We start from the raw sequence: 131,661 nt of genomic DNA, 5'->3' as shown, positions 1-131,661 counted from the left end.
ACTGTTAGGAGCTCAGCCTTGGAGAGGGAACCTTGAATGCCAGGTTAAGGAGTTTGGCATTTGTCCAGGGAGTGATGGGGAGCTATCTAAAGATTTTGAGCAGAGGAAAGACCTGGTCTTTAGGTGCTGGCTACAGTGTGGCAAATGGTTTGTAAGAGGGGATACTAAGGCCAGAGAGCATGCTCAGAGGGTATTAAGGTGTGAGGTAGTGGCTCAGGAAATGGAAAGAAGGGGACATGCTAAAGAGACATTTAGGAGGGAGAACTACAAATGATCATAAATCAGAAGCCCAACCCAGGGGCCATGATGTTTCCAGCTCCTTAAATAAAGCTTGTATATTCTCTGTCTACAGGACAAACTGAGTCCTCCAATCTTGTTGGTGGGAGGGATGCAATAGCTGGTCTGATTATGGGCATAACAGTGTTTCCATGATGCCCTTCCCTTGTTTGCCTTTATAACTGAGGGAGAGTCTAAAGCAGCAGTTATGATACTAGGCCCCAGGTGCAGGTAAAGTCCACCATGTTAACCAGGAACCAAGGAAACTATTTGTGCAGCATGAAATTTAAAAATTAAAAATCATGACCCAGGGTTCTCTGTGCAGGTCCCCACCTCCAAGATGGGTGCCAAAATGATGAATATCAGGTGTCTATTGGTGAAAGTTGGGGAAGATCCCAGACCTTAACAGCCCTTTGGTGGAGTCCCCCCACATTGTGGCAGGTAAGGTGCATTTCTTCCCATTTTGTAGACGTGGCAGCTGAGCCTCAGAAGTTACGTGACTTATTCAGTTTGTGGTGCAATTGGGAGTTAGGGGCTCTTGGCCAAGGATCTTTCTTTTTTTAAAGATTTTATTTATCTATTCATGAGAGACAGAGGGAGAGAGAGAGAGAGAGAGAGAGAGAGAGACAGGCAGAGAGCCCGATGTGGGTCTCCAGGATCACTCCCTGGGCTAAAGGCGGCACTAAACCACTGAGCCACCCGGGCTGCCCAGCCAAGGGTCTTTCAAGTGAGACTGTCTTTCCTGCTCCTTCTGCCCTGATGCTTTGCCCTTGAATCTTGGCATAATTGGTTCCTTCTTGTCATTCCCATGTTTCCTTTGCAGATGCCACCCCTGCCCCATCAATCTCTATCACATTATTCTATGATTTTCTTTATTGCACTTACTAGTGTCTGAAATTATTAATTTAGTCTGATGCTCTCCATCATGTGAGCTCCACGAGAACAGGCACATCTGTCTTGTTTACCACTTTACCACCTGGAGTGGTATCTGCCACATAGTAGATGCTCAATGACATTTGTTAAATGATAGCAATAAGCTGGGGAGAGGAAGGCAGGGTAACCAACATTAGGTGAAAACTTAGGACGTTTCACATACTTTTCATAAACTACTTTCTTTAATCCCTTCATAGCCTTTCAAGGTAGGTACTGCATCTTCTTTGGGTAGATAAGAAAATGTGCCACGTGAGGTCAAGTCAGAAGTTTGTTACTTTTGAGGTGATACACTCCTTCGAGAATCTCCATTAGACACAAGCTTTTTTTTAAGATTTCATTTGTTTATTCAGAAGAGACACACAGAGAGAGGCAGAGACACAGGCAGAGGGAGAAGCAGGCTTCCTGAGAGCAGCCCAATGTGGGACTCAATCCCCAACCCCAGAATCATGCCCTGAGCCAAAGGCAGATAGATGCTCAACCGCTGAGCCACCCAGGTGTTCCTAGACACAAACTTTTTGCAAACCATGTGGAGGAATTCACAGGTCTCCTTGGGCCCACTTGGGGGTTCCAGATCAAGGAACCCAGGGTTGGGGAGTTTTTCCTGAGGTCTCTCTAGCCTCAAGCCTTTGCTAGTTCCCCACTCCATGGCAAGGATAGATTCCATTTAGTGGACTGCAGCGGGCCTGCTGAAGATTCTGGAGCAGAGGGAGATTATGATGCAGTGAGCCTTTGATGTGTCAGATGTGGGTTCAAATCTTGACTCCTAAACTGGCCATGTAACTATGAGCAAGGGTTCTCACTGCCCTGAATCCCATTGCCCTCCCATTGAAAATGGAATCTATTTTTTCCCCTAACTATAACAAATCTTTTTTTTTTTTTAACTATAGCAAATCTTTATTAAATAATCTGTTCACCAAGTGCCAGGTACCTGGTTAATGGCTTCACAGTTGTTGTCTCACTTTTTACCACAACCCTGTGAGATCAGTACTATTATCTCCATGTTATAGCTGGGGACTTGCAGGCTTGCAGAAGTGTCCTGACTTGCCAGAGATCATGCAGCTTCCCACTGTTAGCCACTGTGCCCCCACACATGCACCTAGGTGTGTACCATGAGCTCAGGCTTCCCAAAGCTGACTTTTGAGTTTCTGCTCTCGGGGCTTGTGGGAACATTTGAGTCTGAATTAGGTGAAACAAGACCAGGAGGGCTACACTGCAGTGTGAAGGGAGTCCAGTCCCTTCACTTTGTATGTGTCTTTCATCCCACCTCCCCCACCTCATGAGGGCCTCTCACCAAGCCTGTATTGGGCCTCTTGATTGGAACATATCTGTCGCCCTGGGGCTTACAGTGCACATGGTCTGCATGTGTGCACGTGGCTGCTGCCTCTTTTTAGCAATAACATCACCCTGCCTGGTATTGTTCATAAGGCTGTCTCCCCACCTGGCTGGGGGCCATCACTTGGTCACTCAGTGGAATTCCTCTGTCTTCTAGCCCCCTAGCACAGGTCTGGCCCAGCAGTGCTGCTCAGGAAATGCCTGTGGAATCACAGTGAGGATTTACTGTGTGCCAGGCCTATCTTGGACACCTTATATGTGTTATCTCATTTACACCCCCCACCATAAACCTGGGAGGGAGAAGTTACTGTCCCTATTTTACTGAGAAGAAATAGAGACTCAGCTGGGCTTTACTTTACTTTAGGCCCACTTGTGATGATTGATGGCACCAGGGCTGACTCCAGGTCTGTGCTCTCATTGTGCATAAGGAATTCTTGAAACTGTGGGCTGATAAAGGGAAGGCACACTCCTTCCCATTGCCCCAGGACACTTAGACATTTTCTACTAACAAGCTTCTAATCCAGCTCTCATTTCACCCATGGGGAGTGGTGCTTGGCTGGCTTGGTCAGTAGAGAATGTGCCTCTTGATTTCAGGGTTGTGAGTTCAAGCCCCGCAATGGGTATAGAGATCACTTTTTTTTTTTTTTTAAGATTTTTTTTCATTTATTTGAGACAGAGCACTAGTGGTGGGAGGGGCAAAGAGAGAAGGAGAAGCAGACTCCCTGCTGAGGTTGGAGCCTGATGAAGGGCTGATCCCAGGACCCCAGGATCATGACCTGAGCCCAAGGCAGACGCTCAACCACTGAGCCACCCAGGTGCCCTACCGTTATGTTTTCAAGGTTTATCCATGCTGTAGCTTATACCAATATCTTATTCCTTTTATGCCTGATTAGTATTCCATTGTGTGGAGATACCACATTTAGTTCGGCTGTCAGTTGGGGAGCATTTTGGTCGTTTCTCCTTTTTGTTATTATAAATAATGCTATTATGAACATTCATATACAAGTTTTTATGCAGCTGTATTTAATTCTCTTGGGAATAGACCTGGGCATGGACTTGCTAGTTCACAGGGTAGCTCTATGTTTAACTTCTTGAGGAACTGCCAGAGCATTTTTCAAAATAGCTACACTATTTTGCACTCCCACCAGCAGTGTCTGAGACTTCCAATTTTTACATCCTTACCTCTCGTTCTTATCTGTCTGATGATGACCATCCCAGTGGGTGTGAGGTAGTGTCATATTGTGGTTTCAGTTTGCATTTCCCTAATGACTGATGATATTGAGCAGTGCTTCTCGGCCGTTTTTATATCTCCTTTATCTATTCCCATCTTTTACCTATTGTTTTTAACTTAAAAAATTTATTATAATGAAAGGTATTTAAAATTTTCCATTTTAACCACTTAAGTATGGTTCAGTGGCATCAAGTATATTCACATTGTTGTGCAGGTATCACCGTCATCCATCTCTGGAATGTCTTAGCATCTCCAAACTGTACCCATTAAACAATAATTCCCCTTTCTCCACTCCCAACCAACCCTTGGTAACCACCATTCTACTCCTAGACTACTCTTTGCCTCAGTTTCTCTTTCACTTAATAAAAGAGAGTTTCTATTTTGAAATTAGGTCATATTTTTATTGTTGAGTTGTAAGAATTCTTTATATATTCTGGACATTAGTCTCTTATCAGGAGTAGTTTCTCCCATTCCGTAGGTTGTCTTTTCAAGTTCTTGATAGTGTCCTTTGAAAAACATTTTTTTTTTAATTTTGAAGAAGTCCAATTCATCTGTTTTTTCTTTGGTTGCTTGTGCTCTGTCATATCTAAAAAACCATTGCCTAATCAGAAATCATGAGGATTTATATCTATGTCTTCCTAGAGTTTTACAGTTTTCACTCTTACATGTACATCTTTGGTTAATTTTTAATTAATTTTTATATATGGTGTGAGGTAGATCCAATGCATTTTTAATCCTTATACTAGGTATATGTGTTTTTAAATACTTGATGCTATTTTTCCTGTTTTTTGGACTTTAACTGGTAACATTGTATATATTATCATTCAGCTTGTTTTCTCATTCAGCCTTGTGTTCGGAAACTCATCCATGTTGATAAGGGTGACTAGTTCATTCATTTTCACTGCTCCATAGGTTCACTGCATAAAAGCCACATTTCGTTTACCTTCTCCCCTGTGAATGGTCTATTGGTTTGTCTCTTGTATTTTATTATTACAAATGGTAAACCGTCTAATATGCCTTTAACACACTGCCTCCTTGTACAGTGTGTAAAGGTCATGAGCATATTCAGATTTCCTAGATAACACAAAATATCTCTTTTAAGTGGTTTTATAAATTTGCACTCTTGCCAGTAATATATTAGAATTGCTAGATTGTTGGATTGGAATTACATCTTCACTAAGACTCAGTATTGTCAGGCTTTTTTGTTTTTTCCAGTCTAGTGGGTATGACATGGTATTTCTTTGAAGTTTCCCAGATTAATAGCAAAGTTTATTTTTCAGTAAATATGTACATAGTTGAATGCATAGGTGTATTAAAGCAAAATGGATGCAGGGCTTTAAGGAATTACCCTTGTGATTCTGCTTGTGGCTAGATGGCGGCAGGGTTCTGGGCCTACACTGTCCTGGCTGTTTATAGGGAGACTCTGGAGCTGGGAAGTGCTGGGTGAGCCTGACAACGCCATATATATATGAGAGAAGGCGTTTTTCACCTTGACATCATTGATGGGACCCTTTCTTCAGGAAGAGGCTATAGTCTTGCCCTTCCATCTCCCTGAACTTTCACCAAGAAGGGAAGGAGCTGCAGAGAGAGAGAGAGAAGCCAGGAGGGAATTTTGTAAGGATGAGAATGGGGTCCCACAGCCTTAGGAATGACCTTTTTTGGGAACCTTCTCATTGTGTTTATATTGGTGGTATGTATTTCTCTTGTTTATAGTCCTGAGTTTGGGGGTGATGATAGGATAATAAAAAGAATAGTCATGATTGTGTATTAAATGCTTCCTATGTGAGGCCTTGTGCCTTTTTAAATGATTATTATCTCATTTAATTCCAATGGAGTAGGTGCTGTTATTATTCTTGCCTTATAGATGACAAACAGGGAACCAAAGAGACAAAGCAACTGAGAGTTTTCACTCAGTCTGGCTCCAGAACTTGTAAGCACTGTAACGTATTATTAGCCTGGCTCAGATAAACCCAGGAGAGCAAAGCCCAAGCTTGGGTGAATGAGAAACACAAGTCATGGTATCCACTGGGCCTGGTGTGAAGGGGACAGCAGGAAGCAAAGTGAGAGGCCCTGGAGAAGGTGGTTCTTGAGAGGCAGGTGTCCCCATCCCGGTGGACACAGCCCATTTGGCACACACATATGGGCACCTCTTCTGTACAAAGTCCTATGCTAGCTGCTGGGGATGCAGAATGGAATCTGCCCATTTCCGGGTGTCAAGAAGCTCCTAGACAGATGGAACAAGAATTTGGAGGATATGGGTGCCCTTAGCCCCATAGGAGACAGGTGATGAGACAGCTCCTCCAACTGAGGGCTGTCCAGGAGGGGCGTCCAGATATCCCTCGACAGGTAAAAGTTTAAACAAACTGTGGTACATCTGTGATATGGAATACTACTCAGTAACAAAAAGAAACAAATTATTGATGTAGGCGACATCAATCTATTGATGTAGATTAATCTCTAGGGAATTATGCTGAGTGGAAAAAAGCCAATCTTAAAAGTTACATACTGTATGATTTCACTTATATAACATTTATGAATTGACAGTTTTAGAAATGGAGAACAGATTGGAGGTTGCAGGGTTAACAATGGGAAGGAGGAAAGTGTAGTTATAAAAGGGTAACACCTTTTTGTTGTTGAAACTGTTCAGAATATAGACTGTGGTGGTGAATCTGTGAACCTACACAGGTGATAAAATCATATAGAACTGAATACACATACACACATACACACACACATATATGTAAAGCTGGGAAAACCTGAATAAGCTTGGGGATTGTATCAGTATCAATAGAGGCGATCTTTCTGTATTATTTCTTATAATTGCTTGTGAATATATAGTTACCTAAAAGAATTTCCATTAAAAAATGAAATTTAAGGCCCAAATTTAAGGTCCTCAGTGGCAGGACAAGTAGAGATATTTGTAACAACAGCATTTTCAACCCATATAAAAAAAAAAATCTGAGGGCTATGTACAAGGAGGCCTCTTGCCCTTAAGTTTGCAATCCAGCTCCACAGAGAGGTGGGCAGTACACTCTAAGATGTGGAGGAATGTGGAGTTACCATAATACCTCAGAAGATCCGGGGCAGACCCACTGGGTTGGATTCTGAATTTCACTCTTTGAGCTTCTCTCTATCCTTTACTTCCTGAGCTGACTGATGATGATTGTAAGGGTAAGGATAGAGGTGCACTCACCCCACCCTAACCTCCCACTCCACCTCTAATTGGCCTTTGGAGAAGGACAGATGTTCTTCCCTTGTTCTCTGCTCTACCAGGTTGGGCTAAGTGCCCCTCCCTTAAGAGGCCCTGTGCTTATTGTTATTAACGTGCCTCCTCCATTTCTGTCTCTTCTACTAGACAGACCCCTGGGCATTAGGAGCAAGACCAGAACCAGTCCCGATCTGGGGGACATCAGAGAGTGTTTGTTGTACTCAACTAAGTGGGAAGCTGACCCTGGCTGGAATAAGCCTGTTCTGATCCTAAGATTCTTAGGGAAAGCCTGGGCTGTGGCACAAGATTTTGGAGGTAGTATGGCTATGGTCTTAGGAGATTCTGGGACTTTGTTCCCACATGGTGGTCCCACTAGAATGTCTCCTCCAGAATGTTGGCTGCCATGGGCACTGCTTCAAATTCCATCCCCAGAGTGGCACACCAAGGCTTGTCCACCATACTACCCTAACATACCCATAGTCACAGGGTTCCTATGTTCACATTATTGACCTCTTACCATGGGATAAGCATTTCAGTTTATTGTTTCTCTCAGCAACATTATAGGGCAGGTATTCTTCACCTATTCATTTTGCAGAGAAGGAACCCAAAGCTCAGAGAGGTTAAGTAACTTTCTTTGGGTCACTTAGCTTGTGAATGGCAGAGCAAGGACTTGAGGAGGCAGTCCTAATGTGTGCCAGTCTAGTCCCTGCAGGTGCAGAGCTGAAAAAAGAAGCATTCCTGCTCTTTTTATCCTGCTAAGGATAAAATCACCAGACATCTAGATGTGCTTAGCTATGTCAGTCACAGGCTAAGCTTTTTACATGTATTCTATCGTTGACTCTGCATAACAACAACAAGAAATAAGGTTATGCCCATTTTATCATGGGAATTGATAAAAGCTCCAAGAAGAAAAGTAAGTAGACACATAACAAGCAGAAGCAGACCTGGACAGTCTGATTCCAGAGCCAGTGCTATCAGACCCTCTTCTGGCATCTCTTCCCCAGACCTATTTTTGGCTTTTTCCCTCCTCCATATACTGGCCCTCCCAGGCTCTCTCCCTGCTACCATTTCCGCCCTCCCCTCACCCTAGCTCTCCTGTCTAGCCTGTGTCCATAGACCCCACCCCTTTCATTCATAGTCTAAGCATAGTTTAGACCAGGGGTTTGGGCCAGAGTGTCTATCTGCACTGTGACTCCTAGGGGGATACCCTGCACTCTGCTGGGCAACAGGAGTCTTGGAGGAGCCTACTACCCAGTCCCCTTCCTTACCTGTGGTGGCCAGAACATGTGCGGCCTATGTGGTGCAGGGGATAAAGCGGCAAGAGGCCCACACCTGACAGGGAGGCCAACACACCAGGGGTGGGGGGGAGCACTGGGCCTCTCAGTGCTGGTGGTTCTGGAAGCTGATATGGGCAGCAACAACTGCTGGCATTATCTGGCCTCCAAGAATAGCTTGCCTTAAGAGTTGGGGGCTGGGGCCAGGGAAGAGGGCAGAAGCCTGTTTCCACTGCCCCTTCCACCTCTGCTGCTGCTTGGTCTAGAAACTGGGAAACCTCCCCCTGGTCTACTTTTTGCTATTTTTTAAAAATTTAATTTATTTACTCATGAGAGACACACAGAGAGAGGTAGAGACATAGGCAGAGGGAGAAGCAGGCTTCCCATGGGGAGCCCAATGTGGGACTCAGTCCTAGAACCCTGGGATCATGCTCTGAACTGAAGGCAAACACTCAGCCCCTGAGCCACCTAGGCACCCCTCTGGGATGGTTTTGCATGGATACACCTTGCCTGCTATTGGGCTGGGGGTAAGAGGGTGTCCCAGAGACTCAGACCTAGGGGTGAGGGCAATGAGCCTGCACCCTGAAGCCCAGCCCTCACCCAGGCCTTCCCCACTGGCACAGAATAGGAGCTTGCTTTTTCAAGGATCGTGTTCAAGGAAGTGACCCATATTCACTTAGCAAATCCTTAAGAAATAGGTAATTAATACCCATGATTCAAAATTCAAAGGTATAAAAGGGTAAATAAGGAAAAAAAATGGTGTCCCTCCCTTCCCTAGCCCTCAGCCACTTATTCTGCTCTCCACAGGCAACCACTCTTACCAGCAAAGGTGGTCCCTTCATAGGTGGGCACACAAATATATGATTCTTCTCTCCCCCCATTTTTACAGAGTGATACCATATCCATCCATTCTTTTCCTCACTTCTTTCACTTAATGATGTATCTTGGAAATAGCAGTAACTTACTGAGTCTCTCCTCTGTGGCATGCACTATTCTAAGCACTTCAGATGTTATAACTCATAATACTCATCAGAATCCTGTGTGGTTGGTAGGTACTTTTTTTTTTTTTTAACAAATCTCCATTGTTAAGAGGTTAATTTCCCAAGATTTCATAGCTGGTAATTGGTAATTTCATCACTACCCTACACTGCCTCTCATACGTGGGTCCTCTCATTACATAGCATGCTGTCCCTCTCCGTAAAGGCCAAGGTAAGAAATATATGTTGAACACTCGCCATGACCCAGTTCAGGCTGGAATACAGCAGAAAGTGGAAAAGATTAGGTCTCTGCCTTTGTGGAACTGGCATCCTGTGCTCCTGGGTGTTTTTCACCCAAAGCAGGAGGAGGGGAACACACTTGTCACACATGCTCACCTACCCACGTACAGGTCTGCTGTTTGCACACACTCTGCTCCCTTAGCTACTGGTCCTCTCCTCACACAGCCTCTGAGCTGAAAAGCCCCACAGCCTAGAGCTACAGGTCGAACATGGGGGTCCAAACAGAGGTAGATACTTACAAGAGATCATGACATGGCCCCCATGAGCCTCACTCATCCCCGGCCCCCTGGGATCTATTTCAGCAAGGCTGGTGGGGGGTGCCTGTATAATCCAGGCCCCAGCCCTTGTTTGAAGTTGGGAACAATTGAAGGGCAAGGGAGCTATAGATAGATCCACAGCTGCTGTCACCTGTTCCAGCCTGGGCACTGAGCCCGAGCATTGTCTACATGGGGGCACTCTACCAGTGAGGTAGAGTGGGTGGGAGTTTGGTCCAGTCCAGCTCAGCCCTAGGGACACTGAGTCAGAGGCCAAGACAAAGAAATACGGAGTCTCAGAGGGCAGAGAAAGACAGGGTGACCCAGAAGGACCAAGGCTGTGAGAATTACAAGAGACCCCCACCAAATGCAGACAACACTGAGACTGGTGGGGGTGGTGGGGTGTGGGCAGAGACAGTGAGGGCCTAGGGCAGAGATTGAACTCAAGGATGCAGCAAACCAGAGCTCCAGACTGCTTGAGTCCAGCACAAGTCTTTCTGTCCATCCCTTTATCTCCAGGAGGGCTTTCCACGTATACTTCTCTCTGGGGGCAAACACATCCCAGATTCTTCTAGAGCAGTCTGAGGTATGCTTGGGAGGGATCTGGGAGGCCCCTGGGGTCTCTGGAAGGGGGAGTTTGTGCTGTTGGCTCTAGCCATAGGTCTCATTCACTATGTGGCCTCAGACAAGGATCTGTCTCTTCCTCTGTGCCTCAGTTTCCCTAGCTGTTCAGTGCGAGAGTTGGTTTGCATGATCTCTGAAGGGTCCTTTCGTCCTCTGATGCCTGTCAGGACATTTCCCCTCACGTGTCTAACCTCCCTCCCTGTTGCTGCAGCAGAAGCCACAGTCCCCTCCCTTGTGTGTCCTTTGTGAAGATGGGGGACAGCTGGTCCCCTCCACTCTCCCCCCCCCCCCCCCCAGTAACCTTTTAGCCCTAAATCCACGCTGAGGCATCTCTCCTCCGGATAAACAGCCCTGATGCCTCTTGGCAGCCCTTATCCTATATTCTGCGCAAGCATCAGAGCTGGGGCCCACTCGGGGCCTCTGCAGCTGCCAGGGCCCCAGGAGGGGGACAAGCCTTGGACAAGCAGGGCAGCCCCCAGGTCTTTGGGGCCTCACTGCTTTTCGTCTGGACCGTTATGGCAGCCGCCTCCTAAGCCAGTCTTCCTGCCACCGGTGTCATCCCTTAGGTCCTTCCTCCGCACCAGCTGCCACAGGGATCTTGTGAACACATAAATCTGACCACGCTGTCAGATGTCCTTGCTCAGAGCTCTTTGATGAGAAACATAAAGTACAAATGCCTTTGATGGTTCCCCAGCTCCTGTAGGAGAAAGCGCCAAACCCTGATCTGGCTTCTGAAGCCCTTCACAGTCTAGTCTCAACTGCTCTGGTCGGCCTGGCCTCCCTGGGGGGCTGTTCCAGCTTTGGAGTTTGGGCTCCTGTTCTGCGTCCCCTCCCCTCTGCCTTCGGTGCCCTCCTCCCATCTGGATGACCAGGGCCTCCTTGCTGCTTCCAGCCCATTCTCTAGATGGCAGCCGGGGCGGTCAGCATTCACACTTGAACCACGTACTCTCCTGCCCTGACAGCTTTCCGCTGTACTTGCTGTGAGGTCCAGGGTCCCTTCCAAGTCCTACAAGACTCTTGGTGACCCAGCCCCTGCCTACCTCTGTCACCTCACCTTGTAAAACCCTCCCCCCATCTCTGCTCCCCGCTCCAGCTGCACTAGCCTTGTGACAGGGCCTCAAACACACCAAGCTATTTTCTGCCTCACAGCTTTTGTATTAACTGTTCCTTCTGCTCAGAATATTCTTCCTCTGGCTCTTTGCATGGCTCCTTCCCATCCTTCATGTCTCACTGTGAAGCGTCACCTCTTCAGAGAGGCCCTTCCTGACCAATCTGAGTAGTATACACCCCCATGACCCTCCACTGCATTACTATAGTACCTTCAGAGCCCATGCCACCATCTTTAATTACCCTGGAAAACATTTGCTGGTTTATTGACTGCTGCTCTGTGAGGGAAGGGGTCTGGTCGTCATGCCCCTCTCCTGGCCCATCTAGGTGTCAGACTTGCTTATTGTCCTTCAGATGTCTCCACTCTGACACCTCTTTTGGGTGTCTCTCCTTTCCTGGACAAGGAGTATTGTGTTCCCATCCTGGACACAGAAGCTGCCAGATGCCTGTCGAATTGGATTCATGCGTCTCTCCCAGATGAAGTAACATTTGAAGAGTCCTTCAGCATCTTTATCAAAGAAGGACTTCCAGGCACTGAGGTGCACTGGTGACCGATACATTTCTGGCCAGGTATGGCTCCCAAATCACATCTTCTCTGTCTCCCTGTCTGCCCTTGCTTTTTCTAACACTCAGCTCCTCCAGTGGCATTTTGGGCTAGAAGAAGAGAGGCTGGAGGTATGATGTCCCTTTTGGGCTTTGTCCTATCAGCTCATTGCTCATGGGAGTCTCCCCCAAATATCCCTGGCTCAGTAGCTGCCTCCAGTTCTGGCTGCTACTAAGCTGTGAGCTCCAGGACTGCTGGCAACTGCTGATCTGAGGCCTTTGATAGAAACTGGGAGCACCTCGACCCTGATGCCCAGTTTGGCCCCCATGCCCCTATATCCTAAGACTGCCTGTCTCTGTCTTTGGCCACTTTACTGTCTACCCTGGATCCTGCCCTTCCTCTTCAGGGTCTAGGGGCCTGGGAGCACTGAGGCTGAACTTTCTTGCACCATCAGCACCTTCATTAAATCCCTTGAAGATTGCAGTTCTCAGAGCGATTTCCAGTCAAAGGCCTTGCAGCCCAGGAAGGTAGACACACTGTAGGCCAGGCTGCAGGTGACCTAGCTGTCCTCATGCCAGTCCTCACCATAGCTGCTTTTTCCTTTATGGGTTTCCATGTGCCGGGCTAGAGAGCTAACCTTGGGAGTGGAATCCCAGAGTCTGGCCTGGGCTCCCTCTGTCCCTATCAGGGCCTCTGTGCCCTCAGCTCACCTGAAGGTCTAGATGAGATGATTTCCCTTTCAGCCCTGATACTCCTAATTTCTTATGCCCTGCTGTCTAATTGGAGATGAAAAAGGGGGAAGGTAATAAAAGATACAGGAAAGTACAGAGAACAATTAACAAAGCATTGTGTACATTTTGTCATATTTGCCTCAAGTCTTCTGCACCTGGATTCTAATACTCTGGATTACAAACTGAGGTGCACCCATGTCTTGGCTCTGTACTCGTAATCCTGGGAAGAAGAGGCAGGAAGAAGGACTTTGGACTGTCTACACTGGCTACTCAGTGGGTGGGTTAGTTGGGATGTGAGGGTGGTTATGAAGAAATGAAGCTTCTGGAGGTTCTAGAATCCTAGGGTCCTGAAGTTGGAGCAGATCTCTGAGATTACCCAGTCCAAAGCTTCAAGCCCTGCATGATTCCCCATTGCTGTTGGCAGGAATGCTGTTGCTCATTTTCTTCCAGGCAGCCTCTTCCATGGCTGACTGGCTCTGAGGGTGAGAAAGCCCCTTTTTCTGTGTGTATATCCAAACTGCTCCCTTGTAACCACCCCATTGGCCTGCTCTTGAGGCCACCACAAATCACATGGGCTTCCTCTGCTCCAGGATGGCTCTTCACATATGTAAGGTTGGTCCCAAATTTAAGTCCTTGCAGACTGTGGCAGTTGGTGCCTCTCTCAGGTGTGTCTTGGGTCTCCCCGGTGTTTTGTCATTTTTGTCTGTAAGCTCACTGCAGCAGGATGGTGTGCCCTGTTCAGTAGAAGCAAACTTAGAGTGCAATTCAAAACCCATTTCTTGGGATCCCTGGGTGGCGCAGCAGTTTGGCGCCTGCCTTTGGCCCAGGGCGTGATCCTGGAGACCCAGGATCGAATCCCACGTCGGGCTCCCGGTGCATGGAGCCTGCTTCTCCCTCCGCCTGTGTCTCTGCCTCTCTCTCTCTCTCTGTGACTATCATAAATAAAAAAAAATAAAAATAAAAATTAAAAAAAAAGATTGTTTAAAAAAAAACAAAAAACAAAACCCATTTCTTTTGGTTGTTTTTTTTTTAATTTCTTTTTTTAAAGATTATCTTTATTTATTCATGAGAGACACAGGAAGAGAGGCGGAGACATACATAGGCAGAGGGAGAAGCAGGCTCCATGCAGGGAGCCCGATGCAGGACTTGATTCCAGAACCCCAGGATCACAACCTGAGCCGAACACAGACACTCAACTGCTAAGCCACCTAGGTGCCCCTCTTTTGGTTGGTTTCTTAGCCCCAGGTTTAGACACTGAGCATACCTGCCCTGCTGGTATGCTGGTATCTAGAATTCAGACTCACATCATGTTTGGTATAAGCTAGGCTCGTTAGAGGTTCTGATTCTCTGGGCTAATTCTATTGCTCAAGTATTAGGAAAGAAGCCCTTCCTTCTGAGCATCTTCAAACAGTGAGCAGGGTTTTTCCCACCCTCTGGACTTTCTATAAATTGCTCAGGCATAGTCCCTTAGTCTCTGACCCCATAAGGAGATCAAAACCCTATCATCTTAAACTATCAAGTTTGGTTCATACTCTTACTCAGCACAGATTTATTGACTTTCTACTATGTGCAGGTGCTCTGTGAGGTGCTGGGGTATAGACCAAGCTCTTGCCCATTAGTTGTGGGGAGGCAGGCAAGAAACAACCTAAGTTCTATGAAGAGAATTAAAACAGAGTGATGTCCTCACAAAAAGAAGAAGAAGAAGAAGAAGAAGAAGAAGAAGAAGAAGAAGAAGAAGAAGAAGAAGAAGAAGAAGAAGAAGAAGAAGGAGAAGAAGAAAGAAGAAAGGAATGCATAATATAGGATTTCATTCATAGAAATTTTGTAAAATAGGGGCACCTGGGTGTCTCAGTAGTTGAGCAGATGTCTGCCTTTGGCTCAGGAAGTGATCCCGGAGTCCTAGGATCGAGTCCTACATCAGGGCTCCCCACAGGGAATCTGCTTCTCCCTCTGCTTGTGTCTCTGCCTCTCTCTCTGTGCGTCTCTCATGAATAAATAAAATCTTAAAAAAAAAAAAAAAGGAGCAGGTGTCGGTAATTTGTTTCTTGAATTGGGTGTGTTTATTTTGCAAAAACTCAGACTGTATGTGACAATATTCACTGTAGCCCTGATTATAATGGCAAAAAGACTGGGAACAACCTAAATGTCACCCAAAGGAGACCTGTATCATTTCATAACATGGAGAAGTATCTGTAGGATTGATTCCTAAAAGGATCAGAGCATATGTAATTTTAATAGACATTGCCAAATTTGGCCATGCACTTTTTGCAAAATTTGTGTCACATACATGCACTGAAGTATGGACATCTTAAATGTACAGCTCATTTAGTTTTACAGAGTGAACACACTTGTGTAGCTACTGCTGTGCTCAGTATATAGTGTTTCCTGCATTCCAGAAGCTTCTCTCGTGCCTCATCCATTCATTACTCTCCCTCAAAGGACTACCACTTTTATCCTCCTACATTAGTTTTACCTGTTTTGAACTATATACAGTTGAAATGTATCTTTGAAATTATTTCTATATCTTTTATAGAATATAGATATATCTGCGTATTTGGAATTGGTAGTCAGTTGGTACAGAGGATTTCTCTGCGTGAGCTCAGCCTGACATCTAGCTGGCATCCTGGCTCTGGACCTGCGTACTTCTACACGTCCACTGTCTCAGGTTCCAGGATCCTTGGATTCTCTGACTCTGAAATTCTGTGGTATCACAAAGGCCTGAATGGGGTGATGGACAGGAGAGCCTGGAAGCGCCCTGATGTATTCCGAAGCCCATACCAGACAGACTGAATGCCAGCACATCCAACCCCTGTTAAGAGTGGGGTGCAGGATGGGGCTAACAGTGAGAAGTTGGTTTCCTGTGAATCTTGAATGTCTTCTAGGTGTTCTGAATTTCCTCATTTGCTTTCTCTTCAGCCAAATTATTCCTTTAAGCCTGTGGTCCCTGCTCTAGTTTTCTTCATGTTTGATTTCCCCAGGGGACCCTGGGGAGATGGGGACAGAGGTAGGGAGGAAAGAGACGCAATGCAAGTACTGGAGAGGGATGTCTCACTTTCTGTGCTTCTCTTTTTGATCTGATCTCTGCTACTGCTTATCTGTGAGACCTGCCAGTGCTTTCTTCTCTCTGGGCCTCAGTTTCCCTGGATGTATGAAGAGAATTGTGCCAAATAGTCCCAGAAGGCATTCCATAGTTTCCTCTCTCTGAGTCTCCTTGCTCTCTGTTTCTGAGGGTGTGAGTGTTTTTCTGGGTGGATCAGACTCCCTGTGACTCAGTTTCTCTCTCTGAGCTCCTCAGTCTTCCCAGATCTCTCATGGCTTTGTCCCTGCCCCCTTGGTCTCTGAATCCCAGCCTCCCTATCTCTTAGTAAGAGAGTCTCTCTCCGCCTTTGTGATCCCATGACAATGGGAGGTAAAAATAGCCCAGGGGCTGTGCTGGTAGAGATAAAAGGGAATTTGCCTTTTGTGTCCTGTGGCCAGGCTGGGGGGGCTGTGACACGTGGAGATTGCTGACATAGCTCTCCTCCGCTGACCTTGACTGTGGCAATAAAAGGGGTAGCCCAGCTCCCAGCCCTCACCGTGGTGCTGAGGTGGGTGATCAGGGTTGAGGTTGGAACCAAAGGGTGAGGGTCCCCATGGGTGGGCACGAGTCTCTGTATCTGTGGGAAAGGATGCACTGGTGTGTGTGTGTGTGTGTGTGTGTGTGTGTGTGTGTGTGTGTGTGTGTGTTGGGGGCTCATCAGGGAGGCTGAGATGGGGACTCAACTGAGTATTAGGCCATATGAATCATGTCCCAGTTTGGGGCCCCTGGTCCCTCAGTTCCTCCATCACTGCCGTCTTCCAGTGCCTGATGCCTTGGACTGCCTTGAACCTCCAAGATTTTTAGTCCCTCGTCCTCCACCTCTCAGTGCCACTGCCATGATGGATGTGAGTGAACTTGGGGAGTCTGCCCGCTACCTCCGCCAGGGCTATCAGGACCTGATGAAGGTGCACACTGTCCCGTGGGATGGTAAGTGAAGACAGAATGGTCCAGCCACAGTGTGGCCCTTATGGACTCAGACCGGGACTGGGGAGGGCTGGCACTGAGCTCGGGGCTGAGGGAGCACTCTGGCCTGACAGCCTTAGTCCTGGCCCTTTCCCTCAGAGTCTGGGGTCCTAACAGTACATTCTCAGAGACCCTGAGCACATCACTGCATGTTTGCGAGCAAGCCTCAGTTTGCTCCTCTGTAAAATGGGACAGTATTCCTTGTCTGCTGGAGCAGTGTCTGTGGCTGGAGCCTGAGGCCCCTAAGGTGGGAGTGATTGGTATGTATGTAGGCTAGTGTCCATAAAACCTGTTCTAGAGTTATTTTTAGTGCTTTCCATAGAGCCAAAGCCAAAGACAGGAATAAAGACTACTATTTATGACCTGGCTTGCTCATAGGACAATAATAACAATAGGCAATGTGTATCAAGTGCTTATTTTGTGCCAGGCCCAGAGTGGATGACTTTCCATGTGCCATCTCAGTAACCTGGGGAGGTGGGGACCAAGGCCAAGGCCAGTTTCATGGGCATGCACCCTCTGCAGTTGCACAGGGCATCATCCTCAGAAGGGCCTCATGTTTGATTTAACACTCTGCTATCACCATCTTGAAATTTGTAATAATTTTTTTTAACCAGGGGCCTGCACTTTAACCCCAGGGCCTACAAGTTATGTAGCTGGTCCTGACTAAGATACTTGGTGGTGGTAGCAGGATAGGGAACGGAATCTGGCGGTCTGCAATCTGAGTCTGTGCCTTTAGCCACCATGAAACATGGGCTCCCTGAAGTTTGGGGGCCAACTGGCCAGGCAGGAATGCACACAAGACAGAAGTAGGAGCAGTAGGTTTGAGTCTGCAGCCAAATGGGGGGAGGCAAACACTCCCCTCCCCCCGCCCGCCCAGGACTGTGTGCCTGGTTTTGTGGGCTGCTCCATGTGGGATGTCAGGAGATGCCCATAATATTTTGCCTTTGACGGAGAGAATGAGGGATTTTCCCAAGGTCGCAGGGTAGATATGGCAAAGGCAGGAATCTGAACCCAAGTGCTAATCCAGGGTGGTGAGGGACTGTTACCTCAGTCAGGGAATCCTCTGAAGAGATCCCTGTGGACTCTCCCAGCTCTGCTCTTCCAGGATCCTAGATTTGGAAGGATCTTCTCAGTATTCTCTGCATCCTGACCAAGGGGCTCATGGGAGGGGAACAGCTCTATGGACATGGCTTGAGAACCCTACCTAGCTTGGCCCCCCACCCCTGGATGTGCCTCAGCCCTTCTCAAATCCCAATGTTCTCCCCTAACCAGGGAGGAAGAGGGTCTGGGTACCTGATGAACAGGATGCCTATGTGGAGGCCGAGATCAAGTCGGAGGCTACTGGGGGCAGAGTCAACGTGGAGACCAAAGACCAGAAGGTTTGGCTCCCCTCTTTTGAGACTAACTTCTCTGTCCCCGGGGGTGCAGCTCCTCGCTAGCGGGCGCGGAATGAAAGGGGGTCTGGGAGGGCACAGGAGTAAGAGGCTGAGGTCAGTAGGTTCCTGCCCGCCTACTACCCCACCCCACGGTAAGGTCTCCCACGATATGGTCTCCCGGACAGATGCTGATGGTGCGCGAAGCAGAGCTGCAGCCCATGAACCCTCCGCGCTTTGACTTGCTGGAGGACATGGCCATGATGACTCACCTCAACGAGGCATCAGTACTGCACAACTTGCGCCAGCGTTACGCTCGCTGGATGATCTACGTGAGCCGCGGGCCAGGCTGTGTGTGGCGGGGGTGGGGCCATAGAGGTAGGGGCGGGGCTAGGGGAAGAGCCCCTGCGCTAGGGCCCTGGGCCCGGGGAAGGGGCGGGGCCAGCGGGGGTAGGGTGATGTCATGGCCCTGGGAAGGCGGGGCCCGGCGCTGGGGCGGGGCTGGGGGCGGTTCGGCTCCAGGAGTGTAGGGGTGGAGCTGCAGCTGGGAGGCTTGGCGTGGCAATGTGGAGGTGGGGCCCCGGGCTGCGGGGGGCCGGAGTCAGGGCTGGGCGGGCTAGGAGAGCCACAGAGGGTGTGGCGGGGCACTTTAAGTGATTCCTTGGCGCATGTGGCAAGGGTCACGGTTTCGTGAGGGCTGGGGCCAGAGGATGGGAACTTGGCCTTCAATAATCCACTTTACATTCTCTCCTCAGACGTACTCGGGCCTCTTCTGTGTCACCATCAACCCCTACAAATGGCTCCCGGTCTACACGGCCTCCGTGGTGGCTGCTTACAAGGGAAAGCGCCGCTCGGAGGCCCCACCCCACATATATGCAGTGGCAGATAACGCCTACAATGACATGCTGCGCAGTAAGAGCCGCCTTGATTCCTCTCCCCTCACCCAAGACCTCTTCTCCTGCTCCAGTGAGGCCTCTGTAAAGGACCCCTTTCCCTCCACGTGTACTGCTTTCCTTTTGATCCTGCTGGAGTGTCCAGCATAGCGACCCATCTTTCCAAGTGGGAGCTGGCCAGTCTGGACGATCCCACCTGGTCCTTCTGGTTTCTGGCCCTGGGTGGTGGAGGGGCTGCCCCAGTGCCATGGATACTCACAGTGTTCCACCTGTGGCTGGTTCCTCACCTTGGCTAACTTCTCTGTCTCCTCCCCTTTCCTCCAGACCGAGAGAACCAGTCCATGCTGATCACGTGAGTGTGGGGCTCTGGGGGTGTGGTGGGAAGTGCTGGCCACCTGGCAGGAGGGGAGTGCAACTAAAATAATTTCCCCGAAATGCTTAGGGCAGGGCTTTTATTTTACCGCCTGGAGCTGGCATCCTGCTGAAGCTAAATTAGACCGTTTTCTCTGCCCCCAGGCGGGGGAGATGCATTGTGTCCCGGTGACCAGGGAAGGGATACTGGAGCACCAGGGTGATAACCAGCTGTGATACTCCCCTAGTCCCCTTGATCTTTGGGGAATTATGATTCTGGCTCATTGGGAGGGAGGAGATTACTCTCCCTTTCCTCCTTACAATCTCCTTGTCTCTGAATCTTGCTTTGATTTTTCATTTGCCCCCATGAGAAAGTGGTGGAATTCTTACATGCCAGTTTCATGTCCAGCCAAGTCAGTGTGGACATTGTGTGTGAGTGTGTGTGTGTGTGTGTGTGTGTGTGTGTGCAGCCGGGTGGTTAAAAGCAAGGCCTGTAAAATCAGAAAGATCTGGGTTCAAATTCTCACATGTCTACTTCCTGCTGGTACCCTTGGGCCCCTGAGTCTCATAGAGCAGAACAATCCTACCTACCTACCATGCAGAGCTGTAAGGATTCAGTGAGTTAATGTATGTGCCTGGCACACAGCAGGGACATTTATGTAACTTCCCTGAGTCGCATTTCCTTACCCATAAAATAGGGGTGATAATGGTGCCTGCCTTACAAGGATTCTAAGGGCTTAAATGAGCCAGAACAGGTAAAGCAATTGGCCCAGTGTCTGGTAGGAAGTTAGTGCTCAGTAGACAGTGGCGTCATCACGTGTGTTCTCATCTCACACGGATGTTCTGTCCTGGCTTGCTTTGTAAACAACTCCATACCTCTGAGGGTTGATCTGTCTCTGGAGGGTTTTGAGTTGGGGGTCATGAGTTGGGAGCTGGGTGGGGGGAAAGAGTGGCCCTGCTTGAGGGGTGGGGTGTTGGGGAGTGGGGGCGATTAGAGTGGCCAGATGGGCTTTGGTGACTCCTGTTTGTGTCGTCTAAGCGGAGAGTCGGGGGCCGGTAAGACGGTTAACACCAAGCGGGTCATTCAGTACTTTGCCATCGTCGCTGCCCTGGGAGACGGGCCGGGCAAGAAGGCCGTAAGACTCGCCCACACGGGCGCCACTCCCCACTCTTCCCACTGCTTCTCACTATTTATTTTTTTCTTTCTCTCTCTTTTTTCTTTTTAAATTCTTTTTTTAAAAATTGATTCCCCAGAGCCTCTAGCCCTGCCTGAGCCTCCCACCCTGGTGGTGGACTCTGGCCTGAGCAAGACTTGACCAGGAGAGAGGTTGTGACCGCCTCGTCCATACCATGGGACCCAATTCTGGGCCTGCCTCAATGGCCCCATCTGTAACACAGAGGGGCTGGACCATAGTTGTTCCTAAACTTCTTCTGTAATTTTGCCTTCCATCCTGACTTTTGTATTTTCAAAAAGTTTACCAAATAGGCTGCTTTTACTATGAAGTGATTATTTTCTTGGTTTTCATGCTCTAAAGACACAATTACCTGTCAATCAAAAAGCAGTCTTATTGGAATCTAACCAGAGCCAAGGGCACTTGGCACTCCCAACAGCCAGGGTCAGGGGGAAATTTCTCACCCTGTGATTTCTGTACGGATTTTTGAAATTTCTGAAATAATGGGGAACCAATATTTTGTTTTATTTTTGTTTTCCAGGTATAACATTCATTCCTAACCCCCAAAGCCAGCTCTTCAGAGTTCTGGGTGTGCCCCTCCACCCCAAAATGGGCTGCTTTTTCTTTCCAGAAGCCCAAGGCCACCTCCCACCCAGCCCCCACTCCTGGTCCTGTTAAGCCTTGCTTTATTCTGGGGCATTTTTCTTTCTTCTTTTTCGTTGCTTTTTTCCATTTTAAAGTTGTTTTTCTTTTTGCTTTTTCCTTTTTCCCCATTTGATTTTCTTGCTTTTGTTTTTGTTTTTCCCTTCAGTTTTGTTTTTTTGTTGTTGTGGTGGTTGTTTTTGTTGTTTTGTTTTTGCTGTTGACTTTTTGGTGCTCTTTGCTCCCTCCCTCCCTCACCCCATTTTGGAACCCCCCACAGTGCCTCTGAGGATGCTGCAGAAAGTTGGGGCTTGGTCCAGTAATGGGAGAGGTCAGAGCTGGCAGGGGTGCAGCTGGGAAGGGTGGGGCAGAAAGGAAACCTGCACAGTGGAGCATGGGGGTGTCAGGCAAGGGAGGTGGAAAGAAAGGCTGGCTCACAGGGTCCCTGGATGCTGGGACTTAAAAGCCTCATCAGCCGCCCCCCTTCTCTCAGCCCCAAATTTGACTACATGTGCCATAGAGAGCCCTGTCCAAAAGGCCTGGACATGAGTGTGTGGGGCAGAGCTCAGGAGGAGGGCTCTTGCCATTTCCCCCCGGCCTCTGTCCCTCCAGCCATGTCTCTGGGGGAATTTTTAAGTCTTGGGCTCCCTGGAGGTGAGTGAATAACCTTAGTACTCTGGTGGCCTGGCACTGGGCATTCCAGAATCCATTCCTTCCTTTGTCTCCCTTCCTCCCCAGGCTGTAGGGAGCCAGGGTGGGGAAGGAAGGGGACATGGACAGAAAACAAGGATGAGTCCAAGAGAGGAGGGGAGGGAGATCCTCACCATCCAGCAAGTCCCTCTAGACGAGACCTGCAGTGGCTATGGTGGCATAGGAGGCAGGATGCCTGGGCCCAGTGCCCACCCTGCCCCTCACTCACCACACGGCCTGGAGATCATGCCCCTGCTCTGAGTCATACTGTCCTCATTTGCAAATTAGGACCAATAATCTGCACCTGGCAGGGCCATCATGTCTAATAGTACACAGGTGTAGCTCATACAATACAAAGGAAAAGGGTGAAGGACTCTCACCGGGGGAAGTGAGGGGTGAGAAGTTTTGAACAGCAAGAGGGCTCTTCTAGCATCAGAGCACAGGGAAACCTTCCTTAGAAGTGGGCATTTGAGCTGGGCTCTGAAGGGGAGTAGATTTTAGTCAGGAAGATCTAGGGCTTTGGGGCAGGGGCCACTTCTTGGAGTTTGGAAAATGAAGGGATATAGAAGAGGCCAGAGACAACTGGGGGAGGGGAAAGGCTGCAAGGAGGAGATCCCGAGACATAGTCCCTTGCCTCAGACTCCTGACTAGGGCCAGGTCTTCTCCCACTTTCTAGCATTTCTCCTAACAGTGCTGACAGGGTCTGGGAGTGGGGTTGGGGGCTACACATTTGGGTGACTAACATTCACTGTCCTGCTAACCACTGCCACCCCATCCGCCGGCCTCGTGAGACCTCATATTTTCTAACATTGTCTTCCTTCTCTCTCCAGCAATTTCTGGCTACGAAGACTGGGGTAAGTAATTATGGGGTAAGTCAATGTGAGTAGGGCAAGCAATGATAATGAAGCCCTGGGGAGCCCCCTTTCCTTTTCCCCACCAGAGGTCCAAGATAGGCTGATATCCAGGACCACTGGGCACCTTGGTCCCCCCCTCAGTGGCACCAGGGCTGATGGGCCCTTCACCCTGCTGTTACCAGGGCACCCTCGAGGATCAAATCATTGAGGCTAACCCTGCTATGGAGGCTTTTGGCAATGCCAAGACCCTGCGGAATGACAACTCATCCCGCTTTGTGAGTGTCCACCATGGGAGAGGTGGGTGGGGGTTAGCAGCAGGGAGTTGGAGGTGGTGGGAGCTTTCAGCAACTAGTACCCCCTGGGTGGCTGGACTTCAGCTGAGTGTACTCCTTTGCCCATAGGGCAAGTTCATCCGCATTCACTTCGGTCCCTCTGGGAAGCTGGCATCTGCAGATATCGACAGCTGTGAGTATAGGGGAAGGTGGGAAAAGGTGGGGATGGGGGACAGAGACCTGGGTTTTTCTGTTTGGATTGAGGATCTATCCTCAAGTCCCTGGGGCTCTCACCTGTTTCTCTCCATCACCTGGCCACTGCCCAGCCTCTGCCACCTTACTCTCACCTGTAACGTTCCACCAGCCTCCACATGGCCTCCCAGCCTCTGTTCTTCTGCTTGATCTTATAACCAGAGCAATATTTTCTCAGACACTAATATGATCACATTATGTTTCTGCTTAAAAACCTTTTCTAGATTCTGTTACCTTAAAATGGAGACACAGATCCTTATTGGGCCAGTCAGGAGCTTTGTGATTCAGTCCTTACCCCACCTCAGTCCTTTCTCTGCCCCCTGGCCCCAGACTCATGTACACATAGAGTCTCCGTCCTTCCTGGAAGCCTACCCTCCTGTCTCTTGGGGATTGTTGCCCATCCCACCTGACTGAGCTGCACTGTTCAGACACCAGGTCCCAGGCTGCATGTGCAGAGAGGCCCCACACTGACCATTCCCCACCTTGGGATGCATGGCCAGACCTTGATGATAAGTGCAGGTGTGTGACCAGGGAGCCTTTTAATTCACTCCCTTACTGACTCCTTTGCAAACACACACACCAACATACCAGGTCTGCTCTGGAGGGAAGGAGCGTGTTCTGTGGGTGAAGGAATGAAAACACAGATGAGAAAAGGACACCACCCCCCCCAAACAGGCACACAGATCTACAGACACACATTCCCACGACTGCGTATACGCTGATAGAGACACACCCTTCAGTATGTGCTGGCACTTGTGTGGACACGGTGCCTCTCTCCACACCCTTGGCCCTCATGGGTACCTCCTCCCTGCCCCCTCAGCCCTAGATGGGGTGACCCACTCTGGGGAGGTACAGGGGATGGTAGGCCAGTGCCCCTCTTTATCCCAGATCTCCTGGAGAAGTCCCGAGTGATCTTCCAGCTGCCTGGTGAGCGTGGTTACCACGTCTACTACCAGATCCTTTCGGGGAAGAAGCCAGAGCTACAGGGTGAGGGTCAGGGATGGATAGAGTGGGAGTCAGAGCCCGCGGGGGGACTGGGACTCTCCCCTTGCTCATTAGGCGGGACTTCTGGTTATTGTTGAGCTCTCTCCTTGTACTGGAGAACAGGCCCCTTGGTGTCACTGCCCTGGCAAGGTTGTCCCTTCTGGTGTCCTGGGTCTGGAGAGGCCTCATCCAGCACCAAGGGGGAAGCACTGGCTCTGTCTCGGCCCAGCAGTTCCCCTCTCTTGCAAGCCCTAAAAGGGCAGAGTGTGGTCCTCCCTGTGCCCTGTTACCCGGCATGGGGCCTGGGCTCATTCCTCAGAGAACCACAAAGAAAAAAAGCCACGAGCATGGGGGAGGGGGTGAGAAACTCAGCTATGGGGAGTCCTGGGAGGGCCCTAGAGTCTCCTGCAGGGTGGCCCCAGGACCTACTGTGCTGGAATGGGGGCTGGGACAACAGCTGAGTGAACACAGACAAACCCACTCTGCTCCTCCGTACCCCCCAGATATGCTGCTTCTGTCTATGAACCCCTATGACTACCACTTCTGCAGCCAGGGTGTCATCACCGTGGACAACATGGACGATGGGGAAGAGCTCATGGCCACTGATGTATGTCTGTGGTAGGAGAGGGGCCGAGCGGGTGCCTATGGCGCAGGGATGTGTGAGGCTGGGTAGAGATCGGAGTGGCTCCCGTGCCCTTCCCTTGGCCGGCCCCTGGACCTCTCTAATGCTTCTTCCCTTGCCACAGCATGCCATGGACATCCTGGGCTTCAGTGGAGATGAGAAGGGTGCCTGCTATAAGATCGTGGGGGCCCTCCTGCACTTTGGCAACATGAAGTTCAAGCAGAAACAGCGGGAGGAACAGGCTGAGGCCGACGGCACTGAAAGTGAGGGGTCCTGACCCTGGTCTGACCTGGTCATCACCTTGACCCTGATTCCCGTGCCTTGTCCATGACCATTACCCCTAACCCTTGTCCACAGCCTTTGGCCTCAGTCTTACCTGGCTCTGATTGTAACCCCTGACTTTTCAACCCCAGACCCTCACCACCCTCCCCAGCCATATCTTTTGCCTGCCCTGAACTCAACTCTCCCAGCCTCCGTCTCCTGACCCCAGGCAGAGGCCCATAGAGCCCCCAAGTGCGCCTATTCTTAGCCTCTTCCTCCTCAACCCAGTCGTGTGCCCTGCCAGGTGCTGACAAGGCTGCCTACCTCATGGGGGTCAGCAGTGGGGACCTCCTCAAAGGCCTTCTGCACCCCCGAGTGCGTGTGGGGAATGAATATGTGACCAAGGGCCAGAGTGTGGAGCAGGTGAGCTACTTGTGGGCCAAGCCCACCTGGAGACAGCTGGGGCAGGGACCCCTCCCTGTCAGGTCCCAGCCCAGCCTCTCCACACCTCCAGGTGGTGTTTGCCGTGGGGGCTCTGGCCAAGGCCACCTATGACCGACTGTTCCGGTGGCTGGTGTCTCGGATCAACCAGACCCTGGACACCAAGCTGCCCCGTCAGTTCTTCATCGGAGTCCTGGACATCGCTGGTTTTGAGATCTTTGAGGTGAGAGCAGGCTTACGCCCCTGGGCTCTGTTCCTCCCAGGGTGGAGGACCACGGGTGGGGAGGGGTAGGAGCCCTGGGCTTCTGCCTGGAGGTGGGGGTGAAGTCATGCACATCGCCGATCTTCTGTGGGTCTCCCTGTCCCCGACCGCTGAGCCCAGCGCCTCCCTTTGCAGTTTAACAGCTTCGAGCAGCTGTGCATCAACTTCACCAACGAGAAGCTACAGCAGTTCTTCAACCAGCATATGTTTGTGCTGGAGCAGGAGGAGTACAAACGGGAGGGCATCGACTGGGTCTTCATCGACTTTGGCCTGGACCTGCAGCCCTGCATTGACCTCATCGAGAAGGTGAGGCCTGGGCCAAAGTCACTGCAAGGAAAGTGGAGTGTGGGTGTGGTGAGGGGGCAGGAGGAAATGTGTGCTGGCTGGTGAGTGAATGTGTGCAAGCTTACATGTGCGTGTGTGATTGTGCTTTGATGTGAGCTTGTGTATCTGAGTGTGGCTATGACTCTGTATTTCCGTTTGTGTGTGTGAATGGCAGTGTGCATGGATGTGAGGTTTGTTGGAGGTGGTGTGAATGTGTGTTGGTGAGTTTGTGTGAGCGTGCACCCCAGCACTGTTGACAGCAGCCCCATGGGCACGCACGACTGCAGTTCCTAAGGCTCCACTGCAGCCACAGTTTCCTAGGACCTTCAGAACTGCCCTGGGGGCAGCAGGACTGGGTCCACTGGCTTCTTTATTTGATTGGTCACACCTATGTCCCCATTGTACAAAGATGAGAAGAAAGAAATCAAAGAAAATTTGAAAAATCAGAAGAGGGAAAAAAATGTTTCCCACTAAATCTGTGCCTCGTACAGCCTGTATCTGGGCACCTTGGTGAGTCTCCAAACCCTTTATCCTGGGCGTACATTTTTTTCCATAGACCCACATTTGTTTCTCATCTTAGTTTTTCTCCGAAAATGTGTTTTGAATTTTGAACGTTGTTGAATAAGCAGCAATAGTTCATGCAGCAGGTGATTTTTATGCATTTCTGTTATCTGCACATTTGGGTGCTTAGTAGTTTTTTGCTGTGAATCACTGAATCACTGAAAGTATTCATTTTGTCACTTTGCAGGTTAGGGAGTTGAGGCATAAGGGCCCCCTGCTAGTAAGTGAGGAAGCCAAAATTTAAACTGCTTTTTTTTTTTTTTAAATTATACTGTGTGTGTGTGTGTGTGTGTGTGTGTGTGTGTGTGAGAGAGAGAGAGAGAGAGAGAGAGAGAGAGAGAGAACGAGCACAGATGACGTGAGTGGCAACAGGTGCCAGTTTGGGTTTGGGCCCCTGGGAGCACAGAGGACAGCCCAGAGCTGGAGAAGGGGCCTGGCAGCCAAACCACAAACTTCTCTTTTAGAAGACAGGACTCCTGGGTACCTGTCTGGTTTCTGTTCCTCCCAGCAGGGGGTTAGGGGTATGGGGAGGCTTCCAGAAGAAGGGGCTCTAGGATATGGGGATCTGGCCCAGCCAGGATGGGGCTGGCCTCAGGGCAGCCTTTCAGGCTTGTTCCCTGTCCCCAGCCACTGGGCATCCTGTCCATCCTGGAGGAGGAGTGCATGTTCCCCAAGGCCTCAGACGCCAGCTTTCGGGCAAAGCTGTATGACAATCACGCGGGGAAATCACCTAATTTCCAGCAGCCACGGCCTGACAAGAAGCGCAAATACCAGGCCCACTTTGAGGTGGTCCACTATGCAGGCGTGGTAGGTGCCTGTCAGAATCCCAGCCCTCCTCCCTGCTCTTGGTGCACACCCCCCCTTCCCTGCTCAGCACCTGTCTGGTCTCTGCAAGGTGCCTTACAGCATCGTGGGCTGGCTGGAGAAAAACAAGGACCCGCTGAATGAGACGGTGGTCCCTATCTTCCAAAAGTCGCAGAACAAGCTCTTGGCTACCCTCTATGAGAACTACGCAGGCTCCTGCTCCAGTGAGTACAGAAGGACAATGTCGCCATCCTGTCGGGTACTCCCAGAGTGACGTCCCCTGGAGTGACCGGGTCCCCTCTCTCTCCTAGCCGAGCCCCCCAAGTCTGGGGTGAAGGAGAAGCGTAAGAAGGCAGCGTCTTTCCAGACCGTGTCCCAGCTGCACAAGGTGAGGCCCAGGCTGACCCAAGCAGGCCCTCCCCCGCTGGGCTCCATCCCTGACCCTGCTCTGTCCCTTGCACCCTGGGCGGGCGGCCGTTAAGACTTGCAGTGATGTTTAACTCCTCTCCACGTGAACATCACAGCAAGTCTGTGCTGCTTCCCGTCCCCATGCTGCCTGGGCAGGGAGCTGTGGGGCCACTGGGTGGGGGGACTGATGGGAGAGAATGGAGATGGGGTGGGGGGAGTGAAGGCTTCGGTGACAGTGAGAGGGACCCAGTCAAGCAGAAGAGGGAAGAGGGGCACAAGGAACTGAGTGAAAGGACAGGTGTGCAGAGGCATGCTCAGACGCCTGGCTCTCCAGTCCTTAGCAGGCTGATCCGCTATGGTTTCCAATTCTGCTTCTTGCCCCTCTTGTGCCTTCTCCTCCCACCCCCAGGAGAACCTCAACAAGCTGATGACCAACCTGCGGGCCACACAGCCCCACTTTGTCCGTTGCATTGTCCCCAATGAGAACAAGACCCCAGGTAGTCACCCCAAGGCTGGGTGGGTGGTGCGGGGGCATCAGAGGGAGGAGATAGGGCAGACTTAGAAGCTGGGTCTTCCCTCTCCTCCGGCCCACACCAGTCTCATAGGAAGCCCATGTGTGGGCTGGTGGTCTGTCTCTGGGGCATGGTGGGGTGTTCATGGCCCTCTAACCTTACCCTCTAACCATCCCCATGTCCAGGGGTCATGGATGCCTTCTTAGTGCTACACCAGCTGCGCTGCAATGGGGTTCTGGAGGGGATCCGGATCTGTCGCCAAGGATTCCCCAATAGGCTGCTCTATGCCGACTTCAGGCAGCGGTGGGTGTCTCCCTGCCCATACCTCCCTGTTACCCAAAGCCCCCTTGCTCCTCCCTAGGTAGAGGCAGCGGTCTGAGGGAATGGGAAGGGCACACACCACGCCAAATGGGTCCAGGGTCCCAGGACTGAGATTCAGTTCCTGAGGGGAACACCGGGACCAGGGAAATGACTGGGCAGGCTTCTCAGGGGGAGATGGTGACAGCGGAGATGGGAGCATACTGGGTGGCTTGGGGTAAGTGTTTGAGGTGTAGCCAATAGGCCATGTTGGTAGATTGGATAGGGAATAAGAAAAAGACAAGGATGATCCCAGGTTTTGAGCCTGAGCAACTGGGGAGTTGGTGGTAGATTTACTGAGATACCAAGACTTTTTTTTTTGTTTGTTTGTTTTTTTAATATATTTTTTGGGGTAGAGGGATAGTGGATTGAGTTCCACTTTGAACAAGTCAAGTTTGAAATGTCTTCAGCAGATGTCGAGAAGAGAAGTTGAAGAGGGGCACACCGAGCTGAGTGTGGATTTGGGAGTTGAGTGAGGGGCCCCCATAGACTAGACTTCATGTGATACCAGCCAGTGCGCTCCCTCCCCTCCCCAAGTTTGATTTTGTTAGGTTCTAGGCGCCAACAGTTCCCTCCCTCTCCTGAAGTCCCTATGCTTATCCACACTGACCGACCCCTACACACAGACACAAGTGTGGCGGGCATGCTTCCACACGTACTTTCTCGTGTGTGTGCACGCTGTCAACCTCTCTCCTCCAACCCTTGTTTTGTGAGTTTTTCTCATGTAAGAGAAAGAGAATGCTCCTTGTCAGCAGACATAAGTCTGAACCATCACCTTTTTCTTCTTTTAATTGATTTTTTTAGAGCAATTTTAGGTTCATAGCAAAATGAAGGGGGAAGTACCTAGATTTCCGATGTACCTGTAACCCCTGCCCCACATGCATAGCCTCCCCCAGGATCAGCATCCTCCACCAGAGTGGGACATTTGTTACAGCTGATGACACACCATAACCACTCAAAGTCTGTAGTTTAGAGTTTGCTCATGGTGGTGGACATTGTGTGGGTTTGGACAAATGTATAGGGACATGTAGCATCACTCATTGTGTTATGGCTGTGAAATAGCCCATAGCCTAGTGAGCTGTGCTTTGTTCACCAGCCCCCTCAGGAGGGCTCTTCGTATTTCTCTGGCCTTCATAGTGTGGCCACCACCCAGACCCCTGGCCGTGGGCATGCTAGGAACCCTTGTTCTTGTTTCAGATTCTCCTCAAATGTTCCTTGAGCTTTGATACACCATACTGTATCACCTTTATATTCTTGAAAGTGCGGCATGCCTGTTGTAAACATAATCTCTTAGAGAACTTAAAGAATGCATTTAAATGCAACCCATAGTTTTTAAGCAGAATGTGCTCACACACAACCTCTTCCCCCACCGTTGCCACCATGCTCCCCTGCTGGCTTGTTCAGCTGGGACCCCCCTGGAGCCTCTGTCTAGCCTCTGCTAAGCTTCCCTGTCTGGCCTCCTCCTCACCAGTGTTTCCCTGCTCTCCCAGGTACCGCATCCTGAACCCCAGTGCCATCCCGGATGACACCTTCGTGGACAGCAGGAAGGCCACAGAGAAGCTCCTGGGTTCCCTGGACATTGACCATACCCAGTACCAGTTTGGCCACACCAAGGTCAGGACACATGGGACTGAGGGCTGGCCGAGGTGTGGGTGGTCACAGTGGACAGGAGCCATGCAGGCAGTTGGGATTTACACCTGGTACATCTCCTAACCCCAGGTGTTCTTCAAAGCTGGGCTCCTTGGTGTTCTGGAGGAGCTTCGTGACCAGCGTCTGGCCAAGGTTTTGACACTGCTGCAGGCACGGAGCCGGGGCCGCCTCATGCGCCTCGAGTACCAGCGCCTGCTTGGGGGCAGGTGTGTGTGGGATGGGAGCAGGGGCCAGGAATGGGGGCAGGACCCCCAGGCTCGCCACACTCACCTTCTCTGTCATCTGGGTCAGCTTATCCCCCGGGCTGGCCAGGTGGCTCTGAAGGGCAAGGTTCTGTTTTATGCCCCTCACGGGCCAGTTTGCATTTCCTCCCCTCAAAAAGTGGGGCAAGAGCACCTTTCTCTCCACTGTAGGCTACCCAGAGTGTGGCCCGAACGATAATAATGACCCGCAATGTTTTCCAAGACTCTAAGTGCCAGGTCCCAGGCAAGAGGCTTTATTTGCATTATGTTGGTTAAAGTGCACAATGCTCCCATGGAGGTGGGCACTGTGATTATCTCCAGCAGCAGCAGAAGGGCCGTGTGAGTCTGAGACCAACTAAGAATGCCCCAGGGCCCACAGTGTATCTGGGTACATTCCTGGTATCTTCAGGACACTTGCAAGGGCACCAGGACATTTAGGGTTTGTGAGCCCTTGGCCTGGAGGCAGGCCATCTGCCCTTCAGCCTCTTTCTCTCTCGACCTCACCTATAAAGCAGAGGCATTAGACCCCCTTGGAAGGTCTGCTGGGAAGATGAAAAGAGATCACATGCTTAAGTGTTGAGTAGGAGCCTCGCCCAGGGCAGGTGCCCTCTGAGGGGACAGCCCCAAGCCTCCCAGCCACCTGTGGCTTTCCCTCCCCAGGGACGCGCTGTTTACCATCCAGTGGAATATCCGTGCCTTCAACGCTGTCAAGAACTGGTCATGGATGAAGCTCTTTTTCAAGATGAAGCCATTGCTGCGCTCAGCACAGGCGGAGGAGGAGCTGGCAGCCCTGCGGGCAGAGCTGCGGGGACTGCGAGGGGCGCTGGCCACTGCGGAGGCCAAGCGCCAGGAGCTAGAGGAGACACACGTCAGTGTCACCCAGGAGAAGAACGACCTGGCCCTGCAGCTGCAGGCAGTGAGTGGGAGAAGGGAAGAGAGGGGTTTCCCCTGGTGACCTGTGCCCCCTGGCACCCCAGAGAACCCCAGGCTGCATTGAGGAAATACATAATCAGCCCCTCCCCGGCCAGGGGGGACCTGGTACACCGTGGGTGCTCTGGATCTGGATCTTTCTTCCCAGTCCCAGATGTGCTGGGAGATGTGGCTGGTGTGCTCACATCCATGCTTAGCGACCCACCCCCCCCCAGAGTCTGTCCACGTGTCCTGATGCTCCTGAACCAGTGCTCTCTGGGCTCCCTGCTGGAGCCACGGTGGAGCCCCCTCTCCCCTGCCCTTCCTGAGACACACCCATGCTCCCTGCTTGCGGGAACCCAGGTGGCAGGGACCTGGGGTCTGGAATCTCCCCAAGCCACAGAGCCATTCCTTCCTGCCGCAAACCTTGAGTCTCACCTGTGTGCCAGGCTCACGGTGGCTCTGGAGACATGGTGGTGGGAAGGCGGGGTGTGGTCACCAAATTCAGCTGCTAGTGCAGGGGAGTGTGAGGCAGCCAGGTGGTGAGGAAATGGGTTGAGGTGGGAGAGAAGGCCTCAGCCCAGAGCTTCTCCCCTAGAGCCTTTGTTGGGATGTCCCTCTGGGTTGCCCCCAGCCTGTGTGATGGAGGTTCCCCTCTCCAGGGTACCACTTCTGCCCCTGCCCTCCCATCTCCTCAAGCCCACCCTCATTCTACCACCCTTGAGACCCCTGGGGCCACAAGCAGGAAGGTCACAGGCATTCCTGGTCCCCAGAGCCCAGTTCGCATGGCTGTCAGACCTCTGCCCAGATACATGAACCTCCTGCTCCAGGGCCTAGCCTGGGGTCCCTTGGCTGGCTCATTCCCCATGTCCCTCTCCAGGAGCAGGACAACTTGGCAGACGCGGAAGAGCGCTGCCACTTGCTGATCAAGTCCAAGGTGCAGCTGGAGGCAAAGGTGAAGGAGCTGAGTGAGCGGCTGGAGGATGAGGAGGAGGTGAACGCCGACCTGGCTGCCCGCCGGCGCAAGCTGGAGGACGAGTGCACGGAGCTCAAGAAGGACATTGATGACCTGGAGCTGACGCTGGCCAAGGCAGAGAAGGAGAAACAAGCCACAGAGAACAAGGTGTGGGCCTGGCTGAGACTTCTCTCTCTCTCCCGGCTCGAAGGCATGCCTGCTGGGTGGCCTTGGGCAGCTTGCTTCCTCTCTGTGGGCCTCAGTTTGCTCATCTGCCCAATGGGGTTCATAGCAGTACTTACCTCCTTAGAGTGGTGAGGGAATTCAGTGTGTAACCAGCTTCTGCTAGCACTCACCCCGGGCTTTGCACATGGCAGTGCTCCACAGATGCTGGCATTTGTCATCCATCCTGGCCAACAAGCCTCTTAAGGGGTAGGAAGCTGCTTTCCCAGCTCTGCAGCCCCTAGAGGCCTCTGATGCCATGTGCTGCTGGGGCACTGGGAGGGGAAAGGAGGCTGGGAGTGGGCTGCTTGCTCAGGTGCTCCCAGGGGAAGCCAGAACTGTCTAGAACATGTTACACTGAAGGAAACTGGCATCTATTGATAATTGAAGTTCAGGGTGAAGTGACTTGCTCTAGGCCCTCTAGTTGGAAGGGGCGGATACTGTGACCTGGTGTGGTGGCTTCTCGGACCACAGTGTGGGAGGGGCATCCTCACGGTGACCCTGGCACAGGTGAAGAACCTGACAGAGGAGATGGCGGCCCTGGACGAGTCAGTGGCCCGACTGACCAAGGAAAAGAAGGCATTGCAGGAGGCCCACCAGCAGGCCCTGGGTGACCTGCAGGCCGAGGAGGACCGTGTGAGCGCACTGGCCAAGGCCAAGCTCCGGCTGGAGCAGCAAGTGGAAGATGTGAGTCCCGGCCACAGCAGAGGCCTGTGTAGTGGGGCTGGAGCAGTTGGGACGATGGCTTGCCATGCCTGGTGGCTGAGCCTGCCCACCCCTCTGGCTTCACAGCTGGAGTGCTCCCTGGAGCAAGAGAAGAAGCTGCGCATGGACACAGAGCGGGCGAAGCGCAAGCTTGAGGGTGACCTGAAACTGACGCAGGAGTCGGTGACAGACGCTGCCCAGGACAAGCAGCAGCTGGAGGAGAAGCTCAAGAAGTAGGGATGGGGTTGGGGGGGGGGGGCAGCAGACCTGACCCCCTGGCCTGCAGGCAGTCTCCGAAGCCTGTGCCCCATTTCTCCCTCTGGACTCTATGGTCACTTCTGCATCCCTGTGGAAGTTGAATATGGAGGATGGAGGCGGGGATCACTAGGGTGTAGGCAGCAGGCTCCAGGCTGGGGATTTGAGAGGGATGGTTGGGGTGGGGTGAGGTCCCTTAGGGCTTGGTGTCCCAGGCAGGGAGCAGGGAGGTGGGAGGGCTGGGAGGCGGGGGAACGTCCAGGGAGGTTGATGGAAGGTCGGCGCTGCCCTGGCTCACACCTTGCACGACCTCCAGGAAGGACTCGGAGTTAAGTCAGCTGAACCTGCGGGTGGAGGATGAGCAGCTCCTTGGGGCGCAGCTACAGAAGAAGATCAAGGAACTGCAGGTGTGTATGGGGCATGGGGGTGGGAATGGCCAGGGCCAGAGGCCCATGGAGGTGACTGCTGCCATCTGCCCATCCCCAGGCTAGGGCAGAGGAGCTGGAAGAGGAGCTGGAGGCCGAGCGGGCAGCCCGGGCCCGCGTGGAGAAGCAGAGGGCCGAAGTGGCCCGGGAGCTGGAGGAGCTGAGCGAGCGGCTGGAGGAGGCTGGCGGGGCATCAGCGGGGCAGCGGGAGGGGTGCCGCAAGCGGGAGGCCGAGCTGGGCCGGCTGCGGCGGGAGCTGGAGGAGGCAGCACTGCGGCACGAGGCCACCGTGGCTGCCCTGCGCCGCAAGCAGGCCGAGAGTGCGGCCGAGCTGGGCGAGCAGGTGGACAGTTTGCAGCGGGTGCGGCAGAAGCTGGAAAAGGAGAAGAGTGAGCTCCGCATGGAGGTGGATGATCTGGGTGCCAACGTGGAGACTCTGGCCCGTGGCAAGGTGTCCGCCCCCTTCCTGACCCAGCCTCTGACCCTGCCTGCTGAGCTCCCATCCCATACCCAGCTTGACTCTGAGCTGATTCTACTCCGGTGGTGACCCACCCATTGACCACCCCTTGCCAGCGCTGACCCTGGACCTGACCCTGTCCCCTGACCTACTCACCTGTCTTGCAGCCCTAGCCCCACGCCAGTCCTGACCTCAAACCCTAACTCCTAATAAACCCTGTGCCCTGACTCCAGGTCATTTGTGACCTAGCATCTAATTTTAATGTCTCAGTCCTTGATCTCTATCTTGTCGCAAACCCAGCACCCAATCTTGACCCCTGACCTTTGTACCACCAGTTCTGACAGCTGAACTCTGACTCTAGGATCCCAGACTCACCCTGGCCCTCTCACTTCTGACACCCATCTTTTTAAACAGCGGTCCAGCAGACTCTCTGACCCTTAATTGGGGGTTCTGCTTTTCCATTTGCTTACCGGGCCCGTGTCTAGCCTCCTAGTTCCCAACCCCAGGGTCCCAGCCTCCGACTGGCAGCCTGGGACACTGCTGGTGATGGGCAAATGTGTTCTGACTTCTGATCCTGGGTCCCAGGCCAGTGCGGAGAAGCTGTGCCGGACCTATGAGGATCAGCTGAGCGAGGCCAAGGTCAAGGTGGAAGAGCTGCAGCGGCAGCTGGTGGATGCCAGCACTCAGCGGGGGCGGCTGCAGACCGAGAGTGGTGAGGCCAGGGGCTCAGCTGGGCCACCCCAGGGCCTTGGGGCCACCCCTCTCAGGGGCCAAATGACCTGCGGGCTCACTCCTTCGTGTGCAGGGGAGCTGAGCCGCCTGCTGGAGGAGAAGGAGTCTCTGATTAGCCAGCTGAGCCGGGGGAAGGCCTCTGCCACCCAGAGCCTAGAGGAACTGCGGCGGCAGCTGGAAGAGGAGAGCAAGGTGGGCCAGCCACGGGCTGCCCCCAAGCAGGCAGGGTGGGCACTAGGGCCACTGGCCCGGCCCCGTGCTGAGGTTCCCAAGGTCCCTGCAGGCCAAGAGCGCGCTGGCCCATGCTGTCCAGGCTCTGCGGCACGACTGTGACCTCTTGCGAGAGCAGCATGAGGAGGAGGCAGAGGCCCAAGCTGAGCTGCAGCGGCTACTGTCCAAGGCCAATGCCGAGGTGGCCCAGTGGCGGAGCAAGTATGAGGCAGACGCCATCCAGAGGACCGAGGAGCTGGAGGAGGCCAAGTGAGTGTCTTGCCCACAGGCCCGACACCACAAAGGGGTGGTGCCCGAGCCTCGGAGCCATCAGGGGGCAGGCGGGGTGCAGATCTGGGGACTGCTGCCAGCCTCCCACCATCGGCTCCCGTGGCCTAGAAAGAAGCTGGCACTGAGGCTGCAGGAAGCAGAGGAGGGAGTGGAGGCTGCTCATGCCAAGTGCTCCTCCCTGGAGAAGGCCAAGCTGCGACTGCAGACGGAGTCAGAGGACGTGACCCTTGAGCTGGAGCGGGCCACCTCAGCGGCTGCTGCGCTAGACAAGAAGCAGCGGCACTTGGAGCGGGCACTGGAGGAGCGGCGGAGGCAGGAGGAGGAGACGCAGCGGGAGCTGGAGGCTGCCCAGAGGGAGGCCCGCGGCCTGGGCACTGAGCTTTTCCGGCTGCGGCACAGCCATGAGGAGGCGCTGGAGGCCCTGGAGACGCTCAAGCGGGAGAACAAGAACCTGCAGGGTACGATGCCCTCCTCCCCTGCCCCTGCTTTGGGTCAGAGAGCTGTGTTGCTGGGGTCGGCAGAAGTGCCCCAGCGGGGTTCCCCTGGAAAAAGGAGTGAATGAAATGACCTGGGTTGGAGCTGAAGGCTGGGGCATCACACCTCATTGTGCTGTTCATTCTGCAGAGGAGATCAGTGACCTCACAGACCAAGTCAGCCTCAGCGGGAAGAGCATCCAGGAACTGGAGAAAGCCAAAAAGGCTCTGGAAGGGGAGAAGAGTGAACTCCAGGCCGCACTGGAGGAGGCGGAGGTTAGGGGCTGACCAGAGGGTTGGGGTAGCCAATGACCTGCTCCCCAGGCCTCTGTTCTTCTGTGACACATGCTCTGCAACCCCTCCCTGCAATCCTCCCTGTTCTGCACGCCAGGGAGCTCTAGAGCTGGAGGAGACCAAGACTCTGAGGATCCAGCTGGAGCTATCCCAGGTCAAGGCTGAGGTGGACAGGAAACTGGCCGAGAAAGATGAGGAATGCACTAACTTGAGGTTTGGCTAGAGTCCTCCCTATCCACCACACTCGGGGCTCCACTCCTCCTCTGGGGGTGGACACCTCTCCCATCCCAGCTGTCTGAGGGCAGGAGAAAGGCAGGCTAGCAGTGTTTGCCAGGCCCCTCTGTGCCTGCCGACACTTAAAAGTTTGCCCTTCCCCTGGGCCTGTCAAGGGCAAGACTATCGTCCCCAGTCTAGAGTGAACTTCAGAAGCTAAAGGACTTGCTCAAGGTTCCATAATGCAGGTAGATCCCAGGTTCAGCCTGCATCTGGCTGGAGTTTCACTTTTGTCAATGAACTTACTTGGGGGTGCCGGTATGGGGTGGGGACAGGTCACTTCCACAATGGGTTCCCGTCTGGAGCATTCCTTGGGCATCTGTAAGAGCAGGTTCAGTGCCTGTACCTGCCCCCTTCTCCTAGGCCGAGACCCTTCCTGCCCTTCCTCCTTCCCACAGGCGCAACCACCAGCGGGCAGTGGAGTCCCTGCAGGCCTCCCTGGATGCAGAGACCAGGGCCCGCAATGAGGCGCTGCGGCTCAAGAAGAAGATGGAGGGTGACCTCAACGACCTGGAGCTGCAGCTGGGCCATGCCACCCGCCAGGCCATGGAGGCCCAGGCAGCCACGCGGCTGCTGCAGGCCCAACTCAAGGAGGAACAGGCGGGGCGGGATGAGGAGCAGCGGCTGGTGGCTGAGCTCCGGGAACAGGCGCAGGCCCTGGAGCGGCGGGCGGCACTGCTGGCTGCAGAGCTGGAGGAGCTGCGGGCTGCGCTGGAGCAGGGCGAGCGCAGCCGGCGGCTGGCTGAGCAGGAGCTGCTAGAGGCCACCGAGCGCCTTAACCTCCTGCACTCGCAGGTGGGGCCCAGAAGGGTACAGGGAGGCTGAGGGCTGACTCAGGGCAGCAGGCCGACTCTGAGGCCCTGCTTCCCCCCCAGAACACAGGCCTCCTGAACCAGAAAAAGAAGCTAGAGGTGGATCTGACCCAGCTGAGTGGGGAGGTGGAGGAGGCTGCCCAGGAGAGGCGAGAAGCCGAGGAGAAGGCCAAAAAGGCCATCACCGATGTGAGTCCGAGCTGGGACCATGGGGTGCTGGAGTGGAGTTCACCTAGACTTTCACCTCCTGACCATGCCACCCACCCCCCCAACTCGCGCTCCACCCACAGGCGGCCATGATGGCGGAGGAACTGAAGAAGGAGCAGGACACGAGCGCACACCTGGAACGGATGAAGAAGACCCTGGAGCAGACGGTACGGGAGCTACAGGCCCGGCTTGAGGAGGCGGAACAAGCTGCCCTCCGTGGTGGGAAGAAGCAGGTGCAGAAGCTGGAGGCCAAGGTGTGTGCTTTCCTTCCAGTCCTTTCCCTTGCAGGGTGGGCCAGCCCAGGCTCCGGGCAGTGGGCCCATCTCTAGTGCTCATAGGTGAGGGAGCTGGAGGCTGAGCTTGATGCAGAGCAGAAGAAGCATGCTGAGGCCCTCAAAGGGGTGCGGAAACATGAGCGCCGGGTCAAGGAGCTCGTGTACCAGGTGGGTGGCTAGGTCCAGCTCAAGGGGTGACCCCAGAGCCGGCATGGTCGGTGTGAGGCCTGAATCGCTCTTGCCTGCCTAGGCTGAGGAGGACAGGAAGAACCTGGCCCGCATGCAGGACCTAGTGGAGAAGCTGCAGAGCAAAGTCAAGAGCTACAAACGGCAGTTTGAGGAGGCGGTGAGTGGCCTGGAATCTGGGCAGCCGGAGTCTGGAAGTTTGTGACTCAACTGCAGTGTCACTCCCAGGCTCCATAGCCAGAGATGGCAGCGGTGGCCAGCCCCACTCTGTCTCTCGGCCATGGGTGGCTCTGTGTGTAGGCAGGCTGCCCCTAAAGGACAGTGACCTGACCCAGTGTGAAGAGGGACAATTCACTAACCGCTTTGGCTGGAGACAGGACCCAGCTCTGTCTCTGGGGCGACCCCCCCCCCCCCCCCACCATGCCTTCCCTCTGTGCACCTTTGGAAGAAGCACTCATACCCCCTCCTTCCTGCCATGGGTACTGGTGAAGGGGGAAAACGGGAGCAGGAGGTGGTGGCGGTAGCAGTTGAGGACCAGGAGAAGCCAGCCCCCTCTGGTGGTTCGGGGGGACCAGACTGAACCTGTCTCAGTTACCGAAGGGTGACTGGGCCTGCCTGTGCCCCCAGGAACAGCAGGCCAGTACCAACCTGGCCAAGTACCGCAAGGCCCAGCATGAGCTGGATGATGCAGAGGAGCGGGCAGACATGGCAGAAACCCAGGCCAACAAGCTGCGGGCGCGGACCCGGGACGCCCTGGGGCCCAAGGTGAGGGGCTGCATGGGCACCCCTGCCGTCTGCCTGGGGGGAAGGGGGGGTGTGCAGCTCAGCCACTCCTATCCCCTCAGCACAAGGAGTGATGCCTGAGTTCCTGGGCTCTGCAGACACCGCCTCTTCACGCAGTCAGCCCCGAGCCCCGCTGTCCCCAGAATAAATGCTTGCATCTGCAGCTCCAGCTGGCTGCCTTCTCCTTCTTTGAGGTTCAGGAGAAGAAAGGAACACATGGTCCTTGGACAAAAGTCAGGGCCACATCAGTCATTTAAAATAAAGTTCTTTAATAGTCTCCATTTAATCGGTTTATTTGTTGTTAATAAATTGGCAACACAAGGAGGGGCCGAGGGTGTGCTCCTAGCCAGGCTCCTGTGTGTGTGGGCTCAGGCAGGAGACGCTGTTCTGGGGCAGGGCACAGCCACCCTGTGCCGCAAGGGATGGAAGAAAAAGGCCCCCACTTCTAGGGGAACCCCCTGGGATGAACACAGCGGCCAGTGAGCAAACAGAACCAGAGGTGCTAAAGGAAAACAAGGGAGGGAGGGACAAATGGGCAGAGGTGGGGGAAGGCAGCGTCCTCTGGTAGCCCCCACCCCTGCCTGGTGGGGCGGAGGGGCTCAGAAGCCTTTGCCTGGGTCCAAAGGCTGGAGCAAGCTTGGCTCACAGATTGGAGGAGGGTGCCCATATCTCCCTCCCCACCCCAGGACTGACAGCCAAGAGACTGGGCAAGAGCTCAGACAGAGCTATTTTTAAAAGTTCCCTTACCTCTGGGTGGGCCAGGGCCCCAGGGTTCTGAAGAAAGGGTGGGCGCAGCGTCCCTGTCCTTATGGCGATCATGAGGGAACCGAGGCTCCCCAAGGACCTGGGGCTTCTAGATGCTCCCTCCCACCAAGCCTGGACCTGAAGACCTGGGGCAGGCAGAGTAGCGGGGAGGCGAGAGGGGGGTGGGGGCGTGGACAGGGCACGGCGTGTGGCACACGTACCCACGCTCACCCACACTGGCCCTGGCCCTGGCCCGGCAGCCTCCCGAGGCCTGGCCTAAGGTCACTCCTCGGTGAAGTCCCTGTCTATGTCCATGTAGGGCTCCTCAATGTAGCTGACAAGGGCAGAGGGTGACTGGCGGTCTGGGTTCAACAGGATGGACACGGTCTCTTTCCAGTATGAGAAGCTGATGCAGGAGCTCTGCGCAAAGAGAGTGGGGCTGGTGGGGGGGCACCTGGAGGACCCAGGTTGAACCCAGCACCCCGTGGGGAGGGCCTTGGTAAGGGGACAAAGAGCTGCTCACAACAAGGCCCAGGCGGGGACCACGCACCCTGGATGCCCCTCGGAGGGGCCCTGGGGCTGTGTGCCCACAGCACACCCACCAATTGCTAGGGCTGAGGGAGAACTCACGTTCTCCAGGCAGGTGCTGTCCTTGTCCTTGTGCAGGTAATGCTGCTGCCAGAAGCGCAGCAGGTTGTGGAAGTTGTTAAGCAGGAAGCCGGGGTACTTCTTGCTGTGTTCCATCCGCTGCAGCAGCCGCAGGTACAGGGGCAGCCGCTCTTTCCGGCGGGCCAGCATCAGGATCACCAGGCTGGTGTTGAGGCAGCTGACATTCTCCTGCAGGGCACCGGGCCATCCAGGTTAGATGCGGGTGGGCAGCCCCAGTGGCCCCCAGTGGACCTGGGGTGTCACGCGGCAGGGAGAAGGGTGGCCCACGCCCCAACCCTGTGGGGCCCTGGCAGAGCCCACAGGCCACGCACGCCCCAAGCTGCCCCGGCACACACCTGAGAGGACGGGGGAAGGAAGGCCGCCAGCGGGCTGCCCTGACCACCTTCCTGTCCCTCTGCCACCCACCACCCATCCCCACGTTGGTGGGGCCATCGTCGTTGGTCCAGTGAGAGGCCGCTCCTCTTCCAGAGTCAGCTCGGGCATTGCTTCCTCCTGGGAGCTCTGGTTCCTGGAGCTTCGATCCCCAGGGTAGGGCGGGGTGCCTGCCTTAGGTGCGGCTACCTCACTCCCTAACTAGCACTCAGAACTAGGCTGGGGGCGGCTCAAGGGAAGGGTCTCGCGCTCTCTGGTTCACTACAGCCCCAGCCCAGTGCCCAGCCTCAGTGTATGTTAGCTGAAGGAACAGAGAACCACCTCTGAGCCTACAGCATCACCCCCATTTTAGAAAAGAGTGAAGACACAGAAGGGATAGCCATGGTTAGTTAGGGAGGGGGTGGGAGGCAATATCAAGTCCAACTCCAAAGCCTGGAAGGGGCACCAAGAGCACTGGATTGGGAGTCAAGAATGCAGTGCCAATCCTGACCCATCTGTGACCCCGGAGACTTGTTCCCTTCTCAGGCCCTGTCTATAAAATGGGGCACTGATCCCTGTCAGGAAAAAGTCGTCAGAATAGCTGGCAGGGTTTCCCAGGAACCAACAGATGGATCAAGATATGCTTCTAGGGTGAAGGTGGGAGAGATCAATAGTTGGGCTCTGGGATGAGGGAAACGGTCTCCAATCTCTCTTTCCCACTGTGGGGCCACAGAGCATCTCACCTGGGTCAGAGTCTGCACATGGATGATGTTGATGAGGCGGAAGAGGAAGGACATCTGCGTGGGCACCTGGGATATGTAGGCAAGCAGGCGGCACTCAGACAGGACCTCGGCAACTGGGGACAGAGAAGCAGAGGTGTGCTAGCAGGCTCGGGAGCTGGTCTATGGCTCAGGCCCAGCGATCTGCCATTCAGGCTTCCAGCCAGGCCCCCTCCCACTGCTGGGGCCCAGACTCTGGAGCTGGGAGCCCCCACTGTGAAAGAGACCACAGGAGAGGGTAGCTGCAGCGGGAACACGTGTCTCCAGCTGTGCTGCCTCCCAGGCTGAGCCCATGGTCTCAGGAAGTCCCACTAGGAGCTGACCGCCACCTCTTCCCACAGTCAGTGCAAGGGCTGCCTCATGAGGCCTGCCCTCCCCTCAGCTCACCACCTAGGCCTCTCACCCCAGAAGATTCCAGGCAGGATGGGGTGGTGTGGGGGGTGGGTGGGAGGTGTTTTCATTTTACCTGCAAAAATAGTTTCTTCACTTTTATTAAAATGTACGTCTCATGAAAGGAAGCACAGAAGACAGAGAAAAGTCAAAAGCCAGGAAAATCTCCCAGGGAGCCACAACCTTGACCTTGGCCACGTGGGCATTTGGGGCAGCTGCCTCTAGCCATTTCTGTCTCCTTGCCAGATGCTGAGTGTTTGACACCAGTGGGGCCACCTTGGGTTGATTCGCCCTGGCGTTAGGGCTTTTTCTTACCTTTCATGTCCACCTGGTTTTCGAATCGGTCCAGCGACAGAGTGACACAGCGCACCAGCATGTTGGAGTCCACCAGTGAGCTGTTGATCTGCTTCAGGAACACCTGGAACTGGAGCGGAGCCCGAGCCTCAGATGGGCGGTGGGGGGGGTCCCGCTGCAGGCAGCTGTGGCCCAGGCTGTGCACTTGTCTCGAGGGGCCCCCATTTACCAGGCCCAGTTGCTTCTGATAAGACCAAGGCCCAGACAACCTGGGTAGGCTGCCCTCCAGCCCCATGGGACACCAAGTGCAGTGTTTTCTGCACTGATGGGGACTGGATTCCTCTCATTTTCACTTCAACTGGTCCGAGCTGGGTTTCTGTCAAATGCTCCATAAAGCTAACACACCAGGCCCAGTCCTGGCACCCACCACATCACATGCCTGCTTGCACCATCTCACTGGCCCACAGCAACTGTGACAGTCACCCCTGTACACCCAGGGTCTAGCGTAGTCACGGCACAGAGCAGGGGTGAATGGCTATTTGATGAAGACTGCCCACTGACTCACCAGTATTTTCCAATTTAAAACCAGCACCTGAAGACAGGCAAGGGCCAGGCCTCTAAGATTACTATTGCTACTACTATTTAAAGTATTCATTCATTTGAGAGAGGGAGTGAGTGAGCACGAGCAGGTGGGGTGTGGAGGGGAGGGAGAAGCAAGCTCCCTGCTGAGCAGGGAGCCTGACTTGAAGCTGGATCCCAGGAGCCAGCAGCCCCTTAACCGACTGAACCACCCAGGCATCCCTCCAAGATAACTTCTGAACAACACAGCAAACCCCATGGAGTCTGGGTTAGTCTTACCTTTGCATCAGTGTTGATATATTTGTTGAATCTCTTGAATGCATCAACGTTGAACTTCATTAGCTCCCCAAGAAGGTCAAAGTAACTCTGGAGCACATCCCTCGATTTGCACTCACTGTCCACAATGCAGTACAGGATGTGCTGGGGGTGGGAGAGGACAGGATCAAGGCAGGAAGGTGGCTGAGCCCTGGGGCCAACAGGCAGATGTGGCTGCTACCCCCAGGCTGTGCTCATCCAAGATGCCCACTGCCTGCCTCCCACCAAGGCCGGGCACGGAGCAGATGGATCCATGACACCTGCATCCAGTAGGCATCCGCGTCAGTTGATGGAACTTGTTCCCCTGTCCAGAGTCTCATCTGGGGATGCTGGGAGCTGCGAGGGCAGGCCTATGGCACCTCACTAGGAGGTTGGGGCGGGCTGGGGTAGGCAGTCAGGACCTCTCCTGCTTGCCCAGGGCTCTCCCGCTTGCAGGCGAGGGGAGCTGTCTCCAGATATAACACAGGCCACTGCCTAAGGACTGAGGCCATTCGAATAACTGAAGCACAGGGTTTAAGGGCAGAGGACACATTTTGACCCCATGGTTTGTCTGCATATTTATGAATAAAAAAGTTTATACTAAAATCAATGAATTTTTGTCAGGAACATAAAGCCAATTTAACTTCTTAATAAAGTTTTCTGTAACAGTTCAACTGTTTCCATTTTTTATTTTCATTTTCCTGCAGTTATGCTAATTTGGATCAATTCCATTTACAATTCATGGGTCAGTTTGTTTGTATCCTTAATTTTTTTTAAAACCAATTATATCTTTGGCCCTTTTGCTCCCTGTCTTTAGCAAATTTTGCTCTTTCTGAAGGCCATTTTACAAAAGGGAAATTAACTTTTGGTCAACAGCAAAATATCCTCAGGGTCAAAAGGCCTTATTGGGTAACAACAGACTCTTCCCCCTCTTCCATGGCCACCCTCAGCTTCATCACCCGTTTTAAGCACCTACAGGACCCACAGCTGGAAACTCAGGGGAAGTCCTAGGGCAATCTGGATTAGCATTTTAAAATAAAGAGATTTGGTCTGTGCCTGACCACCTGTCTAGGTCTCAAGAAGGAGAGCAATGCATGGGGCTGCGGGGGGAATGGGACACCCAACACCCTGGCTCCTCCAGGCCATTACCTCCAGAAGGCCTCGCTTCAGCAGGAACATCTGGTCTGCATAGGAGGTGGTCCCTCGGAGGAAACTCTCCACAGCCCGGGCTTGCCAAAACCTGCGACCCAAATGTTGACCCCTGGGGCTGGGAGATGTCTGCTGCCTTTGGACTTATTCAACATTTACTGAACATCTAGGTGGCAGGCCTCATACTAGGCATCAGGGACACAGCAAGGATAGGTCCTCACAGGGCGGACAGTTCAGTGGGGAACAGTCCTCTATTTGGTTCTGTGTGGAAGAAGATGTGTCTCAGAGAAGGTGGATCTAGGATCAAAGGGCTGGCTACAGTAAGTCACTCTAGGCTTTGACCCTTCAGAAGGAGAGAGGGACAATGGAAAGCGAGGCTGGAAATGCCTGAGGGAACCAGACAGACATATGTAGATGGGACACCAAACTGACTTCGGATGGGAAGAAGTGCCCATAGAGGGTAAGGCTGGGATCAGTGAGGGGAAGTCTGCACAAGTCAGGCTGAGGTGACAGGGGTCCTATGAGGGCACGGAGCCTACTGATGCATCACACCCCAGGCCTGAGAGAATGCCTTCCTTACCCACTGCTTCTGTCCATAGCCTTCACGACTCCTCTTAGGTGAGCTGGAGGAGCTCTGAGAAGCCCTCCTATCCATGCCTACCCCACCAGCCTCCAGCTGGGAAAGGGGATTTCCTTTGCACCCTCAGCTCCTAGGGCAGATCCCAGCTCTGCTCCTTTTCACAGTGCATTCAAACAGGTTTCTTTTCATGCTTGTTTGCCACAACCCAGGGAACTCCCATGGGCAGGGGCTGTAGCTTCCTACCACCTGTCCAATGCCAGCACAGAGGAACACTTGGTGAATGCCTGGTCAGTTCTTGAAATACGTTGTTGGTATGCAGCAGCAGCTCACATACCTACTGAGTCAGACCCCCTTTCCCCCATAGTAGTCAGATGTCCAGGGCGGAAGCTGGTAACTAAATGAGGTATTTCTAATCACCTGAGAAACACTTAGTTTCTGGGCCCCTCAGGAGTGGCAGGTGCCTGTCCCCAGACCTACCTGAAAGAGGACTCAGCTGGCTCCTTCTTCATGACCTGCAGCAGACGAGTTAATAAGCCCCTCTTCCCATCACACACCAAACTCCTGGAACAAAACAGGGACATTGGTGGCAGACCTGAGGCTGACAGGGCCCAGTCCCACTTGGCCGAAGGACTGTTGTCCTGGGGTTGGGTTTCTCTGCTGCTTTAAATGGGTACAAAAGCCTAGGGACATTTCCAAGCCGGCAGGATATCCTCCCCCACCTCTGTCTGGGCCCAGAGCACCCCAAAGACGCCTGCAGTCTTAGAAGTGAAGAGCCAAGTGGATTCACACATCTTAGGCCAGCTTTCCCTCCCAGACCCACTAGCAAGCGATGAGAGGCCAGAAAAACCCAAAGTCAGTGCTCAGAACTGCTGGAAGGGGGCTGGTTACACCAAAGGGAGTCTTAAACACCAAAGCAGAGTCTACCAGATAGGGTAAATAAAGTCTGTGCCAGCAGGGTGAGATGGAGTACCACAGGCCCCACGTTCAGCTCCAGCTGGCTTCCAACAAGCCCCTGTGCCCCTGGGCCTCAGCTTCCTGGTCTGATAAAGACATTTGATGAGGAAATGACTCGGGCTGCATCATGGGGGGAAGAGGGCCAAGCAGGCAGGAGTCTGGGCCCTTAAGTTCCCTCTTCAATAGAATAGCTCTACGTTTATCCTCTATAGACATTATGGACTGTGCACAGTTTCATCTGAACAGATTTCTCCTGCTTTAAAAAAAAAAAAAAAGAGGCTGAGAATTATGACTTCTGTTGCTGGATACAGCCCTTCCCTGCCCTGACCCCTGTGAGCCTGTGACCTCTCTGCTGTTCAGGTGACATAACCCAGCTAATGGGACTTGGTACCGGACAAGGAAGAAGCGTATCAGCAAAGGTGGCTGACAAAGGAGTGGGCAGAGCACACATAACCTCTGGCAGGTGACCTCTACACGGCCCTGCTCCCCGTTCTGTAAAGTTGAGGTAATGATGGCGCTTCCTTCCTGGGGCTGCCGTGGGACCCAATGAGGTAATGCAGGTGATGTGAGGACAGTGCCTGACACACAGGAACCCTCAGGATACAGCTACATGTGAGTGAGAAAGGACAAGTACCACACCTGCAGGCATGCAGCCAGGGTAGGCTGTGGGCCAGAGCTGCACTTCACCTACCTGTCAGTGTTAAGGACGGCTTCCACCTCAGGGATGTTGGCTTTGAGAGAGATGGCACTGAGTTCGTTCAGCTCCTGGTTATTGAGCAGCAGGTACTTGTTCCTGAAACAAATGGGTTGAAAGGGATAAAGGACAGGCACTGGGCCAGCCACCTTCCCATTTCCTGTGGTGAGAATCAGAGTCTCTCTCCCAAGTGCCCTCCCCTGATCCCACCTGCCTCTGAGGCTCAGGCTCAGGGAGCCTCCCTGGCTCCATCCTCTGCCCCTCTCACTAACAAGATCCTTTCCCTCAACATTTCCGGGCCTTTTGTTTGCCACTGAACATTTCTATTTGACTTCTCAAAGGCACTTCCAACTCCATGAAATCCAAATCCAACTCATCATTTTGCTCACACCTGGCCCTATTACAGCACTGCCACCAGGGGGCCTGCCTCCCTCACCTCTAGGCCTCGCATCACTCCAGCCACGTGGACAGAACAAGCTTCCTAAACGGTCTCTCAACACATAGCACTCAGAGAGATCTTTAGAAAAAGGACCCCTTGACCATGTTACTCTCAAGTCAAAATGCCCCCACAATTTCACAAGCCTTATAACACACACAATCCGGGCCCACAAACATGACACAAACATGACCCACAAGGCCCTCTGGCTGAAACCAACCACCATTGCAGTCTCACTCTGAGCCAAGCCCGCCTTCATTCACATCACCTGCCACACTGGCCTTCCTGAACACATGGCACTCCCTCCTACTGGGGATTCTTCTGGAACAGTCAGCCTCTCATTCTTCCTTTTCACCCAGTTTCACTACCAACCCTCAAGGTCTCAGCCAACAAGTTACTTCTGCAGAGAGAGCTCCTAACCACACTCTGGCCAGTTCATGACCCCTGTCAAATGTTCTCTCACAGAACCAAGCTCCCTCCACCAGAATACTATCCCTATCTGTCACTATACATTCAGTGGTATAATTCTCTGATAACTATCCTTCTCCCTTCCAGGACTGTACCCTTCATTAGAGTGGGGGTCATGGCTTTCACCCATCACTGTCTCCCCAGAGCCTAGCCCATACAAATGCTAGCACATATGCCCAGCACTTACAAGTGCTCAGATTCAAGAGTCTGATGAAAGTTAGGGACCCACTTCCTCAGAAAAAAAGTCCACATTCAGAACATACTGGTGCCATTTTTCAGAGGGTTCACATTACTTCCTGGAGCTTAAGTCCTTCAGACAGAGAACCTCTGAAAGAGGAAGGTCAACATGATCCAGATGGAAGTAGCAAAGTAGAGGCGCCTGGCCATATTTGTCCTCAGGCACCCACGTTCTGGTAGTTTATACAATGTTTCAAAAGAATTTAAGCCAATGTTTAAAATCAGGACCTTTCACGTAAATCTTAATTTCTAGCTTCCTTTGGGGGAAAAACTCAGAAGCTGTGCAATAGTGAGCCCAGTTTCCTGTATACCAACAGTTGGCAAGAGCTGAGCAGTAACTGCCTGTGTGTTCCAGCTCACCAAAGTCCCCACCATGCTGTCTCCCCAGTGTCAAGATCAAGGGTCAGCTGCTATGCACTCCTCCCCTACACTATTCCCCCTATACCAGAGAATCATTCTCCTGTACATTCACCACTGAAGGCTGAAAAATACAACATGAGAGGGCAGAATGTGTTTCTAAAAAATGAGAGAGGGTACATCTCCCTGTGTGGGTGAAGAACAGTCCACCTGTCCGATAAGCAAACACTCAGCCCACTCTGCCCACCTGAGGTCCCTGTGAAGAGCCAAGCTGTCCGCTCCCGGTTCAGGAGGGCAGACAGTTGAGAGATGTATTGACTCCCAGGGTCACAAGGGGCCAGCAACACCCATACTCACTTCCTCGTGTGGCCATGAGGGCTTGGAGGAAGCTCAGCATGGAGCCCGGCACACGGGGAGAGCTGCGCCAACAGCAGCTCTTGGTACAGCATTGTGCAAGTGTGGCCACACGCGGTAACCGCAGTGGCAGCAGCTCCTGTGGCTCCCAGGTCCTCCGGAGTGGAGGTCAACGGGACACAGAGATGAGAGGAGCTGGCGCAACAACCGTCCTTCCAGGAACAGCTTGTACTTACTCATGGTGGTCGCTGAAACTCTGGAGAAGCCTCAAGAACTGTATCTTCAAGGTAATGTCCTAAAACATATGTGCATCATTGTTAAAATCATCACAATAGAAACCAAAACACTACAGTGAGAGCCTGGGTGTGTGGCTTTGCTTCTCTGAGCCTGTGTCCTCATGTACAAGGAGGACTTTTCTAGTCAGAAACCCTCTGCTGACTTCCACATCTGGCCAACGGCAGATTAAGCTAATGTGGATCCTTCCTGCTAACCCCTACTCTGCTGACATCTTGGGTAAAAAAATCATGTAATTCTTTTACATGTGAGGTTAAGTTCATAACAAAGGAAAATGCACAGGAATCAGAATTGAAGAAAGGACTGAGCCCAGAGCTAGAAGCACGAGAGCAGATGGTTGATGGCTGGCAGCTCTGGGTAGGATGGAGAAGTGGAAATGACACTCACTCATCCAGGGTTTGAGTTTTAATGCTGTGCAGGGACTAGAAAGAAAACCTGAGGGATCCCTGGGTGGCGCAGTGGTTTGGCGCCTGCCTTTGGCCCAGGGCGTGATCCTGGAGACCCAGGATCGAATCCCACATCAGGCTCCCAGTGCATGGAGCCTGCTTCTCCCTCTGCCTATGTCTCTGCCTCTCTCTCTCTCTCTCTCTCTCTGTGACTATCATAAATAAATAAAAATTTAAAAAAAATTAAAAAAAAAAAAAAAGAAAACCTGAGCCCATGTAAAGTCCAGGAAGTATATACACTCAGTGAAAGAAGGTTTAAGAAACTCCCACTCTTACCAGCCCAGGGAGCTAGCAAGGACACCTGTCTTTGCCAGGGTGCTGGTGGTGGTGGAAGGGAGGCTCCAGGAAAAGGATTCTGGGCTCACATCTCCAGGGCCAAGGCACTCAACATGATGAACACTTGCCCTGGGACTTACCCCTAAAGTACCAGGCAGACAAAAGCCAAGCGCTCTAAAGAAATACTTCCAGGACCCAGGCTACATTACAGAACATGAGGCCACATTCCACCCTGAGTTGAGTCTGATGACTCAAATACAAGTATTAGCACCCCATGAGCAATCTGAGACCATAAAAAAGATGTTACAAGTAATGAAAGAGATAGAATGCAACAGAACATTAACATAATGAATAACACCAAGTAGTTTTTGACAAAGAGCCAGATGTTTCAAAATGCAGAATATGTTCACTTGAAATTAACAACTCAGATGGAGGGGCTGAGAAGCAAAATCTAACAAGGCTAAAGAGGAAGACAGTAAGCTGGCAGACAGGGCACTGCAGAAAGTTCACAGGACATGCCCCAGAGACCAGGGAACCAGGGAGGCTCCACAGCACTGAAGGCTGTGCCGCACTATAAACCCCCAGGATACTGTCCCTTTTTTGGGGTGGTTACTGAGCCTCCACACGGCCTATGAGGACAGCAGGCAAGGAAGTGGGACCTTCCTTTTGCAAGAAACAGGTTCAGAGGGCAGCCCAGGTGGCTCAGCAGCTTAGTGCCGCCTTCAGCCCAGGGCATGATCCTGGAGACCTGGGATCGAGTGCCACATCGGGCTCCCTGCATGGAGCCTGCTTCTCCCTCTACCTGTGTCTCTGCTGTGCTCTCTCTCTCTCATTAATAAATAAATAAAATCTTAAAAAAAAGAAAAGAAAAGAAAAAAGAAACAGGCTCAGAGATTCAGTGACTTGTTTAAACTTTCCCAACAAGCCAAGCAGCACAGAGGCCTCCTGACTCTATTCTGTGCTCTCCCCATGGCACTAGCAGAGCAGCTTGCAGTGAGCCCCTAACTACCCCCCACCCCCCCAACACACACACAAAGCATCCTAAAGCCCTTTCTGGCTACAGGACATTGGTGGTGCATGGTTTCAGAGGGCAAAACTACTACCGGTGGATGGATGATATTAATGGGGTAGAGTACAGAATGAAGGAAACTTGCTACTAGGTCATGGGGTGGCAGGGCCCTGCCTGGAGGAAAGTGAGCACCCCATTCCAGAGGTGTACAAGAGTAAGCTGGCCCAAGGGCCTCAGAAGGGATTTCTGCACAGGTAGAGGGGTGGGTCAGACCCTTCTCCAAGCAGCTTCCACTTACAGGATTATACAGACTTCAGAAATAAATTATAAACAAATATATAAAAATAAAATTATACAGACTTTATATAAACTTTCAGTTTCTGCTCTTTCAGAAAATGAGATTTCAAAGGGTCAACAGCAGATCTTGAAACAACTACCCCTGGCAAGTAAAGCCCATCTGTTGTCATTCCCCTGCTCACCGGGCTACAGTCACAGTTCTGGTTGTGACCATGGAGGACAAGGGCAGATGCTGAGTGCTTCCTCCAAATCAGCTTGTCGAACAAATTATTGAGCCCAGGGATCAGCTTGAACTCTGCAATCATTCTGTGAACCTGGATGGAGTGGGAAGGCAAAAGCATTATGACAAATGTGCTGCCAAGATCCATCAAAGCCTTATGCTTGGCATGTACAAAATAATCTTTAGGAAAGAAAATGATCAGTAGGGACTGTTGAGATTTAAAGAAAATACCCCACTGAGCCTACCCCTCTCTCACCACACTCCCACTATGCACAGATACACTTTTATTCTCTGCTCATGGATCCCCACAATACTCCTATACAATGGGTCCTTTCTTAAGAACACAAGTTTGGATTCAGAAAGCCCTAGGTTTGACTCCCAGCTCTAGCACATACAAAATTTGTAACCTCAATCAAATTTCTTAATCCTAGCTTGTTCCCTCCTATCATTAAAAAAATAAAAATAACCCTCTCATGCTTCAGAGTAGGATAAATTTCAACTGGAGGCAAGATAAACATATTTTAAAAATTTAAATGCTCAATAGCCTAGGAAAATCTATGCAAAGACTAAAAAAAAAAAAAAAAAAAAAAGATCACACTTGAGAAAGACTTTTTTTTTTTTTTTTTTTGAGAAAGACTTTTTAAAGTATTAAGTACATTAGGTAAATCTAGAAGTCAAGACAGAAAACCATTCAATTCAACCATATAAAACTTTAAAAATTCTCTATGGCAAAATTCACAGTAAGTCAAGTCCTAAGTCAAATAGGAAAATGGAGAAGATACTGGCAATCTGACATCACAGGTAAAAAGCGAATTTCCTCCATAAGGAATCCTACAAATCTCTGAAACAAAAAGACTACCCTTAGGAAAAAGCGGGCAAAAGACACTGACCGGAAAATACAAGATATTCTTCAATATATGGTAAGTGCTCAGCTGCACTTAAAACACTAAGAGAAATTCGAATCACAACCACTTTTTCAGATTAGCAAAGATAATACTACTGTGTTGGTGAGCTGGGCCTCAGGCATGCTCATACACAGCTGGTGAGGGGGCATATTGGAGGTAACACTAGAAGGAGGAGGACATTTCAGTAATACCTCTAAAAATTACAAATGCATATTCCCTTTGATGAGTGATTCTACTTTTAGGAATTTATTCTCAAGCAGATCCATATATGTACTAAATGACATATACACAAAGTTGCTTATGGCAGCATTACTTGCAATACAAAATAGATATAACCTATACTCACATTAATGGGGATTAGTTGCATAAATTATGGTATATCCATTCAGAGGGGTATAAGGTACCAGTAAAAAAAGAATTGCGGTTTTTTTCACACGTAGTGAACATTTACCAAGATTCAACATTAAGAAAGCAAATATGTATAATAAGTACATGACTGCATTAAAAAAAAAAAGAGGAATATATTTGCTGTTATAAGCATAATATGTCTCTAGAAGGATACATGAATAACTGGTAAAATTAGATGCTTCCCAGGAGAACCAAAATTTTCAGGATCAGAGGAGAGAAAGGCTTGATACCTATTTATACATTTTAATATAGAACTATGAATTATTTACCTATCAAAAATATTTTTTTACAGAAAACAAAGCTATTACTACTTCTCAGGGCTACTGTAAGGATAAGGTCAGAAAAGGTATGTAAAGTCCTGAGCACAGCGCCAGCGCTTATTAATTCCCATTTTACAAGGTGAAGGGGAAGTTGAGCAGGACCAGCTCGGGCAAGTGGTGGAAATGTCACCCTAATTCAGGTATTCTAATCCTAAAGCCTGACTTTTTCAGACCCACCACAGGTATGCATATATCTCAAGAGACCAGAACTTTAAAAAGATGGGATTCTGGGTAGCGTTCTTCTTTGAGCCTGAGTCCCTTGACAAAAGATGAGGGATAACAAAGCTGCTGAAAGGATTCAATGAGGGAATCCTGGGCCGTGGGAAGCTCAGGGCCTGATGTATAGGAAGTACTGCATGGATTATTTACTTTAGCACCAGAGAAATGGAGCCTCTGACTTCTAGGGAGAGTTTCCAGTATAGGGATTTCAACCATACCAAGACTGGTCAGAGAAGTTGGTCTGAATGCACAATAATAAACACTCTAAGAAGGAGCCTTCTGGGAGACCTGGCCAGGGAAACCCTTCCCCTTGCTGTCCCCATCTCAGCGAGGTCCATGAAACCATATCCCCACAGTGCCGGTCACACAGCAGGAATGAGTTAATGCTGACTGTGCAAAGGCGGCTGTGCCAGCTTTACACTGGTTCTCAGGTGGACAGGATCCTGAGCCCAGCCTACAGTCCTTCCAAGGAAGCAGTGGCTGTAATCATACAGTTTAACTACAGACCACAGTGACTAATTCATAAAGACTTGGAACAGGAAAGCTCAGGGAGTAGGGGACAGTCATGGGGTAGAGTACAGAAAGCAGAGTCAGGGTGACGGAGTTTAAATCTTGGTTCTACCGATGCCTGGAGCCTGAGAGCACAGTCCTTTTAGTACCTTGGTTTTTTCAAGCATCAAGAGAGAAGAGAGTCACCATCTGTTTCAGAACTTACCAAATACCTGAAAATTCCAATATGAATAACTGTGAAGTGCCTCAAAAAAGGTAAAAGCACTCAACACATGTAAAGCACAGTGACTATTATTTTTTTTTATAACAAATATATTCTATACTGAAGGAAGGTGCTTTGATACTGTGGAGGTTAGGGTGGGATCTCATCCAGGGTCCTGGTTTTAAATACCAGCTGCAACTTGACAACCCCAAGTTCTATCTCCAGGCCAGAACTCTCTCCTAACTCCAGGTATGGGTAATCCAGGTGCCGATTCTAACAAATACTTCAAACCTAACTTGTTCAAACAGTATTCCTTGCCTTTCTTTCTCTCTACACCTCTGTCCCCTATCCCAACTCCCTAACTCACAATCTTAACCATCTCAATAAATGGGACATCCATCCCATCTGCTTGGGCCAAAAACCTTAGAAGGAGTTAAAAAAGTTACCCGTAACCCCTTTCTCATGCCCACATCCAAACTTGGCAAATTCTACTTGTTCTACTTTCAGAATATATTCAGAATGTAAGCACCTCTCACCACTCCCCTCCACCAACATGCTGGTCCTGGCTACTATCATCTCTTTCACACAGCAGCCAGAGGGATGACTTCCTCATCACTCAGAGTAAACACTAATGTCCTTAAAACAGCTTATGAAAGCCTGACACAATCTGGCCCCGGCAGTCCTTCCCTGCCCCCCTTGCTGCTTATTCCAGTCCATGACCCCTCTTCCCTACTGTTCCACCAACCCACCAGGCACGCTCTCACTTCAGGGCTTGCTCCCTCTACCTGGCAGGCTGCCTTGGGGACCAGCATGCCCAGCACCCTCATGTTCTTCAGAACATCCCCCTACGGGATATCATCTTTTCAGTGAGTCTTCTCCCTGGCTATCCTAACCAAAATGGCAGTAACTGCCTCTGTCTCACAGAACTATTGTGATGGTCCAGAGTCTGACTCAAAAAGGAGCTTAAGAACTGTTGAGCGCCCCACCACCACCACCAGCCACCACCATTTCTTCATCCACAGGACAATTAGCTAGTGGAGAAAGCTATTTCTCCCTTATCTTGAAGAGGAGCACTATATACTTCCAGAGCCCTTTCTCTTTTTGTAGATTATAGGTCCTTGCTCCTCCCTCTTGGAACTGTTTCAAGGCTCAGGGAACCCCAGCACATTTGGAGCCCCCCATCCTTGCCTAGTTTTTATAACCTGCCCCAGCTCTGGGCTCTGGTCCATCACCCTAAACCCCCATCAGATTGGCAACTCTTCTAGTGCATCTACAGGGTGGTAATCTTGCTACCATGACCCTTTATTCTTCACATTAACAAGGTAGGTAATATGGCCAAGTCACCAGCTGCTGCCCTGGGCACCAATGTTCTGCCCAGAAATGCTGTCCACAGCAAGGTACAGTGGAAAAGACTGCGGACTCTGGAATGAGACTAGTTTCCTGATGTGTAAAACAGAGAGAAGGAAAACGAGCCCTATGTTTTGCTGGACTAGAGACAGCCGTCCTGAGAGGTGGCCTAATGGAGTACTTGGCATGCCACAAGTGCCCAGAACGCATTTGCTCCCCATTCCCCCTGTTCTGAGGTATGGTGGGAGGGGCCCACCTGGTTTCGCTGACGTCCCATCAGCAGCACGCAGAGAACATAGAGCACTTCCAGTTTGTACATGATTTCATGCATAATCTTCATTGACTGTGGCAGCTGGGTCCTGGTGGAAGTGTGAGGGAGGCCATTCTCCTCAGAAGCCCCTGGGGGAGGGAACACAATGGAGGCTGAGACAGCCACCGAGAGAGAGGATTGAGTCACCGCTTGTTAAGAAACATGTTTCTACCCCCTCAAAACCACTCTGGACAGAGTTGAAGTAACAGAGCCATCAGGCTGGCCCCTGAACCCATGATAGAGACTTTGAAAGCCACAAAAACCCCTCCAGGCCGACAGGGGTCAGGTGAGCTTAGAAACTTAGAAAAACTGACTTCGTATATCACAAGAAAAATAATTCAGTATGTATGGTGACATGTTAACTAGACTTACTACAGTGATCATTTGGCATTATATACAAATATCAAATCATTACGTTGTACATTGGAAGCTAATGTAATGTTGTATGTCAATTATACCTCAACAAAAAAGGGGAAAAACTAACTCTGCAGTTTCATTCTATTTCATCAACTTTAACGCAGCAAAATGCTGTGATACAGCCAACACAGTAATGCGATCTATCCCTTCTCCCACCACCATCAGAGAGTGCCCCCCACCTAAGTGCCCAGACAGTTACCTAAACAGCAAACTGTGCCAAACTCTCTTCAGGCCACAAATGACTCTAAGTACTTGGTTCCTCTGCCTAGATTCTATGAGGAGGCACCGAAAGACTGAGAAGGACCATTTTCCAAGACTCTTCTCTTTTTTCAAAGAACCATCTAAGGTTCAACTTTCTAGGGCAGAGTTGGCACTACAATTGCTATCAGTGATACAAATGAACGCATTATCTACCAGCAGACTTTCATTTTACTCAGTTTCATTATTAATAACAATGGCAGCAGCAAAGTAATATTTCTGGGACACTTGCAATGTGCCAGGCATCGTGTTTTGGGCAGCAGTAAACCATCACATTTATTCTACTACCTAGTTAACAAACAAGTCTCAATGAGCCATGCACATGCCGGTGAGGTGTATTCATGGGAAGGTGGCAGAGCAAAGTGTGAGGACTGAGGGCTCTGAAGTTTCAACTTGCTGGCCAAGTGACACTGGGCAAGTCATCTCCTCATGAGGCCTCAGACTGCCCTGCAGAAGGGAAGTAACAGTAGTACCACCATGGACAGCCAGGGTGTCTGTCTACAGGGTAGCTGTGTGGAGTAAATGAGAACACAAGAAACACCCAGCACCTGGTTCTTGGGGGAAGCCTTCCTCTTAGGTCCCTATTATTTTAACAGAGCACTAGCCAGAGTCAGGAGACCTTAGGGTTTACTTCCCCTCAGTTTTCCTCATCTTTACAGTGAAAGGATGAAGCAGCAGTAACTACTAAGATCCTTCCAAGCTCCCACTGGAACTGCTGCCCTAGAGGCCTTTTGCAAAGGGCCAGAAAAACTATATGGAACAGAGCAGAGATTATCAAATAATATTTGGGCAAGGTGCATGCAAAAAGTCTGGTGACTTCTGCAGGGTGATACCATGACACAAGAACCCAAGCTACTCTGCCCTACAGATATGGAATTATTTTTTCCAGCCATATTATGTCACTAATATAAACTCAAGGAGACGACCAGCTGTTGAGTAAAGTCAGACTGAAGGGCAGCGCAGCCCAGGCATGAAGAGCATAGGCTGGGTCTGAACTCCAGCTCTACTGTTCACCAGCTGAGTGGCCTTGGGTAAACTGGAGGATGTCACCATGCTTCAGTATCCATCCTCACCTGTAAAACTGGGAAAATAGCAACAGTACCGATCTCTTACCCATGTCACAAAGATGAAAGGATTTAATATATTCAAAGTGCTGAAAACAATGCCTGGCATGTGTAAAGAATACATAAGTATACGTTAAATGGAAGTAAAACACTTGAGTTTTTCTGTGAATGCTTGCTTGCTACTTGTTTTTTTTTTTTTTCTTTTTAATCTGCAACTAAAAGTGGCAGTGGGCAAAGATTGAAGAAGAATCTACTGGAGAAAACCAAGCTGAGAAAATTTTATCTCAAAAAACACATATTTTCCTGCATGTTGGGAGAAAAATCATAATTACTCAATTTCCATGTTGGGACTCCTTGGCCCAGCTCCCAGAACAGTTTAAGAGTCAACTGATTTGTGGAGAGAATCTGAAGAGCTATCATGTAGATCCTGCCTCCGCTGCACACTTGCTGCATGGCCTCGAGAGCCTCGGCGTCCTCATCACCTAGCTCAGGGGGCTCAGGGCCGACTGCAGGACAGGATGCCTACGGGAGGAGCAGGCGCAGCGAATGGCACACAAGCCCTCCTCAGTAATAAACGTCTGTGGAGAAAGAGAAACACAGGCAGCTCGGACTCTTCCCCGAGGCATTGCCCGTCTTTCATGCCTGGTTTTGCACAGGCCTGACGAGAAAGTCTCTGGGATAAGTATTTTCAAAAAAAAAAAAAAAAAAATGCAGTTCTTAAAGCAATGGCCACAGCTTAACAACAAGGTTAACTCCCAAGGTCGAGGATGGGCAAACTACTTTGAGAGGCCTGTGCTTCCCTCCACATGTCTTCAGCTCCGCAAAACTGATTCAAGGGGTCTCCACCCTCTGTGTGTCTATACTGCACTCTGGGGCACATGCACTCATTTTTTTTTTTAAGACTTTATTTACTTATTCATGAAAGACACAGAGAGGCAGAGACATAGGCAGAGGGAGAAGCAGGCTCCCTGTGGGGAGCTCGATGAAGGACTCCATCCCAGGACCCCGGGATCAAGCCCCGAGCCAAAGGCAGATGCTCAGCCACTGAGCCACCCAAGCATCCCTCATTTTTTCCCCCTAAACAGCTTTGAGCTATAATTCATATACAACTCACCCACTTGAAGTGTACAATTCAGTGGTTTTTAGCATATTCACAGTTATGCAGCCATCACCACAACTTATTTTAGAGCATTTCTGTCACCCCAAAAAGAAATCCTATACTCACTGGCAGACTACCCACTTGCCTCCAAACCTCTCATTCCCAGACATCCATTAAAGTATTTTGTTGGAAAGGCAGGAAACCACAAATGTTGGAGAGGATGCGGAGAAAAGGGAACCCTCTTACACTGTTGGTGGGAATGTGAACTGGTGCAGCCACTCTGGAAAACTGTGTGGAGGTTCCTCACAGGGTTAAAAATAGACCTGCCCTACGACCCAGCAATTGCACTGCTGGGGATTTACCCCAAAGATTCAGATGCAATGAAACGCCGGGACACCTGCACCCCGATGTTTCTAGCAGCAATGTCCACAATAGCCAAACTGTGGAAGGAGCCTCGGTGTCCATCGAAAGATAAATGGATAAAGAAGATGTGGTTTATGTATACAATGGAATATTACTCAGCCATTAGAAACGACAAATACCCACCATTTGCTTCAACGTGGATGGAACTGGAGGGTATTATGCTGAGTGAAGTAAGTCAATCGGAGAAGGACAGTGCATGTTCTCATTCATTTGGAGAATATAAATAATAGTGAAAGGGAATATAAAGGAAGGGAGAAGAAATGTGTGGGAAATATCAGGAAGGGAGACAGAACATAAAGACTCCTAACTCTGGGAAATGAACTAGGGGTGGTGGAAGGGGAGGAGGGCGGGGGGTGGGGGTGAATGGGTGACGGGCACTGAGGGGGACACTTGACGGGATGAGCACTGGGTGTTATTCTGTATGTTGGTAAATTGAACACCAATAAAAATTAATTTATTAAAAAAAAAAAGTATTTTGTTGGAGAGGATGCGGAGAAAAGGGAACCCTCTTACACTGTTGGTAGGAATGTGAACTGGTGCAGCCACTCTGGAAAACTGTGTAGAGGTTCCTCACAGAGTTAAAAATAGACCTGCCCTACGACCCAGCAATTGCACTGCTGGGGATTTACCCCAAAGATACAGATACAATGAAACACCGGGACACCCCGATGTTTCTAGCAGCAATGTCCACAATAGCCAAACTGTGGAAGGAGCCTCGGTGTCCATCAAAAGATGAATGGATAAAGAAGATGTGGTCTATGTATACAATGGAATATTACTCAGCCATTAGAAATGACAAATACCCACCATTTGCTTCAACGTGGATGGAACTGGAGGGTATTATGCTGAGTGAAGTAAGTCAATTGGAGATGGACAAACATATGTTCTCATTCATTTGGGGAATATAAATAATAGTGAAAGGGAATATAAGGGAAGGGAGAAGAAATGCGTGGGAAATATCAGAAAGGGAGACAGAACATAAAGACTCCTAACTCTCGGAAACGAACTAGGGGTGGTGGAAGGGGAGGAGGGCGGGGGTGGGGGTGAATGGGTGACGGGCACTGGGGGGGGGTGCACTTGACAGGATGAGCACCGGGTGTTATTTTGTATGTTGGTAAATTGAACACCAATAAAAAATAAAATTATTAAATAAATAAATAAAGTATTTTGTCTCCTACGGAACTGCCTATTTAGGACATTTCATAGGAACGGAATCATTTAGTACATGACCTTTTGTGTCTGGCTTCTTTCACTTAGCACAATGATTTCAAGATTCATTCAGGTTGTAGCACGTATTAGTACTTCATTTTTTAAATTGTTGAGTAACATTTTAGTGTATGAACGGACCACATTCTGTTACCCATTTAACAGCTGATGGACATTTGGGTTGTTTCCATATTCTGCAGCTGTGAGTATTCATGTATAAGTTTTTATGTCAACATTTTTCATTTCTCTTGAAAATATAACTAGGACTGGAATTTCTGGGTCTATGGTAACTCTGTTTAGCCTTTTGAGTAACTGATTGAAAATTGTCAGACTGTTTCCAAAGTGGCTGTATCATTTTACATGCCCACCGACAGAGAATGAGGGTTCTGATTTCTCAATATCCTTGCCAACACTTGTTATCATCTGTCTTTTCAATGACAGACATCCTAGAGGTATGAAATACTATTTGATTACGGTTTGAATTTGCATCTCCCTGATGGTTAATGATTTTGAGCATCTTTTCACATGTATTTATTGGCTATCTGGACATTTGCTTGGGAGAAATACCCATTCAGGTCCTTTGCCCACATTAGAAATGTACTGTCTTTTTACCACTGAGCTAGAGGAGTTCTTTCCCAAGTCCCTTATTACTATTATTAGATATATGGTCTGCAGCCTAGTCCATTTTTGCAAAGAAGCCAGTTGGGATTTTGAGAGGGACTATGTTGAATCTGTAGACTGAAGAATAGGCCAACACATGGAGTACTGCTACCTTAACAATACCAAGTCTTCTTATCCATTTACATGAGATACTTTATATTTATTTAGGTCCCCTTTAATTTAGTACTAAAAATGTTTTGTAATTTTCAGAGTAAGTTTTGCATTTGTTAAGTTTATCCTTATTTATTTTTTGATGCTCTTATAAATGTTTTCTTAATTTTCATTTTGGTGTGTTCATTGCTACTGTACACAAATACAACTGAATTCTGTATATTGACTGTATTCTGAAACTCTGTTGAACTCACTTATTAGTTTAGTGGAGTTTTTTTTACTGGATTCCTTAGGGTTTTTGTTTTGTTTTTTTAAAGATTTTATTCATTTATTCATGAGACACACACATAGAGAGACAGAGAGAGAGACAGAGAGAGAGAGAGAGAGAAGCAGGGACACAGGCAGAGGGAAAAGCAGGCTCCATGCAGGGAGCCCAACGTGGGACTTGATCCTGGGACTCCAGGATCATGCCCTGGGCTGAAGGCAGGCACCAAACCGCTGAGCCACCCAGGGATCCCCCCTTAGTTTTTTTTCTATGTAAGATCATGTCATCTGTGAAGAGACAGCTTAACTTCTTCCTTATCCAATGTCTTCCATGTCTCTTTTTTGCCTGTCTAGCCAGAGCCCCCAAAACAACACTGAGCTGCAGTGGCAGGAACAGGTATCTTTCCCTTGTGCCTGATCTTAGTAGGGGAGAAGGTTTCATTGTCTAGGCATGAAGTATACTGGCTGCAGGTTTTTGTAGATGCCCTTTAACAGGTTGAGGCAGTTCCTTTCTATTCCTAGCTCGAGTGCTTTTATTATGAACGGGTGTTGGGATTTTGTCTGATGCTTTTCTGCATCTACTGAAATGATCAAAGTTTTTGTCCTTTGTCTACTGATATGGTATATACATCAACTGATTTTCATATACTGAATCAACCCTGCATAAATCCTCCTTACTCATGTGTGTGTATATATATGTGGTCAAGTGTATAATCCTTGTATGTTGCTATATTTGGTTTACTAGTATATTCTTGAGGATTTCTACATCTATATTCATAAGAGATATTGGTCTGTGATTTTCTTGCCGTGTTTGGGTATCAGGCTAATAATGACTTCATAAAATGAGTTAGGAAGTGTCTCCTCCTCTTCTATTTTGTGGAAGTCTGTGACATACTGGTGTTAATTCTTTAAATGGTTGGTAGAATCACCAGGGATGCCATGTAGGCTAGGGCTTTTTTTGGGGGGGGGGGTAGCTTTCTCATTACTAATTCAATCTCTTGTCATAGTTCTGTTCAGATTTTCTATTTCTTCTGTTCAGATTTTCTATTTCTTCTCAAGTCAGCTGCAGGAGTTTTCGTCTTTCTCATCACTGTCCATTTCATCCAGGCTGTTAATTTGTTGGCACACAGTTGTGTACAGTATTTCCTAAGTCCCTTCTATCTTTGTAAGGTTGTCATGTACCCTCTCTTCAATTCCTGGTTTTAGTGGTTTGGATTCTTTTCTTTTTTTCTTTTTTCTTTTCTTTCTTTTCTTTTCTTCCTTCCTTCCTTCCTTCTTCTTCTTCTTTTCTTCTTCTAATTCATCATCATCATCATCATCATCATCATCAGTGAAGTTAAAGGTTAATTTTGTGGACCTCTGCAAAGAACCAATTTCTGGTTTTGTAGCTTTTTTCTATTGTTTTTCTAGTCTCTATTTCATTAATTTCTACTCCAATTCTATCACTTCTATCTGCTTGCTTTTAGAATATAGCTTGCCTATTCTTTTTTTCAATAACTTGAGAAAAATTAGGCCACTGATTTGGGATTTTATTTTTTCAGCTTTTTAAAATGTAGGCATTTATAGCTATATATTTCTCCCTTAGCAGGTTTTAGTTGCATTCCTTAAGTTCAGTATGTTGTGTCCTCATTTTCATTTGTCTTAAAATACCTTTTAATGTTCTTTGTGATTTTGTCTCAGAACCATTGGTATTTAGAAGTTTATCACTGCATTTCCGCATGTTTCTAACATCTGATTGCTAATATCACTCCACTGGGGTTGAAATACATGGTCTGTAGAATCTTTTTTTTTTTTTTTTTAAGATTTATTTATTCATGAGAATACACAGAGAGGAGAGAGAGAGAGAGAGAGACAGACAGACAGAGAGGCAGAGAGACACACAGGCAGAGGGAGAAGCAGGCTCCATGCAGAGAGCCCGACATGGGACTTGATCCCGGGTCTCCAGGATCACACCCTGGGCTGAAGGTGGCGCTAAACCGTTGAGCCACCTGGGCTGCCCCATGGTCTGTAGAATCTTAATCCCATTCCCTTTGCTGAGGCTTTTAGATGGCCTTGTGTATGGTCTTTGCTGGGGAATGTTCCATATGCACATGAGCAGAATATGCATTCTGCAGGGGTTGGGTGGCATGTTCTATATGCATCTAGTAAGTCTAGGTGGTTTACAGTGCTGCTCAAGTCTTCTATTTCCTTCTTGATCTTCTGTCTAGCTGTTTGCTCCATTACTGAAAGTGGGCATTCTAGTCTCCAACTATTACTGTTTAACTCATTATTGCTCTCTTAAATGTTAGTTTTTGCTTCATTTATTTATTTTTGGCTCTGCTGTTAGATACATGTTTTATGTTTATAACTGCTATATCTTAACAGACTCACCCTTTTATTGTTATAAAATAGCCTTTTTATCTCTGATGACATTTTTTTTGTTTTAAAGTCTCTTTTAGTATTAGCCACTCCAGCTTTCTTATGGTTGCTCTTTGCAGGATGCATCTTTTTCTATCCCTTACTTTCAACCTATTTTTATCTTTGAATAAAAAGTATGCCTTGTGGGGGCTGGCTCAGTCAGTAGAACATGCAATTCCTGATCTCAAGGTTTTGAGTTTAAGCCCCACATTGAGTGTGGAGCCTACTTAAAAAGAAGAAAAAAGAAAAAAAGGGAAAAAAAGAAAAGAAAAAGTATGCCTCCTATAGGCTGCGTACAATTGGATCTTTTTGTAAAATCCAATATGGCAATCTGCTTTTGGGATGAACTGCTTTTCTCCATTCATATTTAAGGTTATTAACAACAGTTGAATTTACTTCTACCTTTCTGCTTTTTGTTTTCCACCTATCTCATGTGTTTTTAATTCCTCTATTTCTCCTGTAACACTTTCTTTTGTAGTAAGTGAATATCTTCTGGTATAAACATTGTAATTCCTTTAATGACTTTCTCACTGTATTTTAAAGTTACTTTCTTTGCAGCTTCTATAGGGTTTGCCACATACATCTTAACTTGATAAATCTTTTCAGATTTATATTGAGTTCCTCTACAGCTCTATTCCTTCTCCCCTTTTGTGCTATTACTGTTCATGCATACTACATCTACAGACATAACCATTCAACAACATATTGTATCATACACTGCATACATTGTTACACAACAGTGTTGTAATTATTACTTTATATAATTTCATGTCTGTCCACGAAGCTGAGAAAAGAAAGTAAATATTAATAGAATTTGTTATACTGACCCTCTTATTTACCATTTTGGTTCTCTTCATTGATTCCTATTAATTCAAGTTACCATCTTGTATAATTTCCTTATTGCAATACAACTTTAGTCCCACCCAAGCTCCCACAACTTTGGTTCCACAGAGTTTCTCTGTGCTGTTACTATCAAGTGTATTACTCTGTTATGTCACAGATTCAACATTATAAACATATGGTTTTTACATAAACACTTTTTTTAATTTGTTAAGGAAAGGAGAAGAAATACGTATTTATACTGTCTTTGATGATTATGTAAATTACCTTTACTAATGCTCTTTACCGTTTTGTGTATATTTAAATTACTGTCTGAGGTTACTGCTTTCAGTCTGAAGAATTTCCCCTGGTATTTCTCATAAGGTGAATCTATTAGTAACCAATTCTCTAAGTTTTTATCTAGCAATTTCTTTATTTCACCTGTGTTTGTGAAACGAAGTTCTGCTGTTGAGAGTTTTTCCTTCAGCACTCTGAACATGGCATCCCACGGCCTTCTGACCTCTACTATTTCCAGGAAGTCAGCTATAAATCTTATGAGACATTCTTGAAAATGAAGAGTTGTTTTTCTCTGGTTACTATCAAGATTTTCTCTTTGTCTTTCAGTATTTTTATAATGATGTGTCTGGGTGTAAATCTTTTGAGTTTAGGCTACTTGCGGTTCTTTGGGCTTTTCAGATAGACACATTAATGCTTTCCAAGTTTGGGGAATTTTCAGCCACTATTTCTTCAGATATTCTTCCTGCTCTTTTCAGCAAAGTTTTCATTCTAGTTATTTATAGTTTAATAACCACAGAACTTCCGTTTAGCTCTCCTTTATATCTCTTTACTGATATTCTCTATTTGATGTTGTCACAGATTCTCAAGCTGCTCCTACTTCTTTAAGCATAGCTTCCTTTAGTTCTTTGACCATCCTTACACCGGGTGCTTTGAAGTCTCTGTTAAATCTGGTATCTGGACCCTCCCACAGCCAACTTCTGTTGCCTGCTTTCTCCTGTGTCTGGGCCATGCTTTTTTGTTTCTTTGCATATTTCATAAACTTTATTAAAAATTGACATTTTAGGTAAACAATGCAGCAACTCTGGATACTGATTACCCTTCCTTCTGTTCAGGGCTTGTTATTTCTTTGTTCAGTGACCTGGCTAGCCTATTTCAATAAAACCTATTTCTTGATGGACTAGTCAGGTCTTTGGTGTTTTGCCTCAGAATGTGCAGCTGTGGTATGGTATGTTTACAGTCTCCCTGGATCAGTGTTTTAGCAGGGCTTTTTATGGCGCTTTCCTTGATCTCTCTGTTAAGATTTCTACCTCATCTGGTATGGAACCCAGCTGTCAGACTCCACTATTCCTGGCTGAATGCTCTACTTTTGACAATGCATTGGGGCATAAAGTACTCCAAAGTCTAATCCAATTAAAATTGGGCAAAGGTAGTTTTTTAATCTGAGGTTTATTTTGACCTCAGAAGAGCTCTGCTAAGCTGTATGTCTGGTTCTTGCTGGTAAACTACCCAGCCTATGGTTTAACTTTGTTCTCATTTAAGAGTGAACAGCCTACTTTTATTTGCTTGCCACCAAAATCTAGACTGTTACTGAGAACACTCTTAGGTTTGAACTTCCCTACCTTCTGTTCTTGCCTATTAACTCTCCTCTTGGCAAAATCTTGGCACCACTACTCTGAGAGGGTCAACAGACACTTAGTCTTCTCAACTTCCCTTTCTCCCTGCATGGAATCTCTGTCCTATAGTGAGTTGGGGCAAGGGCAAAAGGGTCAGAAAATTCTTGCTTGCCAGGCCTAGAACATACCTTGTGTACTGAGTGTAGCACAGAGGTGGGAGGGCGGGCAAGGGAAAGGAGCCCCTGGCATTATGTGAAATAAGTGATTTAAATGAAATAAGTCGGAGAGTATAATAATATCACTTATATGTGGAATCTAAAAAAGCTACCTTAGAGAAACAATAGAACGCTGGTTATCAGAGGCTGGGAGAAATAGGACGATAGTGGTCAAAGGGTACAAACATTCAGTTATAAGATTAACAAGTTCTGGGCATCCAATGTACAGTACAGTCATTATAGCTAATAATATCTGAATGATGCTAATAAAGTGGATCTTAATGTTCTCACCACAAAAAAGAATGATAATTATGTGATGGGATAAGGTGCTAATGCTATAACCATAATTATTTTGTAATATATAAATATATCAAATTAACATGCTATACACTTAAACTTATACAATGTTATAAATCTATTATATCTTAATAAAGCTGCATTGGGGAGCCCCTGACCTGAAGGGTACAGTCATCAAGAATTCAGCCTCTTCAACTTGGAATTGGAGGGGATGAGAAAAGGTGGTAGGTCTGCCCTCCTCCTCAACAGTGAAATATCATATTCTTTATTTGGGAATCATGTCCTGTTGAGGGTTATCTTTTTGGCCACATCTGCCTATAGTGGAACCTCCAACAAGCAAAACTTCAAATGTCACAGACTCTCAGTGTTCTAAATTTTAGCAGATTATCTTAAAGATTTCCTCGTTTACTGTATGCTCTTAGAACAACTTCCATAGAATTTAAATGGATTTTTTTTAAGATTTTATTTATTTATTCATGAGAGACACAGAGAAAGAGAGAGGCAGAGACATAGGCAGAGGGAGAAGCAGGCTCCATGCAGGGACCCCGACGTGGGACTCAATCCCAGATTTCCAAGATCACACCCTGGGCCGAAGGCAGGGCTAAACTGCTAAGCCACCTGGGCTGCCCTACATGGATGGTTTTTGTTGTTGTTTATAGGTTTTTTTGTTTTGTTTTGTTTTGTTTTGTTTTTAAATTTTTATTTATTTATGACAGTCACACAGAGAGAGAGAGAGAGAGAGAGAGGCAGAGACATAGGCAGAGGGAGAAGCAGGCTCCATGCACTGGGAGCCCGATGTGGGATTCGATCCCGGGTCTCCAGGATCGCGCCCTGGGCCAAAGGCAGGCGCCAAACCGCTGCGCCACCCAGGGATCCCTGTTGTTTATAGGTTTTGTTTATAGTTGCGCAATGGGGAGCAGGTCCACAGAGCTTCACACCCTGCCACCCTGGAAATAGAACTCCTTTTCCCTTTTACAGTGAGAATTCCTGGGTTTGTACAATCTGACCCCATCCTGCTTGCTAGGATCAAATGCTTCAGGGTTGAGCAACAGACCCAAGATGGGCCAGAGCCCTTTACCACGAAGCTATCGCTGAAACTAAGAGCCTACTCATCAGAACAGTGAGAAGAGAACACCAAAGAACCATGGAGAATGAAGAGGAGACATGGAAAGGACTCTCTGAGTTCCTAAAAATGGTCTGGTTATTGGATTCAGCCAGTCCCTTCTCTCTGCTTTCATATCCACTGAGAGAGTTCAAAGAGGTTTCTGTCACCAGCTTTCAAAAGTATCTTAACAGTTATGATCTAGGACTTCCCTAAAGAAATTTCTTTGAGCAAATTTTAATTAATCCTCCTTGGAAAAGAGGTCAAGAATGGCTCCAAGGAGTCTAAGGGAAAGGTCCCCACCTCATAGAAAACGGACCCCAAGTACCTTGATTGTGCTCGGATTCCTCATTAGCCACTCGCATCAGGGCATCCAGCACCAAAGCATTGTCTAGCCATGTGTACCACTCCTCCAACTCCTGAAGGAAACTAGCTGTGCCTGTTGACTCTGATACCTTTCGAGTTGCAAGCTTGCAAAGCCGCTCAACAAAGCCAGGGATGCTGAGAAGGGCCGCTGCCAAAGAGAGAATAAAATAGTGCATTTTCAAAACAGAAACCAGCTCTAAAGCTCTGAATAAAGGGCCTGTTCCTTACCTGCATGATAGGAATGATTTTTAATCTGACAGTAGCTAGTCAAGAGTTTCCTTTCAAAATGAAATGTTAAGCCAAGGTAAAATAGTACTTAAGTTACAGAAACAAGTTCAATAGCAGGTGCAGGGAAATAGGCTCTCTTACATCTACTGGAGGAAATATAAATTGGAATCACTTTAATTTCTTAAACCTGTATGTCTTTGAGCCAGGAGGTTCGTTTCTGGGGATTTCCTGCAAAGAAATAACCAATCATATGTACAAAGATATTCACTGATGTGGTTTCTGCAACAGCAAAACGGTAAAGATGATCATCAACAGCATATCTGTTAAACACAATAAATTCCACTACAATAGAATACGACAAACACTAAGAACAAAGACATATATCTTTACATAGAGTGACTCAAAAAAATGTTTAAACTTACTTGCTAGAGAAAAAATTACTAAACAATATTGGCTTAAACCCATTTTCTTTAAAAATTTGCTTCTTTAAAATATGCATAGAATATACATATAAACAATGAAGGTTTTACAACAAGATGTTTATGTGGCCATTCCTGAGTAAGAGAGGATATAAAGGCTATTAAAACCACTTCTCTCTAGTTTGATTTTCCTGTAACAAACATGTACTAGCAGGAAGAAAGGAGGGTTTTTTTGTTTGTTTGTTTGTTTGTTTTTTTTAAGGTAAAGAACGAAACTGAATAATCACCCAACTCTTATTTTCCCTAATCCCATTTTGGTCACAACAGTAAAATGGAAATTCTGATCAGCGTAAGAGAACATAATAAACTGAGGAGGCAGGGGAATGCAGGTGGTAGATCTTTGATCTATCATTTAACCTTCTTTAAAAATAAGGACTAGCATCTCTATGTATTTGCTTATACATGTATTAAATTTTCCTGGAATGATGGAAAACACCAGTGGTTTTCAAAGGCAAAGAGAATTAGGCCACTGGAAATAAGAGTGTGATGGAGAAACTTTTCAATGAATGCCTTTTCGAATCCGTAGATTTTTTTTTTAACCATGTGACAGCATTATCTAACTAAATTAATAGGTACTTCATTAACAGCAAGATTTTACTATTAATTTGGGGGGTATAGTATGGTGTCAGGGTTATTTTTAACAAGAGTCACTATCTTGTGTAAACACTGCAATATATGCAGGTTAAATTTCATGATATCTGAGATTTACTTCAAAATAATTCAAAGTAGAGTAGGGAAGAGTGAATGAGGATACAGATAAAGAGATACTGACAGGTGAAGCTAGGTGATGGGTAAATAGGTATTATTATTATTTTTTAAATGTTTTGGTTATTTTTTTAAGATTTTTTTTTAATTTATTCATAGAGACACACACAGAGAGAGAGGCAGAGACACAGGCAGAGGGAGAAGCAGGCTCCCTGCGGGGAGCCCGATGTGGGACTCAATCCCAGGTCTCCAGGATCACACCCTGGACTGGAGGCGGCGCTAAACCGCTGAGCCACCCAGGCTGCCCAAACAGGTATTATTATAATGTCATATGTGTCATACTCATGTCTCTGTGTGAAGAATTTAAATGAAAAAAATTTAAGTAATATTCAAAAGAATATTAAAGAAAATTTTTCAAAAATAAAACTACAATTACAACAAACTAATTAGTTATGATTATACGAAGTCATATAAATTCAGTTCCAGCACAGAGCTCAGCAAATAATCTTAACCCCCTTTCCATCCTCTATAAATTAGTGACTATCATGTCTGACCTCATTTTTTTTAAAAAAGCTAATTAAAACTATATTAAAATTAGCTTTTCCTCAAAAAGTTGGACACAAGGGCGCCTGGGTGGCTCAGTCAGTTAAGTGTCTGCCTTCAGCCCAGGTCATGATCCTGAGAACAATGTCCTGGGAACAATCCCCATGTCTGGCTCCCTGCTCAGTGGGGAGTCTGCTTCTCCCTCTGCCCCTCCCCTCTGCTTCTGCTCCTGCACGCTAATAAATAAATAAAATCCTTTTTTAAAAAAGTTGAAAATAGAATTACCACATGACCCAGCAATTCTACTCCTAAGTATATCCCCCAAATCACTGAAAACAGGTGCTCAAATACATACACATGCACACATATTCACAGCCATGTGAATCCACAATTGCCAAAATGGAGAAATACACACATATTCACAGCCAATCCACAATTGCCAAAATGGGGAAACAACTCAAATGTCCATCACCAGATGAATGAATAAACAAATTGTGGTATATACACACATATTCACAGCCATGTGAATCCACAATTGCCAAAATGGGGGAATACACACATATTCACAGCCAATCCACAATTGCCAAAATGGGGAAATACACACATATTCACAGCCAATCCACAATTGCCAAAATGGGGAAACAACTCAAATGTCCATCACCAGATGAATGAATAAACAAATTGTGGTATATACAAATAATGGATATTATTCAGCCATAAAAAGAAATGAAACATTGATGTGCTACAGCATGGATGAACTTAAAAAACATCATGCTCAGTGAAAGCAGCATGATACCAAAAGTCACATACTGTAGGATTCCATTTCTAAAATATCTAGACAACAAGAAAGCAGGCAGTTGCCAGGGTTGGGGAGAATGGTGAATTTCAGCTGTTTAATGTGTACACAGTTTCCTTTTGGGGTAATGAAAATTTCTCAAAATAGATGGAGATGTGCTTTCACAAACTGTAGACATACTAAATGCCACTGAATTGTTCAGTTTATTTGGTTATGTGACATTCACTTCAATTTAGAAAAAATACATGGAGATAGCTTTTTTGTTTTGAGATATCATTTTTCACTTATTGGCTTGAGAAGTTTAAGAAAGGTGTTGTACTGGGAACAGCATATAGAGTGGGGTAAGATGAACCAGTAAGTTCTTCAGAAGGTTAACCTGTGAACATCTATCAAAGCTTAAAAGGGAAATATTTATCTAGCACATCATACTCCAAACACAAGGCTGTTATCTGTAGGAACAAAGATTTAAAAATAAGCCAAATTTCCATCTATCAGGGATTGGTTAAATAAATTGTGGTATGCCCAAATATTAGAATACTCTAGCTGTAAAAAGGAATCACATAATTCTATATGTACTGGAATAGAATGCTGTGCAAGATAATGTAAACAAAGGGCAGAATGGTGCCTATTTTATACTATCATCTATACAGATAGGGAGAAGCCAATCTCTTTCCCTCCTCCATCCCCCTGACTGGACATGTACAGAATTTCTCTGGAGGGACATGTGAGAAAATATAAGAGGGTGCCACAAGGAAGAGAACAAACTTTCTACTATAGACCCACATATATTTAAGAAACTTTAGATACATAGTACTTTTTCCCAAAAATAAAGAGTGGATTCTATATGAAAATCTTTCCAAAGCTGGATTTTTGCTCTCAAACTCTTTTCTGCAAGGATAAATAGCTGCAGTTTCTCTATTCCTCACAAGACAGTTCCTAAGACCTAGTCTTCCTACCCTGCACACTCAACACAGCCCCTCAGATGTGAACTCCCCAGCATTCAGGGTTCTGGGATTCCCACCCCCACCCTGGAAATTCCTGCACCTTTGTGAATCATTCATCTCTTGAAAAAGTGATGAAAAGCTAGGGGATCTCTCCCCAGGAAAAAAAAAATCATTGGCCCAATTATGCTCATCAAATTATACACAACCTCAGGGAACTGGTACCCAGTGTCACAGTGTCCTTGTAACTCGCACAGCCTTACTGACAGTGATCACACACTATGGTTAATGTTATACTGGTTGACAACTGAAACACCTACAACTTCTGAGAATTTCTGCAAAAGCAAACCTTTCTCTCCTCATATTTGTAAAAACATCAGTATTTTGAAATATTCCCGTAAACTTTCCTCTTCAGTTTTGGCCCTACTTTCCAGCTGAGAGGATTCTGAATTCTGTCCTAGCTCACGTGTTACAAAAATAAGCAACTCTTAGCTTAGGGTCACCTATAAATTGGTAATTATCTGGCCTGTGACTTCATCTACATCTCTGACTAAATTTTTGAATGATTTTCCCCCCCAATGAAACCATCCGTTCCCATCGGAACGGAAAGAAGAACAACTGGTAATTCTGAGAAATCCAAAAAGGGCTCAAACATTTTCACTATTATAGGAGCTCCAGGAAGACAATATACATCATTATTTTGCTGGAAAACAGCCACAGTTTATTCAAAAACAAAAACATGTTTTGTTTATTTATTCATGAGAGACAGAGAGAGAGAGGTGTAGACAGAATCAGAGGGAGAAGCAGGCTCCATGCAGGGAGCCCGATGTGGGACTCAATCCCAGGACCGCACCCTGAGCCAAAGGCAGACATCAACATGTTTATTCAAAAAACAAAAACATGTCCACTTTCCATACTAATATGGACCAAATTGTGTCCCCTCTCTCAAATTCCTATGTTGAAGCCCTAATTCATAATATGACTGCATCTGGATACAGGCAGGGCCTTTAGGGAGGTAATTAAATGGGGTCATAACAGTGGGCCCTAATCCAATAGGACTGGTGTCTTTATAAAAGAGGAAGAGACACCAGGCGTCTCTTTCTCTTTGTACATACAGAGGAAAGACCACCTGAGGACACAGTGGGAAGGCCAGTCCACTGCAAGCTAGAAAGAAAGGCCTCACTGGAAACCAATGCCAACAGCATCTTGATCTCGAACCTCTAGCATCCAGAATAGTGAAAAAATGAACTTCTGTTTTTTAAGCCACCCAGTCTACAGTATCTTGTTATAGCAGCCTGGGATGATTATTACACATGCCTCTATTTAAAACTATTTAGTACTGGAGTTCAATTAAGGCATGACAACACTGAGAACTAAGATCTTTTCTCACTGTACTTGTGATTTAATTATGTTCACCTTGATCTTCCCAGGGCATGTGGCTAGAGAAAAATGTGTGTGAGGTGGGGGGCAGGGAAACAGAAGTTATGGTCAGAAAGCTGGGAAAGATCAGACCCTGTACATCATGTGCTAAAATACATTTATTAAAGCTTTAACCCAAAAGTTACAAGCAGATATCACATATAGATTATCTCATGGGTTAGCCACATAGGTATACAAGTGAACCTAGACATTTTATGAAGACTTTTTTTTTTTTAAATGCCCAAATTAAAGAAATCTGAGTTTGGGGTTAACTCTCCGTGAACTAAAAAACCAACTAGCTAAAAAACCTCCAAGAATGATGGGCAATGCTAGTTTCACTTAAGGCAGCTTACAAACAGGTATGTGAAGGTAATCGATACCAACAGGATAAAAATAATCTTCCAGAACAGATTCCTTAAGATGACAATGACTCAGTGCCCCCAGCACACACAAGTATCTAATGACGAACCTTTATGACCCTCAGCTTCCCAAGCTATGCAATGGTGATGGTAATCTCTTTTTCATAGGGCTGCTTGGAGGAGTAAATAAAATAATTTCTAGGTAATGCAGTTAGCTCAATGTTTGCTACAAATGTGAGCTTTTGTCAGTGTGTCTATTTTTTATTTTTTAAAGATATTATTTATTCATGAGAGACAGAGAGAGAGAGAGGTGTAGACAGAAGCAGACAGAGGAGAAGCAGGTTCCATGCAGGGAGCCCGATGTGGGACTCGATCCCAGGACCGCACCCTGAGCCAAAGGCAGACATCAAACTGCTGAGCCACCTAGGCATCCCTGTCAGTGTGTTTAAATCAGCTTTAAGGTATAATTTAGTCATAACAAAATTCACACGTTTTTAAGAATGTATATTTTATGATTTACTAAAATGAGTACTCCTTAAAAGTCATAAGTAAGGAGGGAGGGGAAGAAAAGCCTACACAGACCAAGGTAGGCCTTGGATCTATGGATTCAGGAAGGAAAACCAGCCTGGAGGGAACCACCAACCTGGGTCCACAGAGTTCATATATTTCTGTTTTTACATATGACTAAAACATGTAAAATTTTATTAATAACCTAGAAATACAGTCATGACCATTTAGTGTTCATAACTAAAACCAGAATGTTCACCAAGTTAACAGAGGACTCATATTCAGTATTTAGAAGGGAGGCTGCTGTGTAGCACTTAGCAATTCTACAGAGCTAAGCCCGAGAAATCACATATCCAGTCAACTGGACTTCAGAAACGAAGTATTTGTTTTCAAAGCATCCTCAGGGCTGCCACAGGATGATGATCATCACTCTCTATTACTGCTTTTTAATGCTAAGTTTTCATTATTTCACCTTGGTTATTCAGTTAACCCAACATATAGCACAAAGCTATATGTTGCAGGCTGTTCATGTTCAAGAACGAGCTTTTAAGCACATAAATATTTTAGTTCAAATGTGGATCATCTATACTCTTACAACCAAAACAGATATATGCCAAATTTCCCCCAAATCTGCTTAGACCAGTATAGAAATAGAAAAAGTTCTTTTGCTACCAAAAAGCAATAGGTAGGGAAGTAATTAACATACTCACAGGGTTCTAAAATCAAACAATATATAAAATAATACATTAAGAAGTCTTACTTCCACTGCTGTCATCTACCTCATTTCCAGCCACCCCCAACGGGTAACTATTTTCAGTTTCTTGTGCCTGCTTTCAGTTTATGCATACTGTATGTGAACAAATATTCCCCCGTCTCTGCTTACCACACCAAGTATCATACTATACACACAGCTTTGCATTTCCCTTTTTAACAGTAATATATCTTGGAGATATTTTCCTGTATCAGTACACAGATATTCATTCTTTTTTCTTAAAAATTATAAAATTTCCCATTATATAAATATTCTAGAAATTAAGTTGTCTTGTTTCTGGTCTTTTGTTACTACAATTTTGCAATAAATGACCTTGTACATATCACATCCTATATACCTATAGGATAAAGGCCCAGAAAAGGCTTAGTGATCAAAAGGTATGTGTATTTGTAATTCTGATAAACAATGTTTTTTTTGTTTGTTTGTTTGTTTTTAGAGAGAGAGAGATGGTGGGGAGGAGAGGGAAAGAGAGAATCTTAAGCACACTCCATGCCCAGTGCAGAGCCAGACATGGAACTTGATCTCATGATCCTGAGATAATGACCTGAGCTGAAATCAAGAGTCAGACGCTTAACCAACTGAGTCACCCAGGTGCTCCTGGTTCTTAAGTTTCTTGTGATTCTGAATCCATTCAAAAATCTGATAAAGGTTATGACTTAGCTTCCTAAAATAATGAACAGATATACACAAAATTTACATACTCTAAGTGGACCCTAGGAGCCCTCACATAAATCAATCTCTCGGGATACTGAAAGAGCAGATAATTTATGAAAGGGTCTCAGAGCCACAATCTCAAAATTCTGAAAACTTAAGAGACTTTACCTTGGTTGATTTCAGCTGCAGAAGGCCCCAAGCTCAAGCTCTTCTTCTGCTGAGCATTTTTGGCAAGTAGGGTGTGCTTGTCATCATTCCCTGTATCCATCTCTGAAATGGTAACAGCTAGAATCCGGCAGAAATTAGCAAGCTGCTGCTGATCAAAATTAGATACTAAAGAACTCAGATTGGGGACTTCATCTAGTCGGATCATTTCCTACAAGAGACACAAATAAAACAATCCGCATGTTCAGTTCATTTGAGACTGGATGTGTCCTTCCCTTTGCATTCCCCTAAGAATGGGACTTGGTGCCAAACCACTTAGGTCCAAATCCCAGCTCTGCAAACTACAGCTGTGCAAACATAGGTAAATTATGAAACTTCTCTAAGTCTTTGCTCAACTGCCAAATGGGACTAACATACCCTTTAGGACTGGTTGAGGGTTAACCCCTTTGAATACCACTGTTCTTATTTCTCTACCTTTGCTCATATGGGTCATTCTGCCTATCTAAAAAAGAAAAGAAATGCCTACCACACAAGTTTTATCACTCATAAACTGCCACTCTTCCTACAGATGTTTTCTTTTTAAGAAATAAAATATTTAAAATATAACTGAAGGCCCTTGTATGTTCCTACTCAGTTGCAGTCCCATCTCTCCCACCAGAGGTAATCATTATTTTGAACTGTATTTATTATTCCCATACATGCTCTTATAAATATTTCCATAAAAATATACGGTATTGGGCAGCCCCGGTGGCGCAGTGGTTTAGTGCCACCTGCAGCCCAGGGCATGATCCTGGAGACCCTGGATCAAGTCCCACGTCAGGCTCTCTGCATGGAGCCTGCTTCTCCCTCTGCCTGTGTCTCTGCCTCTCTCTCTCTCTGCATCTCTATGAATAAATAAAGAAAATCTTAAAAAAAAAAATATATATATATACACGGTATTAAAGCAAAGGAAGCCACCAATAAAACAAAAAGGCAACCAACTGAATGGGAGAAGATATTTGCAAATGATATATCTGATGATGGGCTAATATTCAAAATATATATAAAGAACTCACACAATTCAACATCAAAAATAATCTGATTAAAAATGGACAGAGAACCTGAATAGACACTCTTCCAATGAAAACATACAGAAGGCCAACAGACACATGAAAAGATATTAAACATCACTGATCATCAGGGAAATGCAAATCAAAACCACAGCGATACCACCTCACATCTGTCAGAATGACTAATATTTAAATGACAGGAAATAAAAAGTGTTAGGATATGGAAAAAAAGGGACCCTTGTGCACTGCTGGCACAATGTACCACTCTCTATGTACTCTCTATGGAAAACAGTATGGAGGCTCCTCTAAAAATTAAAAATAGAAATACTGTATGATTCAGATATTCCACTACTGGGTATTTACCCAAAGCAAACAAAAACAATTTGAAAAGATATATGCACTCCTATGTTTATTGCAGCACTATTTATAATAAGCCAAGATACAGAAGCAACCCAAGTGTTCACTGATACATGATGGATAAAAAAGACATGGTTTTACATATACAATGGAATATTATTTAGCCATAGATGAGATCTTGCCATTTGCAACATGGTTGGAGATCTCTCTCTCTCTCTCTCTCTCTTTTTTTTTTTTTAAACTCATGAGAGACACATAGAGAGAGGCAAAGACATAGGCAGAGGGAGAAGCAGGCTCCTTGCAGGGAGCCCAATGCAGGACTCAATCCCAGGATCTGGGATCATGACCTGAGCCAAAGGCAAATGCTCAACCACTGAGCCACCTAGGTGCCCCACAACATGGATGGATCTAGAGAGTATAATATTAAGTGAAATCAGTCAGAGAGAGACAAATACTATATGATTTCACTCATATGTGGAATCTACAAAACAAATGAACAAACAAAACAGAGAAAGACCCAAATACAGAGAACAAACTGGTGATTGTCAGAATGAAGCAGACTGGGGGAAATGGGCAAAATAGGTCAAGGGGATGAAGAGGTACAAACTTCCAGTTATAAAATAATTAAGTCCTGGGGATGAAAAGTACAGCATGGGGAATATAGTTAATAACATTGTAATAACATTGTATGGTGATATGGTAGTGAGCATACCATAATGTATAAAATCATTGAATCACTGTGTATACCTGAAACTAATATAACATTGCATGTCAACTATACTCCAATAAAAAATAAACTACAAAATTTAAAACATATGCTATCGTTCTGTATGCACAGTGTGAACCATACCTTACTTTTTAGTCAACACTGGAATTTTTTTTTTTTTAATTTAGGTCACTTCAGACAAGTTTTTTGTTTTTTTGTTTTTTCTAAAACATGTATTTATTTTTAAGTAGGCTCTAGGCTCAATATGAAGCTTGAACTCATGACCCCAAGATCAAGAGTCACATGCCATATCGACTGAGCCAGCATGTGCCCCTTAACACTGGGATTTAACTACTCTGATAGAAGTAGCTAATTCATTCATTCTTCACTGTTTTACTCCACAATGAATTTAACGATTCTTTTAAATTTATATATACATATATATATACATAAAAGAACATATATGTGTATATATGTATGTTTAGGTAGACTATAATTTTCACTATTAAACATTAATAAACATTAATTATTAAACATTAATAAACATTCTTATAGGAATTACTGTGTAATTCTCTCAATTACTGTGTATGTGCACAGGTAACCAATTATCTAGAGTAAGCAATAGCAGGTGTTATTATTTTTTTTTTTTTTACTTTAAGAAGAGTATTTCCGAAGTTTCAATATTAAGTTTAATATTTGCTGTAAGTTTTGTTATCATATTAAGGAACTTTCCTTCTATTCCTAGCTTTTGTCATGAATAACTACTGGATTCTACAAAATGCTTTCTGTTACTTGGTTATATCTTTTTTTTTTCTTCTTTAAAATCTGCAAATGTGCATTACATGAGCCTCTCTGCTTTTGAAACATTCTTATATTCCTCAGATAAAACCTACTACCCTACATCTCAGTAATTCACTTTCACTGGACTAGGTATTTATCACTGCACTTATCACAGGACCTTGTAATTACCTCCATCTATTTCCAAATAAACTCACATTGCCTTGAGGGACAGGTATGTCTTACTTTCTTTCCAGAGCCTCAGCACATAAGACTTGGTATAGTAAGGGTCTCAGTATATGTGTGCTGAATAAGTGAATTATTCCTAGAAGCCTCCACGGCCTCCACTCTTATTTCTGGTAATGAAGAACAAGGCGCTTGCTATGGAGGGGGTATAGCTTCTTCCACCTTTGCCTTCTCCTTCACCAGGACACAACAAATGTTAGTTATTGTTATTAGAAGAAACTGTAACTTTCAGCCTTGTTCCTCTAGTCCTGTCTTAGTGTATGGGTCACAAACCAGGTCCAACAGCCCTCTAACCCCTTTGTGTTATATTTTAACACTTAATACATACAACATATATATTAAGAAGTATAACCAAGTGAATAGCTGTGTGTGTCTTTCCTATCACATCTTCCTGTCTCTCTGCCAGAGGTAACCACAGTCCTGAATTTTATTTAGCCTTATATGAGTTTGCTTATTTCAGAGCTTAATAAAAATGATATACTAGAGGCGCCTGGGTAGCTCAGTCAGTTAAGCATCCAACTCTTGATTTTGGCTCAGGTCATGATCTCAGGGTCATGAGATCAAGCCCTGCACTGGTACCTCCATGCTGATTGTGGAGCCTTAAGATTCTTTCTCCCTCTCCCTCCGTCCCTCCCCTGCTTACAGTCTCTAAAAAAACAAAACAAACAACTATATAGCAACTGACTTCTATCAATTTCTATGATTTAGCTATGTTGTTGCCTATAGTAACAGTTTATTGACTTCCACTACTCTCTAATATCCACTGTATGATTAGAAAACATTTATCCATTCTCCTATTGATGGATCATGGACTTGGTTTCAGTTTTTAACTCTGAAACAATAATATTATAAGCATTCTTGTGCATTTCTTGATGTACATGTGCAGAAGTTTTTCTGGGGCAGTGGCTTCCAAATTACATTGACAATGTCCAAGAATAAGAAAAAATTTCTATTTAACTCAATAAAACATACATAGGTAAATATATAAATAATGTAACAAAAACTGAAACAATACCCTTACATGACACACTTTGATCTTTTCTTTTTAGCTGGTAGACCCAATGAATAAACTGATTTCGTGACCTCTTGGCTTTGATGTAGTATGTTCATTTCTAAAAACTACTGTGCTGGGATTGAGTTTATCCACAAACATGCCTGGGCACAGGTGACCCAGGCACAAGAATGACACATCAGCCCTCAGGGTAGTGCTTCCCTAGGTGCTGGGTCACAGGGTATGCACATATTCAAGCAGAAAACAAGGAAAAATAAAGAGATTCTGCAGAAACAAAAAGGTATCAGCAGTATATAAGTGATTCCAAAGATACACCTTCTCGGGGTGCCTGGATGGCTCTGTCAGTTAAGCAACCGACTCTTGATCTCAGTTTAGGCCTTGAGCACAGGACTGTGAACTCAAGCCCCACATTGGTCTTGGAGAAAGAAAGAAAAGAAAGAAAAAAGAAAGGGGACACCTGGGTGGCTCAGTGGTTGAGCATCTGCCTTTGGCTCAGGACTCAGGGATCAGAGTCCTGGGATCGGGTCCCACATCGGGCTCCCTGCATGGAGCCTGCTTCTCCCTCTGCCTGTGTCTCTGCCTCTATGTGTGTGTGTGTGTGTGTGTGTGTGTATGTCTCTCATGAATAAATAAATAAAATCTTAAAAAAAAAAAAAAAAAAAAGGAAAGAAAGCCAGCCAGCCAAAGAAGGAAAGGTCAATGATATACATTCTCACCAACACTTGCTCTTTCTCTCTCACTGTAATCTTAATTTGCATTTCCCTGAGCATCAATGAAGTTAAGCACATTCTGTTTATGGATTATTCGTATCTCTTTTGTGAAATGCTCATTTATATCATTGCCCTCCTTTTTCTTTACTGAGCTATTTGTCTTTTTCTTGTTGATTTGTAAGAACTCTTGATAAATTCTGAATACCAATCCTTTATTAATGAGTTACATATATCTTTTCCCAGTTTGTGGCTTAGGTTCCCATTTTCTTTACCGTGTCTATCCCTCTTTCAAACTGCACCAAGGTTAACCATGTCTAGCAGAACTCCTCACTATTTTTGGTAACACACAGAGAAATGAATGTCAGGTCATGAGGAACAAGTGGCTAAAGTTATGAAGGAGCAATCCTAGACTCTCATGCTCAGACTGCCAGGGAGTCTGGTGTTTCCACCCTGGAAGCTCCCTTTCACACACTGGCTGGAACATACAATTATTGGAAAAATAACAAAGCCTTTTCATCAGAGGGTACAAAGGGTCTGTCTGGGACCTGCACACATCTCCAGTGTGTTCCTATAGACAATGGGCCACTTGTGCATCTTCGGCTTGTGCATGACAGGCAGGGCCTGGGGAAAACGCAGCAGATAGACAGAAATGAAAGCTGGGATAACCACAATGCACGTCGGTAGCCTTTTCCCTGCAACAGCAACTCTTAAGAGGCTGCTCCTGCCTCCTCAGTAGTAAGAGGAAGAAATCTGCCAGCCTGCAACCAACATAAAGCAGTGGAACAGAGACTGGGGAAGTAAAGTAAGCTCCACATCTTCACAAGCATTGCTCAAAAATCTAATTTAGTGATTATCTAACAGAGGTCTATAGATGTGGTTTTTCGGGGTAAGTTCTTGATGATAATTTTTTAATTTAGTGTTTCATTTCAATCACAGTTTTTTGTTTTGTTTTTCATTTTTTTCTTTTTTTCTTTTGTAAGTAAGCTCTTCACCCAACATGGGGCTTGAACTCAGGACCCTAAGATCAAGAATCACATGCTCTGCTAAGCCAGCCAGGTGCCCTTTGTGTTTTTGTTGTTGTTGTTTTTAAAGCATATTATGGATCTTTTGAATGTCCACCTTACAACCAAATGGCAGGATGTCAGTGTTCACATCTGCGTCCTCTATTCTGGTATCAATTAAACTGTAACTGTTGAAGACTAATGAGAATAAACAGAAGTGGACTTAATAAGTGAAAGTCAAACATCACCACCCAGGAAAACATATCCTAAAGAATGAACGTTTCACAGCATTCAAGTATTGAAAACTGGTAGGAAAATGGAGTCATCACATAGCATATAACAATTTAAGTATGCTACAAAGATCCTGCATCAAAATCATTAGTGAGGGGCAATCTGATTTTGGCAAAGTAATGTTAGTCATCACATTAAATTCACAAAGTCAATCTGAGCTTTTAAGTCTTATTATTTTGATTTCAATTTACATACTGGTTTAGGTTTTATTGTCATTTAAAACCCATTAGAAGGAGGAATATAACCTAGTTTTGTACTTGAATATATTAAGTAAATAGAAAAAAGTTAATTCTAGGAACATGGAAGAATTTTGTTTTAAAAGACCTCTGTAGGGATCCCTGGGTGGCGCAGCGGTTTGGCGCCTGCCTTTGGCCCAGGGCGCGATCCTGGAGACCCGGGATCGAATCCCACGTCAGGCTCCAGGCTCCCGGTGCATGGAGCCTGCTTTTCCCTCTGCCTGTATCTCTGCCTCTCTCTCTCTGTGTGTGACTATCATAAATAAATAAAAAATTAAAAAAAAAAATAAAAGACCTCTGTAGATCATTCAGGTTTGAGAATCCCAATTGTCTGAGACATCCTCCCCTGTCTGGTCATCCACCTGCTGGAAAACATAGCTCACCTTTTTAACACCCAAAATATCTTCAATGAGGGTTGCTGTTTGTAAGAACGTTTTCTTACTCGTCATCAGTGTAAACAGGAAGATTACAAAGTCATTCTTCTCTGCCAAACGCTTTGTAACTCCTTCCGTCTATCACAAGAGAAAAGGAGAGAAAAGGCAGAATAGGTTATAATCACAAAATAAAACATGAAAAGCAAGGTATTCCCCCTTCTAGACATTGGAAAAGCAAGTCCAAGCTACAACAGGAATTCTTGGCAGAGGCCTTAAATCACTAAAACATTGTGTGCAAATGAATGGGGGGGGGGGGTCATGGTTGGTTCATCATAGGTTCTTGACCTAATGTCTGCCTAGTAACTAAATGAGAAGCTACAAACTAGCACCCAGTAGGCCAAGTTTTATTTGGTCAGCAGTACGTTTTAAATTTGGAATGTAAATGTCTTCAGGCAGGTCATGCCTACTCCAGGTTAGCCACAATTTGCACAAGTTTCCGCCCCCAAACAGGCACCATCAGGCATTTCTTGGTTTCTGCCTACTCCCTGGAATTAAGCCAGATCAGCACAGAGTTGAACCATATTATTCTATGTTCTTCCAATTTTTGTTTCCTTTACTGTTTTTTTTTAAATGAACTGTGTTTTGATGGAATATTGCTAATTTACATTAGGTACCATTAACAAACAGCCTCATAAACTAATGACTATATGGAAGTTGCCAATGATGGGAATATTTATATCATACATAGGTCATCTTTTAAAAGAAGGACAAGTTCTTACTGACCTTAGTTGCAAAAATAGTTGTGTGTTAGCTGAACAATTAGTTTACTTTTATCTTCTAGGTCTGTCCATGCCTATCTGCCAACTAGCTACCCGTGGCTACTGAGCACCTGAATTGTGGCTAGTCTGAACTGAGATGTGCTCCACATGTAAGAAACAGAGTGGATTTTGAAAGCTTAGTACAAAAAAGTAAGGTAAATATCCCATTAATAATTACGTTGTTCACATGTTGGAATAGCCTTGATATACTAAATAAAATATATTATTAAAATTAACATTTCTTCCTACTTCTTTTCTTTCTAAAAAAAATGTGGCTATAAGAAAATTTAAACTAATCTAAGTAGGGTCATGCTGTATTTCTGTTGTGCGGTGCTGTTAAAAGATGTTGAATTGCGTTAAGTGTTGAAACTTATTTCCCTATTTGTGTTGGCCAATAAGTTTAAACCCAAATTTGTGCCCCATTCATACTACAGATGATTTTATGGTCAGCCCAATTCCTGCATACATGTTATACCCTCACCTTGTTCTACACTTTTCTTTCTTCTACTTCTAAATTTATGATTTATGATATTGGTAGATTTTACATATTACTACAAGAACGCCTGAAATCTCTTTCTGAATGATGCAAGAAAGGACATGGAATTAAATGTTCCACTGTATTTTTATAACATACAGGTTTCACTTCTATAGGATCACTTGTTTCATTCTGGCGTGTATTATGATTCACTGCTTACACGTTACCACATAAGTTCCTAAAAGACAGGTACTGTGTCTTACAAAAACTAGCACCTGTATATTGCTTTACAAAGTGCTGTCACATCTATCGTCCCACTTAGTCCTCACAACAAGCCTACAATGTTAATAAGATTACTAACTGCATTCTACAGATAAGAAACTAAAGCTCAGAGAGGTGAATTAATAAGTACTGAGACAGGAGCCAGAACTCCAAACCCAGTTCTAGCACTAAGTGCTAGGCTTTTTCCTTTCTACCAAATGGCTTCTTTCATTCACCATTCTTTCCTTCTCAGGGGTCAAACAAGCAGTCTCCTGCTTAATACACTGGTGGGGCTTCTAGTTCTGGTTTTGTTTTGTAACAAGGAAAATGAAGGAATGGAAATAAATAATGGAATTAAAAGGAACCTTAAAGGTTACACATACTCTTCCAGTGTATGTATCGACTTGGTAAAGGATTGTTCAGTCTCTGCTTGGACACCTCCAGGGCTAAAGGAGATCACTACCTGCTGAAGCAGCCCTAACTCTTAACAATTTCTACGAAATTCTGCCTCCCTACAATTTCTACCTGTTGGTCCTGGTTCTTAGGCCCACGTAAGTAAGTCCAATTCTTGCATGTCTGAGGATAGCTCTCATGTCCACCCGCCCCCCCTTGAACTTTCCCCTCTCAAGCACTGCAAATGTGGTGGGGACAAAAAAGGAGGCCCCAAGAATAGGCGTACTTACACAGACACACGTATTATACAGGATGCTCAAACAATCCTTGGACATTTCATCACTTACTGAAAGTGAAAGGGGAATAATTGGTTATTTTTCTCACTGAAAAGATGGTATTTAAATTTTTGAACCTAAGAACTGTTCCTCACAATCTCCTCCAAGATGATTATCTTCCTTTTTAGTATACTTCTTTCAAAGAGGTGTACTAAATCTTGTTTACCAAAGATTTTCAGGATGCCTATCACAACCTACAAACCAATTTGTATACTGACTTTGGGTTTGATGCAGTAGCCATTTTCTTCTTAAGCCCCATAGTCTTCATACTTTGAACCTACTGTGGTGTCATCTTTTAATAGCCATGATACATTTCCAAAAGCAGAAATGTTAGAATCCAAAATATAAACTTCCTGATTGCACGTTATAAATTTCCACTGGTGGTTCTATTAGCAGCAAACAAGGGTATCACTTTTACTAAAGACTCACAAGTGTCTTTTTGTTTTCTTTTTTGTTATTTCTGTTGGGGAAATGGCTTTTAATGCCTGATCTACTAACTCCAACAAAGAACTAGCTACTTTTCTGTGAGCAGGAACAGGGGAATACAACAAAAAGGAAGTAATTTTTATGACCCCTAAGCCTGAAGAGAATAAAACTGAGTATGAATCATCAAAAGAGTGTTTTTGCTCGGCATTAGTTTTACTTTTAAAAGTTGTTTCCATTCATTCCAACACTACCACAAACTCTAAAATGTTAGGTCTCCCTCTGAGAGGTCAATGGGCAGCCCTGCCAAGCCAGCTTGACCAGAAGGGTTATCTGACATAATCTGGAGACAATGCAGATGTCCATATCCCTTATCACTACCTTTCAACCTGTGGGGGCTTTTTGGTTTATCTCTTGACTTCAGAGCAGGTTGGAATACCAGATCAGTGTATCTCTGCATTTCTAGACCTTTCATTTTCAAAGGTAACTGCAATTTACTCATTCATCAAATATTTATTCAGCACCTACTCTAGAGCAAATGAAGAATACACAGTGGTTAGCAAAAGAAAAAAAGTCTCTAAACATAATAGGAGACAGAGAGAGTAAGTACACCAACAAGTATTTACAAGATGCTACTTGCTATCAGGGTAGACAGGGAACATGAAGAACCAATTTAGATAGAGTACTAAGCTGAGACATCAAAGACAAATATGAATCTTCTTAACCAGTGCTGCACATACAAACGAGGTCTTACATAATATGTTTTGAGTTAAGGCAGGAATTTTTTAAATTAAACAAAAATATGTATTTTTCCTTTTGCCTCGTTATACCCAAGGGACCAAGGTAGGTCCCCAGCAGCTCTCCTGGACCTATCATAGGAAGTCTGGCCAGGGTTCTCTTTCTTGCTGCATCTGCTCAAACCGACAGTCTGATTGGGAAACAGCCTTAGTATGGGCCACCAGTGTTTCGTGTTTCTGTCAGTACTCGAAGGCCATAGGCTTCATTGAGTTGGATTAAGTGAACTTCTTTGAATAGGTCATCCAAGATACCTACCTTACCTGCAGATACCCAGGATACCTACCTTCATGCTAACTCCTTATATTTACATAAAAATACTTCAATTAAAAAAATATGTATTGATGTTTGTAGAAGGGTATTCATCAAATGTTAAAAGTGATCTCTGGCCTGTATGTATGCATTTTTTGTGATCTCTGGCTTGTGCCAGAGTGCTCTTACTTTTTTTTCTTCTTTAAATACTGAATACCTAAAAATAATAACTGTAACAAGTATAAATTATAAAAAGGAATGAAAGAATAATGCCCATAGAACCGTCACCCAGCTTAAGAAATAACATGCTACCAAAACACTTTGACTTTCTAATCTCTACCATTTTTGGTAATGACTAAACTTTTTACCAAGAACACATATCACCTTTACCACAACAAAAAATATATATATATACTTTTGAAAATAAAACAAATGATCTTACCAGATTATTCTTTACTCTCTCAATTAACTAAATAGGAAAAATAAGAATTTCCAGAGAAAACACAAAAGCTGGGCCCACAGACTATTAGGAACTACAAACATGCAATTCTTTTAGCCCAGTGGCTTTCACACTTTTTCATTTAAAGTCCCAGATCTATATCACTACCTAGTACAAAATGAAGAAAGCGAGCTGCTTAGTTGGGGGTGGAGAGCACATACTGCCACTGAACAAAAAGCAGACCACCACTGTAGAGCTAGGAGGGGAAAGCCCCCGGAACCACATCACATCTGCAAGCTGGGAAGTGAGGACCAGTGGCTCACAAGTATACTTACTTTTCAGTTTCTGTCCCCGGATAGAGATTGTAGGCCTCATAAGAATTTCTACAAGGAGCTACATATTTGAAAAAGAAAAAAAAAATTTCAGTAAAAATCTGCAAAATTAAGTCCAAGCACAACTTATGAAACAACCTTTGCCATGATGACCGATAGCCCAAGTATCTGTCACAATGCTAAAAGACCCTCTTGTTCCCAACATGGCCAGAAGGCAGTGAGGCTCGTGGGAATGAGCACTATACCAAGGGTCAGGAAACCAGTCACAGCTCAGCCACCTAGTCCTCATGTCATCTTGAGAAAGTCAATGTCCCTCCATGGCCTCAGCTTTCTCATTTTAAAAAATAAGCACGTTAAACTAGGTAATTTCTGGGATCCAATGTGGCTTTAAGTTTTAAAAACTATAGAACATTATCACTATGATCCCTCTTTTGCTTAAAGAACATTTGTGTTCTTTTACAGACACAGGTTAATAAAACAGAATTTCAAAAAATATACCATAAACTGTTAATACGAATTTCTATGGGGGATGGGGCTGATATGCATTCATTTTTCATTTTATATACTTTTAACACAACACATAGTTTTTGCTGCTTAAACTCTTAAAATAAGCATACACTTAAAAACCCATTCTGTTGAGACAAGGATAATTTATTACGAAGATCAATCCAGTAGGAACAATGATAAATATACACATCTAACAAGAGAGCCTCAAAATACATGAAGCAAAGCTGACAGAACTAAAGTAAACAGACAATTTAAAAATAACAGAACACTTTAATATCCCACCTACAACAATGGACAATTACACATCACCAAAGAAATAGGAAGACTTGAACATTATAAACCAACAAACTCTAACAGACATCTGTAGGACATTTTGCCTCGTAACAGAATACATATTCAACTCAAGCACACGTGGAACATTCTCCAGAATAAATCCTATATTAGATCAAAATACAAGCCTCAATAAGTTAAAAGGACTGAAATTACCAAAGCATATTCTCTGACCGCAATGAAATCAAATTAAAAATAACAGAAAGAAACTTGGGAAATTTACCAATGTGGAAAATTTAAAAAGATCCTAATTAATGAGTCAAAGGAGAAATCACAAAGAAATTGGAGAATAGTTTGAGAGAGATGAATACAGTAGAACTTAGAGCTAAGGCAGTGTTTAGAGGGAAATTTATAGTTGTAAGTACCTATTTTTTTAAAAAAATAAAAAACAAGAATTATCTCAAACCAATAACCTAATCATCCACATCAAGACACTGGAAAAAAATGTACAAACCCAAAGCAAGCAGAAGAAGAAAAAATAAGGATTTGAGTAAAAACTAATTTAGTAAAGAATAGAAAATAGGGGCAGTCCAGGTGGCTCAGCGGTTTAGGGCCACCTTTGGCCCAGGCGTGATCCTGGAGACCTGGGATCGAATCCCGTGTTGGGCTCCCTGCATGGAGCCTGCTTCTCCCTCTGCGCCCCCCCCTTTCTGTGTGTGTGTCTCTCATGAATAAATAAATAAAATCTTAAAAAAAAAAAAAAAGAAAAGAAAAGAGAAAATCAACTATATCACCACCGACCTTATAGAGAAAATTATCTTCCTTCTGATGGGACACTTTTAACTACTACATATATGAAGCCACACTAAGCATCTTCGTATACAAAGTTTCATCTCATTTTGACTTACGTCTTTACGAGAGATTTATAGAAAGGTAAACGAGGCAAAATGGGTAATAATCTTTAAGGTTTAAGGCATACTACACAGTTTTCAAGAGATGCCCCACTTCTCACAATCATCAAAAGGTGTAAGATGCTCAACTGTATAGAATATAAATTCACTTCAAGTGAAAGATGAACTATGTCAAGGAATACATTAAAAGTCCTTGAACTCCAAGCTATGGATTACACCTGGCCCAGACATTTCATTTGGTCTACACCTACTGAAAAGCTGGGAGATTTTACTCAAGAATCTAGATTTCCCACATTCCCCAGGGCAACAGCAATCCATAGTCATGAAAGAGTCATTTCTCCATAAACAGAGCCACACTCTCCACTTCTCCACAGTCCCCGCAGGCATTTGATCTGATCATCTTACTTGGGCCTCCCTCGCTCCATTAAGTTACCTACTTGACCCTATAACGCACCTGACTTTATAAACTCTCAGATACACTTTTCATTGTTAGGTCAGGGTTGACAAAGGAGTGGCCTAACCAGCAGCACGCCCAATTATTCCAATTCAGCTGAGCTTTGGGCAGCATACTGAAGAGAAGGTTACTTTGGGGCCTTGCTAGTGACTGATGGAGGAAGAAATAAAGAGCCCTGTCTCAAAAATACTTTCAGGAGCAAGATGACAAGGGAGTTCAACAAGAACAAATGCACCCAAATTAAGGTAAGTGAAGGGCAAAAAGACCGAAGCAAAAGCTCCTAGTTATGAACAGACTGAAGTTCCTAGAGAAGCTAATCTTCTCCAAAGCAGACCAAAACTTCACAAAATCAGAAGCTTTGATGCAAAGATGTCCATGACAGTCATCTGCAACAGAAAGCCACATTTTCACTGCCTATAGACATCAGGCCTGAGACCCACATTATTCTTTTTTCCTCCCATAAATATACTGGTTTCTATTAAATAACTTCCCTGATGAGCCATTCAGAGGTGAAGGGTCCCTCAAGTTGGCCATTAAGTATGCACTACAGGACCACTAGAGCTGTTGAGGAGAGGCAATGCTGAGCAACAATTAGGGACTAAAGGCTAAGGCTGATGCTCTGGGTGCAAATGTGTAACAATCTTTACTTTCACAACAAATGGCATCTTAAGGAAATGGTTTTTATTTATTTATTAAAATTTTATTTATTTATTCATAGAGACACAGAGAGAGAGAGGCAGAGACACAGGCAGAGGGAGAAGCAGGCTCCATGCAAAGAGCCCGACATGGGACTCGATCCAGGGTCTCCAGGATCACGCCCTGGGCTGCAGGCGGCGCTAAACTGCTGCGCACCACCGGGGCTGCCCAGGAAATGGTTTTTAAATTGCAATAAAACATGACACCGCAGAGTATAAACAATAAGCACAACTCCAGGTTTTACAAGTGATCATTCCTGTACAGTCACCACCCAGATCAAGATACAAAATAACCATTAACACCCAAGGAGTAAGGACAGATATCTGGGGGGAAAATGTAGGATCCCAGGCCCTCATTCATTACATGGTGCAAAAATTTAAACGTATGTGATTAAAACTTTAAATATATTACAAAGAAATACAGACACAGTTTATAATCCAACAGAGGGAAAAGCAAGAAAAGCTTTGAAGCCATAAAAGGAAAGACCAAGCAATCTGATAACTTAAAAAGTAAATCCCTCTACATTTATAAGTACCATAAGTTAAATTCATAACCATAGGTTAATTTCATTTCTCAAATTTGGGGAGAAAAATACAACACATATAACAAAGGACCTTTAAGAATGAGTAATTACAAAGTGCTACCATCTAAGTGTTTGTGTCCTCCCAAAATTCATGTTAAATTCTAATGCCAAATGTGATATCGTTAGGAGGTGGGGGTCTTTGGGAACTGATTAGGTTAGGAGGGCAGTGCCCATATAAATGGATTATGTCCTTCTAAAAGAGGCTGAGAGATTCCTAGCCCCTCCCACTACACTGAGGACACAGGGAGAGGCTGGCAATCTGCAACCTGGAAGAAGGCCTTCACTAGACACCAAATCTGCCAGTGTCATGATCATGGATTCCCAGCCTCCAGAACTATAAGAAATAGATTTTTATTGCTTATAAGTTACCCAGTCTATGACAGCCTGTTTTGGCAGCCCAAACAACTAAGAAAATCAGTAAAAGAAAGACCCAATAATGAAACAGAAAAGGATATAAAAGCTACTAAGAGATAACTGGCATAAAAAGAACAAGTTATAAACACATGAAAAGATATTCAATCCCACTCACAGAAGAATGCAAATTTTAAAAACTATGAACAAACTATATAAAGTACTCTTAGAATGAATAAGACAATCCAACTAAAAAATGGGAAAAGGAGAGTCACCTGAGTGGCTCATTCAGTTAAGTGGGTTTAATGACTGACTCTTGATTTTTGGCTCAGGTCATGCATGATCTCAGGGTTGTGAAATCAAGCTCTGTGTCAGGCCCCGCGCTCAGCAGGGGTCTGCTTTAAGTCTCTCCCTCTGCCCCTCCCCGCCTACCACATGGTACATGGTACAAGCACTCTCTAAAATAAACAAATCTTTTTAAAGGAAAATGGGAAAATGAGATAGATATTTTCCAAGGAAGACATACAGATGACTTATAAGCACATAAAAAGATGCTCAACAGCATTAACCATCAAGACAATCCATATCAAAAGAACAGTGAGAGGGACGCCTGAGTGGCTCAGTGGCTGAGCGCCTGCCTTCGGCTCAGGGTGTAATCCCGGGGTCCTGGGATCGAGCCCTGCCTCAGGCTCCCTGCAGGGAGCATGCTTCTCCCTCTGTCTATATCTCTGCCTCTCTGTGTGTCTCTCATGAATAAATAATCTTAAAAAAAAAAAAAAAAAAAGAACAGTGAGATACCACTTCACACCCATCAGGATGGCTATAATAAAAAACAGATAACAGATGTTGACAAGGATATGGAAAAGTTAGAACCCTCATACACCATAAGTGGGCATGTAAAATGGTGCAGCTGTTTTGGAAAACAGTCTAAAAGGTCCTCAAAAAGATTAAACTTAAGAGTTACCATGTGCCCCCGCAAACCCACTTCCAGGTATACACCCCAAATTAATAAAAACATGTGTCCACACAGAAGTAGGATGCAAATGTTAAGAAAAGCATTATTTTTTTTTTAAAGATTTTATTTTATTTATTCATGAGAGACACAGAAAGAGAGACAGAGATATAGGCAGAGGGAGAAGCAGGCTCCCTGCCAGGAGCCTGATGCAGGACTCAATCCCAGGATCCTAGGATCATGTCCTGAGCTGAAGGCAGATGCTCAACCACTGAACCACGCAGGCATTCCAAGAGCAACATTATTCTTAACAGCTAAAGGACAGAAGCACAAAAGTCCAAAAGTCCATCACCTGATAAACAGATATACAAAATGTGGTATATCCATACAATGGAATATTCTTCAGCCATAAAAGGAACAAAACACTGATACATGCTACAACATAGATGAACTTGAAAACAGTAAGCTAAGTAAAAGGAGTCAGTAACAGAAGACCACATATTACATGATTCCATTCAGATGAAACGTCCAGAATAGAGAAATCTATAGAGATGGAAGTAGAATAAAAGCTGCCTATGATAGAGATGTGTAGGGGAGTGATAGGTAAAACATACAGTTTTTCCTGGGGTGATAAAAATATCCTAAAATTGATTGTGGTAATGCTTGTGTGTATCTATGAATACACCAAAAACCACTGGACTGTAAACTTTAACTGGGTGGATTGTACAGTATGTGAACCATATCTCAATAAAGCTTAAGAAACTCTAGAAATACACTTTTTCCTCATATCTACTTAATTAATATTTAAAATTTACTTAAAATGTACTATTTGGTAAAGAAAGCTGCTGGGGGCTGGTAATGTTCCATTTCATGATTTGAGTGGTAGTGACAAAGATGAATTTATTTGGAGATAATTACTGGTGTACTCTTCTGGTAAGCAAGACTTAGATAATACAGTCCATAAAAACACACATATATACATGGTGTTGGTGATGATGTGGATTAACAGACACTATTACACTTTGTTACTGGAGATATAAGCCAATAAAACTTCCCAGGTATATAATCAACGAGTTTATAAACAATAAAGCACACATATATTTTGATCCCATAGGTCCCATGCACAAAAACATTTACTGCAACCTCGTTGTAAAAGGAAAGGTGTGAGAAAACTCTAAATGCCCATCAATTGGGGCCTGGGTAAATAGACTACAGTATAATTATGCCAGAGAATACTATACAGCTATTTAAAATAATGAGGCAGATTTATAAATACTGAATCTATCCCCAAGCTAGAGAACTACACAGAAAGAGCAAGGTACAGAGTAGTATATCTGTATATAGGGAACGACACCTTTATGTGGGTAGAAAAATATAAGGTGAGGACAGTGGGGGTTATTTACACACACACACATACACACACACGCACGCACGCTAAAACAGAACATCTCTGGAGGGACACAGAAAAACTTGAAATCGTAGCTGCCTCTGAAGAAGGGGTGGGAGAAGTAGGAGACACACTTTTTACTTTGTGCCTTAAAAAAAGAAAAAAGGTGGATATATTATCAACTCAAATAAATCATTCTTCTAATGTATAAGCTATGGTGCTTCAACACAAGCGAGTGTCCCTGAGCATCTAAAGATTAAAATTCTGAAGTGTTTGCTATAAATTCTGCAATGTCTCCTTTCTCTAATTTCAAGAGTTAAATACTCAAGTCATTAAACAGTAGTAATAATGAACTACTTACATCAACACCTCCAAACAGGTCAAAAATATAAGTATTTGGATAAGTGGTTTCTTGGGTAAGTTTCCTCTCTTCAGTAACAAATGCCATAGCCTCCATGGAGAGAAGAGGAGAAATTTCCTAGTTCAAAAAAAGTATACAAAGAGACTTTCAGTTTTAGTATTCAAGAGGAACCACACACCAAAACGTTGGTTTGCATTTTAGTCACAACCTGAATGCCCACGAGCCCAAAGACAGCCCCCAATGAACCACTGTAGAAAAAAATAATCTTACAAAAAAGCTACTATGATGGTCAAAATTTTAATTTTAATAGTAACAATAATTTAATACTTATTATGTACCAGGTATGGTTCTAAGTACTTCATGTATGATCTCTTTTAATCCTCACAAACCTATAAGATAACAGTAATTTATCATCCTAATTTTACAGATAAGCAAACTGAAATAAAAAGCTGTCAAGGTCACACAGCTGGTAAGTGACAGAGTTAGGATTTAAATCTAAGAAATCTGGCTCCAGGGACGCCTGGGTGGTTCAGCGGTTGGGCCCCTGCCTTCGGCTCAGGTGGTGATCCTGGGATCCAGGATCCGGTCCTGCATCAGGCTCCCCGCAAGGAGCTTGCTTCTGCCTCTGCCTGTGTCTCTCCCTCTCTCTCTCAGTCTGTGTCTCTCATGAATAAATAATCAGAAAGAGAGAAAGAGAGAAAAGAAAAAAGAAAAAAAAAAAAGAAAAAGAAAAAGAAAAGAAAAAAGCTTGAGTTTGAAGAAAAAAATAATTATATGGAGTGAAATAGGAGCTAGAGTGTGGGAAGAATCCAGGACGCTAGTCATCATGCTCTCTCTTCAGGGACCTTGAGGGAAGATGGAACACAATGGGCTAGAGCAGCGGATCTCACACAGTGGTGAACATCAGAATCACTTGAGGGACTTGTTAAAACCCAAACTGCTAAGTACCCCCTGCAGCATTTCTGATTTAATAGGTCTGGAGTGGGGCATTTATAACAACTCCCAAGTGATCCTGATACTGCTGGTCTAGGTACCACACATCAAGAAAAGCAGAACTAGGGCAGCCCGGGTAGCTCAGCGGTTTAGTGCCGCCTTCAGCCTAGGGTGTGATCCTGGGGACGGACCTGGGATCAAGTCCCACATCGGGCTCCCTGAGTGGAGCCTGCTTCTCCTTCTGCCTGTGTCTCTGCCTCTTTCTCTCTCTGTGTGTCTTTCATGAATAAATAAATAAAATTAAAAAAAAAAAAAAAAAGCAGAACTCTTGCAGACAACCTGTTATATGTTGGGCACTGGGCTTTTATACATTAGCCCATCTAATCCTTAAAGTAATTCAATGATGTGAGTATAGTTTTACCTATTTTATAGGTGACAAGTAAAATCACAAAGTTGCCCAGGCTCACGTAATTAGTGACTGAACTACTTACTAAAGATTGAACCACTTCCTCTGGGTCTCATTTTTCTCAACTATAAAACTAGGATGTAGGGCGTCTGGGTGGCCCAGTCAGTTAAGTGTCGGCCTTCAGCTCAGGTCATGATCTCAGGGTCCTGGGATTGAGCCCTGTGTTGCACTCCCTGCTTGGCAAGGAGTCTGCTTTTCCCTTTCCCTCTGCCTTCCCCCCTGCTTGTACACGTGTTATCTCAAATAAATAAATAATCTTAAAAAAAAAAACTGGGATTTAATTCCTGCTAGCAACATGGTACAGTGGAGGCTGGTCTTAGGAGTAAGACAAATCTGGGCTCATCATGTAACAGCCACAGGCTTCGAGTGAGTTATTACTGAAACTGTTCTTTCAACTGGAAAAGGGAACTGTAGAAGACTTCTGAATTTGCCTGTCCACTCTCTCTTTTTCTCCAAGTAAAAGTCCCATTTCCTTGGGAGAAGAGGCCTCTCCCCACTTTCCACAGAGTTGTGTGAGGGCTGCCACCAAGCACCTCAGTGCTAGCCCCAGGAGCAGGTGATCAGGCCTAGTCAATAGTCTCTCGTCCCCCTCACCTTTGGTGGCTGACCCAAGTTGTAGAAACGTCACCCTAGAACTATAATCATGTAGAGGAACATGAGGCCACACATGATGTCAAAATAAGAAATGAACAGCTTAATCCTGTTGAGCCCCTGAATTCACACCTATGCTTTCCAGTTATGTGAACAATAAAGGATCGTTTTTGCTAGTCTGAGTGGGTTACTGTCACTTGCAATCAAAAGTATTCTGGACTAAAACAAATATATAATGCATGTCATAGAGACTTAAATATCAAGAATTAAATATGCCTAGTCCACGGACTTCAAATAAGTAAGTGCTGGATGAATAAAGGAATAGTGACCACACTGCAAGCACTCACAAATGTTCATTTCTCTTCTACCCCATATTTCAGAAATTTTGCAGGAATCAAGTGTAATAATTTATAATTCCTTGCAAAGTGTTTTCAAAGAAATGTAAAAGACTATAATTATTTCTATCCCATTCAGACTTATAAGAATACAAAACATCTTTTTTTAATTAAACTTTTATTTGTAAATGATCTTCAAAAAAAAGGAAATGATTTTCAATTTATAGAAAAGTTGTACAGACAAAACATCTCTTCTTAAAGGTAAAGCTTATTTGCTGCCTACTATATTTTAGAATGACTTACATGGTATAATAATCAAAACTTTACCTCTGATGAACATTCTATGAAGTTTCATTATAATCAACTATAATTTGTATGGGTTTTAACTGTAGCTAGAACTGGTGATCTAATTCAAATTTGGACTCACCCCCCCAAAGCTAAAGTCTGGATACAGTAACTCTAGACCTACTGAACCAGATACCCCAGGTGGGTGCATGGGGCCCAGCACTCCGTTTTATCAAGCCTTCCAGGTGATACACACTCAAATTTTTTTTTAATAATAAATTTATTTTTTATTGGTGTTCAATTTGCCCACACTCAAATTTTGAGACCAAGTGCCTTGGCATGTCTCTCTGCACTCTTCCATTTCTCTCGCAACTATCAATCCCAGTTCCTTTATCTTCTTATCCTGTTCATAATCAATCAACAACCACAAGGCCACTTCCTTAAACCTTTAGCAATACGGGGTTTTTAAAATCCTGCTCAAAAAAGAATGTCATCCCAATCCCAGCACCTAGTGTTGGCCTCCCAAATTAAGCAAGCACTGCCACAAAATAAGTGTAATAAAGTCCAGAAGGATATACACAGAGAACTTAATGGTGATTATCTCTGAGTGGCAGGATTATAGTGGACTTTTGTTTTCTTCTTTGTACTTTTCCTGAACTTCCCAAATTTTCTATAGCTTACACATTAAAAACAGACTATTTTACAAAGTAGACTAAAGGAAAAAAATAAGATATCTGTGTCACCTGGAGGCTTTGAATGCAGCCCTTCCAAGGCTCCTAAGAATTACCTTGAGGATGTTTTGGCACTCAATGAAGTCACTGTGAAGGTGGCTTGCTGCATACAGCTTCAGAAGCAGCTGAGGAATTCCACTCCATTTGGATTGTTTGTCCCTCTCTGCCAAAAATGTCTCCGTGAACTGTGAGTCAAAAGAAAAAAAGAAAAAGGAACATTTTACCGGTGACAAAAGAACTACTAGCATGCATGGCAAAGGAAAGCAGCTGCCTCCTAAACACACCCAGGACAAAAAATTCAAAGGTCTCTTTCTAGAAACTTTCAAAAGCTCAACAGCCTATAAGCTAAAAGCCCAACTCCTTGCCTGGTGACACAGCAGCCTTTATATTCTATCACCTACTCTCCTCTTGTTTAATCTCTTTCCCATGCACACTCCAGGCTCCAAATGCACCTATTCTCTATGTCTCTCTGCATGTGTTCTCCCTTGCCTAAAATGTCCTCTCCCTGTCTTTACCTGGAAAGCTCCTTCTTCAAAGTGTAAGCCACATAACCAGAAATTTTCCTTGTTGGGTCTTCTCCTCTCCCCCTCCCATCTTTTTTCTTTTTTTTTTAATTTTATTTGAGAGAGAGAGTGCATGCATACACGTATGCACACTAGGAGCAGAAGGGGAGGGAAGGGGAAAAAATCTCAAGCAGACTCCATGCTGAGAGAGAAGCCCAACACGGAGTTCAATCCCATGATCCTGAGATCATGACCTGAGAGCCCCGAGATCAGGGCTGAGCTGAATCCTCAACTGACTGAGCCACCTAGGAACCCCTCTCCTCTCTCCTAAGTGAATAAGTGCCCCTCCTCTGGGGCCTTGTCTAACATTTTTCTTCTGTATCATAACTACTGATTGATTTATCCCCCTTCTCCTATAGACCACAAGCTCCTTCAGAGTAGGTACCAGGCTGTAATTATCATGCCCACCTTCTCTCTCTCAAAGAATGCCAGGCAGAGAACAGAGACTCAGTATGAGCAATAACCTTCTAGTCTAATAACAGGTTCATTAATCAATTATGGCAGTTCCACTAACACTCTTAGGACTTATCATTAACCAGGGGCCGGATGTGAATTATTTTCATATACACTCTCAATCACATCAAAAGCACCTTATGACTGTTATTACAAGACACACAGGTCTTCAATAATATCTTAAGTCTATCCTGATGCACATCAGTCCTATGATTTGGGACAAATACTATCATCCTTCCTGAGCCTGTTTTCTCAGATTGTAAAAATAAAATACAGAAGTAATAGAGAGATAATGAAATGTTTGTGAGAGTAATTAGTGTGAGTGAATCAAGGGCATTATCATTTCTGTAGGTAAAAGAGTGACTGAATATCAGCAATTTCCTATCATTCAAGCTAGTTCAAATCAAGGCAACAAAAACAATGGGAAACCATCTTTCCTTTCCTGGAAAGGAAAAAAAAGAAAAAAACATGGTTTCATGGGACTCAGTAAAAGCAGTGTTTACAATTTTACAGGTATAGACATTTACATTAAAAATGAAAAAGAGGGATGCTTGGGTGGCTCAGCAGTTGACCATCTGCCTTCGGCTCAGGGTGTGATCCTGGGGTCTGGGGATCGAGTCCGCATTGGGCTCCCTGCAGGGAGCCTGCTTCTCCCATCTCTGCCTCTCTCTGTGTCTCTCACAAACAAATAAATAAAATCTCTTAAAAAAAAAAAAAAGGAAAAGAAAGAAAGAAGGAAAGAAAAAGATTTCAGATAATCTGTACTTCCACCATGAGAAACTAAAAAAGAATAAATCAAACTCCAAACAAGCATAAGGAAACAAAGGGAAAAAATACTATTGCAAAAATAAATGATATGGAAAACAAATTATCAAGAAAAATCAACAAAACCAAAAGTTGGTTCTTTGAAAAAAAAAATCAATAAAATCAAAACTTTAGTTATAATGACCAACTCAATACTGACTGAAATAATTCAGGAATGAAAGAGGGGACATTACTACCAACCATATGAGAATAAAAACATTCATAAAGAAGTACTAGGAACAATTATATGCCAACAAATTACATAACCTAGATGAAATGGACAAACATCTAGAAAGACAAAAACAACTGAAACTGACCTAAGAGCTGAATCAGTGATTTAACAAGAAAAAGGGAAAGAAAACTACCCACAAAGAAAAGCCCAGGTCTAGATCTTTCACCGGTAAATTCTACAAAACATTTAAAGAGAGACTAAAAATTCTTCACAGACTCTTCCATAAAACACTTCCTAACTCATTCTATTACCCTGATATTCAAACTAGACAAAGATGACACAATAAAACTATAGACCAATATCTCTGATGGATATAGATACAAAAATCCCCAGCAAAACACTACCAAACCAAATGAACATATAAAAAGGATTATACACTATGCCAAGCTAGGTATATTGCAGGAATACAGGTTGGTTCAACGTATGAAAATTAATCAGTGTAATCAATCTGATAAAGGGTATTTACCAAAAATCCACAGCTATCATCATGATGAACAGTGAAAGCCTGAATGCTTTCCCACTAAGATCAGAAAAAAAGACAAGGATGCTGATCCTCATCACTTCTATTTAACACTGCACTAGTGATTCAGACCAGAGCAATTAGGTAAGAAAAAGAAACAAAGGCATCCAGATGGAAAAGAAATAAAACTGTATTTGCCATCCTATGATCTTGTATATAGAATATATTATGGAACCCACATTAAAAAAAACTTATTAGAGGGGATCCCTGGGTGGCTTAGGGGTTTGGCGCCTGCCTTTGGCCCAGGGCGCGATCCTGGAGTCCCGGGATTGAGTCCCGCATCTGGCTCCTGGCATGGAGCCTGCTTCTCCCTCCTCCTGTGTCTCTGCCCCCCTCTCTCTCTCTCTCTCTTTCTCTCTGTCTATCATAAATAATAGATAAATAAATATTTTTTAAAAACCTATTAGAGCAAATAAAGGAGTTCAGCAACGTTGCAGGATAAAAACTGATATGCAGGGATCCCTGGGTGGCACAGCGGTTTGGCGCCTGCCTTTGGCCCAGGGTGCGATCCTGGAGACCCAGGATCGAATCCCATGTCGGGCTCCCGGTGCATGGAGCCTGCTTCTCCCTCTGCCTATGTCTCTGCCTCTCTCTCTCTGTGTGTGTGACTATCATAAATAAATAAAAATTAAAAAAAAAACTGATATGCAGGGACACCTGGGTGGCTCTGTGGTTGAGTGTCTGCCTTTGGCTCAGGGCGTGATCCTAGAGTCCTGGGATGGAGTCCCACCTCAGGCTCCCTACAGGGAGCCTGCTTCTCCCTTGGCCTATGTCTCTGCCTCTCTCTGTCTCTCAAGAATAAATAAATAAAATCTTTTAAAAAACCCGACAGGCAAAAATTAGCTAATTTCTATATACACACAATAAACAATCAAAAAATGAAATTAAGAACAGTCCCATTTATAATGAAACCAAAATAATAAAACATTTACGAATAAATTTAACAAAGGAATACAAGGCTCGTAAAATGAAACTACAAAATATCATTAAAAGAAATTAAAAGAAGCCTACATAAATGGAAAGCTATCCATATTCATAGATTAGAAGACTTAATATTGCTAAAATGGCAATACTCCCTATATTGATTCAATGCAGTTTCTATAACAATCTCAGGTGCTTCACTGAAGAAATTGACAACCTGATACTAAAATTCATATGGAAATGCAAGAGACCCAGGATGGCCAAAATAATCTTGAAAAAATTGGAAAGAGTCTTGAAAAATTGGAAGAATCACACTTTCTGATGTCCAAGTTTATTACAGGCTATAATAATCAAGCCTTTGGCCTAAGGACAGCCAACTAGATCAAGGGAATAGTACTGAGGTTCCAAAATTAAATCCTTACATTTATGGTCAACTGATTTTTGACAACAATGTCAACACAATTCAATAAGGGGGAAAAAAGTCTTTTCAACAAATGTTGCTAGGACAACTGGTATCCATAAGCAAAAGAATAAAGATGAACTGCTTTACACATACCATATACAGAAATTTACTCAAAATGGATCAAAAACTAAAATGTAAGAGCTAAAACTATAAAACGTTTAGAGGAAAACATCTGCATGAATTTCATAACTTTAGATTAGGCAATGGTTTCTTAGATATGACATCTAAAACATAAGTAAAGGAAAATAGGTAATTCATCACACTGAAAACAAAGAACAATTATATGAACATCTCAATTGATGAAGAAAAAGCACTTTGTATAACTCAACATCATAAACTGAAAAAAGAAGTGAACAAATAATATCTACAGAAAACTTTAACAAACATACTTAATGGTGAATTGTTTAAGGCTTTCCCTCTTAGATTAGGAACATGTCCCTTCAACTCAGGCAGCACAGTTAGGCAAGAAAAAGAAAAAATTTAAGATTGGAAAGGTCAAAATAAAACCTTCATTTGCAGATAAATTTGCAAATGACTGTACACATATACAATCCAAAAGAATCTAAAGGTAATGTATTAAAATATAAGGGCCATATAAATACAAAAATGATATAAAAATCAATCTTGTGAAAAAAAAAAAATCAATCTTGTGGGGTGCCTGGGTGGCTCAGTGGATTATGCATCTGCCTTCAGCTCAGATCATGATCTCAGGGTCCTGGGATCAAGCCCCATGTTGGGCTCCCTGCTCAGTGGGGAGTCTGCTGCTCCATTCTCCCTCTGTCCCTTTCCCCCTACTCTTGTTCTCATTCCCTTGCTCTGCTTTCTCTCTCACCTTCTCAAATAAATATATTTTTAAAAATCTATCTTGTTTTGATACTACATCTACAGTTAAAGAGGAGTGAAGAGGGGGGAAAGGAGAGGAGAAGAGGGAAAGGGAGAAAATGACTGTATTGTATTCAATAGATTGAATGCAATCCCAAACAAAATTTTGTTGTAAAAATGTACAAACTCATTCTAAGACGTATACAGAAATGGCAAAAGGCTTAAGAGCTAAGGAACTCTTGAAGATAAGTAGAAGTTACTCCTATTCAATATACTATAGCCAAAATCAACACGAATAAAGTTACAAAAATTAAGGCAAAGTGGTATTAGCACAAGGATAAATAGACTGGTGGAAAAAAAAAAAGGAAACACATGAAAACAGACACCACAGGGCACTGGTGGAATAAGCAACTTTTGAATAAATAACGTGGGGTCAACTGGATATCTTTCAATTAGCAATAATAGTGCCTCAGATAAACCTCATTGGCTACAATACCGCCACTGCACAAAGCTCAACTGGATATCTTTATGGACAAGCTTACACCACATCCAAAAATAAATTCCAAATGGAGCGTATATTTAAGTGTAAAAAGCAAAACAATAAAGCTTCTAGAAAATAAACAGAATTTCTTCGTGATCTTTATAGGGTAGACAAAGACTTCTTAAATAGAATACAAAGGGATCCCTGGGTGGCGCAACGGTTTAGCGCCTGCCTTTGGCCCAGGGCGCGATCCTGGAGACCCGGGATCGAATCCCACGTCGGGCTCCTGGTGCATGGAGCCTGCTTCTCCCTCTGCCTATGTCTCTGTCTCTCTCTGTGTGTGTGACTATCATAAATAAAAATAAAAATTAAAAAAGTAAATAAAACTTAAAAAAAAAGTGCTAACCATAAAGGAAAACAGTGATACAATGAGCTATATTAAAATTAAGCACTTCTGTTCATCAAAATATCTTTTTAGAGACTAAAAAGGCAAGCCACCAAATGAGAGAAATATTTATAAAACATCACTATAAAGACTCATATCCAGGAAATGAAAAGAATTTCAAATCAATAAAAAGAAAATAATGTGCAAAAGATCTAAACAGGCCATCCACAAAAGAGGATGTCCAAATGGCCAACAGACCTCTGCTTAACTTCATTAGTCATTAGGGAAACATAAACCAAAACTATAAGGAGATACCAACACACAACAGTAAAATGGCCAAATTTAAAAAGACTGGCAACATCATGCTTGAATTAGTGAGAACATGAAACAATGATGAACTCTCATACATTGCTGGTGAGAATATAAACTAGTACAATTGCTTGGGAAAGTGTTCAGTAATAGCTGCTGGTGCTGAACCCATGCATATCCTATAATCCAGCAATTCTACTTCTAAGTATAGACCCAAAAGAAATTGCACATATATGCGTCAGGAGATATGTACAAGAATACACATATAAGTGGTACTCATAAAAGCCCCAAACTGGAAAGATCTCAGATACTCATCAAAGGTGGAATGAACTGTGGTGTGTTAATAGAATATCATACAGCAATAAAAATTATTGAACTACAGCTTTATTATCATGAATGAATCTAACAAATATTTATATAAAGCATAAAAACTATACCTAAATACATGTTAGAAGTCAGGCTACTAACTTCATTTGAAGAGAAAGAAAAGTAGAGCAGTAGACTAGAGGTACAGAGGTCATGTGGTCGATTGCTACATATTTGATTTTATTATTCATTGAGCTGTACACATTTTTTGTGCACTTTTATGTTATATTTCAACACAAGAAGTTTTTTAAATGCCTGAAACAAAATAGATTTGTATGTACTGATTATGGAAGGATCTCTATGATACATTTTCAAGCAAAAAAAGATAAATGCACAATAGTATATACAGTATGATACCACTTGTATAAAAAAAAAGATATATAGAGACATTTACTTTTCTAAATTTAACATGTCTCTATATAGATACACAAGAAATCAGTAACCATAGCTGCCTCTGGAGGCAAAACTGGAAAGTGCTAGCAGAGGGGGTGGTGGGCTATTTGCAAGGGAGACTTACTTTTCTCTGTAACCTGTATGTGTATGTGCATATGTTATCTATTCAAAACATATATTACTTCTGGTAGGGAGGGAATGAGATGAAAGGGACATTAAATATATTGGTACTATCATAAATTTGGTAGTAGGTATGTGGGTATTGTGGTATTACTTACTATAAAGGTTTTTGTAGGTCAAATATTTAATAAACAAATCTCTGAACAATGGCATCAGCAGATGCTCAAAAAATATTACCTTCCCCATTCCATTCCCAACATATCTATACTTATCTTGCACTATCTCCCATACAAACATTTCACTGTCTCTTCCCTGTCTTCTAATGGCCAATTGGGAGGACTTTCTCAGTGCTGTTCTTAGTGCCAGAAATATCTCCACCACTCTGTGCAAATTCTACTCATTCTTTAGAACCAACTCAACTCTCCCCTATTCCATAAAGTTTTCCAAAACAATCATAGCCCAACATAATCACAGGAAAGAAAATGGCTTTTAAAAATAGGAAGACCCTAAAAAATTTTTTTAATTAAAGAATAAAAACAGGATGACCCCCCAAGAAAACATTTAGTGCATTTTTAAAAAAAGATTTTATTTATTCATGAGAGACAGAGTGAGAGAGAGAGATAGAGAGAGAGGCAGAGACACAGGCAGAAGGAGAAATAGGCTCCATGCAGGGAGCCCGATGGGGCACTCGATCCCAGTACTCCAGGATCACACCCGGGGCCAAAGGCAGGAGCCAAACTGCTGAGCCACCCAGGCATCCCCATTTAGTGCATTTTGTAGAGGAAATTAATGTCAGGTGATAGGCATGACTTTTATACAGTTGTTATATATTTTTTAGTTGTTACATATTTTAATGTATATCTACACAAAATGTCCAGCACAATGAATAAAAAGAAAGACTGTCACCATGACTAAATTTCAAAATGCCAGAGAAAGAGATGATCCTTTCAAGGGGTGAGAGGTGGGAAAATAGGTCATATATGAAGGAATGGGAAACAGAACAGTTACACCAAATGCTTAAAGACAATGGAATAACACCATTAAAATTTTAAGGGAAAAATAACTTCCAACTTAGAATTTTATACCCAGCTAAACTTAATATACAAGTATAAAAATAAAAGACATTTTCAAACATGCAAGCTTTAAAAAAAAACCACCTCTCATGTACATTTTCTTAGGAGGCTACTAGAGAATGCACTCCCCCAAGACAGGATTCATGAAAGATCTAAAACATGAAAAAAAGGGATCCCTGGGTGGCGCAGTGGTTTAGTGCCTGCCTTTGGCCCAGGGCGTGATCCTGGAGACCCGGGATCGAATCCCACATTGGGCTCCTGGTGCATGGAGCCTGCTTCTCCCTCTGCCTGTGTCTCTGCCTCTCTCTCTCTAACTATCATAAATAAATAAAAATTTAAAAAAAAACATGAAAAAAATAAAACACTTTGAATTTGGTGAAGGGAAATCCCAAGAATTCAGATGTATAGCTGTCCTAGCAAGGAACTAGTCCAAACTGGAGGAAGATGGAGAATTCCAAGAAGGATCTCTTTTTTCAAAAAGAAAGCTTTAGAATTTGGTACTAAACTATAAGTACACAAAAGCAAGCAAATTTTAAAAGAACGAGATTATTCTACTGAAAGAAGCCAGACTCAAAGGCTACCTACAGTACAGTTCCATTGCAATTTACAGTCTATAAAAGGCCTAACTGTAGTGGTGGTCACACAACTGGGTTCATCAAAACTCATAGAACTACAGGCATACCTCAGAAACATTGTGGGTTCAGTTCCAGACCACTGCAATAGAATAATCAAATGGATTCTTTGGTTTTCCAGTGCATATAAAAGTTATGCTTACATTATACTGTAGTCAATTAAATGTGAGATAGCATTGTCTAAAAAATGTACATGCCTTTATTACAGAATGCTTTATTGCTAAAAAATGCTAACCATTATCTGATCTTTCAGTCTTAATCACTGATCACAGATTATAATAATGATGAAAGTCTGAAATATTGTGAACATTACCAAAATGTGACAGAGACACCAAGTAAATGCTGTTGGAGAATGGCACCAATATCTTCTATTTTGTAAAAATACAGTATTCTTGAAGTGCAGTAGACAAAGCACAACAAAAAGTATGCCTGTATACACTAAAAAGGATGCATTTTACTATATTTAGATCTCAATTCAAAAAATGGGGGGTGGATGGTGGCTTTTAACTCAAAGAGAAACAAAATAACATACAAAGCAAACACTATACTCTATGGCTCCACTGTAGACAATGTTATCATCGCGATCATCATATAAATACTTAACACCAACAGCCCAAATTGTGATATATACATTAGTAGAATGAAAAGAAATATGTGTCATAGGTGTTGTGAATTAAATCCTAGTTTTACAAGGGAAGAAAACAGATAATGTCTAACAAATAATGTCTAAAATTAGAAAGTCAAGAAATAGCCTTAAAAGCATGTTACTTAGAAATACTGGCTATCTTGTTTCCTGTAGGACCCTTCCCCTGCAAAACAAATAGCTACAGTGTGGACATTGGTTGTGTGGGGAGGGTAGAATTTGGGGGTGAAAAGTGGGGCAAGTCATGGCCATTTTTAGTTACAAGGCTCATGACAGCCAGAGAGCTTCCCCCCCCCCTTTTTTTTTAGTTCATGAGAGAAAGAGAGAGAGAGAGAGAGGCAGAGACACAGGCAGAGGGAGAAGCAGGCTCCATGCAGGGAGCCCGACATGGAACTCGATCCCAGGCCTCCAGGATCACGCCTTGGGCCGAAGGTGGCACTAAACCGCTGAGCCACCCGGGCTGCCCTCATATTCCTTTTTTTTAAAAAAAAAAAAACAAAAAAAAAAAACGTTTTATTTGTTTTTTTGAGAGAGAGAGAGTGCACACACACACAAGCAGGGGGAAGGGGCAGAGGGAGAGGGAGAAGCAGGCTCCCCGCTGAGCAGGGAGCATGACATGGGGCTTGATCCCAGGACCCAGGGATCATGACATGAGCAGAAAGCAGACGCTTAACTTAGCCACCCAAGTGCCTTCCTATCGTATTCCAAATATTCAACTACACAAGGAATTTCTTTTACCACTTCTATACTGTCTTACAAGGTATTTACTCCAATTTAAAAATAATCATTTGGATGTTTTCATTGTGAACAGCTGAGTACTGTGATGAAAGAACCACCAAGCCAGTCATCTTCAAAGCTGAATTACTGGCAGGTGTTGTATGGGTTTCTTCTCTTGGAGTACTTGTGGTTTGACAGTTTATAGCAGTGATAATCTCTTACATCATGCTGCCTAAGCTGTCAACCAGCTCAGTGGATGTGACATTTCCAGCCACTTAATTTTCATTGACTTATTTTTTCTTTACTGCTTTTCTTTTTAAATAATTAATAGCTGGGGCAGCCCAGGTGGCTCAGCGGTTTATCGCTGCCTTCAGCCCAGGGCGTGATCCTGGAGACCTGGGATTGAGTCCCATGTCAGGCTCCCTGCATGGAGCCTGCTTCTCCCTCTGCCGTGTCTCTGCCTCTCTCTCTTTCTGTGTGTTTCTCATGAATAAATAAATAAAATATTTTAAAATAAATAAATAAATAATGGCTGAATTCCATAAACATAAATGTTTATCTTATTTGTTTAGTCCTAAGTGTAAAATATCTTATGTCTTATAATATTAAGTGCAAATAAATACCTGTCTTAAAAAATAATTCACAAAGATGAAATTCTTGGTTACATTATTCTAATAACAAATATTAACTAAGGAATACCTGTGTCCACTTTAATGGGATTTGTTTTGTTTCAATATAGTTAGGAGTGAATTTTATGGCTTGTAAATATAAAAACTTCCTGTTAAAATGAATAGTATTTATTATTTTTAATTTATGAGAATTTATCCTATCCTGGGGTTTTTCAATCCCAAATTACCCTTGACAGGCAAGACTATATTAACTTAAACCCTTAGGTTTCACAAATACTAATGCATAGGCTGAGGCTAAAACAAGCTGTGCCTACTGAAAAAGAAAAAAAAAGAAGGCATCAATCTCAAGAAAAAGCATGAACACTCATGTAGAATTTAGATATGCCAGTAATCATAAAGAAAGCAATGACTGAGATTTGGGAAAGAGAATGAGGATGCCATAATTTAGTTTGTCATCATACTGCCAAACAAAAGCACTAGCTCTAGGGGTGGTGGGTCATGACCTGTGTGAGTTACTCTGCATTGAGCCCAAGGTTTGCCTATTGTATCCCTTTCCCTCGATTCCTACTGATTATGCAGGTCTGGTGCACCCACTGTAAGGAACATGGATTTGATTCTAACTGTGTGGGATGCCACTGGAGGCTTTAAGCAAGGCATTTGTCGGGGTTTTAAGATTGATTTTATTCATTCATTCATTCATTCATTCATTCATTTGAGAGAGAAAGAGCGCATGCACACCACCAGAGGGAGGGGCAGAAGGAGAAGCAGACTCCCCGCTGAGCAGGAAACCCACTGTGGGGCTAGATCCCAGGACTCTGGGATCATGACCTAAGGCAAAGGCAGACGCTTAACTGACTGAGCCACCCAGGCACCTCAAGCAAGGGATTTGTAAGATCTAATTTACTGAAAGGATCAAATGTGCTGATAAATGTACAAAGGATCCATAAGTACTAAAGCATTACACCAGCATTACTTTATTACCTTGACAGAGGACAAATTAAATGGGAGAAAAAGTAAGACACACTAAAATCCACCCAGCACAGGTCTGTTCTAAATCATGTGGTCTGCAGTCTTCTCCCAGACTTAAGAACCATTTAAGGAAATGGGGAAGCCTTGGGGAGAATCAGGTTTGGTGGAAGAGGAATCAAGAATTTTGACATACTATGTTTGAGATGCCCACTAGACATTTAAGTGGAGGTGCTGAGAAGATATTTAAATATACCCATCTGGAGCTAACGAGAGAAATCTGGATGGAAATCAGATTTAGGATCCATCAGGATATAGAGTATTTGTTAAACAATATTCGCTAACCTTTATAGCATGCTTACTATGTTTTAAAACACTATTTTAAGTGCTTTATATGTATAAACTCACTTGATCCTTACTACAATCTTACAGACTAGGTCTCATAATTAGCCCTACTTTACAAATGAAGAAACTAAGGCATAAAGAGATTAAGTAACTTGCCCAAACACAGACAGCAAGTATGTACCAGAGCTGGAATTCAAACCTAGGCTATCTGACTCTAAAAACTCTTTAAAGCCATGAGTTTAGGAGCAGAGACAGGATTGAGGAGGAAGAAGACTGAGCTCTCACAAACAGTATTTCAATTCAAACAATTTTCTGAGTCCTGGATATCAAGGGCCTAACACTGTTTCAGGCTCTGCAGACACAAAATCCCTTAAGAAGCCCAGTCTAATAGCTACAAGTTGACGGCAACTATTACTTAACATCTACTATCTGCCTCACGCTGGCCAAGCTTTTTAGACATATGATGTCACTTACTCTTCTGAACACCCCTATGAACATCAGATTCCCTTTTTAGAAATAAGGAAACAGAGATTCAGGAAGTTTAAATAACATAACCTAGGTCACTCAACTAGTAAGTAATGGAACTAGGGTTCAATCCAGGTCCAGCTTTCTTCAAAGTCTGGTCTTCTTCAAGGAAATCCTGTTACATGCCACAATATGGATGAAGGACATTAAGCTAATTGGAATAAGTTAGTCATAAAAAGACAAATACTGTTTGATTCCACTTCTATGAAGTACAGAAAGTCATCAAATTCCTAGAAACAAAAAGTAGAATAGTAGTTGCCAGGGGGTGGGAGGGGAGTTTTTTTAATGGGAAGAGTTTCAGACTAAGAAAGTGAAAAAATCCTGGAGATCTGATTCACAACAATGTGAATATGCTTAACAATACTGAATTGTACAAGTAAAAAATGTGTAAGATGGGGTTCAGTGGTTGAGTGTCTGCCTTTGACTCAGGGTGTGATCCCAGAATCGAGTCCTGCACTGGGCTTCCTGCATAGAACCTGCTTCTACCTCTGCCTGTTTCTGCCCCTCTCTCTCTCTCTCTCTCTCTCTGTCTTTCATGAATAAATAAATAAAATCTTTTTAAAAATGGGTAAAATGAGAAACTTCATGTTATTTGTTCATCATAACTTAAGGTTTTTTTCCAATCTGGTCTTTCCCAGTATACTATATGCCATAATGGGCATGCTTACTGTGATATGGAAATGCCTTTGAGGAAAGAATTTACCTCTAATGTGGGGAAAGGGAGTGTAGGGGGCAAGGAAGAGATAAAGTTACCAAGAAAGGATACATCTGAAAGATGAAATTCCCCACTTTATCATCAGGAGAGTTTTAGGAAGATCTCTCCATCCTACCTCTAAAAGAGCTTTCACACCTGCATACAACTACTGATTACCACAATAATCAGCCTAAACCAGGCTCAAGAATATTCTAGCACCCTTCTATCTGGTGAGCTTCTCCAATCTTCTCCCATTCCAAGTCTAACTGACTCTAAAAACTCTTTAAAACCATGAGTTTAGGAGCAGAGACAGGATTGAGGAGGAAGAAGACTGAGCTCTCACAAACAGTATTTCAATTTCCAGCACTGGAAACAAATTAAGTGTCCTAAATTGCCTCATTTATTACGGCAAATGACTTCTGTGGCTCCCTACTGCCCTCAGAATGTAAAGGATTTGCAAGACGCATGTTGAGTAGGACCTGGTGGCTCAGGAATTGAGCATCTGCCTTCCGCTCAGGGCGCGATTCCAGTCTGGGGATCGAGTCCCGAGTTGGGCTCCCTATGAGGAGCCTGCTTCTTTCTCTGCATCTTTCATGAATAAATAAAATCTTTAAAAAAAAAAAAAAAGGGGGGTGTTTAGTAGATCACCTAAATTTTCTGAGCCTCATCTGTGTTGAGAGGAGTCCTGACACCTCATTCAAAAGACTGAAGATTAAATGAAGACATTGTATACTTGCACAATCTTTGATCTGAAGTAGGTACTCAGTGAAGGTGAGTTAGCTCCCTTTCTGCCTGTCTCTACGACCCAGCTAGGTAAAGCATTCTGGTTTAAAGAGCAAGTCTTTCCAGGATGTGAAGGCAGATAGAGAAGAACGCAAGGGGGAAAAAGTTGCTCAACTATGATTATCTGATGTTCAGGAAAATACTGCTCACCCAGAACTGGTTCTTCATCTGTAACCCACTAACACAGAGACCACCTAGTTTTTATCTTTATTTTGTCCTGTTAATGATATGAGTAATATTGAAATGGCTATATAGTGTGAAAAATCTCACTCCCAATCCCTCCCCCATCTACTCAATTGCCACCCACTCCACCAATCACTTTATTAGTTTTTATATGCAAAAGCTATCTTTAAATTAAGTTTTTTACAGGTGTGTTTGCAACCTAAGTTCTGGGAATGAAGGGGGGGGGGGAAGCGAAGACCCTAGGTCTTTTCATCCTGCCTTACCCTAAAGCAGTGTCCTTCATTCATTCAAAAAGTACTAATCATATACTGGGCCCCTATTATAAGCCAGATACCAAGTACAGCATTAACTGATCATCCTTCAAGTCTTACTAAGCAACAAAAATGCACTTAACGCTTTACACAAATGTCTCCATTGATCCTCATTGCACCTTAAGAGGCAGGTTACTAATTATCAGCTCCACTTTACAAATGAGAAAACTGAGGCACCAAAAGGTAACTTGTTCAAGCAAGGCTCTGAATCCAGGCCTGACTCCAAAGTCCTCGCTCTTAACCGTGACGTTCGACGTCGGCAAAACAGATACAGTCCCTGCACCCTTTGGAGCTCAGCCTAACATGGGATACAGGCGAGAAAAGGGTAGACAACAAAGAAATATGTAATTACAGACTAAGAAAGTAATGTGAGCGAAACGAATTCAGGGCTGTGACCGAATAACAATGGGGACCTATTTTGGAACCAGGGTGGGGAGTAGTGTCAAGCAAAGGCCTCTCTGAGAGAATGACATTTATGATAGGCTTGAGAACCGTTCGGGGGCTGCAATAATGACCCACCGCCCAATTCACGGGGGAGAAACTCGAGGCCCTTAGAAGCTAAAGCAAACTCGTCCAGGGTCTCCCAGATGTGTAGACGTGGCGCAGGGTTGGGAGGATCCAGGAGCCCGGCCCAGGGCTGGTACACGCCATCGATGCCCGATGCAGCCCAGTGCCGCACGGCCCCTAACCGGGCCCTCCAGCCGGCTGCTGCCCTCCGCCCCGCGGCGGCTGACAGCATCCGGACAGCCTGCAGGAAGGCCCCGCGGCCAGCCAAGAGGGGTCGGGCCCATACTGTGGCGGCCTGGAAAGGCCTCTTCTCCGGCCCCCCGCCAGCTCCCGCCCGGTCCGCCCCGCCCCGCCCCTCCGGGCCGGCTTCGTACCTGCACGGCCCGGACCAGGCCCCGGCCGGTCAGCTGGCCTTGCCGCAGCTGCAGTAGAATGTTGCCAGGCCGCGGCCGGCCGCCCCATCCGCCCCAAGCCGCTACCGTTGCCGCTGCCCGTCGCCCTCGGCCGGCCCCAGACCCAGCAGCCGCCGGCGCCGCCGCCATGTCTCCTCGTCCGACAAACAGGAAGCAAGCGGCCCCGGGACCGCGGAGATTTCTACGGGACGGCGGAGGGGTCGCCGCAGCGCCCCCAGCGGGCCGACGGCGGAGGCGCAAGCCGCGTGGCAGGGGCCGTGCGCGCCGCGGGGCCTACTGGGAAATGTAGTCTTGCTCGCAGGCGGGGCAGGTGAGAAAGACAGATGTGGCATTTTCTGAGCACTTGCTTTTGGAGCCGCTCGGTCCAGCATTTCAGCGAGGTGCCCCGAGGTCAAAGACAAGCTCTGCGTGCGCATTCTCCCATTTCTTGCCTGTTTTGGGAGGTTACAGCCAATTGGCTAGGAAAAATCCTGGGCTCCAGTCCAGGAATCAAGCTGCCTAGCCTGATTCCTGCCTGCCTCTCTCTGCCTCTGACTCGGTACAGAGGGACCTCGGCTCTCTGCCCCTTAATTTTCTTTTAGTTCCTTCGATCAATAGCTCCTGGGAACGTGTTCAGCCGGTAAGTACTTCCTAGGGGCCTGCTCTGTGCTCTGCCAGAACCGGTCACTGTGAATACAGTGGTGAGCAAAACAGACTAACTAGGTCCCTGTTTTGGAATGCAGGCTACAGCAGAAGACAACAAATCCATGCAGAAATAAATTGACGAAGTTGTGTAAGTGGGTAGGTTGTGAAGTTAAGTGAAATAATGGAAAGGGATCGGTAAATTATGACCTCTTATCCTTTGTTAGAGGAAACTTGTCCTAATTTCTCCCCACCAGACAATATGTTCTCTCTACTCTGAGCCCATGTAATCATTCTTTTGGCAAGCCTCTGTGTCAGGATTGTATTGTTGCCTCCCCTTTTCCTTTCCTGAAAGGGGTCTTGTACCATTAATGAAAGAGTGCCTCGGTGGAATGCAATGAGGAATGGTGGAGATTGTGTCTTATTTATCACCCAAACCAGAACACTTTTAAAAGAAAAGAGACACAATTAATAATTATGCTGGGACAGCAGGCATGGTGACCATTATCCCAGTTTGCCCCATACATGCCTGCTGTTTATGTTGCAAGACCCCTCCCAGGAAAGGAAAGGGGCAGGCAACAATGTCCATCTAAAATGATTGGTCTCTACTGGCTTCCAGCAGATAGTTGCTGGAGCTTCTGGTTTTTCCAGAAAAGCCAAATATCTGGGTTTTTATGTGAAGTTCCCAAATTTTGAAAACTCCACGGACCAAATAAAACCCTGTCTCTTTTTGACCACTGGAACAGGGAGACCAGAAACTGGTCCACGGATACATGGAAGTTGAGCATGTGTTAAAGAGGATATTTCAAATCAATAGGGAAAGAAAGAAAAGGTTAGGTCTTTCGCTTCACACCACATTCTAAAATGAATCTCAGACATATAAAAAGCTATATATAACGAGGGCACCTGGGTGGCTCACTTGGTTAAGCACCTGACTGATGATTTTGGCTCAGGTCATGATCTCAGGATCATGAGATTGAGCCTGAAGTCAGTTCAGAACTCAGCAAGGAGTCGGCTTGAAGATTCTCTCTCTCTACCCCTCTCCCCACACATGTGCATGTGTGTGTGCACACTCTCATTCTCTCTCTCTCTCTCTCAAATAAATAGATAAAAGCTATATATAAAGTGAAATGAAAGTACAGTTCTAAAACTATAGTGGTGATGATTATTCAACTCTAAATTTACTAAAAATCATTGGATTGTGAACTCAAAATGGGTGAATGTTATGATACATGAATTATACCTCAACAAAGCTGTTAAAAATCAAAGCATAAAAATAATAGAAGTGAATCTGTGAAAATACTTTTATTATTTGGGGGTAGAAAAGTTCTTCTTAATCATAAAACCCAGAAATATGAATATGAAAAGTTTGACAAGTTTGAGCTCAACAATATTAAAACTTCCATACAGGACATTATAAACAACCATGAAAGGCAAGAGATATTCTTGGAAAGAGTTAATATCCAGAATTTACAAAGAACATACTGTGCCCTCTGCCATAAGTTTTTATTCCCAGGAAGCTCTGAATAGCTTGCTTCCTCATGTACTCCAGGCTTCTGTTCAAGGGGAGACCTTCCCTGACCACCCATATAAAATAGCATTTCTTACACTCTTAATCTTATTACCTGCTTTATTGGCTTGCACCATCTCCTCCTGACATACAGTTGTTTATTTTTTGCACTCCTACTTCTGACTAGAGTATATTTTTGGTCTGTTTTGTTTATGGTCACATTCATCTCCAGCACCTAGAATAGTACTTAACACAACAGGTGATCAAATATTTGTTTATTGGGTCAATGAATTAACAACCCAATAGAAAAATAGAAATGAACAGGCAATTCACAGAAGAAAAGTCAATGACTAGTAAATGTGCAAAAAGATGCCCATCCTCAATTTTACTAATAGTAGAATGTTGATGGTCAGAACATAAATTGCTATATCTTTCTGGAAAACAATTTTTAGGAGTGTGAATTAAGTTAAAGGAAGTCCAATCTTTTGGGGGCACCTCAGTGGCTCCGTGGTTGAGCATCTGCCTTTGGTTCAGGTCATGATCCCCGGGGTCCTGGGATAGAGTCCCACATCAGGCTCCCCAGAGGGCCTGCTTCTCCCTTTGCTTATATCTATGCTTTTCTCTCTGTGTCTTTCATGAATAAATAAAATCTTTAAAAAAAAAAGAAATTCAAACTTTTTGACTCAGTAATTACTCCTTTAGGCATCTCTTCTAATAGTATTTGATATGATGATCACATACAAAAATGCTTATTGTGTTTGATTGTAAAAACAGAAACGTCACCATAAAATAGCATGTTTAAATAGATTCTAATATTTCAATATAATTGAAATATAGTAGCGTCATTGAATATCATTGTTTACAAAATAAAATACTAAGATTTCAAATAATATTAAGCATGCATATCCTTTGATCTGCTTCCAGGAATTTATGTTCTAGCAACAATGAAAGAGGTATACCAAGATATATTACTAGAATAGCCAGTGATGAGGAACTTGGGTGGCTTAAGAGTCAGTTAAGCATCTGACTCTTGATCTCAGCTCAAGTCTTGATCTCAGGGTCATGAGATCAAGCCGTATATTAGGCTTAAAAAAATAAAATAAAAATGAAAAAAAAAGAATAAAAATGAATAAAAGAATACTCAGGCAGTTATATCAACATATTGAGAACAATCTAAATATCATCAGAAGGTGACAAAACGTATATATACAGAATACTCTGCAGCTATTACATACACATGGACATGGGAAGATGTTCAAGACACAGTCATGAAATGAAAAAACCCATTGAAGACCAACATGTATCATGTGATCCCATTTATGTCAAAAATTATCTACTTATATAACTTACGTATATATTGCAAAATTTAGAAGACTGTGCACAAAATAGTTAAAAGTAGTTATCACTGAGGAATGGGATTAGAAGGTGGGGGAAGAATGTTCATTTTCCTAATTTTTATATTGTTATTTGCATTTTATTATGAGTATATATAACTTTCATAATTTAACATTTAAAAACTTTTAAGAGTATATATTTATAACTGGATAGGAAAATGCTCACCACTGAAAGAAAAACAAAGCAAGTTATAAAGGAATAGGCATATTATGATCCCATTAATGTATAAGTCAATAGTCAACATTCCTACTCTGTGTGCTTATATGCACAGAATTACCTAAAAGAAACATCAAAAATATCAGGTGTGGGTGGATGTGTGTGGGGGGGATGTGTGTGGGTGGCTCAGTCAGTTAAGTGTCTGACTTTTGGTTTTGGCTCAGGTCATGATTTCCCAGTCATGACATTGAGCCCCGAGTTGGGCTCTGGGCTTAGCGAGGAGTCTGCTTCAGATTCTCCCTCTTTCTCCTGCTCACTCTAAATAAATAAATAAAATTTTTTTTTAATGCCAATGATGGGGATCCCTGGGTGGTGCAGCGGTTTGGCGCCTGCCTTTGGCCCAGGGCTCGATCCTGGAGACCCAGGATCGAATCCCACGTCGGGCTCCCTGCATGGAGCCTGCTTCTCCCTCTGCCTGTGTCTCTGCCTCTCTCTCTCTCTGTGTGTGTGTGACTATCATGAATAAATAAATAAAATCTTAAAAAATAAATAATAAATAAATAAATAAATAAATAAATAAATAAATAAATAAATAAATAAAAAGTAAAAATGCCAATGATGTTTTTCACAATGCAGACAGATTTCCGGTGATTTTTACTTTATTAATATTTTTTATTATTTTGTACATAGACCATGTGTAATTTTTTAGAGTTTTTATTTAAATTCCAGTTAGTTGGGCCTTCAGCTCAAGTCATAATCCCAGGACTCTGGGATCGAGCCCTGCCTCAGGCTCCCTGCTCAGTGGTGAGTCTGCTTCTTTATCTGTCCTGCTCATGTTCTCCCTCTCTTGCTCTCGCTCTCACCCTTGCTCTCATTCTCAAATAAAAATCTTGTAAAAACAAACAAACAAAAAAAAGCAAAAAAAAAATTCCAGTTAACATATAGTGTAACAGTTTCAGGTGTGCAATACAGTGAATCGGCACTTCTGTACATCACTCTGTGCTTGTCACAAGTGCACTCCCCATAATCCACATCATCTATTTAACCCATCCCTCACCTCCTCCCCTGTGGTAACCATTAGTTTTCTGTAATTAAGAGCCTTTTTCTTGATTTCTTTCTCTCTCTCTCACTTTCTCTCTCTCTCTTTTTTCCCCTTTGTTTTGTCTCTTAAATTCTGCATATAAGTGATATAATATGGTATTTGTCTTTCCTGACTGACTTATTTCACTTAGCATAATACTTTCTAGCTCCATCCATGTCGTTGCAAATGGCAAGATTTCATTCTTTTCCGTGGCTGAGTAATATTCCACTGCATATGTATGCCACTTACTTATTCTTTATCAGCCATGAATTATTTTTACACTCAGGAAAAATAATTTTTTAATGTCAGAAAGAAAAAAGAAAAGGCATTTCCAGGGATACATGCTGGGCATTGGTGAGCTGTCTGGGCAGGAGCCCAGTCTTCCCTGGACAATCACAGCCCAGGGTTCTGCCTAGAGTTCTTCCCAAGGTATGTGGTGGAGTATACGCTCATCCTTGTCAGAATGAATGAGGAAATAGAATCCTGACCAATTTCACAGTTCAAATGGCCCTTCAGGTTTCTCTTGACACTCATCATGCTGGGAACAAGTCTTTCCACCTAAGCTTCGACTCAACTACCAAAAGTCACCTCTGCCATTCCTAAATTTGTACCTTGTTCGGTCCAGCCCGGCCCAGGCATTCCCCAAAGCTGGCTATTCATGGAGTCAAAAATTATCACATTAAATTCAGTCTTTAAGGTCACCATGTGTCTAGGAAGTCAGGAGATAAGTTTTCAGAAATCTCTGAGTAAAGGCATTTTTTCCACTTCATCTCTGTTCTGCAGGCTTTTCTCGGAGAAACTAGATGTGTATCTCTTACCACCAGAGGGCATAGTACCCCTCTTATAAGAAGCCAGTTGATGTCAATTTGGGTCAGCCTTAAAAAAAAATGAAGGTCTTAAACTGGTACTTTTTTTTTTTTCTTATAGTAATCCCAAATGGTTTAACCAAACATGCTGATGTTACTCAGAGACTATTACTTCTTGTAAATGAGTTACCAAACTCAGTTTGGCAGAAAGCTTTTCTGGGGCAATTTTTTAAAATATTTTTTAATCATGGGAAAGTCATTTTAATCAAAACAACTGACACAGCTATACTCAGACCACAGAAACAGCTGTCCCATGTAGTTACGTTGTCCTGGAGTGGTATTTCAGTCATATTTTTTTAATCTTAACATTTCTAATGTACAATCTCTCAGTGATTTGTTTAAAAACTATTTATCAAGTACCATCTTTTTTTTTTTTTTTTTAATTGAGTACCATCGTAAGTGCCAGGCACTGATGTAGGTGCTAGGAATACTGTACTAAATAAAAAACCAAAGTCTCTGCTTTTATGGAGCTTATATTTTGTGTAAGACCTACCCTTTTCTGGAGCATTTATCATTGGCCAAGTACTTTATTTGCACTCTCTTATTTTCCTGCAGCTTTTTAGGGGAAAATTTTCAGATCTACAGAAAGTTGAAAGGGTGATACAATGCACATACATTTTCTTTGCTTAGACTCAACAATTGTTAACATTGTGTTTTATTGTATCTACTCTTTCTCTCTTTCCCTATCAATCTGCATACATATACATATATATACATATATTTTAGCATATATCTCCAAGAACAAGGCCATGCTCTTAATAACCATGACATCATCATACCCAATAAAGTTAATGTTGATATAACATTACCCTATATTTAATATTCGAATGTCTGCAATTGCCCCCAGAATGTTCCCTTACAGTCTCTCCCCCCTCAATCCAGGATTCAATCAAGGATCATGATTTTTGAACGCCTTGTCTCTTTAGTGTCCTTCAATCTAGGAGAGTCCCCCATCTTTTCTGTCCTTCATAGCATTGAAAATTCTTAAGAGTCCAACTTTGCTGAATGTCCTACCATCTGGATCTTCTTGGCTATTTTCCCATGATTAGATTAGGGCTCAACTTTTTAGAAAGAATACTACAAAGGTGATGACATGTCTCCTATTGCTTCACATCGGGAGGAAATAACATAAGTTTATCCTATTATGGATAATGCCAAGTTTGATCTCTTCGCTTATGTGGTTATCTACCAAATGTCTTTACATTTTCAGGGCACCTGGCCAGCTCAGTCAGTAAAGCATGCAACTCTTGATCTCAGGGTGGCAAGTTGTGAGTTCCACGTTGGGAGTAGAGATTACTTTAAAAAAATCTAAAAACAAAAACAAAAAAGGTACATTTCCTACTTTGTAATTAATAAGTAACTGCCCTTCAAGACTGAGAATATTCTGTTCCCCAACTTTCACTCAGTAGTTTTTATCATCTTTTGGCAATCTTGCCTGGATTACATGCTAGCGGTGGCAAAATTGTGATTTTGTAATTTTATTATTTCTTTCCCTTTTATTAGATCGTATTCTCCTAAGAAAAGAAGCTCTTCCATTTCTTATCTGGGGTATCACTGTGAACTCACAGTGTAATGTGTTTTTTGGTTTTTGGTTTTTGTTTTGTTTTTATTCAGAGGCGGAGAGAGAGAGAGGCAGGCAGAGAGGCAGAGACACAGGCAGAGGGAGAAGCAGGCTCCATGCAGGGAGCCTGAGAGCCTGACGTGGGACTTGCCCGGGTCTCCAGGATCACACCCCAGGCTGCAGGCGGCGCTAAACCGCTGCGCCACCGGGGCTGCCTTTTTTTTTTTTTTTTTGTAATGTGTTACAGTCCTTTACTCTTGTTAGTTTATTTTCCTTATCATTTACATATGGTGAAATGCACAGTATTAAGTGCTTGATTTGATGAATTTTGACAAATGTGTATACCCGTGTAACCAACACCTCAATGGTCGTAGAACATTTCTATCACTCCATTAAGTTTCATCATGCTCCTTGCCAGACAACTCCTGCCCTCCAGACAACCACTCTTCTGATTTTCATCATAGGTTCACTATGACTGTTCCAGAACTTCATGTCAATAGAAACATACAGTCTTTGTATTTAGCTTCTTTCACTTGGCATGTTTTTGAGATTCATCCATATTCTATTGTATCAGTGGTCCAGTCCTTTTTACTTCTGGGAAGTATTTCATTGTATGAAAACACACAATTTGTTTATCCACTCTCTTGTTGGTGGATATTTGGGTTATTTCTAGTTGGGGCTATTATGAGTAAAGCTAATCTTTATACAAATTTATACAAGTTTGAACATTCTTATACAAGTTTGGGGGATGTATGTTTTGATTTCTCTTTCATTATTCTTTTTAATGCTCAAATTGCCTCAAATTTCACTAGTGGTGGTCCTTTCAAGCCAGTTCTTGTGTCCTTTTGATATCCTCTGGGACAATCCTAATTTTAAATAGCCTCTGTGAGACTTGAACTTGTCCAGCTATGTAATCTGATCTGAGCTCATTAAATACAGTCTCTTGAGACCTCTGCTTCAATACCCATAGGTGTAGATTTTCCCCTCATTTCCACAGCCAGTCATTCCTTAATCTACAACAGTGGCTCTTAGCTTTTTAGAAGCTTAGGACCCTTTTATGATAAAAGCTTGAATGGTTTCTTCCCAAAAAAATGTGTGCGCGCGCACGCGCGCACACACACACACACACACACACAAATTCTGCCCCAGGATTCTTGGATTGGCCTCCAAGTTAGTTTACTTAACAACTACTATGTATCAGAAACTATAGAAATGCAAAGGGAAGAAAGAAAAACAAATAACATTAAGAAAGACCTAGTATGTGTGCTTCCAGACACTGTCAAGAATTTGTCGACAAAGAGTCATGAAACGGGATCCATAAACAAATTTTCACAGCAAATGAAATATATGCAATTATAAATAAATGTATGTGGTCACAAACTTAGCTTATAAATTAAGCATATTAAGAGATTAACAATACCAAGTAATAAAATAGAACAATTATTACAACATTCTGTAATAAAAGTTACATAAATGTGGTCTTTCTCTCAACATGTTATATTGTGCTGTACTCACCCTTCTTTGTGATGATGTGAGATGATAAAATGCCTACATATTGAGATGAAGTGAAGCACTGTCACATATTGTCAGGCCACTATTGACCTTCTAACAATACTCAGAAGGATGATCACCTGCTTCCAGATCATAGTTGACCACCAGTAACTAAGCCGGCACAAAAAGTGAAACCCAGGATAGAAGGGAACTACTGTACTTGACGTTCTGAAGCTTCAATTTGCTTATGTGCATATGGAGAAAATACCTCAATGGATTGTTCTAAGTTGCAAAATATGGGCCCTGCACAAAATAAGCCCCCCAAATATTATTATTACGTTATTTTTATCACGTAAAATTTCTGTCCGTAATTATGTAAATTTCAGCAGCTTCCAACTGGCATTTTTAGCATTCAACCCCAGATCCCATGGTTCCTCCACATGCCCTCCATCTTCCAGGAAGACTAGGATCCTTAGAGCCCCCTGTCATGCTAAGGGTAGGATCCCCCCACTCAGCAAATCCCACATTTTCCTTAAGACTAAGTTGCTGCCCTTTTCAGAACTCTGGAGGATTTCTTGTCAGGCTCTCACGATTTAACCCTTGCTTACAAACCTTTGTAGTAATTTTTCTGTTATTAGTCCTAGTGGTTTCTTTCCTTCCTAGGCAGATTGCATCTGATAGAAGGATAAAACAATCATTACTATTTTCCCCCTCTGAACATAAATACTGTTCAAAACACATTCAAAGCCTTGTTTCCTTGAATTGTATAATTACTCCAATAAAGTTGCAAAGGCTCCATCTCTTTTTGAAATCTTTCTTTGGAAACAACCCAAAAGAATGTCTTTTTAAAAAGAAACACCTAAGTAAAAGCCACTGGCTCAGAGCCTTTAGGACAATTCTTTGGCACCTCCTCCGAGGCAACAAATTCTAATTCTCTGGTGGATTGAGTCTTACAAACAACCCAAAACCCTTCTGAGTGGAACTTGATGAATAAGTGGATGATTGATACCATTTTTCTGTTTTTTATTTAAATAAATTTTTATTTGGAATAATTTTAGGTTAATAGAAGAGTTGCCAGGATAGTACAGTTCCCTTACATCCTCACCCAGCTTTCCTTAATATTAACATCTTATATAACCATTGTTTTTGGGTTTTTTTCTTTAAGTTGCAGTACATCAAAAGAAATCGCAGACTGACTATTGTGCTGCAGTCCTCGAAAGCAATCAATCAAATTAGAACAGACCGTATAAAGAAGAAAAAGAATAGATTCCAACCAAGAATTAACATCAAAAGTAGAAAAGGGGAACATCATATCTGATTCTTCAGCATTAAGAAGATGCATAAGAGGATATAAACAATGCTATGTATATACATTTGAAAATTTAGATGGAATAGACAAATTTCTAGAAAACAAAACAAAACAAAACAACCCACACCTAAAAGGACACAAGAAGTAATTGAAAATTGGAATAATCCTATGACTATTAAAGAAATTGAAACTATAATATAGAAATCTTCTTATGAAGAAAAGTCCAGTCCCAAATGGTGTGAAATCTACTAAACTTTAAGGAAGAAATAATACCAACAATACACAATTTCTTCTAAAGACCGGAAAAAAGAAGTAACATTCTCTGAATGACTGGAGATACTAAAAGAACACGAATACCAACACAGGAGGTGAGATGCAACAAAAATCTTTAATTTTATTTCACTTAATTCAACCTGCTTTCATTAATAAGTTCTCATCAATTTGTTGCAATGATATTGGGAAAATCTCATATCCTAGTTTCCCATATTTGAGCTTATATCTGAATTACCTAGAAGGCTCTTCTCTTCTTTTTTTTTTTACTTGGAAGAATTTTTTTTAAAGATTTTACTTATTTATTTGAGAGAGAGAGCACAAGTAGGGTGAGTGGCAGAGGCAGAGGAAGAAACAGGCTCCCTAGGATCATGACCTGAGCCAAAGGCAGATGCTTAACCAACTGAGCCACCCAGATGTCCCTACCTGGAAGGCTTTCAAAAACACATATTGCTGTTCCCACCTCCCGAGTTTCTGATTCAGAAGGTTTGTGGGTGGAGCCCAAGAGTTGGCATTTGTAGCAAGTTCTCTGGAGATGTTCATGTTGCTGGGGACCACATTTGAGAACCATGGGTCTAGTGGCATATATATTAAAATCTTGCTTACCACAGAAATAATGTCATTTGGAATACTTAGAAAGCCTTGAAATATTGGAACAGTCTTCTCATGAGTATTCTAACTGAATTCTCTAAGAATGTTTTAAAAAATATCATATAAAATAAGTAAATACAAAGTATTTTGTATTTTATTGTATCAGTTAATGAGGGCCCAACACTGTTACTCAAAAAACAACTTCAAAAAGATTGTCCAATGAGATTGCTTTTCAGTTAGAAAAATACAAATTTCACTCCTGTATTCTTATAATCTGCTTTAGACTTTCCTTTAAGACAACCAACTAACTTTGATATGACAAACTAAGTGGTATGGTCAGTTCTAATCCCTGAAAACATTTTGTGGGTGGTTGTTTTTTTTTCCAAGGAACTGGCTATTTTTCTCAGCTTTCTTTAACAAAATTAACAACCTCTACTGATTTTTTTCCCAATATATACAAGAATTTCGGCAGAATGTCTTTGTCATCCAAGGAATTACAACACATAAAAGAGTATGCCAAGTAACTGTTTTTAGATGTTTCTAAATAATTCTTAAATAACTTTATTATAGTTTCTTTTTTCTTTTTTTTTTAATTCATTTATTCATGACAGACAGAGAGAGAGAGAGAGAGAGAGAGAGGCAGAGACGCAGGCAGGAGAAGCAAGCCCCATGCAGGGAGCCCAACTCCAAACTCGATTCCGGGTCTCCAGGATCATACCCCGGGCTGCAGGTGGCGCTAAACCACTGGGCCATCGGGGCTGCCCTAGTTTCATTTTTTACAGACTAATTTTGATGACCAAAATTATACCTTTCAATTCTGCAAATATTTTAAGTCTAGTTTGTGTGAGGAGGCTAACTAAATGTAACAAAACCCTCCTTAAAATGGCCTTAATCAAATTCACCACAGGCCTAAACTATCTTTCAACTTACCTTTCTCAAGTTTTTTTTGGATCACAAAATCAATACCAGATTGTAAAAGCGTAATAAGCATTGCTTCTAAAGTTCTACAACAGTACAGGTTCGAGGAGAAATTATATTATTTCTAAGCTATATTCTTATCAATTGTTTTACCATAAAAACTGAACAGACCAAAATACATGCCACAAGAATAATTTTTGTTTTCCAGGAACCCTGTGAGCAATATTCACTGTTGGCATGTATTATGTAACCCAACACAATACAATAATATTTTATAATAATACAATAATAATAAAGCTTTCTCATTTACAGCTCTATAGTGGCTCAGAAAATTTGCCCATCTCATTATATATATTTTTTCTTTTTTTGAAAATACTGAAGGGACTAATTCAGTATGTCATGTTTCCAAGTATCTTTTTAATTTTGATGGCATTAAGCTTTCATTTGCAAGAATATTATTACAACGAATACATTACTATATGTCATTTTGTTGGTTTTCACACTTGATAAAACTATTTTTTATTTTTTATTATTTTTTTTTAATTTATGATAGTCACAGAGAGAGAGAGAGAGGCAGAGACACAGGCTGAGGAAGAAGCAGGCTCCATGCACCGGGAGCCTGATGTGGGATTCGATCCGGGGTCTCCAGGATCGCGCCCTGGGCCAAAGGCAGGCGCCAAACCGTTGCACCACCCAGGGATCCCGATAAAACTATTTTTTAAAAGCTGTCTTAGGGATCCCTGGGTGGCACAGTGGTTTGAAGCTTGTCTTTGGCCCAGGGCGCGATCCTGGAGACCCAGGATCGAATCCCACGTCGGGCTCCCGGTGCATGGAGCCTGCTTCTCCCTCTGCCTGTGTCTCTGCTTCTCTCTCTCTCTCTCTCTCTCTCTCTCTCTCTCTCTCTCTCTGTGTGTGACTATCATAAATAAATAAAAATAAAATAAAATAAAATAAAAAACTACATTTGTCAGTCAACATTTTCCAGATTATGCACTTTCTGAAAAACCACGCTATAAATTCCTAACCAAAATCAGTTGAAAGTCATGACAATGTGGGGCGCCTGGGTGGCTCAGTGGTTGAGTGTCTGCCTTTGGCTCAGATAGTGATCCCAGGGTCCTGGGGTCAAGTCCCGCTTTGGGTTCCCTCCAGGGAGCCTCTTATATTTCTATGTCTCTGCCTCTCTCTGTGTGTCTCTCATGAATAAATAAGTAAAATCTTAAAAAAAAAAAAAAAGAAAGTCATGACAACGTTGTCAAAAATCAATAAAATTCTCCCACACTTCAGTTTACAACTAATTTCAAATTATGATATAAAATTTTAAAATACTTAATTCTCCCATTATCAGGTGATGGCCATATTGACAATCATATACCAGAAAATCAAGTTATATGCCAGTGTGCTGAATAAAACAGTCTGTTTTTAGCCAGTGGGTATATTTTTCACATCTCCTCTGTCTCTCTCCCACAATATGAAGCAATTAGTCTCAGTATCGTGCCAATGTCCTTGGTTCTTGCCAAAGACCTATGTGACACACTCTGATACTTTCTAATTCATTCTATATCAGTATTGTAAAAGTTAGTTGTGATGCATTAAATTTATTCCTTGACCTACTAAGGATCATAAGCCAAGTCTCAAGAACACTGTTCTAAAACCCCAGCACGTTAATATAGCAAGAAAGTTTGTTTTCAGAAATATGTAAACAGAATAGCTTGCTTTCTGCATGCAGAATGGTTTGGGGTAGGGGCTTTTTTTGGTAATTTTTTTTCCAAGTATGGATTTAGACCACATTGTGCCTGCAAACCACTGCCACTTTGTGAGGTGATTTGTGTTCTCTTTTCCCTTTTTTTTTTTTTTGGTCTTTTAAAAAATTAAGATATTCATGTGCATACATTTTCCCCATTAAAGTGTACATTCAGTGATTTTTAGTATATTCACAAAGCTGTGTAATAATCATCACCATCTAATTCTATAATATTTTCATTACCCTCCAAAAAAGTCCACTTATGGTAGACAAAACAAAGCAATACAAAACAAAACAAAACAAAACAAAAAACCCTACCTATCCCACTAGGAGTAAATCCTCATTCCCTCTCCCCCTGGTGCCTGGCAACTACCAATTAACTTTCTGTATCTATGGATTGGTCTATGCTAGAGGCTTCATAAAAAAAGGACAACACAATATGCATCTGGCTTCTTCCACTTAAAATATATTTTTAAAGTTTATTCATGTTGCCATATTTATCAGCACTTCAATTATTTATGTGGTTGAATAATATTTCATTGTATGGATATACTACATTTTGTTTATCTGCAGATCAGTTGAGGGACATAGAATTTCTTCCACCTTTGGCTATTACAAATAATGCTGCTGTGAACATTAGTGAACAAGTTTTCGTATGGACATATGTTTTCATTTCTCTTGGGTATATATATATATATATATATATATATATATATATATCAAGAGTGAAATTGGTGGGTCACATGGTTATTCTATGTTTAACTTTTTGAGGAACTGCCAAACTGTTTTCCAAACCAATTGCCCCATTTTACATTCCCACCACCAATGTATGAAGGTTCCAAATTTTCCACATCCTTGATAACATCTGTTTGTCCATGTTTTTTATTATAGCCATCTGCAGCAGACTGAATGTCTATGTCCTCCCAAATTCATATGTTGAAATCCTAACCCCTAAGGTGATGGTATTAAGAGGCAGATCCTTTGGGAAGTAATTAGATCATGAGGGCAAAGCCCTCATTAATGGGATAAGTGCCCTAATAAAAGAGGCCCCAAAGAGATCTCTTACCTCTTTTGACATGTGAGATTACAGTGAAAAGATGGCAATTTAGGCAGTAGGCTCTCCCCAGACATAATCTGCTGGCACCTTGATTTTGGATTTCCCAGATTCTAGAGGTGTGAGAAATAAATTTCGTTGTTTATAAGCTCTTCAGTTTATGCTATTTTGTTATAGAAAGTCAAGCAGACTAAGATGCCATCCTGGTGGGAGTGAAGTGATACCTCATTTGGTCTTGATTTACATTTCTCTTATTACTAATTATGTTGAGCATCCTTTCCTGTGCTTACGGACTATCTGCATACCTCTTTGGAGAAATGTCCATCATCTTTGCTCATTTTTTAAATTGGGTTGTCTTTTTATTATTGGGTTGTAAGAGCTCTTTACATATTCTGGATTCTAGACCTTCATCAGATTTTTTTTTAAAGTAGGCTCCATGCCCAGGGTGGAGCCCAACAGGGTGCCCTAACTTATGATCCTGAGATGGAGACTTGAGCTGAGATCAAGAGTCTGATGCTTAGGGCAGCCCCAGTGGCACAGCGGTTTGGAGCTGCCTGCAGCCTGGGGTGTGATCCTGGAGACCCGGAATCGAGTCCCACGTCAGGCTCCCTGCAGGAAGCCTGCTTCTCCCTCTGCCTGTGACTCTGCCTCTCTCTCTCTCTCTATGAATAAATAAATAAAATCTTTAAAAGAAAAAAAAAAAAGAAGAGTCTGATGCTTAAAGGTCTGAGCCACCTCGACACCTGCCCCTCATCAGGTATTTTGATCTGTAAATATTTTCTCCCATTCCATAGTTTAACATTATTGATAGTGTCCTTTGAATCACAAACGTCTTTAATTTGAGGAAATCTAATCTATCTGTTTTGTTTTTTTGGTTTGCATGTGCTGCTTGCATTGTCATCTAAGAAGCCCTTGCCTGACCCAAAGGCACAAAGATTAATGCCTATGTTTTCTTCTAAGAATTGAATAGTTTTAGCTCCTATTTAGGGCTTTGAGTCATTGAGTTAATTTTTTTATATGGTGTGAAATAGGGTCCAACATCTTTCTTTTGCAGGTAGGTATCCAGTTGTCCCCGCAACCTTTTTTAAGATGTGTTCCCCCATTAGATTGTCTTGGCACCTTTTCAAAAATGAACTGACCATAAATATAAGAGTTTATTTCCAGACTCTTGGTTCTATTTCATCAATTTATATGTCTATCCTTTGCCAGTACCACACTGTCTTGATTACTGTCTGCTTTGTAACAAGTTTTGAAATCGGGATGTGTAAATCCTCCAACTTTGTTCTTCTTTGTCAAGATTATTTTAAGATATTTTGGGCCTTTGAATTTCCATATGAATTTTAGAATCAGCTTATCGATTTCTCTTAAAAGAGGCAGCTGGGATTTTGATGGAGATTGCAGTTAATCTATAATAGTAATGTCATCTTAATATTATTACATCTTCTGACCCATGGACATGGAAATATTTTTCCACTTATTTAGGTCTCTTAAAATTTGTTTTAACAACGCTTCATAGTATTCAGTGTGTAAATCTTCTCATACTTCTTTTGTTAAATTATTCCCAAGTAATTTATCCTTTTTTATGCTGTGTAAATGAGATTGTTTTCTTGATTTCATTTCTGGACTGTTAATTGCAATTGTATAGAAATAAACTGATTTTTGTGCATTGATCTTGTATCCTGAAACCTTGCTGATCTAATGTTTTTTTTCTTATTTAAGAGAAATATAATGTTAATGATTAACTTTAGACTTTAATTTTATTAATTTGTTTGAGAGAGTGAGCAAGAGAGAGAATACAAGGAAAGGCAGAGTGAGAGGGAGAAGCAGACTCCTCTGCTGAGCAGGATCCTGGGATCATGACCCGAGCCAAAGGCAGATGCTTAACTGACTGAACCACTCAGGCACCCCTAACTTTAGACTTTAAATTAAGAACATATACCAGTCATAAATGTTTCTAGGTGTATTAGTCAGGCACCTAAGAGAAAACAGATGACTCATTCAAATTAGGAAGTTTAGAGGAGGATTTACTAAAAAGACTATTTACAAAGGTATGGGTAGAGCATAGGAAAACCACAAGGGATAACTCAGCAATCTGGGGCTAGTAATAGCATAGTCATTACCATCCCTAGCTTGAGGGAACAAGGGAATTAGAAAGGTTATCATTAACAAGAAAAGAAAGAGTTGAGAGAAAAACAGTGATCTTCAACTGAGAAACTAGCCAGCCTGAAGCAACCCTGCCAGAAAGGAGACAGGGGAATAAATGTCTTGACCACACTCTACTCTCTCCCTCCAATCTCCTGCTTGGACACCTCACTGTGATTCTGGTTGGAAGCCAGACATCAAGCAAGCCAGCCCATTGATGTAGTTCATACAAGGATTGCAGGAATGGAGAACAATTTACCCTCTTGGGATGAAGAGGGGAGAGTACATCCAGAGGGGCAAATGGAAGATATCCCATGCACTAGGTTATGCCAGAATAACAAGCAACTTAATCAGAATCACTTGAAAAAAGCAGGAGGGAGGAAATAAAATAAAAGCCCAAATTAGGACAACAGAAAACAAACATACAGTTGACAGAAATAACCAAGGCAAACATTTGTTTTGGAAAACAAAAAAAAAACAAAAAAAAGAGTAATAAAAAGTGTCCCCTGAGAAGATGGTAGAGTAGGAGGTCCTTAAACTCACCTTGTCCCAGGGATACAACTAAAAATATTCACATCAGTGTAAATAACCCAGAAAATAAACTGATGACTGGCAGAACAAACTCCACAATTAAATGGTTGAGAGGAGGCCACATCTAAGAAGGTTGAAAGGGCAAAGATGAAGTCTGGGAATGAAACGGACTGGAAAAAAAAAAAAAGAAAGAAACGGACTGGAGTCATCCACCGTGGTATGGAGAAGGGCAGAAAACATACTGTCACACCAGTGAGCCACACCAATGTGGAGGACAAATCCCCATGATATTTGCCTTTGTTTTTTTTTCTTCTTCTTCTTCTTTTTTTTTTTTTTTTTGGAGTTCAATTTGCCAACATATAGCATAACACCCAGTGCTCATCCCATCAAGTGCCCCCCTCAGTGCCCATCACCCAGTCACCCTCACCCCCCACCCACCTCCCTTTCCACCACCCCTTGTTCGTTTCCCAGAGTTAGGAGTCTCTCATGTTCTGTCTCCCTCTCTGATACTTCCCACTCATTTTCTCTCCTTTCCCCTTTATTCCCTTTCACTATTTTTTATATTCCCCGAATGAATGAGACCATATAATGTTTGTCCTTCTCTGATTGACTTATTTCACTCAGCATAATACCCTCCAGTTCCATCCACGTCGAAGCAAATGGTGTGTATTTGTCATTTCTAATGGCAGCCTGGGTGGCTCAGCGGTTTAATGCTGACTTCCAGGCGTGATCCTAGAGATCCGGAATCGAGTCCCACATCAGGCTCCCTGCATGGAGCCTGCTTCTCCCTCTGCCTGTGTCTCTGCCTCTCTTTCTCTTTCTCTCTCTGTCTCTTATGAATAAATAAATAAAATCTTAAAAAAAAAAAAAAAAGACATTTGCCTTTGAAAACCTGAGGAACCCAATCAACTGAAAGCTTGGAATTTTAAAAGTCCATAGGCTTGGCTGTAGGAGAGCCAAGAGGCCTTAGGGAGCAGAGTCTCTTCTCTTAAAGAGATAGGAGGACAAACAGCCCAACCAGATATTGTGGGGAACCAGCAGTTTGAAAAACGCCAGGGGCATATGGCTGGGAGAATGATTTGCTCATCTGAGAGCAAGCCAGAGAGACAGGGATCACAAGGCGATTCCATGAACAAAGAACCTGTCAGGTGGGTTTCCCTCCCCCACCCTCCAGCATAAACAACAGCCAATGTGAGAACCTGTGCAGTATAGACACTGGCTACTTAATTTGTTTATGCCAAGCCCACTTGCCAATGCTTCAGTGGATCTGCTCTTCCTAGTCATGCTTGCCTCAGTCCTACACTGAAGACCAAGGCAAACCTTGCCAACATCACATCTCCCAAAATGCAGGTATTGTGGGACCGCGGTTCCTGCAGCAGTGGGGGAAGGTCTCAACTCCCAAGCAGACCACTGCACACACCTCACTCCTGCTGGGGACCAAACACTGCCCACAATAGGCAAAGAGAGCCTCTGCAGACAACTGGATTGAAGGGAAAAGAGGCCAAGACTTAACAGGTAAGCACATACACATATAGCAGACACTCCTGAAGTGCCAGGCCCTGGGGAACAGGGGACAATGCACTCCAGGTACTTCAAGACTTCATTATAAGGCTATTAAGACCAAGAGAAGTAGCGGACTTTCCTAACAGAAGGTCAGACAAAGTAAGGAGACAGAGAAATATCTCCCAAATGAAAGAATAGAACCAAACCACAGCAAGAGACCAAAGCAAAATGAATATAGGTAATATGCCTGATAGAGAATTTAAAGTAATGATCATAAGGATACTCACCAAACTTGAGAAAAGAGTGGAGGACATCAATGAGACCCTTAACACAGAGATTAAAAGAAAAAAAAACAGATGAAAAACACAATAAATGATGGGGGTGCCTGGCTGGTTCAGTTGGTGAAGCATGTAACCCTTGGTTTCAGGGTTATGAATTTGAGCCCACTTTGAGTGTGGAGATTACTTAAAAATAAAATCTTTGTTTTTCTTTCCAGGCTGCTGCATACAGGGTTTATTTAACAGTGTTGTTTTTTAAATAATAAATTTATTTTTTATTGGTGTTCAATTTGCCAACATACAGAATAACACCCAGTGCTCATCCCGTCAAGTGCCCCAATCAGTGCCCGTCACCCATTCACCCCCACCCCCCGCCCTCCTCCCCTTCCACCACCCCTAGTTTGCTTCCCAGAGTTAGGAGTCTTTATGTTCTGTCTCCCTTCCTGATATTTCCTACCCATTTCTTCTCCCTTCCCTTCTATTCCCTTTCACTATTATTTATATTCCCCAAATGAATGAGAACATATAATGTTTGTCCTTCTCCGATTGACTCATTTCACTCAGCATAACACCCTCCAGTTCCATCCACGTTGAAGCAAATGGTGGGTATTTGTCATTTCTAATGGCTGAGTAATATTCCATTGTATACATAAACCACATCTTCTTTATCCATTCATATTTCGATGGACACTGAGGCTCCTTCCACAGTTGGCTATTGTGGACATTGCTGCTAGAAACATCGGGGTGCAGGTGTCCCGGCGTTTCACTGCATCTGTATCTTTGGGGTAAATCCCCAGCAGTGCAATTGCTGGGTCGTAGGGCAGGTCTATTTTTAACCCTGTGAGGAACCTCCACACAGTTTTCCAGAGTGGCTGCACCAGTTCACATTCCCATCAACAGTGTAAGAGGGTTCCCTTTTCTCCGCATCCTCTCCAACACTTTTGGTTTCCTGCCTTGTTAATTTTCCCCATTTTCACTGGTGTGAGGTGGTATCTCATTGTGGTTTTGATTTGTATTTCCCTGATGGCAAGTGATGCAGAGCATTTTCTCATGTGCGTGTTGGCCATGTCCATGTCTTCCTC

At 44.4% G+C, this 131,661-nt stretch overlaps 2 protein-coding genes, 1 long non-coding RNA gene and 1 pseudogene across 10 annotated transcripts; 2 read left to right on the top strand and 2 right to left on the bottom strand.

Moving 5' to 3' along the window:
• The first annotated feature begins 16,691 nt into the window (after window positions 1-16,691).
• MYH7B (myosin heavy chain 7B) lies at window positions 16,692-39,505 on the top strand. 5 transcript variants are annotated; one of them, XM_041732327.1, is made up of 40 exons: window positions 16,692-16,797; window positions 18,106-18,212; window positions 18,395-18,538; window positions 18,962-19,118; window positions 19,424-19,451; window positions 20,490-20,586; window positions 22,785-22,808; window positions 22,991-23,083; window positions 23,210-23,273; window positions 24,221-24,319; window positions 24,820-24,923; window positions 25,063-25,201; window positions 25,504-25,622; window positions 25,714-25,863; window positions 26,038-26,208; window positions 27,415-27,594; window positions 27,683-27,815; window positions 27,903-27,979; window positions 28,409-28,496; window positions 28,697-28,814; window positions 30,359-30,482; window positions 30,588-30,724; window positions 31,421-31,676; window positions 32,550-32,792; window positions 33,357-33,533; window positions 33,639-33,784; window positions 34,123-34,213; window positions 34,293-34,682; window positions 35,274-35,400; window positions 35,494-35,612; window positions 35,704-35,900; window positions 36,030-36,379; window positions 36,546-36,670; window positions 36,786-36,901; window positions 37,360-37,756; window positions 37,837-37,962; window positions 38,064-38,234; window positions 38,319-38,423; window positions 38,506-38,601; window positions 39,069-39,505. In XM_041732327.1, exons 1-40 carry the CDS (start codon window positions 16,707-16,709, stop codon window positions 39,303-39,305), a joined length of 5,913 nt encoding a protein of 1,970 aa, XP_041588261.1. In that variant the 5' UTR covers window positions 16,692-16,706; the 3' UTR covers window positions 39,306-39,505. The 5 variants fall into 5 exon arrangements, with proteins under 5 accessions (XP_041588261.1, XP_041588257.1, XP_041588258.1 ...); XM_041732323.1 differs by lacking the exons at window positions 16,692-16,797; window positions 18,106-18,212; window positions 18,395-18,538; window positions 20,490-20,586 and having other exon boundaries at window positions 19,031-19,118; XM_041732324.1 differs by lacking the exons at window positions 16,692-16,797; window positions 18,106-18,212; window positions 18,395-18,538; ... (1 more) ...; window positions 19,424-19,451; window positions 20,490-20,586 and having other exon boundaries at window positions 20,693-22,808; window positions 39,069-39,206; window positions 39,287-39,505.
• Window positions 39,474-111,747, bottom strand: LOC121477794 (transient receptor potential cation channel subfamily C member 4 associated protein). Of its 2 annotated transcripts, none has more exons than XM_041732328.1 (19): window positions 111,523-111,747; window positions 96,365-96,493; window positions 92,968-93,084; window positions 86,499-86,556; window positions 84,210-84,265; window positions 81,982-82,110; window positions 75,217-75,424; window positions 67,608-67,793; window positions 55,263-55,429; window positions 51,058-51,189; window positions 48,790-48,848; window positions 46,699-46,800; window positions 45,531-45,614; window positions 44,474-44,564; window positions 43,310-43,450; window positions 42,473-42,581; window positions 41,732-41,844; window positions 40,599-40,805; window positions 39,474-40,388 (listed from the first exon to the last, which is right to left on the bottom strand). In XM_041732328.1, exons 1-19 carry the CDS (start codon window positions 111,688-111,690, stop codon window positions 40,251-40,253), a joined length of 2,394 nt encoding a protein of 797 aa, XP_041588262.1. In that variant the 5' UTR covers window positions 111,691-111,747; the 3' UTR covers window positions 39,474-40,250. The 2 variants fall into 2 exon arrangements, with proteins under 2 accessions (XP_041588262.1, XP_041588263.1); XM_041732329.1 differs by having other exon boundaries at window positions 55,263-55,405.
• On the bottom strand, window positions 101,489-101,599 carry LOC121478457 (annotated as a pseudogene).
• A 155-nt stretch (window positions 111,748-111,902) lies between the features above and the next one.
• On the top strand, window positions 111,903-127,741 carry LOC121477785. Of its 3 annotated transcripts, none has more exons than XR_005984375.1 (3): window positions 111,903-112,180; window positions 121,408-121,919; window positions 127,032-127,741. It is a non-coding gene; the product is annotated as an uncharacterized LOC121477785 (long non-coding RNA). The 3 variants fall into 3 exon arrangements; XR_005984373.1 differs by lacking the exon at window positions 127,032-127,741 and adding an exon at window positions 126,557-126,696; XR_005984374.1 differs by lacking the exon at window positions 127,032-127,741 and adding an exon at window positions 126,554-126,696.
• The last annotated feature ends 3,920 nt before the right edge of the window (window positions 127,742-131,661 follow it).

Source organism: Vulpes lagopus, chromosome 18, assembly GCF_018345385.1.
Source record: "Vulpes lagopus strain Blue_001 chromosome 18, ASM1834538v1, whole genome shotgun sequence".
Taxonomy (NCBI): Eukaryota; Metazoa; Chordata; class Mammalia; order Carnivora; family Canidae; genus Vulpes; species Vulpes lagopus.
Note: the sequence above shows the minus strand (reverse complement) of the source record. Positions and strands in the feature narration are given on the sequence as shown.

Excerpts from the sequence above, each read along its gene's own strand:
- LOC121477794 (XM_041732328.1), bottom strand. The coding sequence starts at position 111,690 with ATGGCGGCGGCGCCGGCGGCTGCTGGGTCTGGGGCCGGCCGAGGGCGA. Across the intron at positions 93,085-96,364 it reads AGTGCCAAAACATCCTCAAG|GAAATTTCTCCTCTTCTCTC; the intron begins GTAATTCTTAGG and ends TTTTTGAACTAG. Across the intron at positions 40,806-41,731 it reads ATGTGCAGACTCTGACCCAG|GAGAATGTCAGCTGCCTCAA; the intron begins GTGAGATGCTCT and ends GGTGCCCTGCAG.
- MYH7B (XM_041732327.1), top strand. The coding sequence starts at position 16,707 with ATGATGGATGTGAGTGAACTTGGGGAGTCTGCCCGCTACCTCCGCCAG. Across the intron at positions 33,534-33,638 it reads TGGAGCAGCAAGTGGAAGAT|CTGGAGTGCTCCCTGGAGCA; the intron begins GTGAGTCCCGGC and ends CTGGCTTCACAG. Across the intron at positions 36,671-36,785 it reads CCGCACTGGAGGAGGCGGAG|GGAGCTCTAGAGCTGGAGGA; the intron begins GTTAGGGGCTGA and ends TCTGCACGCCAG.